The sequence below is a fragment of the Leuciscus leuciscus genome (genome assembly GCF_965113295.1).
Source record: "Leuciscus leuciscus genome assembly, chromosome: 16".
Classification (NCBI taxonomy): domain Eukaryota; kingdom Metazoa; phylum Chordata; class Actinopteri; order Cypriniformes; family Leuciscidae; genus Leuciscus; species Leuciscus leuciscus.
This window is the reverse complement of record NC_138740.1, coordinates 2,456,658-2,578,844: the sequence shown is the minus strand read 5'-3', so window position 1 is coordinate 2,578,844 and position 122,187 is coordinate 2,456,658. Positions and strand designations below refer to the sequence as shown.

Genomic DNA, 122,187 nt, shown 5'->3' with positions numbered 1-122,187 from the left:
CAAATTAAACAATTTCAATAAACACTTGGATTACAATGTTCATTAATAATAATAATATGTATATGGCATACAATATTCACATATGATACTCTGCCTAACAATTTAAATATATGTACCGTTTCCCATGTCTTCAACTCTCTTGAACTACTTAAAGGTGCCTTATGCAACTTGGAGCCACCTATAGGCAATTAGTTGAATTACACTGGTAACGGTTACTAACGGAGTTTGATTGACAGCTTTGCTTCCCAGTAGGGGGAGACACTTTTTGCTTGCAGGCTGCAGTCAGACAGACCATCAGAGTTACACAGCTGAGACGGTAGGGTAGAGACTGGTGTGCAACCTATGCGAGCAATATCAAATATGCATTCCCCAGAGGTAAACTTTCATACTAGAATCAAAAGTTGAATGCTACGGAAAACAGAATAAACATAAACAGCTCAACTAATCACGACGTCATCAGGACTATCCAGTACTGTACCAGGCATAGGGGATAAACAATATGCGTATTTTGACCAACTTGCACAAGGCAAAATATAGCTAAAAATTCCGTGCAATTTATTACGTTTGGTCGACCAACCTGAACCCACAAAGCATATTTTTTTACATTATCTTTTGCAGAGATCACAATGAATGTTTGCGAACATTAGGTTGTTAAAATATTTTCCAGCAGCACATGGAATAAAGGAACGTCTGCTTGGACGTAATTTAGCTAGCTAACGTTTGCATAACGTTAGTTCTCATGTTGACCAACTCGCAGAAATAAATCCTACTCCTAAATCAATGTTATTATTTTTATTTATTTAATAAAGTAGGATCATCTAACAAGAACAAATAATTTCAGATGTCAGTTCTGACTGTCACGGATCGCACAAGGAAGAGGGCAAAGCGGATCCAAAGTGCAGTGATGAGTTTATTATATAGGGCAATCCAAAATCATAGTCAAAACAGGCAGGGTTCAAAGTCCAGACAGGCAATACAAAACAATAAACAGGCTACAGGCAAGAAACACGGGAACACAAGCGAGGTGACATAAAACAACGATCCACACAGAACATGAGACAAACAGGGCATTAAATACAAGAACAACGAGGGAACAACGAGAGACAGCTGGGTGATTACAAATACCAACACCTGGGTGTAATCACGCAGACAGGGATAGTGGGACATGTAGTTCCTGTGAATGACACAGTGGGGAAAAGGAGGACATCTAGTGGATACCCGGGGAAACACAACCAGACACTGTGACATAACCCCCCTCCTACGGAGTGGCTCCCAGACACTACAAGACAAGACATGGAACAAAACAAGAGATCAGGAGGGAGGTGGCACGGTGGAGGATCAGGGGGAGGGATGGAGGGCCAGGTCCGTGAAGGGAAACAGACACAGGGGGTAGCAGATAACTACGGGACCAGGGCAATACAGACAGTACATCAGGGCAACAGGGTGAAACAAACAGTCCGTCCGGCGACCGGGGCAGAGCAAGCAGTTCATCGGGCGGCCGGGGCGAAGCAAACAGTCCATCCGGCGACCGGGGCGAAGCGAACAGTCCCTCGGGCGGCCGAGGCGAAGCGAACAGTCCATCGGGCGACCGGGGCGAATCAGACCGTCCATCGGGCGGCCAGGGTGGAGGCTCTGGAAACCTCTCTGACTCTGGATCAGCTGGGCAGCCTACTGGCTCCTGCTCAGGATCAGCGGGGCAGGTCACTTGCTCAGGATCAGCGGGGCAGGTCACCTGCTCCGGGTCCGCTGGGCAGGTCTCTGGCTCCGGGTCCGCTGGGCAGGTCTCTGGCTCCGGGTCCGCTGGGCAGGCGATCGGCTCCGGGTCCGCTGGGCAGGCGATCGGCTCCGGGTCCGCTGGGCAGGCGATCGGCTCCGGGTCCGCTGGGCAGGCGATCGGCTCCGGGTCCGCTGGGCAGGCGATCGGCTCCGGGTCCGCTGGGCAGGCGATCGGCTCCGGGTCCGCTGGGCAGGCGATCGGCTCCGTCTCCGGATCAGCTGGGCAGGCGATCGGCACTGGCTCAGTGCTGGGCTCTGATGCTTGATCGCTCTCTGGGCTGGGCAGCGGCGATGCGCTCTCTGGGCTGGGCAGCGGCGATGCGCTCTCTGGGCTGGTATGCTTCCTCCATGCGTGCACCACCTTTATTCCATAAAATAGAAAGACGGCCCTACTCACCATGACGGGAGTGATGACGAGCCGTTCCGGGATGCCTTTTGGGACAGCCGGCTGCACAGGCTTCGGGATAACAGCCGGCTGCACGTGCACGGGCTTTGGGATGACCGCCGGCTCAGGCACTGGAACTGGCACCACCGGCTCAGGCACTGGAACTGGCACCACCAGCTCAGGCACTGGAACTGGCACCACCGGCTCAGGCACTGGAACTGGCACCACCGGCTCAGGAACAGACACCACCGGCCCAGGAACAGACACCACCGGTCCAAGTGTGTGCGTAGCCCACACACACCACATGGCTGTGGTCATAATGGCCAGTGTCGCCGTCACTGAGGGCTCAGGAACAGACACTGGCTCCGGCTCAGGAACAGACACTGGCTCCGGCTCAGGAACAGACACTGGCTCCGGCTCAGGAACAGACACTGGCTCCGGCTCAGGAACAGACACTGGCTCCGGCTCAGGAACAGACACTGGCTCCGGCTCAGGAACAGACACTGGCTCCGGCTCAGGAACAGACACTGGCTCCGGCTCAGGAACAGACACTGGCTCCGGCTCAGGAACAGACACTGGCTCCGGCTCAGGAACAGACACTGGCTCCGGCTCAGGAACAGACACTGGCTCCGGCTCAGGAACAGACACTGGCTCCGGCTCAGGAACAGACACTGGCTCCGGACTGACAGCTGGCTGCACTTGCACGGGCTTCAGAATGACAGCTGGCTGCACGTGCTTCGGAATGATGACTGGCTGTACGGGCATGGGCCTCGGGATGACAGCTGGCTGTACAGGCACAGTCTCCGGGGTGACAGCAGGCTGTACGGGCACGGTCTTGGACCCGTGGTCGAGGCCGAGAGGTTTCCTCCTCCTCCGCCGTCTCTGATGGCGAGTGGACGGCTCTGGACTGGGTGGAGCCCACGGCGGAGGGACCTCTGGATCAACGGGCGGCCAGAACGGGTGATGGGACTGAACTTCCTCCCGACCCCCTCCGCCTCCTCTGCGACCTCCACGAGTCCCGTGGAATTTAGCCAGTTTGGTCCCCTCGAAGGACTTGTCATGGCGGGGGGCGTGGTCCGACCCGAAGCTTGCTGTGGACTGGGAATCAGGGGTTTCGATGAAAAATCTTTCGTCCGTCCTCCGAGCCCACAGCGCAAAGCAGTCAAAAATGTTCATTCTGGGTTCTGGCTTACTGTCTGATGGTGCTGGCCATCTCCTCTCCTCTCCTCTGGCAGCGGGGAAATTGCGGCGGCCACTCATCCTGCTTGGATCCTAGTGGTGGTGGATCGTTCTGTCACGGATCGCACAAGGAAGAGGGCAAAGCGGATCCAAAGTGCAGTGATGAGTTTATTATATAGGGCAATCCAAAATCATAGTCAAAACAGGCAGGGTTCAAAGTCCAGACAGGCAATACAAAACAATAAACAGGCTACAGGCAAGAAACACGGGAACACAAGCGAGGTGACATAAAACAACGATCCACACAGAACATGAGACAAACAGGGCATTAAATACAAGAACAACGAGGGAACAACGAGAGACAGCTGGGTGATTACAAATACCAACACCTGGGTGTAATCACGCAGACAGGGATAGTGGGACATGTAGTTCCTGTGAATGACACAGTGGGGAAAAGGAGGACATCTAGTGGATACCCGGGGAAACACAACCAGACACTGTGACACTGACACTCTGCCAGATACTATGTTTTAACGTTAGCTGATGACATATAAGGGTTATTATTGGATATTTTATTATGGAACAAGTTGCATAAGGCACCTTTAAACTAGCTCTGGAATTATAGCATGTGTCAGCAAAAATAATGATCTCTCTTTACACACCATTAGCATGAAAACCTTCATTACACTTATTCTTGAAACAACACATACTTTTTTTTTAACAGTCACCCGTAACTTCTGACTCTTAACTGTTATATAGTTATCAAAGCACAAATCATATGCAAATTCACTCCATTTTCACATTTCTGTAACCGCATGGTCTCTGCCACCAGTTGAACACGTGATACACACATGGTTAACTTGAACCGAACTTTTAGACATCTAAATATAATGAACTATTTATACACTTCAAAGAATGACATTTGTCATTTTTCACAGACTTGACTCATGCAAAATGTATTTCCATGACAATTTATTCATGTCTGGTAAGGGGAGATATTAAAGGACACAAGGCAAAAGTAATCAAACAATCGATCGTCCATAGGCAAGGAATATCAATCGCAATCAAACAAAATCATACAGTATGCATTCAATTTAATAAAAACTAATTTAGACACTAATAATTATTTTTCTTTTCTTTTCTTTTCTCTTTTTATATGTTTGTAACCACCACACAGCCAGTACTTCAGATGAGGCTCATGTTTATAACAGTAATATTGGGGTCTGTAAAAACAAATATTGCATCACAATAAGTGTAATTGTGATTGTCAAAACAGTTGGTAACTAAATCGAATTTTATGAAGTTTAGTGACAACATGTTACAATGTTTACATTGTACAATGACTGGTAGGATACAGTTTTTATTATTGCTTGACAAAAATGTCAAGATTTCAATTCCATTCTTGTGATTTGATTCCGATTTTGATTCAATATAATAAATATGTAATATAGTGCTCAGCAAAATCTCCTCTCTAGCTATTTTTTCTATTCAGTTAACATGCTATGGTCATTAAATGGCTTTCCTGAGGTAAATGTAACGTTATGTGACATAATTGTTCTCCTGCTATTATATATTGACCTCTTTCCGTGGTTGAAAAACACTAATTGGTCGATATTATGTATACTTTAGGCAAGTTGCACTGCATCTTTAAATAAAAAAGTAACAGATGATTGGTTCACGTGCACTTGAACTGAGGCGCTACAGCGATCTGTCACGTCACATTTACAAGCGCCAAACATATTTTTGTCTGAATTTCGTAATAAAATTGATGGAATCTAAGAGCTGATAATTAGTTTAATATTAAAAGTACCTCTTTGCTCCGGAATTTTTCTGTGCGTGAGAAAATGGATGTGTGGCGTGAGAGCGTGTGAAAAGTGTCAATTGCGTGAGTCTCATGCACGCTCAATGCCTGAGAGTTGGCAGCCCTGATTTATCTATCTTCTGTGATGTGAGAGCTAGCAGACGGTAGTGATGGCAATTTCAAAACACTGCTTCATGAAGCTTCGAAGCCTTTACGAATCTTCTGTTCCGAATCAGTGGTTCAGAGCGTGTATCAAACAGCCAGAGTCACATGATTTCATTAAACAAGGCTTCATTACGTCATAACTGTTTCGAAACACTTCGAAATTTCAATGTTTCACCGCTGGGGGCGATGATCTCGGTCAACCCATGAATCATGAGGAGTCACTGAGAACCAATGAACAAGTGTCTGTGGGTTTTACCTGATCTCTGATCAGTTTTAAAAACTTAAGCGCGTGATGGAAATGTCACGCCCCTTACCATATTTGGAACATCGGTTCCCAAAGCAATAATGACAGGTGATAATGGACGAGCCCAAATCTGATCTGGAAAATGCAGATGACCAAGCTGATCGATCAACTTTGCCAGCACGACTGGACCAGATCGTATCAGATTGGTAAGGTTGTATTTCATTGGGGACACTATGTAAACATAAAACCATGTCTGCATTTGTGATCGTAGAAACGACAAGCAAGCGCTACTCTATACTGCTCAAAACTCGCGTTTGAATTGTAAGAAATTCTTAAAATATTAAGACATACTTACAGGCTGTGTCTGTGAGTCAGAATAAGTGCCAGCATGTACTTGCAAAGATGGAATTGGCCCACTTTTCAGAATCAGCAGAGCCAGTCTTGTACTCTCTCAGGGTCTGGAAACTGTCCTCCGAAAAATGCACAGCACAGAGTTGAATATTTTGGTTGTACTGTTCTGGAACAGTGTTGTAAATAAAGCTTAAGCACTGTTTTCTAATTGCGACCTCTTTTGGAAGGCCAAACAAAGTAGTTTGGCTTTTGCGATGAAATACACAGTGTCTCCACGACATGGCGGCGCCGGCAGCAACAACAATACAGAGAGAATAGATGTCACGCCTTCTTTCTTTGTGTGTACATTTGGGCGGTGTTATGAAACTCCACATACTGACGTAGAGATGTGGGGGCATGTTTGAACGAAGCGTTTTGGGAAGGCGCATCATATGACCCCTTTAAATTTGCTTTGATATCCTGGTAAATTCATGACTATGGTGGCTGGTGTCTCTTTTTTCACGTGTAATAGAATCACCAATTACAAATTGGCTTTGCAGATTATTTGGACATCTTCCAAATTGTGGCTGTTGAGATTCAGATCAAAGAAATGCAATCCTTTACATTGAATGGGACATTAATAGAAAAGAAAGCAATCCCCTCTAAAGAGAATCAGAGTACATAGATATTACAGAAAAAGAGTAATATCTACTCTTAACAGAAATGAACAGAACAAAAGTAAAAGAAGTTTCTAGAGAAATTGACCTCAATCTCAAATTTGAATGAATAAGTATAAGATTGGCCGCTTGTGGACATGAGCAATGGAGAAGAGATATATAAATGTCAGATCTTATGTTATCTCATCACTCCGGCGAACAGGAAGGGGCAAATTACAATGTCTGACATCGTACGTGCGAATTCACACACCTCTTTAATTTTAAGTTAATTTTAGTGATCTCCGTCTGTCGAGGTCGAAGTGAATAATACTCTTTATGAGTATTTATGATTAGCATTAGCCAGCACTTTTAAATTTGCTTTGATGTCAGGCGCTCTGGCTCCCGGCAAACATGTGACTATGGTGGCTGGTGTCTCTATTTTCACGTTCCGTGTAATAAAATCGCCAATAACTAGGGCACAATCAACAGGATTCACAGTGGGTGTTTCACTGAGAGGGGAAAACCTGTTTGATGTTGTAATTGGGACGGAAGAGCGGTGTTTTGTCCCACTATCACATTTTGGGTTTTGTTTCTTTGTTTCTTGTCATTGTCATTGTCATGTTTCTGTATTCAATACAATTCAGTATTGATTGTTTCTTGTTCTTGTTCTTGTTCTGAGTTTCCAGTTTCATGCCTCGTCATGCCTTTGTTTTATGTTTGATACATTCTTTCTTTCGTTTCAATGTATTAACAACAATTACATGTTTAGCTTTACAGAACAACAAATACTTGCTTCTTTGTAAAACAACACATTCCATTAAAGACCATTACATTTCAATAAAGGGTTTTCAGAAGTAATTTTTTTGCCTGAAGTTCATTAGAATCAAATCACAATACATTGACCTGCTACAGTGTTTTCACATCATCATAAACATTAATTCCATTTTCACACTGCCACAGAAATGAATCTAGCATTTGGCTTCACACTAACCTCATGTTTTACATGTAAGTCTCCATTTTGGCTCTAGTGCATACATACACCGCCATTTTGGCTCGAGATAACTCCAGTAGCAAATGTACATTTAACTCGCTTAAAGGGGTGATATAATGCCCTTTTCACAAGATGTAAAATAAGTCTTTGATGTCCCCAGAGTGTGTGTGTGTGTGTGTGTGTGAAGTTTTAGCTCAAAATACCCAACAAATATTTTTATATAGCATGTTAAAATTGCCAATTTTTGTGGGTGAGCAAAAACGCACCGTTTTGTGTCTGTTCCTTTAAATGCAAATGAGCTGCTGTTCGAGGCACAGAGAGCGGAGCTACAACAGCTTGCACTCACACAGACATGCACAGAAAATTTCAAAAACTTTTAGCCTTTTATGTTCAAACCGGATTCAGACAATGATGGAGACGAGACTCAAGAAGTGACAACATGTAGAATGCAACAGGATGTTTTTTGAATGGTTAGTTGATGAATTTATGTAGCTTATGTGTAGTTACCTTCTTGTTATTGATTAGCATATTCTGTCTTAGCTTTATCGTGTGTCGTTTGTCGTGCAGTGTACAGGGGGAAACGAGAGGCGATTAACCTCTCCCGACAGGCAATCGGACGGTCGGATGGATTTCTGACATTTTTGGTTCCGAAATTTTGGTCGCCTCTCGTGTGGTTATCGCACTATTGAAGTAGAGCTATGAACCGATTGCCCTAAACTCAGTGTTTTTCCCTCACTGCGCCAGCGCGAAAACAGAAGTTTAACCATTTAATCTTTAAAGCAGCAAGAAATGCATGGCCTGCACAACAAACCACTGCAGAGTGATGTGCCGCGAAGGCAACATACACTTTCAAGGTGAAGGGGGACAGCCTCTGCTCCAGCCTTTCTTGCCGAAAGGAAAGCACAGAACTGACCGGGCATCTCCGGGGGGTCTTCCAGGCAACAACATGCCTGGACACTTGTTCTAAGGGGACTCCTGCCCAGAGAAAGGCACGGTCTGACCAAGAACTGAAAGTTTGAGGACCGATCGGTGTGATGGTCTTATATGCACCAATCCGAGCAGTGTTACCCTGGCTGCGGATGCTCTGTACCCCAGGAGCCTATGAATGTTTTTTAAAACATATGCACGTATTAAGGCAGTTCAGCACTGACTATGTGCGCTCGTTTGTGAGATGCACTGTCATATTGAATGAGTCTTAACTCCATACCAAGAAAGAGATGCTCTGCACAGGGGAGAGCTTGGTCTTCTTCCAGTTGACTCAAAACCCCAGATGGCTGAGGTGCCTGAGCACCAGGTCTCTGTGTCCGCACAACAGATCTCGAGAGTGAGATAGAATGAGACATTCGTCGAGATAGTTGAGAATACGAACGCCCACTTCCCTGAACGGGGCAAGGGCAGTCTCCGTGACTTTGGTAAATATGCAGGGAGGACCTTGTTTTTGTACGCAAACCAAAGAAACGGTCTGTTAAGCAGAACCGAGACGTGGTAGTACGTGTCCTTCAGGTTGATCGCTGCAAACCAATCTTGGTGGCGAACGAACGTGAGAATGCGTTTCTGCATTAACATCTTGAACAGGAGCTTGTGAAAGGCCTGATTCAAGACTTGCAGATCCAAGATCTGCCGGAACCCACCGCCTTTCTTGGGTACGATGAAGTAAGGGCTGTAAAACCACGACTTCATCTCGGCTGGAGGAACAGGTTCTATTGCCTCCTACCAAGAGGACTGCAATCTCCACTCGCAGAACAGGGGTGTCATTGTCTGCTATCGAGGTAAATAGGACATCGCTGAACCTGGGGAGAAACCCGGCGAACTGAAGTCTCGGCGTAACCGAGTCTGATTGTCGGAACGAGCCAGCGGCACTGGCTGGGAAGCGTTAGCCAGGCTCCCAAGCTCCACGCGAGCGGCACCAGATGGACAACCGACGTACCTCGTTTTAAACCGACGTACGACGTAGACTGTTTTAAATGGAGCAAAAGATTCTCTGCACGGCCCTTCTCTGGGCAAGAAGTGGTTCAATCACCTCCTCCTGGTTTAGAGCTGCTCGCTCCAACTCTGAGTCGCCTGTCTCAGGACCGCTTTGATGGACGTTTGGAGGGTATAGATTAGATTATAGATTTTTCCTTTATTTGTCCTCGAGAGGAAATTTGTTTCCACCATAGGTGCGTACATAATACCAATACAAACACACATAACATATGAACAGATAAACATATATGAAAGAAAAAAAGAAAAAAAAAGAGAGAGAGCATACCTGACGCATTAGTGGCCGATTTCCTATGTATTTAGAGCTCGTATAGATACAGGAACAAAACACTTACTAAACTTGGCCTTTCTACACATCGGTAACCTATACCTACGGCCAGAAGGCAGAAGGATAAAATATTTATAAAGTGGATGTTCTGAGTCATTTAAGAATTTTTTTGCCTTTCGCAATGTGAATGTCGAGACAATATCCGATAAACGGGGTAGGGATACCAATAATTTTACTTGCTAAATGGGTTACCTTTAAGAATTTGTTCTTGTTGGTAACTGTAAGCATATGGAAAAAACAAATGGCGCCATAAGTAAGAACTGGCTCAATAATACTGCGATACAGAAGCAGAAGAAGACGTGGCTGAACAGACAATGGACTCTGACAATCATTTGTGTAGAGAATAAAAAGGAATGGGCTAAGTACGCACCCCTGAGGGGCGCCGGTATGAAGGACAATGGTTGGTGATAATGCACTGCCCACTTTAACCACTTGGGGTCTATTAGAAAGAAAATTGTGGATCCAATATATTAGAGATGATGGGACTTGCATACTCTGTAGTTTCTTTATCATCTGATGACGCTGAATCGAGTTAAAAGCGGAACTAAAGTCAATAAAGAGAAGTCTGGCATAATTCCCAGAGATGTCCAGGTATTGAAGTAGACAATGTAAGAGACAGGCCACTGCATCATCAGTACCTCTCTTCTGCTTATATGCAAATTGTAGACAATCTAGAGATGGTATAACGTATGGAAGCATAATGTTTTTGACGATTTTCTCAAAGCATTTCATTATAATAGAGGTTAATGATACAGGCCTGTAGTGATTTAACTCGGATGGATGCGTTTTTTTTGGAACAGGAATAACAATCGATGATTTCCATTTGACAGGTATTGTTGAAGTACAGAGTGAGCGAAGGAAGAGAGAATGAAAAATAGGGGTTAGTTCCAGGGAACAGCTTTTCAAGACCCGGCCCGGAATACCATCTGGCCCAGGAGCTTTATTCGGTTTGCACTTAATGAGCTGGAAATAGACATCCTGCCTGGTTAGAAGGGACTCGTAGTTCAACTCTTGAAAAGGCAAAGAATCCAAAAGGCTGTCACACTCTGCTGAGAAGTCAGAGGTATCAAAACGGGCATAAAAATGATTAAGATTACTTGCAAAGGTGGTGGGATCTGAAACATAAGTAGTCTGTTTAAAGGCTTGTCCAGTAAGAGTCCTAACACGCTGGAATGCCTGTTTGGTGTTCATATTTGCAAAGTCCTGCTCCAGTTTGTTCTTATAATAATTTTTTGCTTTAAAGATTTCATTTTTGATTTCCTGGTTTATTTTTTTGAGACCAGCGGAGTCCTTTTGCCTGAAGGCAAGTTTCCTCTTCTGGAAGAGAGATTTTATCTGTGAATTGATCCATGGTTTTGAGTTGGAATATGCTCTGATAGACTTTACCGGTATCAAGAGATCCATACAGAATTTGATGTAATCTGTAATAATTGAAACCTGTTCATCCAGGTCTCCCTCAAAGACTTCCCAGTCTGTACATGCAAAACAGCCTTGAAGGCATGCAATAGCATCTTCTGACCATTGGGGGATGCTGCGTATTACCGGTTTGCGTTGTTTCAGCCGTTGTTTGTAAACAGGAATTAAATGGATAACATTATGATCCGCTAACCCTAGCGGTGGGAGAGCTCTAGCTTTAAAGGCTTCTGAAATATTACTGTAACACAAATCTATAGTTTTATTGAATCTCGTTGGTACATCCACATGTTGATTGAAGGCTGGCAATGAGTAGTCAAGCCGACAGCTGTTAAAATCACCAAGAAGTAGCACTGGAGCATCCGAATATTTGCTGAGAATAGCCTGTGTATTTTGCGCTATTTGCTCAGCCGCTGCTTTGACATTAGCGCTTGGTGGAACATATACACAGCTAAGCACAACAGTCGGGAATTCCCTCGGGAGATAGAAAGCACGAGCGGACAGGGTGAGCAGCTCCAGGTTTGGATTACAGATCTTCTCGTGTATTTTGATGTTAGTGCACCAGCGCGAGTTGATGTACATACACACCCCATCTCCACGCTCTTTCCCAGAGTTACTGGTTCTGTCTGCCCGAAAGATTTTAAAGCCATCCAGGCTAACCTCGGTGTCCGGGACAGACTCATCTAGCCAAGACTCAGTCAAAGAAAAAACACATGCCTCCCTGAACGATGCATCCGTGAGACATTTACTGTAGCATGCAACAAGTCCATTTTATTTCTCAATGAACGAACATTTGAGAGAATTATTGAAGGTAGCGGAGGTTTAAAAGGACGTCTTCTAAGTCTGCCTCGCACCCCTCCTCGCCTTCCTCTTTTCCTCTTTAATCTTGATGTTAAAATTAGCTCAGGGGGAATGATCATAGATGGAATGAGTTGGCAGTGAATAGAGTTGCGCAGAGATAGAAGTTCATCCCGGGAATAGGTGAGTCCATGCCCTGCTCCGGCATCATCTAATTGAATAGTCCATACCACGGAGTCAGTTACAATCCATGTAATTATAAGGATAGTCCAAAGCCAACTTGTCCAATTTCCCATGATGGTTTTGCCGTAGTACACTCTCAGAATTAGCAAAAAATAAACTCAAACAGAACACATACAGACAAACGCACCGACAGTGCCGTCGCAGCTAACGCATGCGCCAGACTTTGATGGACGTTTGGAGGGTATAGCAGTGGCCTGAGGGACGGGCTGCGTCGCCTTTTTGCCGGGGGCTCGATGTTGCGACGTGACCTCGATCCTTGGACCGTGAAATCGGTCGCCATGCGCAGTTCCTACATCGACCCCGGTTCAGAACTACCCTTGTGCAGTTCTTTGAGTGCTTTGGCCTGATGTACTTGCAGGATGGCCAGCGCGTGCAGGGCGGAGGCTGTCTGTCTAGCAGCACAGTAAGCCTTAGTAGCCAGGGCTGGCGTTGGACAGGAGCCTTGGATGGTTCCTACAGGTGGTGGCAATTTGCGGGCACAAGTGCACCGCAATAGCATGCTCCACCTGTGGAATCTCCATGCACCTCCTGACGGCCCCGCCATCGATGGAAGTGCGAGTGGAGGAGGCTGTGAAGCGGCTTCGGGCAGTTAAAGGTGCCTTCTACAACTTCTGGATCTCCTCATGCACCTCCGGGAAGGAAGGTTCTGGGTAAGGATGTGAAACACTCATACTAGCCTAATTTTATATCATGCTCTGTTTTATTAAAAACATAAAAACATCCTTGTGTTGTACATATATATAAATTTAGCATTGAAAGGTTGCCTACCAGTCTATAGTTCATATTTCAACATGTTTCTGTCTATTTCATACATTTTAGTCTGGCACCAGTTTAACTAGTAGCTACAATGTGAAGTTTATGCAACAATAACACGCTTACTATTATGAGTGTGAATTTCTTACCTTAAAAATCTTTCTTATCTTCAAACCGCATTCTTCTGAGGTAAATCCACGGTAAACAGCACAGCACAGCACAAACACAACGTGTCTTCCAAAATCAATGATAAGCAGAGGACTGATGAAGTCTGATTCTTTGTTTTGAGGTGATGAGGGCGTTTACAGCTTTGCGTTCCTTCACGTGAACGATTTGCATGTCAATTGCTTGTGCGTGCGTGGGTGTGGTCACATTAGCGATAATGAGGACGCGCTTGAGAAACTGTACCTCTCGTTGCATTCATACGGATTACTTAAACAGAGAATATTTGTTTTTGATATAATTTACCTCATTTTAAAATAGAGACTTCAAGCTTTGTAAAGACATATGTCTCATGTCTGTGAGTATGTCTCATGTCTGGCAAGTATTCACTGAGTTACAGTTCATTTTCTGTCGCGTTTCAGAATGAACTTCACATTGAGAGAGAAGGCAGATCGCGCATCATGTTTATTTTATGAAAAACACAACATTTAGTTTTTATTATGAGTGTACACAAATAAAAGAAGACATTTAATAGTTTTGAATGGTGTATAACACTTTCCTGTATCGACAGAGTTATTTGAGTCTCTTTTGCACTGATAAGAAAAAAAGGGAGGTGGAGGTTAAGTCAACTGATCACTTTTTACAGTCAGAGACCAGGAAACGACCATATCTAGAAACACACGGACAGAAAGGCTTCTTTAAAAATAGATGGTTAGCATGCAAATTCCACAGCATGCAAATTTCATTGGCCGTTTTTCTAAATCTCAGAGGTAATTGGGGCTCCCAAGTGAGACCCCATTTGTCAGTCGACATAACGTCGAACATGACTGACAGAAAGGGAATATTAATTACCCTTGCTACACTGACGATCTCCAACTTTATCTCCCAATTAAACCAGGAATTAATTTTTATTTGATCATCTCTTTAAACTACATTAGGAGCAGACTTAGCAGTGTGTTGGTAATTTTGCATTTCATAATCTCTTTTCATGAAGTCAACAAATAATGTCCTACAACTGAATGAAGATAAAACTCTGCTAGATAAAATTCTGCTAGGTCATGCCATTAATACCAACTCCATTTTAAGACAGTTAGTCTCCTTAAGTAACAACCCACACAATCATGCAAAAAATCTTCCCTCTTCTCTAATGTAATAAGCATGTAAATGCAGTCATAAAGAGTAGTTTTTTTTCCAACTTTGATCTGTAGCAAAAGCAAAACACTTTCTAAGTACTTTCTAGTAAGGACATTGAAATCATGTTTCATGCACTTATTTCTCACCGACTGGATTACTGTAACTCTTTGTGTGTTTGCCTACCTTGATCAACCCCGTCTCAGTTACAGATGCTTCAAAATGCAGCAGCCACACTGGACCCAAAGAAAAGGATTCACACATATTTCTCGTGTCCTTGCCTCATTGCACTGGCTCCCGATAAAATTTAGAGTTGACTTTAAGATTCTTCTTTTTGTGTACAAGGCACTGCACAAAATGACCCCAGACAATATCAGCCTCTGGGTCATTAAAGCTGCTGTCGGCAAGTCTGGCAGATTGGGTCGATTAGCCAAAATTTTGAATGTTTACAACTCTCATGCCCCTCCCCACTACCAGCGAGCACCCTCCCATCGAGGTCGTGCTCGTCAGTGCGTCACTGTGCGTGTGTACCTGATTTTCTGTGAACGCGTCCGTCTCTTCAGCATCTATCAACACCATGGACTCGGAGGTAGGCAGCCCTGGCTAATCTATCCATAGATAGCAATAACCGAGGAATTGGAAGCTTGTTAGTAGATTTTCTCTCCGCCATCACGCTTCATGCAATCTCCAGGCGAACTTCAGGCGTGGCGTGTGCATGTGATATTAACGTGCGCGAGTGAGGGGGATCTGTGGCGTGTGCACGACCTGTGATTGACAGTCAGATCTCACACCCCCCTGCGCTGATTGGACCTGATGAAGCGGGAGCGCTGGATTTTTGCAAAACAAATAACACGCTCCAGGTGGAGTTAGAAGCTCGGGTTTTTTTCTAAAACCACCTTATTTATGTTGTTCTGTCGGATTATAGTGTCGATTACACTGAATATGATCAAAAAAATGTTGCCGACGGCAGCTTTAAGATGTAATCAGTTTATTTGATCTGTCCCACCCTAACCCTAACCCTAACCCTAAACCCAAAAGTGATCACTTTATGCTTTTAAAGGCTTATTTTTTACTCCCCAGCGTTCGAGTGCTGCTGTGTATGCTTGAATAGTGTGTTTTCTATGTGTGTATGTATGTATACGTATATATATATATATATATATATATATATATCTTGATTTTTTTTTTCAATTGTGTTTTTTACTAATGCATTTTTTCTTTTAAATTCCTAATATTTCTCACTGTAAATAACTTTGGATCAACTATGGTTGTTAAATTGTGCTCTATAAATAAAGTTATTTATACTAGGGTGTTGTGGGTGGTTGCTAGGCAGTTGCTAAGTTGTTCTGGGTGGTTGCTATGGCGTTGCTAGGGTTTTCTGGGTGGTTGCTAGGGTGTTTTGGGTGGTTGCCAGGCAGTTGCTTAGGTGTTCTGGGTGGTTGCTAGGGTATTTTGGGTGGTTACTAGATTGTTTCTAGACGGTTGCTAGGGTGTTCAGGGCGGTTGCTAAGGTATTTTTGGTGGTTGCTATGGTGTTACTAGGTGGTTGGTAGTTGTCACAGATGATTACTATGGAGTTTTTATATAGTTCTTAAAATCTTTAGTAACGAGTGCCTTTAGTACAGCACTCAGCCTGGGCCTCGTGCCTATGGCCAGATCACAGCCATGCTGATATACAGCGATATCGCAAGGCTACGAGTGTGATATTGCTAATTTAAAATTAATTTATTTGGTTTAGGGTGGTTGCTAGGGAGCTCTTAGTGGTTACTAAGGTGTGGATATGAAGATTTTAGGCCATTACTTATTGGTTGCTTGATAAGTGATGCCTTGGCAAGCACCACTAATTATACCAAATAAGTAATCAGAGGTGGACAAAGTACACAACTTCCTTACTTGAGTGAAAGTGCAGATACTACTGGTCAAATATTACTCCGTTACAAGTAAAAGTTGTAAAGACCGATTTTTACTTAAGTAAAAGTACAGAAGTACTTGTTTTTAAAAGTACTTAAATATCAAAAGTAAATGTGTAAAAACTCGGACTTTGATTTCCAACCAAAATCTTCCCCTGACTGACGTTACTACTCTCTACCCAAGGACCTTGACAGAATTGTAGTGGAGTAAAAAGTACGATATTTGTCTTTCAAATGTAGTGAAGTTAAAGTAAAAAGTACAGATACTCAAAAAGTGTGCTTAAGTGCAGTCCTCAAGTAAATGTACTTTGTTTCTGTCCACCTCTGTAAGTAATGAATAGCAAACTGGCTGTCCGAGTGACGCTGGAGTCGGTGTGCTTTCAGCTGGTCCTAAACTTGATCATAGAATGTGAACTTGATGAATCATGATTTCTGAGTGAAAACATTTTGTACACAGATTTTTAGCAAATATGTGCATGTGTCCGACAGTCACTTGTCGCCACCGTCTGGTGAAATGATTTACCCTGAAGAAAGAGATGAGCTGACTGAAAGCTTGAGTTGTGCTGGTGTGTAGTTGTGTTTCGTGCGCACACACACACACACAGAGCAGAGACGTGTAGACAGAAAGCACAGCTTTATTGAGTGCACTGGTCGAGCACAGCCGAGCGCTGGCGATGATGGGACGGGGCTGTTATTAAGGCATCACACACAGCATGCACAGACAGTCACATGAACATTATATTGCTCTAAAGACTGCTTAACATGGAAAATGTACAAAACGGAAAAATAGGTTTTTGCACTGATGAAAAATACTTGTCTTTTTTTTCTCTCCTTCTATAAAGATTTCCAATACAAGAAAATAAATATAGCAAAAAACAAAAAACAAAAAAAAGTAAAATAATTTAAAATAGCTCTTTTTTTGTTGTTGTATATGTTCAATAGTTCTCTCTGCTATTAACAAATGGCACAACATTCTTTGAAACAAAGAACATAGAAGGATAAACTCCTGCAACATTCATTTCATCGTATCGTAACTGTGTCGAGCGATAGATGTACGGGACACAAGTGAACCTTAATAGACTAAAGCCTGCTAGTGCTTCACCTCTCCTGTGCTTTATTCATTTAAGATTTTTATTAGCAGTAAACAAGTCAGGAGAGAGAGAGTTCAGACTTTGATATGCCACAGCACAAGCTACTGTTGGACAAACCAGATCTTTCATAATGAAGGTCAGAGAGCATCAGTGAACCGGCCCTCACGGGTAAAACCACAACACTGATCTCTGGGTGCTTGAAAATGCCACAAAATGTAAATAATAAAAATGAAAAGAACTGTAATATTCCTAAAAAAAAATGGCTTCTTTTTTTTAATGCAAAATATAATTTATATCTGTGGATGAAATATGACTCTTCTTCAGTTTGCATTGAGGAATCCACCAGAGGAACGGATTATTACGAGGCCAGTTGTAGATTCCCTGTAACTTTACTCCATGGATGAGAGGAACCACTCATACCAAAAGAAAAGGGGTGTGCGATGATGTGCCGTCTACGATATTATAGGAATTGTTGTTTTTAACGTTGTGAGCTGACATTATTGAGTATGTCCACTCGCTTTGCACAAACCAAACACCTAACCTTACAACCTTTTTCATTTATGGAGTCAGATGAAATAACGAGTTAATACATATGAGAAAGGAAGTAGCTGCCGTTGACAGCCGGAAGCCCTGCCATATTAGGAGGGACCTGCCATTTCGTGGCAGCCAATCAGTATCGTCCAACGTAGTAGCAACCAATCACATGTAACTTATTTATACTAGGGTGTTGTGGTTGGTTGCTAGGCAGTTGCTAAGGTGTTCTGGGTGGTTGCTATGGCGTTGCTAGGGTTTTCTGGGTGGTTGCTAGGGTGTTGTGGGTGGTTGCTAGGCAGTTGCTAAGGTGTTCTGGTGGTTGCTATGGCGTTGCTAGGGTTTTCTGGCTGGTTGCTAGGGTGTTCTAAGTGGTTGCTAGGGTGTTGTGGGTGGTTGCTAGGGTATTTTGGGTGGTTCCTAGACCGTTTCTAGACGGTTGATAGGGTGTTCAGGGCGGTTGCTAAGGTATTTTTGGTGGTTGCTATGGCGTTACTAGGTGGTTGGTAGTTGTCACAGATGGTTACTATGGAGTTTTTATAGAGTAATTGCAGTGTAAATTAATTCACGCCACCTCTAAACGGCATTGAACAGTCGGTGTAAATACATCTAAATGCTAATAATACATTGTCAATGGTGCAAACTACCAGAATATGAAGAATATGAACGTTTGCGTGAGTCAGACAGGCCTAAACCATAAACTGTATAAAAATATGGACATATTCTGTGACGTCACTTTTTGTGCTTGATGTTTCTGAAGAGCATTTTTGAAGCCCAAAGTGGGCGGAGCCTGCCGTCGCCATCTTGGCCGTGCGTCACTCCCGTATTACCGAAAATGTGGAGCGAGGCGGATTAGCTGAGGTGACGTGACGCTAACAGACAGCAGACAAACGGCTAGTAGAGACATCAGCGGCAATCCACCTGTCACTCAAGTGGCCACGCCCTTAATTATGCAGAACTTTAAGGCTTAAACAGATGAGTTATAAAAATATTCACCCCCCCCCCTCACAGTCGTCATGAAGGGCAACATTAGCTTTATAGACCAACACCACTTTTTGCACCAGGTTGTAAACATGTTTTTTTTCTGTTGTAAAGTTGGGCTTTTTAACATGGGGGTTTATGGGATTGACTCTCTTTTGGAGCCGGTCTCTAGTGGCCAGTCGATGAACTGCAGATTAAGTCACTTCAGTGTTGGATTCAAGAGAGATAGGAAGGTTACCGCTTGGCCTAAACTAGCCATCATCTAATTATTGTTAGCAGGAATATCGCACACCCCTTGATGGTTATGATTACCAGCAGCCGCCAGTTATAAACGAACGCCAGCAATAGAGACAAAAAGAACAATAAGTGCAAAGGTGTCGAAGTGGATAGCTCAATAACAACATATCTGCCAACAAATACAAGATCTACTCTGTCATTCTCGCCCTGTTACGCTGTGGGAGGAAAATGATTTGCACAGAAGCTGAACATTTACAGAGATTACGTAGAGTATATGTTATAGTTTTGGTACAACGAAGCATGAAAAAGAAGCATGAACTCTTGCAGGCGGCTGAAAACTATTTCACTAAAGGCACAGTATTTCCATGACTGAACCAGAGAACGGCAATGACCAGCATCTATGATTAGTTCCTATTAAAGCAGCTGAGATACATGAGATCTGTACAGGTCGCTGTCTGTGGTCAGACAGCGTCACGAGTTAAAGGAGTGGCTCTCTTCAGAAGCAACATTTCCTGATCATTTACTCTCCTCCTCGTCATCCAAGATGTTCATGTCTTTCTGTCTTCAGTGGAAAAGAAATAAAGGTGTTTGAGGAAAACATTCCAGGATTGTTCTCCATATAGTGACTTCAATGGGGTCCAACGGGTCGAAGGTCCAAATGAGAGTTTCAGTGCAGCTTCAAAGTCTCGACCATAGACTGTAAAAAAATATGGACGACGCCCCTTCGCTCTCTTCCATTGGTGAGAAGTGAAGCCGCCAGTGTCCTGATATGTGCGCTGACATCTTGGGGCTTGAGTCTGCGCAGTAGCGATCTTGGGACCAGACCGGCGCAATCGTGAGCAGGAAGTAAAGCCGCGAAATCAAGGCCCCCCCCCCTCACTCTCGGTGTGAAATAATTAATTATCGAAATTTAGATTAAATTTAAAGCTCCGATTTCCTCAGTCCTCCGAAGATCCCGAAAAACCAAGTCTGTTGGTGCTTCAGTGACTACTTTGCTCAGAGAACCTGTCAATCACAGCTGTCAATCATGACGTCACACCACTGTTTTTATAGCATCAAATAACTAACTAACTAAAAACAAACTTATTTTAAAAACAAACACTTGAATTTACATCAGCGTGATCAAAACTACAGTAAATGACAGAAACCACCTTCAGAAATAATATATTTGAAGTGTAATTAAATTGTTTAGTTGGACTCAAGTCCCGTTGAATAACACGGGAGGCGGGGCTTATGACCTATACTAGGACCAGTCACCAGGGGGGCGATTGAGACGCTTTGGCGTCACTTTACAGGGCTTGTGCGGCACACTTGGTCTCGACACGATCCAGCCGAGGAATAATATAAGAATAATTCATTACATTTATATAGCGCTTTTTCTGAGACCTCAAAGCGCTTTACATAGAATGGGGGAATCTCCTCAACCACCACCAATGTGCAGCTCCACTTGGATGATGCGACGGCAGCCATATTGCGCCAGAACGCCCACCACACACCAGCTTACTGGTGGAGAGGAGAGAGTGATGAAGCCAATCAGTATATGAGGATGATTAGGAGGCCATGATCGACAGAGGCCAAGGGGCAAATTTGGCCAGGATGCCGGGGTTACACCCCTACTCTTTTTCGAAGGACATCCTGGGATTTTTTAATGACCACAGAGAGTCAGGACCTCGGTTTAACGTCTCATCCGAAGGATAAGACGTTATAAGAATAAGAGTCTTATCTAGACAAACCAGCGGACATTTTATAACAAAATAAACATTTATATACTTTTAAGCCACAAATGCTGGTCTGGCACTAGCTGTGATGCGCCACACATTACGTAATCAGGTTGAAAGGTCACGCGTGTTCCGGTTTATGAATGTAGAATAGGGCGGAAAAACTCCAAAATCGTCCGACATCGTTGTTTTACCTTTTAATTATTATAATAAATATTTTTTTCAGTCTTTGCACGTTCGCTTTGTAAACGTCTTGCGTGACCTATCACCGTGATTACGTAATGTGTGGCCGATCTAGTGAGATCTACAAGCATTTGTGGTTTAAAAGTATATAAATGTTTATTTTGTTATAAAATGTCGGCTGGTTTGTCTAGATAAGACTCTTATTCCTCGGCTGGATCGTGTCGAGACTTTGAAGCTGCACTGAAACTCACATCTGGACCTTCGACCCGTTGGACCCCATTGGAGTCACTATATGGAGGAACATCCTGGAGTGTTTTCCTCAAAAACCTTCATTTCTTTTCGACTGAAGAAAGAAAGACATGAACATCTTGGATGACGAGGAGGAGAGTAGATTATCAGGAAATGTTCATTCTGAAGTGAGCTACTCCTTTAAGCCAATGAGGAGTGAGAACGAGGAGTTCGTTCTTCTCACCGTGGAGCCGTTCCAAACCCATATGACTCTTCTGTGGTACACAAAATGACAACCACTTGATTGTTTATCAGAAGACTAGAACACAGCACACCTTTGGTAAAACCATGCGGTACGCAAAATGTCACAACGTTGGAGATCAATGGTGGAAGGGAAGGTTTTCAGTCAATAAAGACTCACGTTTTGACTGGAATGTAGCGCATGGACGACGACGACGACTACTTTTTTGGACCCATTTACTTCCTCTTGATACGGGTTTGGAACGACATGAGACTGAATACATGAGGACAGTAGTGTCCTAGTTGGGTGAATCCCTCAGGTGTGCAGAGAGAACACACACACTCTTGCTCACGTACGCCACATATCAGTTGGTTTTGTCTCGTAAAAACAAAACATTTCAGGACAGAGCATCACGTGTGTGCTCGATTGATGATGCGATCTAGGAGTGTACAGGTGGACATCAGTGCAGGTCGAGATCTTCAGAAGATCAGGACACAAGGTTTACATCCACTTCAGAGCATATGCTGACTTGCTTTTCTTTGGCATCATCATTACAATAATAATAATAATAAAATAAAATAAAAGCCAGAAAGAAAAGAAACTCAGTGTTTCGTCATCCCTCTCAGATCCGCTCAACACACTTGCCAAAGAAACACGGAGTTGTTGGTGAACGTACAGGTTTTAACTCTTCACATGATTGCGCGTCACTTCTTCTTCTCTTTAACCCTGAGATAAACACCATGAGTTGATTCATTAGACGTCACGAATGTCGTTAAACTGAAGAACTGACTGACGGATGTTGGTTTGGGAACAGCACTTTTGCTAATGCAGGATTTGATGATTGTTGGAAATGCTGTTTTCTAGGCACCAAGAACATCTACGGCCTCAACACTTTCATACGAGCCATTTATGATTGCCTTCATCGTGTTAAAATGGTTAGACGTGCGGATTGGGGGAGGGGGGGCTTACAGAAGGCACGCTTTAATGGAGAATGACTAGTTTTTTTCTGGACAAATGGACCAAAACAAGTTTGAATCTCACAAAAAAGTAAGAAAAAGGTATGACATATTTAGATTTAACAGGGTCACACCGTCACAAGTGGTCCAGTGGAGGTTGCCTGACCATTTTTAATGTGATTACCTCTATGTATTGGTATCGAAAAATTATCATTTGGCATTACAAATTTTCAGACGTTTATGGAAACCTCAGTATTGACTCGAGATGTTCCCTGAAACAAAAACAGATTTTTTAGAGTACATTACAAAATACACAAACATTATGTAAACATTGTATACAAAATGCAATGATCACGACCACTCAGGGTTCAACTTCACGATCAGTTTATAATCGGAAGGATTCGAGCATCAGCCGTAATGTTGTATTATGGGGTAGCTGTTGTAGATATGTAGACCATTTGGGTGTTTTGTTCTACCTGGTGGCAGAAAATAGTCTCGGCATAGTAAACATATAGTGTCGGGCCAGATCCGGCCCACATCTGGGCTGTGTGAAATCCATGTGTTCCAGATGTGGGCCGACACTATGTTGCTGTGCCGTATTACAAGAAATAATGGGTAGCAGTCGATGGAAGCCACAGAATAAACAATTAAAAGGTAATGCCGAGTTTATATTTCACAATTGACTTTTTTTCTTGCAATTACGTAGCCTGGGAAAACCCAGACAAACTTCCGGCAAATTTAGATCTGCTCTGCAAGTAGTCTGGCAAAGAGCTCATTCAAGCCGATTTCTAATCCGTCCAAATCGAGAAACGTTGAGGCGGGCTTTACACGATGACGATCGCTCTGATTGGTTTTAGGTCTATCCAATTGCACCCAGAGGCATTTGAGCGACGTCCGTTGGTGACGCCCCTTTGGAAATGAGTTATTAATGAAGCTTTGCCAGACCATAACTCAGTTACTACTGAGAATGGTCTGGTTTTAACCAGGCTAGCAATTACGAGTTTATAATACTCATTATTCTGACTTTTTCACCTCAGAACTGTGAGTTCATGTATTTTTTTTCCTCAGAATTGTGATATAAACTTCCAATTGCGAGAAAAAAAAAGTCTGAATTGTGAGATAAAAATGTTTAAGGTTTAAATGTAGGGCTAATATGTGAATATTATGTAAATCTATTGTTTACATCAGATTCATGCTTTAATAGTAGGGTAATCGTCACAGATGTTATCGGTCCAGTCTGTCCGTTTGTTGGCTTGCAACCATAAACATCTGCGTTTCACTTGAAAGCTGGTCTCCCAGATGGTTTATCGTGCACATGCAGAACGTCAATTTAAAGACTTCGCTTAAATATTCACAGATGCAACTCTATTGGCTGTAAAAATTAGTTTAAGATTTAGCTGGTAACAAAGCTACAGTTAATGGGAATCTGGGGGGAAATGAACATGGCCAGGCAACCAACTCTTTTGGACCACTTGAGATAGACTGACCCACAACTGTGCTCAGATCTGTCCACTGGCACACACACAAACACACACGTACACGCAAGGATTACGCTCAAGCGGGCCTTGCTCGTGATGCTGGTACGTCTAGACTCTGCCAAAGCGAATGGATATGACGTGTGCTACATTCCCCAATGGCTATTTGTGCTTATTTGTGTCATATTTTCTCTTGTAAATCATTTTAAAGTAGCCACATCCTCCTGAAGTCACACAACATACATGTGCATTCAAAACAAACACAACCTGAACAGACGTTATAATGCCCACGTCATTGTCCCAGTTCCAGGACAGATCCTATTGCTTCCCAAAAAAGGACACATCCAACAGTGTTCATTTCGACTTTTTCTTGTTCCTCGTTGTTTTGTCAAGCACAAATGGTTATGGTTGCATAAATGTAGGCGACTGGCTAATATACTCTGACAGATAAAACAGGGATAAGAACACGAGCCATTACAGCTGGAAATGTATGCATTGAGAAACCGAGCCTCGTTCGGATGACATGACAACACTAAAGCGACATCCAAGGAATAGCTTTAGGAGGCGAGCACGCTTCGCCGCACTACTTGCTCCTTCCCAGCATGCAGTTGGGGCAAGCGTAACTTTCGCCTGGACGAACGAAATTCAGTGTCACTCTGTTCTGCGTCGGAGAAATAACCATCCGTCTCAGTGTCCGGTGCAGATGTGCTGTTCAACAGCGAAGTTTCACTCTTAGACCGTGACTTGCCTTGTCTAGGTAGACGTAGACGTAAGGCCACCTGCGAATCCGTATCCCCAGTGCCATCCCAAGACCCGCGCTCCTCGGAAATGTGGCACGAGTCCATTTTGGAAATGGCTGGTTGAAGCGGGTCTGGCCTGGCTTCGCTACGGCTGTGCCGGTGGAACGATCTCTCTCCTCGTTTGGACCAAACCTTGCCTTTAACCGTGGAACCGGTCCGAGGAAGCGAGGCGGATTTTCTGCGGTTGCGTGGCACGCCTCTCGCTTTGCGTCCCAGCTGAGGAGTTTTCCAGGTGGACTTCATGGAGTGGTCCATCATCAGGCTGAGCAGGTTCTCCTCGCCCTGCAGGAGGCTGGCGGACGGGTCGTCGCTCTCTCCGGAGAGAGACCACTGGCTCAGCATGTTATCAGCAGTGATGTGAACCGACTGAGCCAGCCAGCTGTCAAACAGCGAACCGTCCAGCGGGAAGGATTTGGAGAAACCTGTGGAAAAGATGTGCATTAAACAATGAGTGGACCGATCGTTCGTTTGTCTGTCTCAATGCACAAAATTGTTTTTTTGGTGTGGTGTAGTAGTGCAACTGATCACTAAACTCACGGTTCAGATCATATTATGGTTTTTGAGTCACAGATCGGATCATTTTTTCAGACCGGGGGGGGGGGGGGGGGGGGGGGGGGGGACAAAAGGGGGGGGGGGTTAATGCAACTTTGCTTTTCATTTATTACTTAAATCCCACTTTAAGTACTTCGATACCACTGCAAAAGTCTAGCTTTTAATAATTACACTGAATAGTCAAAATACAAGAAAAAAATACACAAATTACAAGCATAAGTAAATACAATATAATAAAGGTCTAACAGTACTACTCAGGTACAGACATGTAATCATTAAATGTAAAATAACACTATAGTGTTCACTTTATAAATTAAATATAGTTTAATCTTTGTTAAAGATGTGTTTTGTTGTTTGATTAACATTATTGACACAGCAGGAATATTAGGCCGCTGACACTTTAAGGCCGAATGCACGGATCTAATATACTGATACACATCCCATTGCTTTCTCACCTCACTTAAGACATAACCAACTGCATTGACGAGAATATTTGTAGAGACGGTCATTTTAACATAATTTTTATGTGTGTGTGTCCAGTCTCTCTCTATGTGTGTGGCTGTACGCTCAGATAACGGGCGGTTCAGCCCTATGTTCCCACAGCCCTATGTTCCCACATTTCTAACAACTTTTTTTTTGACTGAAAATTTTGAAAATTAGGCCCTATGTTCCCACAGCCCTATGTTCCCACAGCCCTATGTTCCCACATTTCTAACAACTTTTTTTTTGACTGAAAATTTTGAAAATTAGGCCCTATGTTCCCACAGCCCTATGTTCCCACAACCATATGTTCTCTCATTTAACTATGTCTCCTATGAAGGGTAGGTTTTAGTGCTTGTGCTGGTACAGGGATAGCCCAATTACATCCCAGACAAGTCTCCCTCCTGTGAGGGGGTAGGTTTAGGTATGTTAACTAATGAAGCCCTAGTCCCCTATGAAGGGTAAGTTTTAGTGCTAGGGCTGTGGGAACATAGGGCTGTGGGAACATAGACATGCTCCCGATAACGGCGTTCTCTTTCGCTTCTTTGGCTTGAATGTTTTAAAATCGCTTGAATGTGTAAATTGTCAAGAAAAAACATGTGCAAATGATACATTTTCTCTCTCTATGATGGTTAAACTTAGCACTTAATCCACGAATCACAAGCGTGTCGAACCATGGGGCAGACGATCCGTACGGTTCGCGGATCAACTGCGATCCTAGAAGGGTGTTCAACCTGGCTCCTGGAGGACTACCATACCAGAGTCTGAACGATTTGGGGGGAAAAGATATTGAATTGCGAATTTTCTGCAAAAAATATGTTTGTTTGTAGGACTGCACAGTTTGACCAAAAGGTTGTGTTATATATCAATATTTCCGGGCTGGGCATTGACACAAATTTCACAATTTGATTTTTAACCAAAAGCCTGCTTTTTGATTCGAGTTCGATTCAATATCGATTAATTGGGGCCTATCAGGTTCAGTACATGGCAAATTTCCTCAAGGAAAAAAATCTCTCAAAAATACATCTCTTTTGTGAAAGATCCTGATGTGGCGGTATAGACTGAAAAACAAAAAAATGTTGAGAACATCTGCTGTATTTACTTTTGGCACAACAGCCAACACAAGTCTGAAGTAGTTTGTCTCGCCTAAGAAACATTAGAGGAAGAATTTTAAAGTCGGCCTGTGGTGAAAATCAAGTGTTTAATGTTGTTTATATGTCTATGTGGTGTTTTTAATATGCTTTTCGGCCCCGTTTACACGTACATGGTTATTTTGAAAAACGGAGAAAAAAAACAACTCTTTTTTTCTAAAAAAAACTCCGGCCAGAGTGGAGATTTTGGAAAACTCTGTTTGCACGTTTGCATGTAAACTGAGAAAAACTGAGTTTTAGGCAGCCGACGTCACAGTATGCGACAGAACTTGCACTGCGTCAAAGGTGCAACCTATATTTTCGGGATTCTGATTGGCTAACATGGGCTTGAGCTTCTCGTTACACTGCCACCTACAGGTTTGGCATGCTCTTGACGGCATATACACGGGTTTGTGTAAACGAACGCTTTTCTGAAAACGGAGAGGGTGAAATGTCCGTTTATGAAAATAACCAGCCACGTGTAAACGTAGCCTTCGACAAACCATGTGTACATTCATAAGTCGACACCATTGCCGAGTATTTTCTCCTTAAAACTGCAGTGAACCAAAAACACGGTGTGAAATCGCTGGTGTTTCTGACGTCACAAACTACCTTGTAACCAATCAGATCAACATGTGATCGTCAACCAGTGGATCTCTGAGCTGAGTGAGTGAGTGGAGGCGGGGCTCATTTGAATATTCATGGATTCGCGCATACTAAATGAGGCAAGGGTGTCGAGGTACGTTCGAGATCTTTTTTTTTTTTTTATATGTAATTTTGGTGATCAAAGATTAGTTTTAAGGGGTAAAATTATTGACTACAGGGGAACTTTAAGAACCATAAAATGCATTTTAAAAGCACAACTGAACTGTACTGCTGGTCAGTGGATTGAATCGAACGGATTCATTCTGATTTAAAACAAAAAATAAGTTTTTAAATCTAATTGAATTGGCCATTCACATCTCCAACATCTGCTCATCTCAGACGGCAGAAGGCTTTTCTGGCAGATCTGTACAGACGATGAAACTGGAGGGCTAAACACTCACCCAGCTGTGTGAACAGAGAGTTGTCGTCTGATTTCCATTTGTCCTTTTTTTCTGGACTGCTCTTCCTCCTTTCTTTCACTCGTTCCCTGACTCCATTGCGATGAATCTTCTCCCCTCTTAGATTTTCCTCTATGAAGTGCAGAAAACAGAGTATGCAATACACTTAAAACGAGCAATTAATCCTCCCCAGCAGAGCTGAGAAAGTAAATCTGAAGGGTGCGTCTCAATCAGCTCCCGAGCTCGTGAATCAGTGTATCGTGTTCATGAATTCGGGCATCGGTAAGGACAGTAGAGGACGCTGGCTCACGACACATTGGGACAACATCCTCATTGTACAACATCAACGCAGAGTTTATATCTTTCTAACATTACTTGTTACATATACAGTACAGGCCAAAAGTTTGGAAACATTACTATTTTTTATGTTTTTGAAAGAAGTTTCTTCTGCTCATCAAGCCTGCATTTATTTGATCAAAAATACAGATTTTTTTTTTAATATTGTGATATATTATTACAATTTAAAATAATTGGTTTTCAATTTATTATACTTTAAATTATCATTTATTTCTGTGATGCAAAACTGAATTTACAGGATCATTACTCCAGTCTATCACATGATCCTTTAGAAATCATTCTAATATTCTGATTTATTATGAGTGTTGGAAACAGTTCTGCTGCCTAATATATTTGATGAATAAAAGGTTAAAAGAAACTGCATTTATTCTAAATAAAAAACATATTTTCTAATAATATAAATCATCTTTACTATCACTTTTTATCAATTTAACACATCTTTGCTGAATAAAAGTATTGATTTATTTTGAAAAAACAGAAAAAAAATGACTGACCCCAAATGACTGACCAGTCGTGTATATTGCTGTTACAAAAGATTTCTATTTTTAAAACATTTGCTTCCTTTTTTTTTTTTTTTTACTTTTTATTCATCAAAATATCCTAAAAAAGTATCACAGGTTATGAAAAAATATTAAGCAGCAGAACTGTTTCCAACTTTGATAACGAATGATCATATTAGAATGATTTTTAAAGGATCATGTGATAGACTGGAGTAATGATCCTGAAAATTCAGCTTTGCATCACAGAAATAAATGATAATTTAAAGTATAATAAATTGAAAACCAATTTTTTAAATTGTAATATATCACAATATACATTTTTTTTCTATATTTTTGATCAAATAAATGCAGGCTTGATGAGCAGAAGAAACTTCTTTCAAAAACATTAAAAATAGTAATGTGTCCAAACTTTTGGCCTGTACTGTACATGCAACATTTCAGCCGTTAATAAATGATAAATGTTAGCTAGATTTAGGGTTGGGAATCAAATACTTGTTATAAAATATAAATTTCAAATCCTCTCATCGATTCCTTTGTGAGCATTTCAATGTGACTTTAAACCATTCAAGTGTGAGTGTTTTCTGTGCTGCACACACATCCAGAACGCGCTAACAGAAAAAGTAATTTTAATGTGATTTTAAACCATTCAAGAGCAAGACGTGCTGTTTTCAGTGATGCAGGCGTGTAACTATATAGTGCAGCTCTTGTGCAGCCTAATATTCCTGCTGCCGTCTCTATAATAGACTAGTTTCTCTAGAATATTTTTTAAACCACAGGCAAATGTTCCTTGTGTAAGTGTTCTTTAGCCTGTTGAGTTTTGTTCATGATATTCAGCTACAATTAAATGTTTTGCAATAAGACTAAATGTGAATGATATCCAAGTTTTTTTTTTTTTTTTTTTTTACCTTATTGGAATCGAAATTAGGAATCGATAAGAATTTTAATCTATAAGCAGAATCGAAATCGTTAAAATTCAACTAGCTAGCCTGTCTAGGCACGCATGTTTATGAAGAAATATAATTAAATAATGGTTTATATTTTTAAGAACATCTATCATCATCTATCACATGTGCAGTGAGTCGGCTCACGCGATTCAAGTTTCACACTTCAGAACTTCAATGCTCCCTGGTTTTCACAGTGCATTGTGGGACTTTTTAGGGAGTGAACGTTTCAGTGCACTGGAAGGATTCTGCGATTGAGACCCCCTGATCAGTGCCCTGACTAGTGAACTAGGGAGCTGATTGATACACACCCAAATTATACACCCAGTGCTTCTAAATCTCAAACATGTCACCACACACGGAGAGTGTTTCCCTAATCTAACACGCCTGATTTAGATCATCAGCTCATTAGTGGAGACTGTAAGACCCCGGGGCTGCTTGCATAAACATGGCTATTATGTTAAGACAGTGTCTAAAGTTCTAGTGTGACCCACTATCAGTTAGTCTGGGGCAGCCAGTCTTACTTTTCGGTATCAAATTAGGCTAATCTACGTTTTTAAGTAACCGACTTAAAAAAAGCTATGAACAGTCTTGAAGAAAAACATTTGATGTCTAACTCGTAAGACTAGTCTTAGCGGTTTATGCAACCGGCCCCTGAATTGAGGACAAAAGGAAGATATGCGATCAGTGTAGTCACACGCACATACGCCTTGTACTTACTTCTTCCCTAGGGCTGTTTGCGTATTACGATTTCTAAGAATTGTTATCGTTATACCAATTTTTCTTTTTTTATGAGGGGTTAAGGGAGTGCTTGGGTAATAGTAAACAACTTTTATGGTTAGGACTACATTCTGCAGTGTCTCCAGAACAGGTTTGAGAAGCACTGAGTTAGGATGAAAAGATCAGAGAACACCAGACTTTACATCAACGGTCCACAAGAGGGCGCAAGGCATAACTCAACAGCAAACAGCAACCTGTTTTATTGCTCATTGCAAAAGAACAAGCCTGGCTGTCACAAGTGCATTTCATTTTAAACTTCATTTAAATTTGGTCAGTGTTCATTCCATATTAGTCAATTTTTCTAAATAAAACTGCATCTAATATTAGTCTATAAACATTTTAGTTGACTACACAAAATTTTACACCAAATATTTCATAATTTCGTGTATTTAAACGCATATCAACATTTACAATAAAACATGTGAAAACTGTCCTGGCTGATCTCCTGGATTAATAATAATATAATGAGTACACTACTATGAAATACAATGTTTTATATTTCAGTTATTCAGTCCATGTTTTAGTCCATTGTAACTGAAAGAGCTCAATCACAACGTGATTTATACATTTTGCACAACACTGCGTTCATATCTGAGTACAACATGTGAAAAGTGCACATATTCATACTTGTAAAAGAGCAATTGTGTATCACGATTCCCTATGTCTCTGATTTCAAGGACTCTTATTTTGCCTGCGTTCAGTTCCTTGTTTTTAGTTTCAGTTTCCATTGTGAGCTTGTTAGTTGCCATAGTTACTCATTGTTGCATTGATTAGTGTCTCACCTGTTACTCATTATCTTATGTACTTAAATCCTCAGTTGTCTTATGTTAAAGTTTTGTGCTGGTGTTTCTTTGTGTCGTTCCTAATGTTTATTCAATTACTCTGCTTTAAGCCTTAGTTTGGTTTGGTCTAGCCAGTGTGTGACATTATAGAAATGCATAGTCAGAGATTATACTAAAGTATGTACTTAATGAATGAAACCTTTAACGTCCAAAGACTAATATGAAGGGCATGGAATTTTATTGTCATGAAATTATATATTGGTAAATTTTCTCATCAGTATATATCTTTGGGTATGATTTTCAGTTTGAACAGCCAAAATAATTCTAGTAACATGACAATGTAATGCCGATATTGTTGAGTATCTAACCTAAACCTGGGCTGCCAACTTTGGTTTACCAGCCATATTTCTTACCGGCTAATTCACTAAAAAATTACAATTATTTATTGAAAATATAGTATGATCAAGTTTGTTTGTCCACAGTTGTAAGGCAGAAAGACTTTAACACCTTAGGCTATGTTCACACTTAGCGTCTTTTTTCAAACTGCCAGCGTCTGTTCTACATTATAACCCTATGGAGTAAACCGTTTTTTCAAAAAAGTCCTGAGCGCTTTTTTAGACGCCACCGCCGGCGTCTTTTTCTGCAGCTCAGAGCGTCTTTTTAAGTTGAAAAAAGTTCAACTTTTCCGAAAAGAACGCCCTACGTCAAGCGCCTTTTTGACAGCTGACCAATGACAAGCGAGTAGCGAGTCCTGTCGTTTCCATAACAACAAGAACAACTGTCTGTCGTGCACCCACAAACGTCTTTGTGAACCGACATTCTCCTCCCCGGTAACTTCAAAAGCCAACGCAAGAGCCAACTTTCTCTTTCTCGACATTTTTTGCATCACACAGCACTAGGCTACTGTTGCAGCTCTTGTTATAGCAGCCCGGTCTCACCCCAAAACGTCATATACTTACGCGTCTTGACCATGCGTCAACATACGACGAAAAGGGTACCCCTTTAACGTCAATATGAGACGCAGACAGAAGCGCAACAGCAGCGCCTCCTAGCGGTACCCTAACGCATACCTAAACCTACCCATAACCCGAATCGTCACATATGGACGTTATGGGGGTACCCTTTTCGTCGTATGTTGACGCATGGTCAAGACGCGTCAGTATATGCGCCAGCCACAAAAGACGCGCTCGGCTGCTATTTGTAACCGAACGCTGCCAGCGTTTTTTTTTGCTAAAAAAACGCCGTTGTCAACTTTTTCTTGTCAAAAAAGACGCTAAGTGTGAACATAGCCTTACTGTCCTTTACTTTTCTTTTGCTGCACTCTCTCCTTCCAATAATTGCAAGAAACCTCAGTTACTCATTTATAAAAAATTACTCTTTTGAACCAGCACTGACGGCTTGGGCTGTTTCTAAGCAAGACACCAGGAATATCCAGGTATTCCTAGAACAATCCATCAGGAAAATAAACCCTGATTCATGGCACAATCATCCACGACTGTTCACTGCAGTAAATCTCTGCACCAGTTAATGATAGTTGCTCGGATGTGATGTTGTCAAGAGGCGTTTTCGGTTTACATGTGTGCCAATGATATGATTATTTGTAATAATTAGAGTGGGACTCAAACTGAAATAAGATGTTTACATCATAAGCAAACATCTTCACATCTATTTACATGCAGTTTTCCATGAATGCAATTATTATTAAGAAAAGCACTTTGATGCACAACATAAAAAGTTGATCTCAAATGCAATCTGTGTTGTACTTAAAGGATTAGTTCACCTCAAAATGAAAATTTCCTGATAATTTACTCATCCCAATGCCATCCAAGATGTTCATGTATTTCTTTCTTCAGTGGAAAAGAAATTGAGTTTTTTGAGTAAAACCTTTCAGGATTTTTCTCCACACAATGGAGTTAAATGGCAACCAGAATGTTGAAGTTCAAATCAATGCCATTTCAAAGGGCTCTGCCCGATCCCAGCTGAGGAGCGGGGTCTTATCTGGCGAAACGATCGGTCATTTTCTAAAACAAATATAAATGTATATACTTATTAACCACAATTGTTCGTCTTGTGCTGGTCTGCGACGAGCCACGCATTGCATCATCACGTTGGAAAGGTCACGAGTCACGTCATCTTTCTAAGTTATTTGTCTGTGTACTCCGGTTCAGAAAGGTAGGGAAGGGCGAAAAATTCCATCTCATTTTCTCCTCCAACTTCAAAATCGTCCGACATATTTGTTTTAATTTATTATTATTATTTTCTTCTTTTTTTCGTGACCTTTCCAACGTGATGACGTAATATGTGGCGCGTCGCAGACCAGCACAAGACGAACAATTGTCCAAATAGATGCTGCACATTGGTGGTGGTTGAGGAGATTCCCCCCCTTCTATGTAAAGCGCTTGAGTGCCGAGAAAAGCGCTATATAAATGTAATGAATTATTATTATTATTATTATTATTATTAATTGTGGTTGAAAAGTATATAAATTTGTATTTGTTTTAGAAAATGACCGATCGTTTCGCCAGATAAGACCCCGCTCCTCAGCTGGGATCGGGCAGAGCCCTTTGAAATGGCATTGATTTGAACTACAACATTCTGGTTGCCATTTAACTCCATTGTGTGGAGAAAAATCCTGAAAGGTTTTACTCAAAAAACTCAATTTCTTTTCCACTGAAGAAAGAAAGACATGAACATCTTGGATGGCATTGGGGTGAGTAAATTATCAGGAAATTTTCATTTTGAGGTGAACTAATCCTTTAAATTATGTTGTTTATCTTCTTCATATTACTTTATACATTCATATACAGTACCTGTTGTTTTTCATTTTTTATATTGCTTTATGTTTCTGTTTAATCTTGTTATATGCCGTGTTGTCTCCTAACAAGATAAGAGGCTATCTCCATCTCAAGGTTTTTAACATCACATGATGATGATGTAAAGCAGAAGTTTTCATATAATAAGACTTCAGACAAAGACAGATGTTTAACAGATTATTTAGGAAACTGTTTATTTTTAGCACTATTTTGTCTCCTGCTTTTACCTTTTGCTTATCTTTATGGTGTAGTTCCTAATATATGCCTACAATACCAATTGAAAAAAATAAAATAAAATAAAAGAGGCCACGGACAGCCAAGCAAATTTCAGCAGCTGATCACTTAAAGCAGCACTCAGTAGCTTCGGGACTTCTTCGCTGTATTCTCGCTTTTTTCTCGCAGGTTTCTCTCTAGAGCTCCCCCCACAGCTTCGGAATAGATATTTGACAACACTGTTGTAAAAACTCGTTGTTGATTCTCAGACACCAGAGGCTATAGATCAACGACATCAAAGCAGATGGGACATTCTTTAAAACGTCTTCTTCATTCGGGTTCGGACAGCGTGAGGGAGCGCAATAATGACAGCATTTTAGCAGATTTCTTTTGGCCGTAAAGCAATTGTTTACATCGCGAGACCTGATATCACGCGAGACTTCCTGACGCGGCGGCCGGCGGCCCGCCGGCTCAAAGTTGCAAGTGCGTATTTTCCGCTCACGGGCACCAGGGGGGTGCGAAACGACCACCACTCAACCCGAAATAAGTGATATAACCATTCCAATGACTCCGAAGCTGTTCAGTTAAGGTAAAAAAAGTTACTTAGTTCACCTTTAAACTGTGATTGTGTAATTTGGATGATATGTAGGGTGTCTTACATGAGGCTGTACATCAAATTTCGAGAGAATCGGCCACAGGGAGCCACTAAAGTAAGCTAATGGACATTTCTAATAAATACAGAAGAGTACAGGCAGAAATAAGCATGCCCTTTTGCTCTGAATCTTCCAGTGCCCCAAAACTAGACAGTCATAGGGATTAACATTTCTGCAAGACTCATCCTGGGCTGTTTGTCTAAACTTGTATGAAATTTGGTATGTATCATCCATAAATGCTCCTGAAATTTGGTATGTATCCTCTGACACCCCCAAGACCAGCCGAACGCCGTGAGTGTGTGTGAGAAATCAGGAATGGTAAGAGAACATTGAGCTTGGTACATTTTTCCTTCAAACTAAACTTGGATCTCCAGCCGATAGTTTAAATCCCGTCCGGCTAGAGCTCTTTCCATAATGTTTACTCATTAGGTCAGTAGATGGTCTTTTGTGGCTGTTTGAACACAAAACACGAACGTTTTGAGCTTGTCTACTTTCACCACTTCCAGAAAACGCATTCGACCGGATTGCTTTCGTAGTGTAAACGCTGAATGTGTTTTCAGTTACCTCTGGAAGTGATTGAAAGTGGACAAGCTCAAAACATGTTAGACCCCGTTTACACCTGTATTTTAGTGTCGTCCACTTGTGATCCGATCTACCAAAACACATCTTAGTACCAGCTGTAAACAGGGCCAAAAGGATGTGTTTGTAAAAACTGTTTAACTTTGGCAATTGATTCCTATTATAATAATCCTTGGACTCCAATAATCACCATTTGTGGCGGTTTTTATTTGATTTCCCCAATTTGATGTTTATTGCTATAAAGCAACAAAATCACATAGGTCTGGTAACAGGGTTGGAAAAATGGCAAACCTCATAGACAAAGTATAGAAAATAAAACTGATCAGATGTTTAGTTTGAGCTAGGGCTTGGCAATATATTATATTTTTCACAATTTTATTTTTCCATGTTGATCGATAGTAATATTTATCACGATGTATAATTGTATAATGCTGCCAGCTTGAAAAGTATCCTGACAATGACTGAAGCCTGGAGATACCTGAAGGTTCATTAATTACATTTTATACCATGGTCTGGGTGAATACTCGATTCTGATTGGCTGCAGGGTGTCCATTAAAAAGTGATAGAGGACACCTAGTAAAGGAGTTCTGGTGAAACTGACTGTTTACCGTTCGAAAATAATAAATAAATGCGCTGGCTACATCAGCTGTGAGTAACCATAGCAACAGGCAGTAAACTGAAGGGGTCTACGAGCTGAGCGGACTATAAATATCTCCGGTTGCTAAATAAACCATCAGGGGTAACCAGGGAAACCAAGTTATTGTTTGTAAAAACTTTAGATTTCCATTGTAAAACTGATTAAAATATAAACTAATGTTTTAAAAATGTGTTTGGCAAGTGACCATGGTATAAGCGGGTTAATGCCCTTCGAGGTTTCCATTGTCAGGTATTAATGGACTTCGGCGGAGGCAACCGTCCGACGCGCATCATGCCTCGCCATCGTCCATTAATACCTGACAATGGAAACCTCGAAGGGCATTAACCCTTACTTAGAATATAGTTTATTAACATAAATCGAACTTTTAACTGTGCAAACATGCTTTTCTGCCTTAAATCTGCAGTCCGTAAATTTTGGCGCTCTAGCGGTTAAAGGACAATTCCGGTATTTAACACTTTGAGTCTATTTTGTAGTTTATTTTGGATGAACAAGAGTGATGGACAAAGAAATTTTGACAATGGTTCCTGTCTCGACTTTTTGACTATTTTAGAATTGCCCATGACCGCTTTAGAATGGGAGACTATGGCCATGCACAAACATGCCCTTAAAACAACCCTTAATGTTCGTTTTCAAAACTGTGCAACTCACCGAGTGGTTAGTGGTGTTCGTTGATGATTAAAAACAAATATATCGCCGCAATGTATGATTTCAATCCGTTTATTTTTCTATAGTGGAACTATTTTTTCAGATACCTCACAACCGCGTATAAACTTCCGCTCTTCGGCAACTTCCGTTGCTCTGCTCACGCTAGCCTTCTGAGAGACAGAGAACCGAGCGAAAAGACCTAAAAGACTACAACCAAATGTAAACAGCCCCCTTTCCGTCTCCGGTAGCGCAGTAATATCAACGAGCAATGAGTCCTCCAACGGAAATCAATGGGATTTTACAAAATGGCAAATAAAACACGACAGAAACTGTATTTCGCTACGCTACTTGTTTTGGAACATCAACGAACACCACTAACCACTCGATGAGTTGCACAGTTTTGAAAACGAACATTAAGGGTTGTTTTAAGGGCATGTTTGTGCATGGCCATAGACTCCCATTCTAAAGCGGTCATGGGCAATTCTAAAATAGTCAAAAAGTCGAGACAGGAACCATTGTCAAAATTTCTTTGTCCACCACTCTTGTTCATCCAAAACAAACTACAAAATAGACTCAAAGTGTTAAATACCGGAATTGTCCTTTAATAAGCAGAATTGCATGCGTCTTGAGGAAGAACACTGTAGCCGGAGCTACTTCTGCGTGTTAATGTCTATGGCGAATCACACAGGTATATGTGTGGATACCTGTGGATTCATGATGCACTCGCTTATCATATAGATTTTAAAACACAAAAAAAGTTACGGACTGCAGCTTTAAAATAATTGAAGTTCGGTTGCCTTGTGACTTATTAAAATAGTGTCAGCAACAGTGACATCTGAAATATTTGCAGAAGTATAACCTATTAGATCTGCACGATTCTGGATAAATTGAGAATCACAATCTTTTTGTTTAAAATAGAGATCACGATTCTCCCACAATTCTGAAATGACAACTAAACAAAATAACACGTAATTTCCTGGAGGTTTGACAAAATGTTGCTGCAGTCTACTTAAAAAATATTTAAAAAAATGTTTTTTATACATTATACATTTTTTAATTAATGGTTCAATGACTCACTCATAAAGACGTTTAATTACTGGATGAAGCTGCATTTTTGAACAGATCTCTTGAATGAATGATTCAATGACAAATACATTTTTAACAGTCACCTGTCGCCACCTACTGGTGTAACGACACAATCTTTATTTGAAGCATCAAGTTGCTTTTAAAGGTGATTTACTCTATTTTGATCGCTACCCTAGACATCAGTGTGCATGTAAATCAGAACTAAAAACTTGTATTCCATCACTTACACACTAAATTACTTCCATACTAACTCTGGTTGTCAGTTCACCTTTTAGTCCTTAATCCTGTTCTGTACACACACAGTTCAGTAATTTAAAGAAGTGACCACCACATTCTACATCCGAATGAAAAATGCAGGTAGTCACAATCGCATTTACAAAAATCCTACGCAGTGTGTACAGAACCAAACTGATCAACTAGTTGTTAATGAGGTATTTCAACCTGCATCAGAGATGTTTCTATCTTCTGTATGTGCGGTGCAAGAATATCACAGGGAAGAGCTATGAGCCTTGACTTGTGTTGCCAGATCTTGCTAGAAAAAGCCAACAACAAGCCCATAAAAAAAACGAAATAAATCAAAATGCTTTGATGAAAATAAAACCAAAATATCATGACCCGCACCTCCTCATGAGCTTCATGAGCCAAGCTTAAACAAGCCCAAAAACGCTTATTATAAGTGGACATGACAACACTGATGTATGTATGTATGTATGTATGTAAAAGTTTGTAGTTTTGAGAAAACAATGTTCATGCGTGGTTCGTTAAAAACCAATTAAGTCACTGAAATAAGGCCATAAAACACATAAGCCCCTTTCACACGGAGATTCCGGAAAATACACGGATAATGTGTCCCGGGTTTCACACTGCCAGTGATTTTCCGGAATCTGCTAGTGCGTTCACACACATCCCGTAAAAATCCCGTAAAGACACGTGACGTCAGGAAGTCATCGCAATGGCACGTGCGTTAGGGCTGTCAAAATGGCTGAAAAGTTAAATTCAAATTTCTTTCTTAAATATTAGCAAAATTCTACGTACATTGAATTCTAAAGGCAATACTTAATGTTACAGGAAAAAAGTACTGTATTGTCTTCTACTCACTACCTTGATCTGCAGCGAGTGCTGAGCGCTTTCTGTTGACAATGTTTCCAGCTGATGAAAACACACGCTCAGCTCTGACTGGTGCCAGGTGTGGTCAAGTATGTCTTTGCCAGCTGCACAACATGCACAACTGCACCGCACCGTGTACTACTGTATAAGCTAACAGAAAACCCCCCAGTTACGTAATCATCATGTGTCGCGCACCTCGACACACCAAAAATTCGAATGCACGGCCTTTGCATTCGAATGTGTTTTATTTATTTATTACATTAATTGAAATTTGAATTATTTTTTTGACAGCCCTAACGTGCGTCATTACTGCGACACACCCCTTACGGCATTGGTCCTGGCTTTTGTTCACACAGGGTGCGTTCCGGGACTGATCCCGGCAATGTTACTATAGGTCCCCATCCCGGGATCAATCCCGGGACGTGTTTGCGTTCACACAGAAGACACTCCAACAATTTTACGGCAATTTCCCGGTATCAACGTGCCGTGTGAAAGGGGCTATACCGAACAAGACTTTTGAGAGCTGGATCTTGTAGCCTAGAGATTTAACAATATTTTTTAAGACAATTTTTGTGTTGCGAGGGAGTGTCGATGGCCATGAATCGATGTGATTCACAACTGGGAAGACAAAAACCCTCCCCTAATGGTCCAATCAAGGTAAATGTGACCGTGAGGAACCAAAGAAAGAAGGTGAGAAGATTAAAAGAATGGTTTTTTTTCCCCCTTGTTTGTAGTTTATTTCAACACAACATAATCAATACACAATGAAGGTCAAAGACACATTATTTAACACACTAATCTAAAACACAGACGTATGAACTGTCAAACACCTTTCCTGGAAACAGTTCCTGTTTGACTGAAGATACAAGTAAACCATACCTGGTATTTCCAACGTGTCTGCTGCTTCTTTCGCACGGAAGAAAAAAAACGGCCCCACCGTCAGTAGTCAGTGATTCACCATGTTCATGTAAAATACTAGTTCAATTTAGTTGAAAAACTTGCTGATGTTGGTACAGCGATGTCATAGAAAAACAATTGGAAGAGAGTCGTGTGAAAGTTTGAGTCCGCAGGACTCATCAGTAGTGTCTATCTGGTCCCTGTATTAAAAAAAAAAGAAAAAGAAAGAAAAGGCGTGTGAGGAGCATGCTGATATTAGGAGAAACTATATTATTGCATTAGTATCACTATTAATTTTACCCATTTATAACAAAAACATGATTTTTGTAGTCATAGAGGCACGCATGCTTTGTATTTATTATCATACATACAGTACAAGTCATTTTATATTTTAGAAATTAAATTATTATCATCATCAAGTTATAAACGTGATATTTGCAAACAGTATTTCACAGAAAACACTTTTCTTAGACTTTAACATTCATCATATTACAGTGTAAACAAATTAATTTTATATCGTATTATGTTTTTAATTATAGAGCAAAAAACCCCGCTTTATATGTCATTAGATGCAAATGAAAGGTTGCTTATATTTTTATATTTCAAAGTTTCACTCGATTTCACACTTTTCAATCTGGCGATATAATAAGAAGGAAAAGGGAAATACCCACATAATAAAATGTGTAAAAGTTTATGTAAAAATAACACGCTATAACTAATGTGAAAATGAATCACTTACTCGTCAGAAAAGATATCCTCCGCTGAATCAAGCCGCGCGTCGCATCGCACTCTTCTTCTTCTGTGGTAAATTCAAGGCTTATTCCTCACAGCGCGTCTTCTTCCAAACTCGGTGAAAAGCAGAGGAGATCTGATGAAGCTTGATGCTTTGTTTACTGAGGTGACGGGGCGTTTACAGGTGCGCCGTGGCTCACGTGGACGATTACCGCATGAATGAGTGGGTGTGGCCACATTAATAATAATGAGCAGAGACTTGAGAAACTGTATCTCTAGTTGGGTTCATACGGATTACATAAACTGATAATATTTGTCGTCGATTTGACTATGATATTTCAAGCATTTCTCGTGTCTGTATTCGCTGGGTTTCGGTTCATATTTGTGATGCATTTCAGAAAGAAGATCTATGCATAAAATCTATGCATAATTGTATGTAAAGTGACACGTCAAATGACTGAATGGCTGTCTGAAACATTTAAATAGTGTTCAGAAACAGAAAGTAGCGCAGCTGCGTTGTTCATGGGGTTACTGGGGTAAAGGCTGCACTTCTGCTGTTCCTTCAGCGCCATCTACTGTCAGAGACCGAATGTGCGTTTTCATTCACTCGTTCCACCATGTGCTTTTCATCAGTATTGGGTTGTTTACATCACAGAGCCTTTTTGACGTAGCACACACACCATGTTGCAAATATTAACCGGATGATGGAAAAGTAATCTAAAAATAAATAAAAAAGCACTGCTGTCATTAGTTGTTTCCAACCATCTCCGAAACTGGTCATCTTCAAGCGACTGAGAGTTAAATTTGCATTTTCCCACTTTGCTCGAATTTGCCCGCTCTCGTCTCCCAGGCGACTCATCTCTGGTGAGGTGCACACTGTGACATACTACATAATAAAAAGACATGTGTAACACAGTCAAGTTGCAAACTGGGTATTACCCAAGACTTGGTGCCACACAGCTTAGGGCCGCATTTTACACTGCAGTTCTTCATGCCCAATTCTGATTTTTTGACTATATCAGATTTTTCTTTGACGCCCCGCTTTTCTTTTAAAAGTGACCCATATCTGATATCTGCATTTACACTACACTTGGAGAAACTAACAAAACACAACATTATGATATCAAGAAATCAATTTCAATTTAATTCATTGACATGGAATTCATAGAAACATTTTTAATACAATGTTTTAATCTTTATATCAATATAGTACAAATTCTTCAAGACTTCTTCTATTTCCGCGTATAATTAAGGCCTGAAACCGATCAGAGAATATCGGAATCCATGTGCTTTTCCTGCTTACATGTTCGTGGGTCATATCTGATCTGTGTCACATGGGAGGAAAAAAAAAATATCCGGAATTGGGTCACTTGAGCCATGCAGTGTAAATGCGGCCTAAAAGCATATATTTAGGACTTTTTAATGGCGTCAAAATCATGGGATTCTAATTCGAGACTTTCAAGATTTTACATTTTTAATGCCCCATGGGAACCCTGGCAAAATGTAAACTTTGTAAACCAGTCACTATGCTACACATGTGACCGCATTCTCGTACTCTTGGTGCTGTCACTGAGATAGTACCTTTGTTTGTTGTGTTTCCCAACCGTCTGTCTGCATTTTGTTTGCAGACTGTCTGGGCCGGATCACACATAACGCGTTTTTGCATTCCTCTGCGCTATTTTTCCACTGGTTTTCTATGTAAACGTGCTATATGGATGTGTTTCGCGTCTTTCGCAGCGTCGCATGCATGACACGGCATTATAAAAACACGTTAAAAGAGCTTGAGAGCTTGTTCCAATGATCTTCATCTCATGTTTCCGCAAAATCACGTTGTGTAATGCATTCTTACCTTTTCTTTTTTCAACAATTTCCTCAGCTTTGGAGGGTAACGCAAGTTTGTTTCCCTCGTCGGCTCTATGGAGACTGACTGGATGTTGTCACATTTATTTCTGATGTGTGATAGACTGGTAGGTTAATCCATTTAGAGTAAAAAAGCCCAGAAGCTTATCATCGTTATCAACATAAATCATCGCAATCTCGATATCGTTATATATCTTTATCGCCCAGCCGTAGTTTCAGCACCTTCTTTCACTGACCATTTGTATAAAAAGGAAAAATAATACATTTTTGAAGGGTCACTTTGAACCCTACTTTAGCCGTAAATGAACTTGACCCCCAAACACCGCTTAAAGCTCTCACAATCTTCTCGTTTCCAGCTTAGATATTGTGCTATCAATTAAAACCGATAGATCAAAATATTAAAAGAAAAACATAAGAGATTGTTGTGAAGAGTTTCCATACCTCCAACCAGGTCCTTCTCTAAGAGCTGAATCTGCAAGGAAAAGATCTTCTCCTGCAGGTTGCATAAAGAGTGTTTGATCCTCTCTCTGCGTGTGACCATGTAGCACAAGTTTCTGACCTGAAAGAAAATACACCAGTCAGTCACTGAAATAGCTATGGTTAGGAGTTAGCATGTTTCTGTAAAACCTTCATTTTTCATAGTATAGGTGGGAAAGTCCTCTGAGGAAGTAAGTGTTGCCACCACGGTTCTGCCAACGACTCATTAACCTAATCAGTGACTAACCTTCATAATCAATAATATGTTCATTTGCTGAGCACCTTTACTGGTGAAAAGGGTTGGGCAACTTTGGTACTGGAGGGCCACTGTTTAGCTCAGCCATAATCAAACACACCTGAACAAGCTAATCAAGGTCTTCAGGATTACTAGAAAGTTTTTATCAGGGTTAAAGCTGAACAGTCTTGTTAAACATTGACCCAGACAAAGAGGTTTTCATGATGACGATACAGTATGAATAAGCTAGTGAATATTCCTGCAAACACAGTAGCGTCATTCCATGTCAAATCAAACAAATTTCAGAAACATCCCTGGTTCAAATTCTTTAATATGTTAATATTCTTTCTGAAGAAAGGAATATCTCTCTGCTTAATGTAATCTGTATGAAATGTGCATCTATAGGCGCGTTCACTACTGCGAAGATGGCGAGTCAGCATCGTCAACTTCATCTTTGCAGCCGACACTGACACAGAAAACACTAGCTCATTAACCCTCTGAGGTCGAGAAACGCGCCCACGCGTTTTGCTGGATTTTTTTCACATAGCAGCAACATAAACTTAAAAAAATCCGTCATTTATGGTCATATAAATAAAATAAATACATGATTATAAACTATAGAGGGTCTTCTTTTTTTTGTGTACACTCACATTAACATCAAAACCTTGTTTTTATTTTTAAATAAATAAAATAAACAGGGTGCGCTTTCAGCTCACTCTGTCTCCGCAAAAATCTTTCTGAAACAAGTCTGGAAAACTCAGCGAATACTTATCACACAACCATGAAACATGCGTCTAAAGAAAGCTTTAAATTTCTACTTTAAAATAAAACAGTTCACATTCAAAACAAATATTCTCCTGCAATGTAATCTGTATGAAACTAAAGAGAAGTACAGTTTCTCCCGTCTCATCTAATTATCTGTAATTAGTTCACGCCCTCTCGCAGAGCGCGCTATTCATAAGATAATGTGCTGAGGTGATATGCAAAATAAGGTAAACGCCCCCTGAAATGAGTTCACACCCACTCGCAGAGCGCGCTATTCATAAGATAATGTGCTGAGGTGATCTATGCAAAATAAGGTAAAAAGCCCCCTGAAATGCTTTAAAACCAGCAAGTTTCATTCACTCACTTTCCTGCGCCGTTGGAAGATGACACACAGCCCTTCAGCTCGTCCTGGATAGCGATCAAGAGTTCACTTTTTCCTCAGAAGAAGAACAGGACTCTGACAACGAACGTTTGTATTTTTGAAGAGCGACTTGATCCAGCCGTGGATATTTCGGATGAGTAAGTCTTTTTAAATTTACTTGCATTAGTTGACAAGCTATTTTGTATAAACGTAGGCTACATATTTTACTGGTTGGACCATTTCCATACTTGTCATTCAGAGTAATTATATTTAAATGGTCTAGGCTATGCTTTATAAAGTAGGAGAGAGGCTTCATGCAGTCTGTTTTCTTTCGTTTTTAATAGTTTTGTTTAAAATAACACATTTCGAGCTTTCTATATATTTCTCTGGTATTTTAGGCAAAGCTTATGAGTTTGGGTTCATTTATGAGGCCTCCAGTTCCTGCTATTTTTAATTCTTATGTTTTAAATACAGGCATTTGGTTGATGAAACAACTATTAAAATTAAGATACAATTAATACAAAACGAAATTCACTTTAAAGAAAGGCTTTATACAAAAAATAAACTTAATGAAATGGTCAAAATCTTCTCTGCCCACTCCATTTGTTTCGCGATTGCGCATGATCTTACTCATGCTTTTCACTTTTCATATAATCAACATAAATGAAATAAAATAAAAATAATGATTTTATTTACACCTAAATATGAACTAAATTGTTTTATTTAATTTTAATGACTAGGCTACAACACGTAGGCCAATTAGCCTACAGTACAGAGAAATTAGTTGACAAGCTATTTTAAATAAATGTAGGCTACAGATTTTACTTGTTGGACCATTTCCATACTTTCCATCCAGAGTAATTTATATTTAAATGAAGAGTGCTTGCAAATATCTATTGCAAATGTGTGTATGTGCTGAAATGTGTAAATATGCCCAGCTGATGAATTGCAAATGTGTTAATGTTTGCGTTGTGCTATCTCCGTAATGGCCCATTGACACACATATGCCTACAGCACGTGTCTACAATTATTTGCATCAGTTATTCATATAGACTAATGGTAATATACTTTGAAATATTTATGTTATAATAGTTTTCAACTTTTTTTAAAACAGGAATGCTGCATCTCCTTCATCTGCAACTCGGAGGGCGCGCAGCAACACAGTTGAACGTCAGAAAGAGTAAGTACATATTTACCAATGTTTGTGCAATTTTGTTTATATACTTATTACAATATGAGCCTGTATGAGTTTATTTATTTTTGGAGGTTGGTTGATAATGTTACATATTTTTTCTTTGTGTTATCTTATCAGCATGCTAATGCCCATCAGTTGTGCATGTGCTGGAATAGTACTCTATATGATAATAATAGTTTTCAACTTTTTTTGAAAGGAATGATGTAGGTTGCTCACTCTCACCTCTCACTGCAACTCGCACTGGGAGGGCACGCGACAGGTGTCGTTCAGTTTTGAGAACAACTGAAAAGTAAGTACACTTATTCCCTTTCTTTCAGATATTAGTATAATTCTGTTTACATATTCTGGTTTTACATAGTCCATACAAACATTATGTGTCTGTATGGCTTTGCATCTGGCCAATGTTACTTATAATGATTGAAATGCAGTTGTTATATTTTGTGTAATAAACATGCTCACAGTTGTTTGTTTGTTTTACAGCTATAAAGGTGATGGTGATCATCAGACACCTGTTGCAAAGAGGACCAAGACAAACATTCAGACAAGCAACAAGCAGTCTACTCTGTCATGGAAAACAGAGACTGACATTGATATGGTTCCACAGACTCTGAGATTCCTGCCTGCACGGGAACCTGGACCACAGCTGAGTTTAAAACATTGCAAATTTAAAACATTTAGTTCCTCCTCATAGAGGAATTACAATAAAACAGTGAAAAACAAAACCTTTGAATCTCCTCTTTGTTCAGGCTGCCTCTCTTGATGGCCCATTAGTCATTGGGGGAGTGTCTATGTCACACCCCTGGTCTGAATCTCATTAATATTGATGAGCGATTACCCCTCCCACGCATAAACCTCTTCTGACAAAAAAAACTGTTTTACAATGTTTAAATCAATGTATTGTTTTAAGAGAACGATCAGGCAGGATGAATTTCACATCATTTTGAAGCCAGAACTAGAAACGACAACATATATTAGTCAAGAGTCTTGTGGGCACATATTTAGAATGTGTTTTGTGTTCTTAAAAAAAGAAAGTTGCTGAAATTTTTTTAAAATAACCATGCATAAACATTATTCTCTTAAAAATACAAAGATTTACAAGCATGTTGATCAGATATTATGCTAGCCCTGTTTGTGTTATATAGAGTGAATTTACACTTTTGCCATTAACATGTTTATAAATAACTGAAAAAAAAACAAATGTCAGAGCATGTCAGAACACCTCCAGGGCCCCAAAAACACCTTAGACCTCAGAGGGTTAAAGAGGTTATCGGATGCCCATTTTCCACAAGTTGGGATGATTCTTTAGGGTGTTCATGTAAAGTTTATAATATACTTTGGTTAAAATTCCCCAATGGTTGTGTAAAACAACACCCTTTTTACCTCCTAAAAAACAGCTCTGTTCACAGCGACCCGTTTCGGTGCATGTCTCTTTAAATGATAATGAGCAACTGCTACATGAACGCGCCACCAATGCATCAGCACCAAAAACATGGGGATTTTTTTTAGACAATAATCGCACAACCTATTTGATATTCTATCATTAAATCAATCAACTAATCGAATATTCGAAAATCGTGACTCATCCCTAAATAATGCCTGATGTTCAGGAAACCTGTTTGAAACGATCATTATAGATTACTGAGAGATGCTACACTCACCCTCTCCAGATCCTGACGCAAGTGAGTGAAGAGATTGAGTCGTCGATACAGAACGTCCTGCTCCTGCTGGGCCAGATTGTCCACCTCGTCCCTCTTGAGGACCACCAGCGGCTGGTTTAAGTTGGCCTTTCGTCGCAGTTTCCAGTACTGGAAGAGGAAGTCCACGTGAGCATCTGGCAGCGAAAGGCTTTCTGCAACATCCTTGGGATCCACTAATCTGTAGAACTCATCTTCAAGCTCTTGCAGCTTCTGCTTGCGATGGCTGGCTTTCTCCCGTTCGGCTTGTTCCTGCTTCAGACGGTCCGAAAGCATCCCGGGAAGATCCAAGCGCGGTTCTGCACTCGCGCCCATGTTTGAGTGTGAGCTGTGCTCCAGACAGAAAGATTTGAAGCGCACCTCGTCGTTCTCTGCCAGAGTGGTGCGCATCTCTAGTCCATTGTCAAACGCACAGGTCACATGGAAGGCCACGGCGCAGGATGGCATGGAGCACTGTGGAAACAGAACGGCATGTGTTTCACCTCAAAAACGCTTCACATTCTGTCATCATTTACTCACCCTCGTGTCCTTCCAAAACAGGAAGGCAAAAGGAAAGATTCAAGGACCAAACATCATTACAGTACAACTTGCTACACTGCGGTACTCCCTAATTCTTCTGAAGTTGAGTGACCAGATTTCAGCCATTATTCGTGAAAATGTTTTAAAAGTTTATGAATCAGACTGATCTGTTTCTGGGTTAAGAAATGGGACACCACTACTACACCATTACACGTCATCGCTAGCTCCTACGTCAAAGGAGATGTGCCGATGTTTATCACAAGAACATGACCGTAAATATGAACACAAGATTGAATGTCATAATTTCAAAAACACGGTTTGAAATTGCTGGTGTTTCTGACGTCACAAACTACCTTGTTACCAATCAGATCAACGTGTGATCGTCAACCAGTGGATCTCTGAGCTGAGTACGTGAGTGGAGGCGGGGCTCATTTGCATATTCATAGAACCACGCATACTAAATGAGGCAGGGGTGTCGCATTACATTCAAGCTATTTAAAAGCAAGAAGAAATTTAGAAAAAAGTTTAAATATGTCATTTTGTTGATCAAAGATGAGTTTTAAGGGATACAATTATTGACTACAGGGGGACTTTAAGATATTACAAACATTAACATGATTTTCTGTAAGGCTGCTTTGAAATAGCCTAATGTGTATTCTGAAAAGCGCTATAGAAATAAATTTGACTGGACTTGACTTGCCAATCCTCTTAGTTCTTTAAAAGCATTCAAGCAGGTGAAAGGTTCTTCTGCCTCGTCTCTCACCTGTATACATGTGCCTGTGTGTTCCTGGCACAGGCTACAGTACAAGGCCCATCGACTGGCTGGGATGTGTGATACTTTTGTAATGGGCTCCATCTTCTCAGGGCAGCCGATGCTCACCTGTGTGGACATGGAAACAAGTCAGAAAACAATACGTAATCATATTACGCATGTCATGCATCTGCATAAATGTCATGAATAACATGCACTCCGTATAACTCATTACTCCTGTTGTCTGCTCGTGAGCTCCCCCTGTTGCTCTGGCTGAATGGATAACAACATAGCGAGACAGGATCGATCACTCAAACATCTTTCGATCACATAATTTTATTGAAAATTAACAGAAATGCTCACTCTCTCTAAAGAAATGTGACATAAACATGATATTTTATCAATATTTTTTTTGAAATGTGTAAGCCTTTGGACTAAAAAGCCTCCATCTGTCTTCGGTTAGAAAATGTATATGAAATTTTAAATACAGTATATTAAATATTGAAAAACGCCTCGGTTACGACTGTAACCTCGGTTCCCTGAAGAGGGAACGAGCGTTGCGTCGAGAAAATGACGCTGTGGGAACGCTTTGCGTGATGACGTCTTGAAGCACATGTAAAATCAGTCCAATGGTGTGGCGGAACGTCAGAGGCGGGTGACGTCACGTACCAGGAAGCTATAAAAGCCGGCCCGAAACAGAAAACGAAAGCTTCGTAAAAGTCTGAAGTCGAGCTGACAGGCATGAAGGAGATATGGCAGGGCGACGCAACGCTCGTTCCCTCTTCAGGGAACCGAGGTTACAGTCGTAACCGAGGCGTTCCCTTTCAAGGGAACTCCCGTTGCGTCGAGAAAATGACGCTGTGGGAACGTCTATACCAACGCCTCCATAGCTACAAATGTCTGTCCTGTGTGAAATCCGTAGAGCAGCACTAGGAAGACAAAACATGAGACCCTGGAGCAGAGTCTAGATCCAGAGAGTAAAACCTGACGAAAGTGTGCGGTGAGGACCAGCCTGCCGCATCACAGACGTCCTGTAAAGAAACTCCTGAAATAAGGGCCTTAGAGGCCGCCATACTCCTCGTCGAGTGCGACCGGACAGCCAAAGGAGAAGGCTGCCCAGCCGCCTCATAAGCAAGTGAGATAGCCTCGACCACCCACTTGCTCATCCTTTGCTTAGACACCGGGCCCCCTTTGTTAGGGGACCCAAAGCACACAAATAATTGATCACTTTTACGCCACAGGGCAGCTCTGTGGACGTAAGCGTCTAACGCCCGCACAGGGCAAAGCAAATTATTAGCCTCCTGGTCAGCATTTTGAAAGGGAGGAGGACAGAAGGCCTGCAGAACAATAGGTCTAGCCACATTAGTGGGGACCTTGGGGATATAACCCGGTCTCGGATGAAGGAACGCTTTAACCATACCCGGAGCAAACTCTAAGCATGACGGAGCCACCGACAATGCTTGAAGATCCCCTATTCTCTTAAGAGAAGAAATAGCCAGAAGGAACAGAGCTTTCAGAGTAAGAAACTTCTCAGGAACCTCCTCAATAGGCTCAAAGGGGGCCTGGGATAAGCCTTGTAGCACAAAGGACAAATCCCAAGGTGGCACCCTAGAGCGAACTGCAGGCCTCAGCCTCCAAGTGCCACGAAGGAAACGAGATACCAGAGGGTCTTTCCCCACAGACATTCCACCCAAAGGAATGTGGTAAGCACCTATGGCCGCCACATAAACCTTTAAAGTGGACGGGGTCAGACCTGCAGTGAACCGGTCCTGCAGGAACTCCAGCACTGTACCAATTGGGCAGTGGACTGGGTCCAACCGACGGTCACTACACCAGGAAGTGAAAACTCTCCACTTCAGGGCATAAAGTTTCCTCGTGGAGGGAGCTCTGGACTGTAGAATGGTCTCAACAACCTCGGTTGAGAGACCTGACTCTATGAGCTGGGCCCCCTCAGAGGCCAAGCCCACAGGTTCCACAGTTCTGGCCGAGGGTGAAATATCGAGCCCTCTGCCTGGGACAGAAGGTCCCTCCTGACGGGTAACTCCAGAGGATGCCCGTCGAGGAGGGACACAAGATCGGGAAACCATACTCTGCCCGGCCAGCGCGGGGCTATAAGAAGTAGATGGACCCGGTCCCTGCGAACTCTTTCCAGAACTCCCGGGAGCAGAGCAACTGGGGGAAAGGCGTACAGACGTAGCCTCGGCCACGTCTGTACCATAGCATCCAGTCCCAGAGGAGCTGGATGCGTGAGGGAGAACCAAAGTGGACAGTGAGACGTCTCTCGAGACGCAAACAGATCCACTTGTGCTTGGCCAAACTCCCTCCATATCAGCTCCACCACCTCGGGGTGGAGCCTCCATTCCCCGGGCCTCGGCCCCTGCCTCGACAGAGTGTCTGCTCCTATATTCTGTACCCCGGGGATGTAAGCTGCCCTGAGTGACAGTAACTTCCCCTGGGACCACAAGAGGATATGGCGTGCCAAGTTGGATAACGGGCGCGAGCGCAAACCCCCTTGGTGGTTGATATAGGCGACTACCGATGTGTTGTCCGTATGTACTAGCACATGGTGCCCCCTGAGATCTGTGATAAAGCTCCTCAGAGCCCGGAAGACAGCTAACATCTCTAGGCGATTGATATGCCAGGAACGATGATGGTCTTCCCACAGACCTTGAGCCGAGCGACCCTCCAGGATCGCTCCCCAGCCCGTGAGGGAAGCATCCGTCGTTAGCAATTTGCGACGACAAGGAGCTCCCAACACTGGGCCCTGGGACAGGAACCAAGGCTTCTTCCACATAACCAAGGCACGTAGGCATCGCCGCGTGACCTTGATTGTGCGAAATGGGTTGCCCCTCGGGGAAAACCCCCTGGTCCTGAGCCACCACTGCAGGGGCCTCATGTGTAGCAGTCCAAAAGGTATCACGTTGGAAGCTGCTGCCATGAGACCCAACAGTCTCTGGAACTGTTTGACAGTGAGTAGCTGACCTAGCTTTACACTTTTCACAGCTGCAAGGATGGAATCTATCCGTGGCGGTGACAGGCGCGCCTGCATCGACACAGAATCCCAAACCACGCCTAGAAAAGTGGTCCTCTGTAGTGGAGAAAGCACACTCTTCTTGGCGTTCAGCCGTAACCCCAACTCTTTCATGTGGGCGAGAACAACATCTCGATGTTGAACCGCCATCTGATGCGAATGAGCTAAAATCAACCAATCGTCGATGTAGTTCATAATGCGAATACCCTGGAGGCGCAGTGGCGCCAGAGCTGCATCCATGCATTTGGTGAAAGTGCGGGGTGATAAAGCTAGGCCGAATGGAAGAACTCGATATTGGTATGCTTTGCCCCCGAAAGCAAACCTCAGGAACTTCCAATGACACGGACGGATGGATATATGGAAATATGCGTCCTTGAGGTCTATCGTGACAAACCAGTCCTCGGACCTGATCTGTGGCACGATCTGCCTCAATGTTAACATTTTGAACTTGAGCTGCATGACTGACTCGTTCAGAACTCGAAGATCTAAAATGGGACGCAATCCCCCGTCCTTTTTTGGAACTATGAAGTACCGGCTGTAAAACCCGGTTTCCCTGCTGGAGGGAGGTACATATTCTATGGCCCCTTTCTCTAACAGAGTGTTTACTTCCTGTTCCATAACCAGAACCTGCTCGGGGCCCACCACTGTGGGCAGGACCCCCATAAACCGAGGTGGACGTTTCTTGAATTGTATCTGATACCCTTTTTCCACGGTCTGCAGGACCCAACGAGAAACATTTGACAGTAGCTTCCACGCTGTCAAAGATTCTACTAGAGGTACCAGCCTCTCGAGACTGGTTTCTGGATTTTGTTGCTGTTGAGTAGCCTGTTCGACGCCCTGTAACGGCGAACCGGCAGGGAACGACCGAACAGACTGCTCTAGCACCCTCCTCAGAGGGGGCGGGCATCCCGAGGCCACTACGTTTCCGGGTGGACCTTGAGATATGTGCTCGCCGGAGACCGCTGCGCCCTGTAACACCAGAGGCGGCAGGGTTGGCAGAACGGTCCCCTGAGGGTACCGAAGAGAGACGGGCACCGTAAAAAGAGGTGTTAACCGCTCTGCTTCGGGGGGGACTACCCTCATTTGTCCTGGGTCCTCGGACGTCAGGACTTTTTCCCAGCAGCCTTCTTGGCGGTAAGAACGGTCCGCAGATCCGTTCTACCCCTCGAAGACTGCTGGGTTTGAGCGCGCCCTCCGTGTCCCCGAGGTTTTTGTGGGGGAGCACGGGAGGAAACGCTCTGTTTCTGAGTGGCACGGTGCTCAGCGCTCTTTTTAGAGGAGTGAGGCTGCTCCCGCTCAGCAGCCTCATAGAAAGAACGGCGGGGGAGAAGTCTTTGGAGAGCAGCTGCTTGTTTGGCAGCTTCCTGTGATTTTGCTACTGCACTATTAACTGCATCGCCAAATAGACCAACCGTGGAGACCGGAGCATCTAAGAGAACATTTTTTTCTTTATCTTTAATGTCGCTCAGATTGAGCCACAGATGCCTCTCAGTGGCCACCAGGGCTGCCATAGACCGCCCAATTGATCTGGCGGTCTCCTTGGTGGCCCTGAGAGACAAATCTGTGGCTCTGCGTAGTTCAGCCACAGTGTCGGGACCAATACCCCCGCCCTCCTCTAAATCACCCAGCAGTTCAGCCTGATAGGCTTGCATAATAGACATCGTATGCAGACACGCTGCTGCCTGACCAGCGGCTGCATACGATTTATGAACCAGGGAAGATGTTATTTTTACTGGCTTAGATGGAAGTGTAGGAGTCTTCAGGGAAGATGCCGTTGCTGGAGAGAGATAGCTCGCAAGCGTCTCTTCCACCTTCGGCATCTCCCCATAACCATGCTCTTTATATTTATAAATGGAAGAGTAGTGGGATGTGTGTGGTGAAAATACTCTGTACGACACTGGTTTTTCCCACGATCTCGACACCTCGGTGTGGAGATCGGGGAAAAACGGAAGACTCCTGCGCTGGGGCTGCGCACGAGATGGCAGGAAGCGTTCGTCAAGCTTGCTTTTTGAGCGAACGTCCTGCCTATCCTCTGGCCACTCAATGGAAAGTCTGTCAACTGCTCTAGTAATAACATCGAGCAGTTCCTCAAACGCGTGAGACTGAGGTGGCGAATCCTCAGACTCAGCTTCAACACTCACAACATCCAACTCCTCAGAGCTGGACAATTGCAGCATTGGTGCCTCTATCAGGGGGGAAGAAACCGCAGCGCGTGCTTCCGCACCCTGATGAGAGGCACTGGATCTGTCAGATTGATGCTGAGATAAGGCAGAGCCCGTCTCAACATCCACTGACAGATCCATTTGCGAACCCCAGGTCTGAGATCGCCGCCGAGCCTCAGCCGCGGCGGGACCCGAGCCCTGGGGAACGTGGTCGGGATTGAACCGAGCCAAACGGGATCGGAGCGTACGCAATGGAAGCGCACAGCAATGCTCACAGTCACCACCCTCGAGTGCTGACTGGGCATGCTCCTCTCCCAAACAAACAACACAAAGAGTGTGTGTGTCACCTCCCGTTAAATAACGCGGGCAGGGATGGACACACACTCGATACTGCTGCTTGCTCGCCATAACTGAATCAATATATATATATAGAGACAGACAACACCAAATAACAAGGACAGATTTCAACACAGAGCGCAACTGAAGACTCAGAAAGCTTTCGTTTTCTGTTTCGGGCCGGCTTTTATAGCTTCCTGGTACGTGACGTCACCCGCCTCTGACGTTCCGCCACACCATTGGACTGATTTTACATGTGCTTCAAGACGTCATCACGCAAAGCGTTCCCACAGCGTCATTTTCTCGACGCAACGGGAGTTCCCTTGAAAGGGAACTATCAGTGTTTTTTAAACTGTGGTACAGATACCACTGTTGGTGCTCTTTCTGATACTCACTAGTATATACTCACTTTCTAGTGATACTCAGTTAACTGCTATATTGAATATTATATTCTGCTATATTGCTATTGCTATACTCCATTTTGAATGAGTGACTCCGGGCGGGAGTTTATCGCGTCACTTCACCACGTGACAGCAAGCAGGCTCCTGATTGGTTAACGCGGCGTGAACAGACGCCAAAGTTCAGATTTTTCAACTCGGGCGTCAGACGCGAATTCGCGTCAAACGCGTGAATGCACAAAAAGCACCAAATAAAATAATTTGCGCGTAACGCGCCAGACGCTCAATTCGTGCGAACTGGACGCGCGAATGAGGCGACCTCCAGACGCGCGTAAACGCGTCTTTAATGACTTAACATTGAAATCACTTGCGCCAGACGCTCTATTCGCGTTTGGTGTGAACGCAGCCTAATATTCCTGCTGCCGTCTCTATAATAACACTAATCAAACAACAAAAGACAGAGAGAAAATTCACTCGTTCTTGATTGAGTAACTTTTGTAACTATAATGGTAATGTATTTTATTTATAAAGTGCAGTGTTATTTTACATTTGATTAGTTTCTGTACCTGAATACCTGAAAATTATAAAACACTGTTTATTTCAATCGTATCTTTGTTCAGTTGTTTCCATTTGTTGTGATTTTTTTAAAGTATTTACTTTAATAATGCTTGAAATCTATATTAGTTAGGCTAGTTATTTTTCTATGGTATTTTTAAACCACAGGCAAATGTTCAATGTGTAAGTGTTCTTTAGCCTGTTGATCTTAGTTAATGAAATTCAGCTACAATTAAATGTTTTGCAATAAGACTAAATGTGAATGATATCTAAGGTTTAACCTTACGTCTAACCTTATAGGAATCGAAAATAGGAATCGATACGCAGAATCGAAATCGGAATCGTTAAAATTCAAGCGATACCCGACACTACTATCAAGGAATTAAGCTTTGCATTGTAACACAACAGTATTTCCCCCAATCCTCTCAAACATGTTACAGATGAAATTAGCAGGAATGGGGAATATAATCAAATTCACTGCGTCTGGAAGACGTGGAAACTCGTGTTCATTCATCAGCCGCCGCACAGCAGTTTCAATGAGCCTTTTCACTCACTTTTGTGGCTTTCTACATCCTCATCATTCGGCTATTGTTACTCCCTCGCTCTTCAATTTCTGTACATTTTATTGGAACACCCATTTTGGCCAGGCTTTTCAAAAATCCCTCTTTGAGTCCTTATCTTCTTGTCAAACCTTCTTTTGTCCTCCTCTGGATATTCAGAAGCCTTTTGCATGTAAAATAAGAGCGCTAAATCTGTTACGCCTTTACAGAAACATCTTGCCCCCAAACCTGACCAAACAATTTCCAGCTCAAAAAGCTTTCCTTTCAATCACATGACAAGACAAAGAGGAAATATTTCAATTAGACTTCATCCATTATTGCGTGCTAATCACAATTCTCCTTTGTCGTCTTCCAGATGAATACGTGTGCACATGTTCTGTAGCACTTGACAAGAGTGAGCTGATTGTGAAAGGTGACATGTTTATGATTTCCTTTCTGCTTTTACTACTTCACTGCATCTTCTGTAGGACAATCATTTGTGAGGCAAAATTCAATCAAAAGTGAATTTCAACTCAACTAGGGCTACAACAAATCAATAAAGTACATAATCACCATTGAATTTGCTGACTTTACACATCAAACTTTAAAAAAAAGTGAGGCAAAAATTGGGGTTTCGGATGATACTCTCATCTAGGATTCAGTCGAAACTAGGGGTGTGGAAATGAATCGTTTCTATGATGCATCGCGATGCAGACAAGGACGATTCGGTATCGGTTCAGTAATAGACCATAACCGATTATAATGTACTGACGCTTTTCTGACGTCATTTGTCGCGTACGTGCTTTGTCGCAGTAGCATACAATGGCAGAGGGAGGTGAGACGCGAGTGCGAGTGATTAAAAATAATCCAACAACTTTAAAGCCTACATCTGGGCACATTTCGGCTTTGATGAACAACCTGGTAAGCACGACCTGCAGAAGACACACGCTGTGTGCGCTCATGTCACGCACAAATAGAATATGCAGGAGGTAATACCACTAACTTGATAAACCACGTTAGCCGTTTTCACCCCGAGCTGTTAACGCCTGCAGAGTCTGACTGCTTTAGAGATGCGCGGATGAGCTCCAGCGGATCATCCACCCGCCCCAATAACTTTCTCTGATTTAAGTATCCGCACCCGATGGTCAAATTACAATTATTCTGTGCTACGCGTGATTATAAATGGATGATAATCACCTTCAACAGCGGATTCGGCGACGGTTGATGCGCGCATCTTTAATGGTAACATAATACACTGATTAATTAGCGCTGCTTTTAAATGAACATTTCTTTAAAACAAAATTTATTTGACAGATTTTCCTTTTCTTAATGGCATAAACAAGCTTTACTCCCTTGAAACTTAAACTGGAATGTCACTGTTTCTGTCACTGCGACTTCCCGAACAGGCGAGCACACACACACACACACACACACATCGCTTTTGAAGTAAAATTTACTTGAGGATTCAGTGCATCGTGATATCGAATTGAACTGAATCGATGACATGATAATCGTAATCGAACCGAACCGTGAGACCAGTGTCGGTTCACACCCCTGGTCGAAACCATCCCTAAAATTAAACACCACTTACAACTAGGGGTGTAAATCAGACAGTTCATCACGATAAAATATGGTATCGATTCTCTCAGTCAGCGATACGATATTTGCCGGAAAAAATTCTTCGATACGATTCGATTCAGGGCTATATCGATATCTACTATTTAGATATTATGTGCCAAGTTTACACAACCAGTTACATTTTTATTAACTCACACATGCAACCAAATTATATAATATGAACGTTTAATTAAACTCTTTGAAAATTGCACACCCTCTCCCATTTAGGACATTTACAACAGAAGAGTTAATTTGCAAAAACAGATAACTGTCAATCAAACTGCAGATGGGCTGCTTTGATTAAGTAATAATAACTATTATAAAAATACAGGTTACGTACTAAATTAAAGTTCATTCAAAGACACACTGGCAGACACTATGGTGAGTAAACGAAAATGCATGCTTTGGCAGAAATGTGTAGACGGACGTAACGTAAGGATGAGGAGAGTGTCAAAATAAAGGTACCGCATATCAATATTTCACATGTGGCATCGATGCATCGTATCGTTAGACGTTTGACCGATGCATCGATCCATTGTTACACCCGTACTTATACCCACTATCCCCAGACTAGCTTAATTTGATACCTCAGGGATCCATAAGGCACAGCTGACGTGGACCCACTTAGTTCCACTGCGAGTGGGTTTGAGAGCTCCTCCTCTTCTGGGACAGAGCAAACATTTGGCCTGCACTCCCAGAGCACAGGTCCGGCACAGCCAGTTCCCCTGCGGCACCTTCAGGATCCCGTAACACGCCTGCAGGAGGAGAAAACAGTACTTCTCTCAACACAACCAATAATGTGCACAAATCAGGGGTGCATTTCCTGAAAGCAGCGTTAGCCAACTATGGTCACACGTTCAATCGTTATCATCATAGTTCAACGAGTCTGTGTTTCCCGAAACCATCATTCCAACGAACATTCGCAAACAGCATCGCAGAGTTGTGTGTGTGTGTGTGTGTGTAACGACAGATCTCGACCTGTGGTTAGAAGAAGAGTTTCTAGTGTTCATGACATGTGGACTCAATAAATCCTGATCTTGAGAAAAATAATCAAGCTGACATTCAGTGCAACCTGTGTCTTTAATTTAGAATATATGCAAATGTCATTTACGTCTTTTAGTTCGTCAAGAGATTTAAAGTGTAGTTGTTGAAGAGTGTGTGTGTGTGTGTGAACGAGCTCTAGTGTGTGAGAACGAGTCTATGAGTGAATCTGGAAATAAAGCAAAATAACTGAGAAAGATGAGCAATAGTCCTCAGATGCCAGTCCGTGATTTATAGCAAAACATCTCGCATTAATTCAATCTCAAACAGATTCATTAGACTCCACCACATGCGTGACATCATTAACCAACGTGGTTGAACGACCAATTTGCGACAGTACGGTTTCGGGAAACAGTCGAGACTAGCTAGTGGATTCTTCAACGATGTGTCGTACTGTGATAGTGAAGCAGCGAGTTACAGCGGTGTACGGGACACACACTCCTGAACGATCAATTTCTCCACTCGTGTTAATTATGTGAACGTGCTCCTCCCAAACTTTGTTATTAAAACATGTGTATGAACTAATAAGATCGCACAGATACGCTGGTGCAGTCCCATATAGTGCTTTAGATGTTAAAATTAATGAAAAGGTTTAAGTAAAAAAATAAATAAAATTTAAGTATATATTTATTGAGCATGGCAAGACATAAAATATCTACAAAATCAAGAGAACTTTATGCAGGTTTGGAACAACTTGAGGGTGAGTGAATGATGACAGAATTTACTAACCCTTTAAAAAAAAAAAAATTCTTAAGAAATGTTTTTGAGAATACAAAACATTCTTAACTTTACTCTTAAGTTAGAAAATAAGAAGAAAAAAAAGCAATGTTTCGTGAATCCGACTAGGGGTGTGACGATAAACACATTAATATTTGCTTATAATTTACTGTATTCTCCGAGTCCCATGTTCAAGTGCTTCTGGAGAAAAAAAAAAACACTTCCTGCGCAAGGGAGGGACAGTCCGTTAAACATATGGGGGATTAATTTTTTGTGTGTGTCTGATTATTATTAATTAACTGCTAGGTTTCAGTACTTGTGATGTTTACAGATAATGTTCAATTAAATACAAACAAACACAGGCATAAAAGACAAGCATAACGTAAACAGTTGGAGTTAGATTTTAATTGCAAGTAGCGATCTCTCTTATGTGGTATAGGCAATAACAGTTGACGGCGCTAGCCGAATGACATTATTAAAAAAATAGCCACAAATCTAGTTTCTCTGTGTCGCGTTTGAGGCAGGTGACAATTAAGGGGAAGCCGGTGAATTTGGACGAGGCAATATGCCGTATTTGTTGCACAAAAGTATCCGTCTCGCGAGGAAATACCACTAACTTAAGACCACATCTTAGAAAAATTAACCATCCTGTGGCGTTTGCTGGACTTAAGTGCAGCACACCTACCTTAGGTCGGCGACACACTGGCTGCGTGGCGTGTCCGTTTTTATTTCGGCTCCCATGTTAACAGGTTAGAGCTTGCACACTGCCTGCGTGAGACGCGCGTCTCAGTTGCGGCACGAGCCACGCGGAAAAAGCGTGCATGCTAGAAATAGAACCGACGCCTATTTTTCACGCGACACGCAAGCCTGTTGGAAGCGTTTCCTGGCAAAATAGAATAGGAAAAGATGTTTGTATGTCATTTTGACATGAATACATATTAATAAATTACATTTTGATGTTTGAAAGTTAAGGTTTTGACATAAATGCAGATATAAATGTAATTTAAAAAAATATTATCGATTTTCAAATATTGCACCTGTCAATACAGAACGAAATATTCTGTCGTCAATACTGCCGACGCTGTCTTTGCTGCTATATATTTATGTTTAACATTAAGTATAGGCCTTCCACAACACTCTCCCCCATATGTCGAATATATCACCAATGAGGCTTATATGTCACCTAGCAGCAGCAGCGCTGTTTCTGGTGTGCAAAGACATAGAAAAAGCCACGCAGCTGACACGCAACAGAAACGCCACACTCACACCACGCAGCCAGTGTGTCGCCGGCCTTAAGGCTACCTAATTAATAGTTAATTATTAATATTTAAAATTTAATATAAATGTTAATTTGTTTATTTGTTAATAAAGAATACTGCTTTATGATTATTCATTTCCATTGTCATTTACAAGCTACATGCGTTCTTGATCGCGTCTGCAGTGTGTGACGCGGCCGCGGTGATTTTAACGCCGGTTAACCGCCAAACCGCGAGATTTGTTGCTTCTTCACCGCGGTAAGAAAAAATCCCATACCGTCACAGCCCTAAATCCGACCCCTGGTGTCAAGTGGTGTTTCACTGCATGCATGCACACAATAGGGAGGTTAACACCAGAGTCCTCCACGGGTTCGGGTAACAATATCCAACTGTGTCGGATACGGGTGCGGGTCGGGTCGGACACGGGTCTAAACACGGGTTTAAAACAATCACGTGCAAACGTAAAAATATATACATATTTTTAGGAACACATCTACAAATATATGCCTGTATTTCAAGTTGATAAAATAATTTAAAATCCACATCAGTTTATTTGTGGCCACGCCCTCCCAGGAGTCTCTATACCTACTTTCACTTTAAACAATTCCTCATAACCGCGCGCGCGATCTGCTTGCAGTCGTCGAGATGGATGCTGAGGAGTTGAAGAAAAGAATAGCTAGTGGAGATGGTAAAGTTGTCGACAATACGTCATCAAAAATCAAGTCCAGTGTGTGGGAGAAATTTGGAGTTATCTGAAGAAAACAATATTGTGAAAGGCTTTGCTGCATGTTCGTGTTGGATAGCCGCACATGTGGGACTTCATCGCTGAGGAAGCACAGATAACTGTGGTAACAAAGCAGTTCTATCGAACAGTATCTTTCTAATTTAACACTGATAAGTACGTGTGGTGCAGTGGTGTAGTCTAGTTTTTTGTAGTGAGTATACTCTAATATAACACCCCCCCCCCCCGCCGCATACACTCACCCAGCCCAGAGCGTCACCCCATAAGCACCACCACACTCACTAATGCATACAGTATGCATCGACATGTAATTGAGAGCATTATGAAATACTAAGTGTTATCAACTTATTTATTTGTTATATGATTATATGGTCCCTGAAGCACAGGTTTTATCAGTTGACAATTATCAACAATAATAAAAAAAAAACATTATAGGCACAAATACAAATTTACTTTTAGAAATGGTGTTTTTGAAAAATTTTTTATTTTAAAATACATTTTACTGTGCAATTCCTTTCTAATTAATTTGAGTTAGACCGAACTTTTATTTTGGTGGGTTGTAGACATTTGAGTTTCTGTGTGTTTTAATAAACTATTATTATTATTATTAGGCCTGAAGTATACTCTGTGCAATAGTAATATATTTCTGTTATAATTTCTTCAAGTTATACAGAACTTTTATTTTGACAGGTTGTCGTAAAGACATAACAGTTTCTGTGTGTATATGAAACGAATGAATGACGATAGTTTTATCAAATGAAATGGTGAAATTCTCATCAAGTGACTCTCATAGCAGCTCTGCGATGAAGTGCACATGTGTAGCCTACATCATGTCTCAATACAGTGAAACGCTGAAAACACCACGAGCGTGAGTCACGCGTGCTTCTGTGTGTGTGTGTGTGTGTGTGTGTGTGTGTGTGTGTGTGTGTGTGTGTGTGTGTATGTGTAGTGGAGCAAACTGAGCGCTCATTCCCAGAGACGCGTAGAACAATTGCAGTCTCTTTTAGCTTTAATATTCATAGACACTAGTCCATATCGAGATTTGATTCATTGTACAGCAGCTACTTTTGATTTATTCATTCAAAAATAGCCTAATTCCGTGACGTTCTGCTTTATATAGCAAGTTCCATTTGTGACTGGATTCCGCGATTCGATCCGTCGCTTCGCAAACACAGACGGGGTGAATTTATGAATGAAAGTGAAAGTTCTGACACAAAACGAAGTTGATACGTATCCTCACGCTTTTTTTAAGTGGGTATACGCAAATCCTTGGCCTTTTCTAGTGGGTATACGGCGTATACCTGCGTATCACGTAGACTACACCACTGGTGTGGTGTGGTGTGTTTGAACCCAACATTGTCAGATGTAGGCTAGACGAAGTTGCGTGGCATATAGTGTTGTAGCCGCGACTCTGTTCGATTGGTAAAATGTTATACGGGTACTTAGTTTTGTGGTAACGTTAGCATGTTCTTCTGACAGCTTCGGCTGAAGTTGTCCTTGTGTTAATTGTCGTGTAATAACTTCTGTATTACCTGGCAATAAACATGTTTGTAAGTGTGTCTATAATGTGATAGTCTAAACTGATTTTATTTCGGGTGCGGGTCGGGTGTCGGTTCTATGTTAAGCGGGTCGGGTGCGGATTTTAATTAGTGCTGCTGTCGGAAAACGGGTCGGATGCGGCTTTAAGCACTGCGGGTACGGGTGGGTGCGGATTTACACAATCGGACCCGTGCAGGACTCTGGTTAACACTTTTGATTACATTTTTTTTCAAATAATAAAGATGTGCACGGATAAATCTTGTATGCTCAAAAAAACAAAATTAAATAAAACTTGTATGCTAAACACTGCAACATCCTGCAAAAAAAAAAGAAAAGAATTGTCGATCTTGATTTTATGGTGACTTTAATTCCAGCGCTCAAGCATTGGCAGTAGACTCAATAGAGACAGAGTCTACTATAGACGACACGCGTCATAAACAATGTCTAAAAGCGACTGTGTGACAAGGTGTAAACAAGCTAAAAAAAACAGAAATACATTTTTATAAGCTGTCGACCCCAAAAAATGAGCGTTTAAGAACACAAAAGTGGATTCAGGCTGGAATAAATGGGCAAATTGTGGGATCCTGACACTCAGTGTGCACTAAAAATACACTATGTGTGCAGTAAACATTTAGTCACTGGTAAGTCAAATATCCAAATGTCAAGTTTTATATATTATATTTCTGTAAGCTAAGCTATCCGGTCGCCTCCAGTGGGCGTAAGTTAGTTCTCAGAGTAATATGACACGCTGCGCTCTCTCTCAAGTGCCTGTATCCACTTTTGTGTCCTTAAACACTAGTTTTTTGAGGTCGACAACTTATAAAAACTTGTTTCTGGGTTGTTTAGCTTGTTTGCTGGACACAGCAGCTTCTCGCAATGCAAAGTCAATGGAGACGGTTGGATTGTCTCCCCCCCGGTGTGGGCGTGGCCTAAATGCGCTCTGTCTCTATGCAATGTGGGTAATTTGTTTGATGGAATACCTGGTGCACACAAACGTTGCACTTGTCACAGAAAACCATCTCGTTGCTGTCCTCCCCCTCGGGCGAGCGGCACACGTCACAGACCACGTCCTCGTCGTACTCGATGCCCAGGCCCTCCTCCGTCTCGATGGCCCGCTGCATGTTCTGCTGACACCGGCTCTCCAGCTCCAGCACAACCTGCTCCATGGTGAGCTCGTCCAGCTCCGGCAGCGCTGAGGACACACACACAGGTGAAGAAGAGGAGAGGTGAACACAGGACACACACACACATACAGGTGAAGAAGAGGAGAGGTGAACACAGGACACACACACACAGGTGAAGAAGAGGAGAGGTGAACACAGGACACACACACACACACACAGGTGAAGAAGAGGAGAGGAGAACACAGGACACACACACACACACAGGTGAAGAAGAGAAGAGGAGAGGTGAACACAGGACACACACACACACACACACACACACACACAGGTGAAGAAGAGGAGAGGTGAACACAGGACACACACACACAGGTGAAGAAGAGGAGAGGTGAACACAGGACACACACACACAGGTGAAGAAGAGGAGAGGTGAACACAGGACACACACACACACACACACACACAGGTGAAGAAGAGGAGAGGTGAACACAGGACACACACACACACACACACACACAGGTGAAGAAGAGGAGAGGTGAACACAGGACACACACACACAGGTGAAGAAGAGGAGAGGTGAACACAGGACACACACACACAGGTGAAGAAGAGGAGAGGTGAACACAGGACACACACACACACACACACACACACAGGTGAAGAAGAGGAGAGGTGAACACAGGACACACACACACAGGTGAAGAAGAGGAGAGGTGAACACAGGACACACACACACAGGTGAAGAAGAGGAGAGGTGAACACAGGACACACACACACACACACACACAGGTGAAGAAGAGGAGAGGAGAACACAGGACACACACACACACACAGGTGAAGAAGAGGAGAGGAGAGGTGAACACAGGACACACACACACACAGGTGAAGAAGAGGAGAGGAGAACACAGGACACACACACACACACAGGTGAAGAAGAGGAGAGGAGAGGTGAACACAGGACACACACACACACAGGTGAAGAAGAGGAGAGGAGAACACAGGACACACACACACACACAGGTGAAGAAGAGAAGAGGAGAGGTGAACACAGGACACACACACACACACACAGGTGAAGAAGAGGAGAGGAGAACACAGGACACACACACACACACACACACACACACACACACACAGGTGAAGAAGAGAAGAGGAGAACACAGGACACACACACACACACACACACACACAGGTGAAGAAGAGGAGATGTGAGGAGAACACAGGACACACACACACACACAGGTGAAGAAGAGAAGAGGAGAGGTGAACACAGGACACACACACACACACACACACACAGGTGAAGAAGAGGAGAGGAGAACACAGGACACACACACACACACACACACACACACACAGGTGAAGAAGAGAAGAGGAGAGGTGAACACAGGACACACACACACACACACACACACACACACACAGGTGAAGAAGAGGAGAGGAGAACACAGGACACACACACACACACACACAGGTGAAGAAGAGAAGAGGAGAGGTGAACACAGGACACACACACACACACACACACACAGGTGAAGAAGAGAAGAGAATCGGGACTCTAGTGCTGCAACGGATCACAAAACTCAGCACCATTGTATTACTAAGCATTGTATTATTCACATGACTCGTTTACCACAGTATATACACATAACAGAGACAGTAGTAGTTGTGCAACGGATCACAAAACTCACGGTTCGGATCATTTACGGTTTTTGAGCCATGGATTGTATGTGTGCACAGATAACGTGCGAGTCCTGATTTTCGCCTCTTCTTCCGCGTTTAAAATCATTTGAATGTGTAAATGTAAAAAAAATTATTGTTTCATTATAAACAAGCCTGAATACACCAGGACTCTTATTTTGAAATGTCTATGCTTTACTATTGCCAGCAGCTAAAATATGATCTCCTACAAACATCTACAACATATCACAGCACAAACACAATAGAGTAAAATATCTATTTTTGCAAATTCGGAAGGATTCAATTCAAGACAATGAGACTCAATGTGATTCGATCCTGCATTTTTAAGTGAATTCATAGGATTATTTAAATGTTTCTTATTTTTTAAATAAAAAAATGTAAAATTGGATTATTTAAATGTATTTTAGTCAGATTGTGAAATAGGGATGCACAATATATCGCTCACTATATCAGTATCGGCCGATATATGTTACTTTTTAAAGTTATCGTTATCGTAAATCCCTTTTGTTTGATCATGCTAGTTCTTAATAATGCTGCATTACTTTATTTGAATAGCCTATTAAAATTGTCATATGTATAAACTTGCATAAGCCAAGATTTAAAAAAGGCTTAAAAGTATTGTTAGTTGATGTTAACTGTTGCGTAGGATAGTGTTGAACCGTTAATGTAAAGGATAGTGTTGAACCGTTAATGTAAAGGCTAGTGTTGAACCGTTAATGTAAAGGATAGTGTTGAACCGTTAATGTAAAGGCTACAGTTATTCAGACACATTAAACATGGACAGACTAACCTAGAATATCATGCACCTTCTCAACTAATCCTAAACTAACCTTTCTTCGCTGAACAGTAAGACAAGCCCGGTTCATAACACTGCATTAAGTTACATTTCTTTACTCATTCAGCAGAACTGTCGAATACATTTCAGACACTTTATGACACATTATGTTTTAGCTCCTTTCTTTATCCATGCCATAAATGCGTGTCCTTGAATAAGCTGGGTTTTACTTCGACTGCTCAGGAGTTAACCATTTCAGAGCAAGTCTGAGCTGTAGAAATGTAGAAATTATACTTTCATACGCACATGTAATAATTGAATGCTTATATATTTTAAAGCATTGAATCGAATTGTGATTCATTTATCATTTTAAATCAATTATTGACCAGAACAAATGATTCACGATTCAAAAATGCATGTTTCAAGATTGTCAGGATTTGTAATCGATGCACTGATTAAACGAGGGAATCGTTTCACCCCTAATAGAAATACATGTGACTCGACTAATTCCACTAAGAATTCCAAGTCTTGTTTTAAAATAACAAACTTGCATCATTAAAGAAAAATGCTTTAGATGGTCAATAAATATTACCTAGCTCTCTGAATTCAGTATTAACCAGTTCAAGCCAGGCCACATCCAGATCATCCAGATCGTAGCGGCTCAGGGGCTCAGCGAGACCATTTGACTCTCCGAAGCCAAACTCTGACTGGCCCCGGGCTTGGATCGGTGAAAAGAATGGGATTCGACTGACCTCCGGAAGCTCCCTGGGGGGAAAACACACACTTCAATGCCCACACAACTCATCCTGCATGCATCAAGTCTTCAAAGTTTCAGGTTCAGGTTAAGCTCAGAGGACAGGGTTTACTGCACAACAGGAAATCATTGTGATATGTGCATCATACTCCGTTATTTTTCTTGAGTTGCTCACTTAAGGCGAGACACTACAGATGAATAGGGTAAAAATTTTAACTAGCAGATATCACCCTGAAACTTTCCCAGTTGATTACCTACATTAAGATGAGAAAAAAAATGCAAATTAGGCAATATCTAATTAAATATGCGCTAATTTGCATATATTTTAAAAAACGAAATCTGAGTATTGGATAAAGCCAGGTTAAAAATTATTTTTTCATTGTGTTCACAAATTAGATGGGGAAAAAAAATTACAGAGAGATTTATGGATATCTACTTTTGTTATCCTGTAAATCAGAATATACTGTCAATAGCCTTAAAAAAATTATTTTCGCCATGTTTTTTGGAATAAAATGTTATATAAATCAGGCTAGGAATAATATATCTACAAATCCCTCTGTAAATGTCTTCATAATATAACTAGGTACAGGACTGGAGAGTTTGGTGTATATCGGTGCGACTGAAGTGGAGATTTCGGACTTGGAGAATGAGAGAAAAGTCATTTCGAGAAAACAGGCTTTAAAGATTTATCATCAGCTAATGAGATTGCGCATTCAGCCCTTTTACTTTCACGATTGGTTGCTGATAAAAAGGAAATGACCATATTTGGATCCGACAGCATTGTACAGGAGAGAGAGAGCTTTCCAGCGGTGTGTGTGATGACAGGGAGCAGACAGAGATCGCGGAGCAGCGGGAGGATTAAGAACGACAACTTTTGTTGAATTTATGAGAAATCTACTACGCGAACAGACAAAGTGTAGTAAAATAAAGACCTAAATGTGTATTTCGGACTTTTTTTCACCACAAGTCTGAAAGAAGACATGTTATTGAAGACAAATATCCAAAAATCTCAAAATTGACCAGTAAAAAACCCCCGATGTTTTTGCCTGCCGTGTCTCGCCTTAACAGATCTCGTTAGGCAGAGACATTTATGATTTTGACGCACGAATAATTCGCGCGATGGTTTTATTTTTGATCAGCTGTGTGTGTAATGAGTGCTTCCACACCGAACGCGAATGTGCTGCGGCGGAAAAACAACTTTTATTTTTTTCGCTTCGATGTCGATTTTTTTTAAAACTTTTGCGGCGACAGAAAAGGCTTCAGCCAATCACAGACTACAAGGACAACGATTTGAAAGACAATGTAGCATTGCCAACCAACTCGGTTATCTCGACTGTGAGTGTGTTGTGTGATAGTTTTAGTCGTTGTATAGTCCTGTGCTATGTAGGCTAGCAGGCTAAACTACATTTGGGATAGAAAGCTAACACTATTATCGTCAAAGATAGAGACAGAGACCGTGTTTACTCTGAACATGTAACAAAAATGTAGTGAGACTATTTAGGGCTGCTTTTAGTATTACTATACATTCTTTGTGTGATATCTACAGTTTCTAGTCGAATGATTGTAACTTGTTACTAGTGTGTTACATGTAATGTGTATTGATGTTACAAAACGCACTGTGTTTAGTTGAAGACGCAAAAAAACTGTGGACAAACCTCAGGGACACCTATGTGGGAAAGAGGAGAGAGGAAAAGGAAACTAAAAGTGGACATTAGCATAATGCAGATTGGGTGCACCCAAAACCTTCTTTTCTGTCTTTTAAAGAAAATGAAAAGCTCGTCTTCACTGGATGATGATGATGATGATGATGATGATGAAGTGTCCGAAAGTTTTGGAATGTTGAAGGTCTGAACGTCACAGACGTCGCAAATTCGCGTGTGAATGGTTTTGACGCGAACTATTCGCTTTTTCGTTACGCGTCCGGTGTGAAAGGGCCTTAACGCGTGTGTTTCTGTTAGCTTATCCAGTACAGCGCGGTGCGGATCAGTTGGTAATTTGAAAAATGGGTTCCCTGGTGATGAAAACACTCTCAGTTAGTGGCAAAAGTCATGCAACGACACACTTGACCAAAGTGTGTGTGTGTGTGTGAGAGTGTGTGTTACATCAGCTGAAACACAGGCAACAGAAAGTGCTCAGCACTCGCTGCAGATAGAGATGAGCGTCTGGTGTTTTTGATGAACAATATGTAGATGTAGTGACTAGAAGTGGAGTGTTTCATGTCTCTTTTTTTTATATATATATCACCCAGCTCTCGTCAGAGTATATATGCATATTCAGGGTTTGAAATGAACACTCGCCAAATGCGTGTAAAATCAACTGTGGCGTGTAACGCTGTCAAATCATGAAAAAAATGTCATTGAAAAAATTACGATATTCGATATATATCTCGATATGTTTGCATTTACTTTTAAATAATAAAAAACATGATTTTCTTTTGCCCCCATTAAAAAACAACAAAAACTATTTAGATAGAACAGCTATTACAAAGTGTTACAAAGTAAATACAAAATGTTTAGTGCAAATTTAAGCATTTAAATTCAAAATCTAGACCATGTGATCACTTACTGCTTTTTATGTACACTATCAACACATGTAAATGTAACTGAAGTAGTGCAAAACAAGTACAGAAAGTGCATTCTTGTCAACTTTTTACATGCGTGCAATTCACATTTTACACTGTGCAACTGGGTAAAATAATTAAACTGGGATAAGTTTTTCGCAGGTTTGGCTCGTCCTTAGATCGGAAGTGGTTACGAAGTGCGTTATCTGAGAAAGCTTCTGTGACAGCTGTTTGCCAGCTTTAAAATGCGGTTTCGGGAGCGCATCCTGGGAAAAGTATTTACGGCAAGGCAAATTGTATGGAGGATCGATTGCCTTTAGCAGGTTTTCCACGGTACCGACAGGTATCATATCTTTGGCTATGTGAAACGTGATCGCTGATGTTTCTTCCCAATTTTTACTATTTCTGGCATATAGCACACTGCAAGAGAAGGCATTTGAAATATTCGATATTCACGATATTTTTTAATTTTATATCGTCGTCAAAATGATTGCGATATCATCGCTAATATTCGAAATATCGCCCACACTGCAAAAAATGCTTTGCTTACTTAGTATTTTTGTCGTTTCCAGTCCAAATATAAAAAAAATCTTAAATCAAGATGCATTTACTAAAGTAGTAAAAGGCCATAAGATATTATGTCTTGTTTTCTGGGGAAATAAATAAAAATTAAGTGAGTTGATGCGTAAAAAAAGCTAAATTATCTGCCAATGGGGTTAGAAAAATAATCTAGTTTCTGTTTGAATTATGATTATATTTCTGACCCCATTGGCAGTTAATTTAGCTTTTTTTAAGCATCAACTCACTTAAAGGGATCCTTCACCGATTAGCATTACGCTTTGTATCAGTAGAAACCCGGTAGTATTCTCGGATGACCGTCCTTCTCTCCCTCATGTCCCCCTGAGACCAGAGATTTCTGTATTGTGTGTCTGGAAAAAAACCTCAGATGACGCAAAAATCGTCATTTAGCTCATCAGAGGCTCTTGTGTCCTGAGGCGAGAGACTACAGCCAGTAGGAGGAGCTCGTTCCGCATGTCTTCAACCCGCCCATAGGGGGATCTCACCATAAAACACCGTCTTTTCAGTTTCGAGTCGACTAGTAGCCTAGTTGTATCATTTCTTCCGACACTGCCCTCTGTAACCGGTAGGCGTGGCTTGGGAGTGTCCTCGTTAGGGCAGCGAAGCAAGTGCATTCTGGGAGTTGTAGTCTTTCATCCACATGAGCCAAAAATACATTTTCAGGCTTTTCTCAGTCTAGAAGGCACCAACTTCTAAAATAATTTCACATTTCTACATAAATGACACAATTTAAATACACATTCATCTTTCCAGCGGTGAAATATCCCTTTAATTGTGATTTATTTCCCCAGAAAACAGGACATAATATCTTATGGTATTTTACTACTTTAGTAAATGCATCTTGATTTAAGAATTTTTTGATATTTGGACTGGAAACAAGACAAAAATACTAAGTAAGAAAAGCAGTATTTCTGGTCTGGCGGGACCTCACCTGACCACGGGCTGGGGAATGGCCTCTAGGCTGGCGGGCACCTGCACACCCTTCTCCCACTCCTGCCTCCAGGGGTCCGACAGGAAGCAGAACTCCTCCGGGCTCAGCTGGGCGGAATCAGGCAACTTCATGGCTGTGATGAAATCGGTCCGAAACACCTGAGAGAACACGACGACATTGGCAACATTCATCACGGATGTTTTCTTCTGACATTTGAAGCAAGAATTAAATACTTTGCCATTTTCTAAGCAATTACAAAAGCACTTAAAGATAAACTTCACTAACAATCTTCCAGGCCTTTCACAAACGAACACAACAGATCTGAAGAACTTGATGTTAGGACAGATGAATATTACACATGAATAAACAAGATGAATATTATTAACATTAAATCACACATTAAAAAAAACCTACAAATACATCAAATGTACAATACTCTCACATAAATCAAACAATATATACCATTAGGGTTGTCACTTTTAATTCGATATTCGAATATGCATTCAAACATGACGTGAAATATCCGAAATCGAACTATAAATAAACTATCCGGTTTTTAAAGTGCCATGTTTTGCGCATTTTTTACAGTCTATGATTAGACCGTTTGCTTTTTATTTTATTGTTTGCCATCTCATCCAGTAGCGGCCGCTCTAAACGTATTGTAGCGTAGGCCCATGACCAAATCAAGCGAATAATAATAGCCAATAGCCAGCTTGTTTTGAAAATGGAAGATAACGACAAGACAAGACGCTGTAATTCCTGCCTATTACACACACACACACGACCCACAGAAAAGACGCGTGTCAGTATCGAGTAGGGCTGAAGGATATTCTGTTTTAACATCGACATCGTGATGTGCGCATGAGCGATAGTCACATCGCCGGAACATGCGATGTGAAGGGTAGTAGCACCCATGGTGTATTAAGAGAATGATTTCGTACCAAAAAGAAAGTCAAAATCAGCTATTTGAGACTATTCCGGCTACAAAAAGGAGGATGTTGACCAAAAAGAGGTACTTTGCCTGGATTGTTAAAAAGTTGTGGATGTTTGTCTTTTTTAAAAAGTCTTTTGTCTTTTATTTTTCGTGTTCGCATTTATGAGGAAAAAACAATGTTACGTGACAGTTCTCCGTAACGGACGCGAACGCTCTGAAAGCGGCACTAAAAGACTGCTTTAAAACTTTCACAGAGACCTCAAACAGAAAGCACAAAGCCTTTCTTTAAAGGTGCATTAAGCAACTTTTCATGTTAAAAATACCCGTTTTCTAACCCATACATGCTTAAACAATTGCCTGATGGGCTGAATGAGCCCTTCTCTGATCACTGAGATTGTCTCTATAATCCTGTAAAGTAAAATAAATAAGAGGGATTCGGGCCGGAATTTTAGACTGGGCGTGACGTCATGCGCGTTCACGGCACGCTCACATAGCTATGTCTGGCAGGTTTGTGTATTCGCCGGCATTCTCCGTAGAAGATGGATTGTAAGAGACCTGCTTGTAGTTCATTTCAAACACCAACGCAAACTCCACGCAAGATAAAAAAAAAGAAAACTTGTCTCTAGTGCAACCAAAAGGGCAAAATTGGACTCAGACAGGCGTCGGAATAAGACGAGAGTAAACATAGGGAATGATTTGCTATTCGATTAAAACAGTTCAAATATCTTGAGTGTGATATAAAATGCTGATATATAAGTTAGATAATTAGACACAAATTTTGAGCAAATTACTGCTTAATTAGGATGTATTGCTATTGGAATATGCTACTTAGCAGATCAATAAAACAGGCTAAACCCCCGCAAATCTTCGGCGGATTAGCCTGTTTGGCTTTTATGGTAACGTCATAGTGCCATTTAATTGTTTATTACCTTGAGACAATTGAGTGTACTTTTTTGACCGACTGTGCTTTGAGCTTTTACAAAGTAACAACTTATATTGTTCATGAACGTGTTTCCATAATAATACAATCATAAGTGGATACAGTAAACACATAACACAGTTCAACATGGAGATAGATGGAAATAAAAAACGAAGTTTTCTACTACCCCCGTTTTTCCCTCACACATAAGTGTGTAATTTACTCAATTGCCTTTCCTTTCACATATTTAAAATGACTTGCAGATTTATAACTTTATTACCTCTGAAGACATTAAGATTGTAAACAAAAGATTTGCGGCTGATGCTCCTTTGGTTATGAACAGCTCGTGCTCGTGCAAGCGTGCGTGTGTGGTCCATGAGCGTGCACATCTCTGGCTGCAGTTTCACTTGCCGCCAGAGGTGGCATAGTTCTGCAAAAACTCAGAATCTTGCTTAATGCACCGTTAAAGCGAATTTCGTTTTGTATTAATTGTATCTTAATTTTAATCTGGGTTTCATTTCCTAGATTTAATAAATAAAAAGTAAATATAGCAGACAATAGATAATCACGACACGGAGGCGCCAGCGCCTGAACTGGAGCAAGCTATCATCCATGAACTGAAACACAGCGTATAAGGTAGCCTACTCGCCTCACACACCTAAAAAAAAATTAAATATAGCCTATCTATTATCTACAGAAATCTCTACTTTTAAACAGAACCATTCAAAACAAAATAAAACAATGTAATCCGTATCAAATGTGTATTTCTCTCCGGCGCGTTCACTAGGCCTACTGCGAAGATCGCGAGTCAACCTATCGTCAACTTCATCTTTGCAGCCGACACAGAAAACACTTGTTTATTAATAGACAATTAAAATGTCTCATTGCAATATTTTACATATTCATAATCATTACTTTTGCTGGTTCTTTGTGACAGCTTTTAGGTGCCGTTTACATGAATGCGTCACTGCATCAGCACCGAAAACATTGAGAGAGAGAGAGAGAGAGAGAGAGATTTTTTTTTTACTTATTTTGAGGAATTATAGCCTAATGAACAAACAAACATCTGTTAAGAGCGCCGCCACGTTGGATTGCAATAGAATTCTGACAGAAATATGTTCTAATTTTGGAATAAAATATTAAGTGACCTTTTTGTCACTTGTAATGAAGCTTGCTTATTAGTGAAATTATTAATATCATGGAATGGTAATTATTGACTTTAGCCTGGATTGATGGCTCGCAATATCGCAATATATATCGTTGGGAAAACAAATATCGCAATGTAATTTTTTTCCAATATCGTGCAGCCTAGTATCGAGTTCTCTTTCAGGCTTGAACAAACCATAACACACAAATTATGCCAAATGTCCGTTTTGTCGAGTGTCCTCATAAGAGCAGTCTTAAATTATTTAAATAAAGTCTTAAATGAACGTAGGGATTTGTGAGAAAATGGGACGCGTGTCAGATCGCGTCTCTGTCAGCAGCGGCTGGTCTTAAAGTGTCATTAATGTTCATCAAAGAAGTAAGAGAGTACATTACTCACTCAGACCCGGCGCCAGGAGGATTATTATACCGGTAGCCTAATCATGAATGCACTCCGCTATCTTTTAACACATCTCCAGCGAACGGCTTTTTTACGCAAAAGAAAAACTCTTCATGAAGCGCAGTGAAATTCAGCGACTATGTGGCGTTTCCTGATGTATCGAGGTTGTTCGTTAACTTAATTTAACATTTTACATTTACAATACATTGCTTGATATTTGATATCCGTTCGAATTTGATTTTTCTCAAAAGTGACAGCCCTATATACCATATAGCTTTTCTCAACTGCTTGATTGTTTAGCTCTAAACTACTGAAAGTGGACAACTAGGCATTAGGATATTACTAGGGTTGGGTATCGTTTGAATTTGAACGATTACGATTCCTTGTTTCGATTCCGTTTCCTAACGATTCTCGATTCCGATTCTTTTAAGAGGCAGGGTCAAAAAAGTTTAGATAAATTTTAATTTTATGAACTTTTTACTTTTTATGAACTTTACTATGAATTTCTCACAGAGCTGTTTTCAACTACAATATAAATATCAAATCTATTTTAAACAACATTTTTTAGGATATTTTAAATGAGCTAGCTAACCAACGGTCTTTCTGAAGGAAATAGTCTGACCTTCTCCATCAATTGCTATTTTCACAGCTAAAATGGGCTATCAGGTAAAATAGGCTAAATAAGGTTGTTTACACTCATGTGTAAATGTGTTTATAAATTTTTTTTTTTTTACGTTCGCCGGCATCGCGCGCAGTTTTAAAAAAGAAGAGCAGAGGACGAGAGAAAATGGTTGCAACTTGCAAGATACCGAAGAATAAGAAAACATCATATAAGTAAGTTTTTAAGGTTTAACGTCAGGGTTGTTTGCTCTGAATAAATTTTATGAGACGCTGTGTGAGTTAATAAGGCAACTCACACAGCGTCTCATAAAATGTATCGGTTCGCAGTTTAGCATAACAATCCATATACGCTTACACCTGTGCTAGTACACGCATTTACCATGCCGTGTGTACGTTACAGTTTACAAATGTTTAACTAATGTGGGGAAGTAGGCTACAGCTGTCAGTGTTCAGCGAGTTAACATTTGGCAGTTTGAAATCGATTAGGTAGTTACTTCAGTTCAGAATAGGGCTAGAAATGACTTAGACAGCGGTTTCTTCTTCCGGTCGGCGGACTGTGAATCGAAACTAGGAATCGAAATTTAAACTTTTGAACGATTCCGGGAAAATCGCAAAGCTAGTCCCGGATCCAATCGATACTCGATACCCAAGCCTAGATATTACCAACATTAACGTCACGAAGCTGTATGCATATACTCATTAGTCATTTTTAAATCGAGTCTTAAAACTTTTTATTTCAGGATTGCTTTTAATTGACTTATTTTGTTGTTTATTAATTCAGTGTTATATCTTTTTTTGCTCTCTACTTTGTGTTTTAAGTTATAGAGACAGAGCCCAACGCGTCATAATCTGAAGAGCACGCCCACCGGGGGGGAAAACAATCCAACCGTCTCCATTGACTTTGCATTGCGAGAGGCTGCCTCCTTGTCATTTATGACTTATAACAAAAGACAGAAAAATGCCTAAAAGCTGCTGTGTGACGAGGTGTACAGCAAACAAGCTAAATAACCCAGAAATACATTTTTATAAGCTTCCGAACCGTAAAAGCCAGCCTTTAAGGAGACAAAAGTGGATACAGGCAATAATACGTGAAGTATCAGCAGGAAGAATGGGTAAATTGTGGGATCCTGACACTCAGTATGTCTACGTGTGCATTAAACATTTTGTCACTGGTAAGTCAAATATCCAAATGTCAGTTTTATATATTATATTTATGTAAGCTAAGCTGTAGCATTTTGACAGTATGCACTGTCGCCGTTCCAGTGGGCGTAGTTCTCAGAGTAGTTCAAGAACTAGTTGCGCTCTGTCTCAATTGATCCACTTTTATGTCCTGAAACAACCATTTTTTGGGGTCGACAGCTTATGCATTTTTTATTTCTGGGTTATTTAGCTTGTTTGCTGTACACCTTGTCACACAGCAGCTTTTAGACATTGTTTTGTTTTGACAATGTTGTAAATGACGAGGAGGCAGCGTCTCGCAATGCAAAGTCAACGGAGACGGTTGGATTGTTTCCCCCCCCGGTGTGGGCGTGGCCTAAATACGCTCTGTCTCTATATTGTTGTGCTTGCTTGTGTTGTAAAGCGCTTTGAGAAATGAAATTTTAAAGGCGCTAAACAAAATAAATTGTAGTATTATTTATATGAAATGACTTTACTTCACTGAAAATCTTGCCGTCCACCCAGTAGATTAATCTGTTGATTGTTTTTTTAATATACAAATCTTTACATTTGGCTTAATTTGGATTAAAGTTGAAATGTAATAAAAATGGACAACTCCTGTTTGTTTGTTTTTTATAGAATATTGCAGTGTTTATTCTAAATGATTTATTATTGTGTTAATAATGTTGATTCAGAATAAGTTCCTCTTGCAGCATCTCTTCTCTTCTCTGATGACGAGGGCGGGGCTATAACCTGTCACTCACATGAGATCAGCCAATAGCAAACCACAACCATCCAATCAATTCCCCCACAGACACAATCAAGCTCCGCCCACATTAGTTCTTGTTCCAGAAGCGTTTCACCCGCACATACGACACAATAGGGAAGATAAGATGAACGCAACTTCACTTTCACGATGACTTTACACTTGCGTGAAACAGTGTTTCTCACCTCAGATGGTTTCTTCTGCTCATGGCGTACCCATGTGCTATTGGTCCCTGTGTTCTTCGAAGACCGTGACCAGGTGGTCACATGACCTGCAAGAGATTGAAGTGTCACACCTGAACGCACAGAGAATTCAACCATCATTTACTCGCCCTCATGTTGTTCCAAACCTGTATGACTTTCTTTTTGGCTTTGCAATGATATGAGGGTGAGCAAATGACAGAAATATGAGGTGAAAAATAAATTACAATAAACTTTTGGCATACTTGATAAACATCTGATGATAACATTTCCACTGAGGTCAAAGTAAAAAAAACAACAGATTTAATCGTTCCATTTAAAAAGAAAAAGTATCCAGTCCTCCAGTCCTTCTGTCTCTGACTGAGAGTTTAGACTCTTTTATCAAGTAAAAGTCTTTTAGTGTAATTGTACAATCGTCCTCCTTCAGCTCGTGTGTTTCTGCTGTCAAATCTGCTCTGATTTTATCAAGGAAACATAAGAATAACTTTCATATTGTTAGTAATATTTCAGACTGAAGCAGGTTTACTTGATTATCCAGACATTATTTTTTATCAAATATGATCATCATGCTTTTGAGGAAGGTTTATTTGTTCATCATCATTGTATTGCATTGCATTATGTTTTAAAACTACAGAGCTTTGATCATTAAACTATTCAAAAATCATCTTACTAAGACATTATTTGCAGATATTGATATTTATATGCATTTTCTGCCAGTATCTGCTACACTATTATAAAGATCTCATTGATTTACATCAATATAATATTTACATTCATATAAATATCAGCATCTGCACCATTCGAGTAACTATCAATTGTCAAGAATAAACATTATTTACAGCCCTAATTACTATTTTATAATATTCTAATCTTATAGTAATCATTATTATAACTACTGTAATATAATATTCAGGTTGGCTGGGTTTTTTAAAAACTATCAAAAGAACAAATATTATTACGCATATCATATTATTCCTGTGCAACATTTGCTTGCAAAGCCTTAAAGGCAGGGTAGGTAGGATTTTTCTAAAAAAAAAAACATTCCAAATTTGTTTAAACTGTCTTTATATACCAATACATAATTATGACCGCCGCTAGCGTAGTTAGCGAAAGCGGTCATATAGGGATTGTCAAAGGTTTTTTTTTTTTTTTTTTTTGTCATCTACTGAATTTTTCGTCAACGATACCAGGGACACCGAAACACCGGGGAACATGAAATTTGGTGGGCATGTAGCCCCACTAGACTTTTACGGAAAAATTTCGTTTGGTCCCCGGGGGCCACTCCCCCCCCGCGCTGGGCCCCCCCCAACCCAAAAAATGCAGTTTTTCCTAAATAACTACCTGAACCGTGGCACCGAGGATGAAGACATTTTTATGGTATGTTGGTCTTAAGGGCCCACATCAACCTAGCCCATAATCACTCATTTGTGATTTGCACCCCTCCCATAAAAAATGAAAATGCATTCCACTTTTTACTGGTAACATCAGACATTTGGCATTATCAGGACCCACTAATATTCCCACATTGCGTTATTATACATTATATTCAACATTATATATTAGGGCTGGGTATTCAATTAGATTTCGATTACGATTCAATTCAATTCAATATTGATTATTTTGGATATCAGGTGCAATACATGGCAAATTTTCTCAAGGAGAACAAATCTCTTCACTAATGCTGTAAACTATGGGAGTCAGTGGTAGCCTATAGGCTTCATTAGCGTACTATAATATTGAAGGTAAAAATGAACTGATTTGTATACAAACACTTAAATTACACTTATTTATTTTTATAATAATAAAGTTATATGAAATTATATAAAAATTTAAATGGTGGCTGTCATAAAAAACTTTCCAGATTTATTCAAACATGCATTAAATATTGAAGAACATTAAAAATTATAATGAATATGTAATATGGTGCATATATTTAGCAGAATGCTTCTCTCTAGAGTTGATTTTTCTAGCTGACAAACGAGTTTATGGTCACTGGATATGTTTTTTCTGAGTTAAGTGTGACGTTACATGACATTGTTTACTAACATCTTTCCACGGTTGAAACTGATTGGGCGATTCCATGTCACATGATACGGACTTCGATAAGTTGTACTCTACCTTTTAACACACTTTCAGATGCTCATTCATGTTTATTTCGCGCTGTAACTGGTGTTATTAAGGCGGAAGAGAAGATCATGTGCTTCTCTAGAGCTGAGCCAGAGCGATCTCACGCCACAGCGCCAAATGAAAACGGTTTTTATGTTTTTGAATTTCGTAAGAAAATGGACGTAATTTGAAATCTGAAACTTTGTTTCATATCAATAGTAACAAAGCACAAAGATTATTGAGATTTATTGGATGGGATGCGCTACAATGTTCCATTCATTCATCAACTGAAAACAGGATGACTAATCGATTCTTGGGATTTAAGAATCGATATCGTTTCGTAAAAATGAGAATCGATTAAAATCGAGAAGCCCTAATGGAGGTTTAATGTCTGACACTAAAACTCTTTCAGTACTTTTTTCCTCACACAGTAATTTTTATTTTGGGTGAACTATCAACGACACATATTGTTGCATTTTTGTATTGCGATATATTGTTACACCCCTAAAAACGACACACTCGAGTGCAGCCGAAGCCCAGTAAAACATTCACATGCTGAACAACTGATGAACAGACACAAACTTTCTCCACGCGTAAATAAAGCTCTGGCTGAGGAGAAGCCATGTGTTTTCCTCCATCTGTGTGTATCACTCACTGTCAGTGGTGTCCGAGTCGTTGCTGCTGGTGGAGTACTTTCTCCTCTTCATCTCACTCTCCATCTGTCAGGGAAGAAGAAGAGGAAGGGATGAACAATATCAGACCCTGTGAAGATGACAGAAACACATGCAGTGTTGTGTGTGTGTGTGTGTTTGTGTGTGTGTGTGTGTGTGTTTGTGTGTTTGTGTGTGTGTGTGTGTGTGTGTGTGTGTGTGTGTGTGTGTGTGTGTGTGTGTGTGTGTGTGTGTGTGTGTGTAGGCAGGAGAGGAAACACTTCACTGGCTGTTGGCAGATTAATGTGGCCATGAAACAGGGCTTTCCCTCTCAGTCGATCATCACTTTAGGAGAGGCTGAGAATCCCACTCGCTGGTCCAGATGCCTTCACCACATGATTTAGGGGAAAATCTAATTGCAATTTATTTACATTTTAAATAGAGATGCACCGATTGATCGGCTGGTGACCGGAATTGGCCGATTTTCACGTGATCGGCCGTGACCGGCGACCGGCCGGTCAGTCTGACAAATACCGATTTTATGCCGGTCAAATGCACTCGGGCGCCGCATGATTAACATCGCGCAACATCAGCATCACACGTGCACACGGAACACACATGTAGGAAACCTCGTGAATTACGTCCGTTCAGACCGCAAGCGCGTATTTTTTTTCGCCGTGCATGTTAATCAATGAGTGCATTCACAACGGGAGCAGGAGCAGCGCGTGAGCGTCAAGCAGGAGCGTCGCGAGCAGTGAAGCGTGTGTTTCGGTGCCGAGTCTATCTGCTGCACTGCTCACGCTCAATTAAAGGGAAAGCACACTTTTGATGGACAAAATAGCCTAAATAGGGTTTCACAAAAAAGTGCCCAAAATGCACAGAATTTGCGTGTTTTAACAAGAACTGGAGTAGGCTATGTCAGAAAAGAAAACGAAGACTAATATTTATAGAAAATGTACCCATTTAAACTTGTTTTATTATTCAGTTTGTACAAGTGATTGCAATAGGCCTGTGTGTGTGTGCTTTGAGAAATATCTTTATACTGCAAGGCTATATTTATAAAAAAAAATATTTATATATTATTTTATCGCCATTCCCTGTTTTCATACAGACGTTTAGTTTGCTAAATACATGTATAAAAAATGATTGGATATTGAATGTGAAAAGGAAATGGTTCTTCCATAACTCTGCACTTTAGATGTGTGTGAATTACCCACACCTGGAGTAATTTATATAGTTCTATTTTATAGCATTTATCTGTTCAAAAAAATACGGATTATTAGGAACACCTGTTCAATTTCTCATTAATGCAATTATCTAATCAACCAATCACATGGCAGTTGCTTCAATGTATTTAGGGGTGTGGTCCTGGTCAAGACAATCTCCTGAACTCCAAACTGAATGTCAGAATGGGAAAGAAAGGTGATTTAAGCAATTTTGAGCGTGGCATGGTTGTTGGTGCCAGACGGGCCGGTCTGAGTATTTCACAATCTGCTCAGTTACTGGGATTTTCACGCACAACCATTTCTAGGGTTTACAAAGAATGGTGTGAAAAGGGAAAAACATCCAGTGTGCGGCAGTCCTGTGGGCGAAAATGCCTTGTTGATGCTAGAGGTCAGAGGAGAATGGGCCGACCGATTCAAGCTGATAGAAGAGCAACTTTGACTGAAATAACCTCTCGTTACAACCGAGGTATGCAGCAAAGCATTTGTGAAGCCACAACACGCACAACCTTGAGGCGGATGGGCTACAACAGCAGAAGACCCCACCGGGTACCACTCATCTCCACTACAAATAGGAAAAAGAGGCTACAATTTGCACGAGCTCACCAAAATTGGACAGTTGAAGACTGGAAAAATGTTGCCTGCTCTGATGAGTCTCGATTTCTGTTGAGACATTCAGATGGTAGAGTCAGAATTTGGCGTAAACAGAATGAGAACATGGATCCATCATGCCTTGTTACCACTGTGCAGGCTGGTGGTGGTGGTGTAATGGTGTGGGGGATGTTTTCTTGGCACACTTTAGGCCCCTTAGTGCTAATTGGGCATCGTTTAAATGCCACGGCCTACCTGAGCATTGTTTCTGACCATGTCCATCCCTTTATGACCACCATGTACCCATCCTCTGATGGCTACTTCCAGCAGGATAATGCACCATGTCACAAAGCTCGAATCATTTCAAATTGGTTTCTTGAAAATGACAATGAGTTCACTGTACTAAAATGGCTCCCACAGTCACCAGATCTCAACCCAATAGAGCATCTTTGGGATGTGGTGGAACGGGAGCTTCGTGCCCTGGATGTGTATCCCACAAATCTCCATCAACTGCAAGATGCTATCCTATCAATATGGGCCAACATTTCTAAAGAATGCTTTCAGCACCTTGTTGAATCAATGCCACGTAGAATTAAGGCAGTTCTGAAGGCGAAAGGGGGTCAAACACAGTATTAGTATGGTGTTCCTAATAATCCTTTAGGTGAGTGTATGTACTATGCAAATTGTAAAATGTTCTATTACAGAAAAGATTTAAAATAAATATTTGTGTGTGCTGTAAAGTGGTTAGAAAAAATGAAATCGGAATCAGCTAAAATCGGTATCGGCAGGTCAAACTTAATGAAAAATCGGAAATCGGAATCGGCCCAGAAAATTGTAATCGGTGCATCTCTAATTTTAAATGAAAATATTAGGGATGTACGATATATCGGATACTATATGATCACTATGATATGTGACCCTGGACCACAAAACCAGTCACATGTCGCACGGGTATATTTGAGGCGATAGCCAACAATACATTGTATGGGCCAAAATTATCGATTTTTCTTTTATGCCAAAAATCATTAGGATATTTAGTAAAGATCATGTTCCATGAGGATATTTTGTAAATGTCCTACCGTAAATATATAAAACATTTATTTTTGTGAGTGAATGCTGCACAATCGTGAACATAAATGGTTGAGGAGAGATCCCCTGATATGATTGTAAAGCGCTTTGGGTGTACAGTAGTACATATGAAAGCGCTATATAAATGCCTCATTCAGTCATTCATTCATTCATAAATGAACAACTTTAAAGGAGATTTTCTCAATGTTTCGATTTTTTTGCACCCTCAGATTCCAGATTTACAAATAGTTGTATCTCAGCCAAATATTGTCCTAACAAACCATACATCAATGGAAAGCTTATAGCTTATTTTTTCAGCTTTCAGATGATGTATAAATCTCAATTTAAAAAAAAATACCCATGTGACATATATGATAATTTTTTATGTTATTGTCATCGGCCTGATAAATAAATAAATTCGGCCGATATATTAAAGCTGATAAATAATGTATTACTCCTTCAGCTGAGACACTTCAGATGCGCACTGTTCAACATGATGCTTTTGATTTGCTTGAAATATGATTGGAATCACTTCAAAAAAGGAAAATACAGTAAAGTGCAACATGTGCAGCGCAAGTCTGTCATATCGGCTACATAAAATTAAAATTCATACATAAACCTTATACTTGTGTGTTTGGGACATGGCTTTTAATAGTGAGACTTTTGTTTTTGTAACCAGGCTCTCAAAAATGATATAAATATTTGGATTTAGATTTATCGGCCAATATATATTGGTTATTGCCTTTTAAAATATAAAGAATTATCGGTATCGGCCAAGATTTTCATATCGGTGCATCCCTATAAAAATATAAAATGTATTTTAAATTGCAATTTAACATTTGGTTTAAACTAAATTCCAGGTTTGCTGTGCTTGATTGTAGGTCTGCACAATTCGGCTAAAATTTTGTGATTATGCATCAGTATAGCTTTTTTTTTTATAATTAAAAATATAAATAATAATAATAATAATAATTATGATTATTACTAAATAAAATAATCATGAAACTTATACAATTATTAAACTTATACAACATTTAAAAAAAACATTCTATGAATTTTTTTCCCCACAAATTCGGTGTTGTGTTTTTTCTGGTAATCAGATAAAGATATAAAACATTAATTTAATTTATTTTAATCATGAAATTGTTCTGCACAATTTACTTTACTGTTACTGCATTTTGTTTCTGCAAAAGATGACACCTAAGATAGCACATTGTTTTAGAATTTTACAGTCAAAAAAACAAAAGCTTCAATTTTAGCTTCAGGTTCTAAAGGGTTAACAAGACACAGGTGAAAACAATGAGGGACTAATAAAGGGGAACCAAAAGATCTACAAAACTAGACTCAGGAAACAGGAAACTAGAAATCCAAACAAACAGAGAACATGTGACAGAATGAAAGCATGCGGGGCGGGGCTGGGCTAGGATGGGATGGGTACAGCTCTGCGGCACGAGCTCAGAGTGTATGTGTGTGTGTGTGTGTGTGTGTATAGAGAGCTGGATGTGTCCAGAGAGAAAGTGAGCGTGAACAGGAGTATTCTGGGTGAGAGAGAATAGACTGCAGTCCCCCAGGGAGAGAGAGATATCTTCAGCTGTTCTCTCCTGCACAGCACAGCCAATGCTGCTATTTATAGGAATATAGAAAGAGACACTGTCAGACCAGAGTACACACACACACACACACACACACACACACCATCAGGCTAACAGAACCGTCTGTGTTACCATCAGACCACTGATGTTACCACGGCCCTGTTTACACCTGTAACTCTCGTGTTATAGACTGAGACCGATTGTGAGTGAGGCTCACCAACACAAAGAGAGAGTGTGAACAGTTTTGATTTATTATTTTACAAAAAGAATTCTGAAAAATGTTTTGAATAAAAAAAATAAAAAAAAATGGATGGATGATAAAAACAAATCTAAGTGTCTTGAATCAAAGTGATTAGGCCTATATAATAATTGTCCTACTGCTCTACTACACACTGAAGCATGCGTGACGTTCGTCTGCGTCTCGATATATGAGGACATGAACTGGAGCCCTATGAAATCTGTTGGATTTTTCCCCAAAATTGTTTTCATTTTTCTGGATTCCATTTTATTTGGAATTTTTAACTCCATTTTAATGGTTAAATAAAATTTTAGTAATCAAAAAAACATGTCTAATTAATTTAACAACAATTTATTAAAAGTTTAACAAAAAATTCATGTTTAGGGCCCCATGAAATACGTTTTATTCCATTTTAATGGTTTAATTAATGGTTTAATAATTAAATCATGTGTAATTAATGAAATAATAAAAACATTGATTTATTAATTCAAAAATAAAATTGTATTTCTTAGAAAAGTTTTTTTTTTCCAGAAATTCTGTTGTGTATTAAAACATTTCTGGCAATTAAATGAGGGCATAAAACATTAAATTATTTATCTTTTAATCATATGAAATTTAACAAACTTTTATTTAAAAAATATTATATTTAATAATAATTTATTATTATTATTAGTCTTAGTATTATTATTATACTGTACAAAAGTAATATATTTCTGTCACAAAATCTTTAAGTTAAACCAAACCTTTATTTTGAAGGGTTGCCGTGAAGACCTTTGAGTTTAGGCTACGTGTTTTATGATATGATGATAGTTTTCCTCAGATGAAACAGTAAAATGCTAATAAAGAGACTCTAGAGATGAAGTTCATGCGTTCATGTCCTCATATAGTGAGACGGCAGAGAAAACACTGCGAGCGTCACGCGTGTGCGTGTGTGTGTGTGTGTGGGAAATCAAACCATTCATTTACACAGAGACACTCAGAACATGCAGGATTAATATTTAAAGAGTCTCTTTGCGGTTTAATATTGTGTTTGAGCATGTTACGTTGTGAGAGGCAAATCACGACTACCAGTGACGTAAGTTTATGATGCTGATTGGTCCAACACACGCGAAACACCAGCACCTGCCATTTTTAAAAAGCTGTGTACTTTTTCCTCCATGAACATGTAAAACAGTGATAGATGAGCATCTCAACCTTTACGCTGAGGAGAATATCCAACACAACTTTGAGGGACCAAGCGAAACATGATTATGATGCTAGCAACACATCAACCACACGGCATACGCATATAGTTCCTATAACAGAGTTCCTAGAACTAACCGGTGCGAAAGCCCCTATTATTACACCAGGCTTTTCTTTTCTTTTTTTAAGGAAGAAACCAAACCAATGTATAGTTGACAAAGGTTTGAGGCTTAATGTTATAGAAAAGCAATAAAACTTTTTCAGGAAGAGTGTTTTCAGCTTTAGTCGCAATATTCATACGCAGAATAAAGGGGCGGGGCCTGGTTGAGTTAGTTAATAGTGTGTTGAAACTGGTGGTTATGGTAAGGGGCGGGACATTTCCCAAACACACTAGAAGCACTCGACCAATCACAACACACTGATCCAGCCGACCAATCAGAGCACAGTGTGCTTTTCAGAAGGAGGGGCTTCATAGAGACAGGAAGTAAACAAAGCATTACTGACAGACTGGGGAGAGAGGAGCCGCAACAATGGAGAATATGAGGAAAATAATCAACATTCAAGCAGGAAAACCTGTTCTAGTAGAGCCTGAAAACATCACCAAGAAGACTTTGTAAAAGGGCATAATAATAGGTCCACTTTAAAGATTTCCAAATTCAATTAATTAGATATGCTTTTTGATCATTAAAATTGTATAAAATTGGAATCCAGAAAAATAAAAACACAGAAAACATTGAATTTGGGGGGGAAAATACAACAGTTTTCATCTCAAATAAATCAAAAAGCATGGTAATGTCATCTCTCTGGGTGAAAACACTCTTCTGGAGACGTCATCCTAACATCAGGACCACATCCATCTCTCACAAACATCCGCCACACGAGCACACGCAGTCACACACTGCCCTTCTAATGGCACGCGTGACACAAATCCACGAAGAGGGGGAACATAAGAGGCAGAGCTTCATTCATCAATAACTCCCACACCCAATGAGAAACGCACACTGCTACCCATGTGACCGCCTCGCCTCCTTCTCCACCAATCACAAGACAGCTGCCAAACACACTGAACAGATATAGCTATTCTACAAGCAGTTGAAGATATTGTTAACTTGAGCAAATACAGTATCATGGCAAATAAACTGATGTAACTATTGTCAAACCCCTTACAACACAAATGCTAAAAAAAAGGCTGAGAATATTTGCTGCCCCCAGTGGCGCAAAAATAGGGTATGCAGTGCATAGGGGGCGCCATTGGCAAAATAATTCTTTGAAAATCTCCTTTAATAAAACTTTATAAATAATCAAAATTATTTGTTAAAAATTATGAAAGGAACTTTTGTTTAGCATTTTAACTGATTATTTAGGCCTATTTATTTATTATATCAATAACAACCGCTCACCCTTCGACTACTTTAAGGCCCAATCCCAATTCTATTTTATACCCCTTCGCCTACCCCTAACCCTTGCCCCTTGAAACAGAGTGTCAAGGCGTAGGGGTGAAAATATTCCCCTAAGAAATGGGACACCACTACTACACCGTTACATGTCATTATACATCGTCGCTAGCGCCTACGTCACAGGAGATGCGCCAATGTTTATTACAAACTTCCAAGATGCCGTCGTCAGCTGTAGTCTTGCGTGAGTTACAGCTATTTTTTGTATTTTTCTTCTGAAGTTTGCAGAAAATAACGAAGATGACGATATCTTCGACGCCTAAAAGCTGCGTTCACACCAAACGCGAATAGAGCGTCTGGCGCGAGTGATTTCAATGTTAAATTCGCCTCATTCGCGCGTCCACTTCGCTTCAAACTTTTGCTTTTTACACGCGTCATATTGTTAACGAACTTTAACGATTTTTTTGAAACTGTTTATTTGAAGAACATGACCGTAAATATGAACACAAGATTGAATGTGACAAAGAAAATGATTATTGGCAGTCATGTTGCCTCTGTAGCCGGTGTATGCAGGTACATTTCTCATACCCCCTTCGTTTGAAGTGTGGTCCCGAAAAATCTTCCTTTCAAGGGCTATCTGGCCCTTCCCCTTACCCCTACCCCTCCAACCAAAAGAGAATTGAGACAGCCCTACCCCTTCACGTGCACACGCAAAACAGAGGGGAAGGGGTAAGTGAAGGGGTAAGGGGTAGAATTGGGATTGGCCCTAAGTCTGTCCCATGACCAAAAATGGATAGATGTGGGAAGCGTTGTGGGAAACAGAGCAGAAAAGGGTAAAATGATAAGCTTAACCTATTATTATTATTATTTATTTATTTATTTTATCACTGTAAGTCTTTAAATTGATCAACATTTAACAACGGTTAACTTTGGTTCAACTTCGCATTTCAGGGCTCGACAATAACCCTTGTTTGCTGGACACGTGTTTATTTTTTTGAAGACCGGACAAGTAACTTAAAAATAATTAGGGAAGCATCAAAACTTTTATTAGCCACATTCAGTGTAAAGAGCGACTGATGAGCGCAACAGCACACAAGAATCTCACAGAACATATGATATAGTTATTAAACAAAACACGACCATGGGAGCTGTTTGCTACCCTGGTAAACCAGAGTTCTCGCGAGAGCACAAGTTGAATTTGCTCAGCGAGTTACTCTGGTGTCGATCAATGGAGCTCATTTAATATGCCCCTCGATCTGAGCTGCACCAATCACATCGGGTTATCTGATATAGGCGGGCCAGAGGCGAGCTAAACAGAAGACGACAGCGCTGTGACGTCGAAGTCATCAGTAAACATTGCAAGAAGCCTATGGATAAATAGCAGTGGTTTGAAACGGCTTTGGCCGCTACAATGAACGAGTTAGACTTGGCTTTTTCCCAAAAGAGGAACAGAAGACGGCGCTCGAATCGTTCCTTTGCAAGAAGGGTGTTTTGCTGTTTTGCCGACCGGAAGAGTCTAATCTACCAGTTAGCTCCGCTGGTAGCTAAGCGTATGGGGTTTATTGTTGTGATTGGTCGTAGTGTTATCCAATTGCGTGCTGTGAGATTTTCAAATGCATGCTTGGTGCCGCCCCTCGAGCTGGCCGATTTTCATTGATCGACACCAGACCATTAATCTTTCAGATTTAGGTCTGGATTTCCAGGCTAGCTGTTTGCTGAATATTATCACGAACAAGTAGCCTATTTAATTATCATAAATGTTTATTATCATAAACAAGTAGCCTATTTAATATTAAGTAACTTAAATTTTAGATGCATTATTGACTAAGGAAAACAACCATCAGCGCGGTGTTTCGTTACTGAATGATTAGGATTCGGCCGTTTGAACGAATTGTTTGAATGAATGACTCAATGATTCACTTATTAAGACCATGGCCGATATATCGGCCGATATTTGGAATTTTTTTAATATCGGCATCGGCCGATACGTTTTTCTGATTGGCCGATGTGTTGGAAGCGGGACTTTTATTTTGACGGTGTTCCAGACTTTTATTTTGACGGGGCGGTGCTGAGAACGGCAGCGCCTGATCACACAGCACTCACTCACATTCTCCGTCTTCATTAGCTTCCGATCTCTGTCAGTCATATCTAATACTTTGTTACACAGAACTGGTAAACAAAGAAAGTTTATGGTATGAACAGAAGATCAGCTTCAGGAGACGCGATCAAAAAACTTTAAATCCTTCATTTTAAAATATGCTGTGCTATATCCAGTTGCCCACTGTGTCATATTCATATCATTTTCACTGTGTGCTGTATGTAAAATTAGCGTTATGCAAAAATATGATTACAAGTGTCCACGAAATTACCAGATTACTGAGAGCAATATTACAGTGTTTACTTCATTTTTATTCACATTTTCATATATTTTTAAACAATTACTTTTTTTGTGAAAAATACTGTAATAGGATTGCAGATTCAAGAAGTTGCCATCTAAAGTATAAGCATGTTTATTTTAAAGATTTGTTTTCTAATTTATTAAATATTGATTAAAATAAATATAAATATATAAATATCGGCCACCCTGCTCTCTAAGATATCGGCATCGGCCATCAAAAAACCAATATCGGTCGACCACTAGTTAAGACGGTCACCCGCCGCCACCTACAGGCGGTTTAGTTTCATGTTTAGCATCATTGCATTTTTTCTTGTATATTCAAACATTTATTTAAAACATTAATCTCAAAACATTAGGCTATTTATTGCAGTTGTAGTTTTGCAGTGTAAATTATTTAATTTCATTGGTAAAAGCCCCGTTTTATTATTATAACTAAATTTATTGATCAAATGTAAGAATTTGACATGAAAGATTAATCTGTTTCATCTTTGTTCTATATTAAATTAGTTTTTGGCCATTGCTTGAAATTAAATGTATATGTTCTTATTTTATTACTGAGTGTTTGCTTTTCTTTAATAACATTTGGACTTTATAGTTGACTTTAATAAAGTCTTTGTACATAAATAATATTAAAAAAATAAATTTGGCCAAAAGTATCCAAAATTGACGGTTTCAGCCCAGAATTTTCATTTCTGTGCATCTCTAATTTGATGTTGTAGAATAAAACGTGAAAACATCTTGAGCTTATGTTCAATACAAACCTAATTTCAGACATTTAACCAAAACCCATTCAAAAAACCCATTGACTTCAGGACGATGGAACCGGAACTGTAATTATGCTAACTTGTTTCCAAGTATTAGGAGCAATTGAAAATTAGGCCTACCCCATAGCACCATCCACATACATGTAAAACAAATATATTGATGCACAGAAAAATAACTTATAATAAATGCCACAATATTCCATAAAAATATATTTTGATTTCATGGGGACTTTTTATTTTATTTTTAACTTTAACTGTAGACATTTGAAATGGAAAACTAGACTAGACTAGTAAAACAATATTGAGTACCGATATAATTAAGATAAAATAGTGAGGTATAAAATATGAAACGCGTTTTCCCGCTGCTCACACGCAGCCACGCCCCCTCCGCATACGTCACGAGCCGACTGGAGGGGGCGTGGCCGATGACCCGCAGGGCTTGTTAGTGAATCTCTCTTGCAGAAGCATCGCATGCTAGGCCATCCAGCGTTTATAACTTAACGATGCTAAAACAACCACTAATTTCATCTTAAACAAATATAGTGTTAGCGCACTGCACTTTCAAATAACTTTGGAATAATCAAGTTGTAGTCAGCTGAGTAAAAAGCTCTACCTCCCTATAAAAACTCAAGACTATTATTATTATTGCACGGAAGAGTTTATCAATAATGACAGACAGGTCGAAAACAGACACATTTGCGATCATTAATAACGCATATCGCTTCAGCTCGTGAGGATGCATGTCTGAGGCTGCAGAATTCGGGCAAACTTAAATCTCATGTAACACAAACGCACATCCTGAAACTGCGTGATACCAGAAAAGATGGCACATTCTTTCGCTTTACCTTATTTGCGGTTTGCACAAGAGGGCGTGATGTCCTCGATGCACAGAAATCAGCGGATCATGATCATCTGAGGCCAGGGCACATGTATGTCTCTCAGCATCCGTGTGACAGATGATTTCCCCTCCACAGCCCGAATAAAAGTTACAGTCGGCGGGTTTAATCCACATTAAATGGCGTCCTGCGCCGCGGTCCGTCGAGTTGCTAAAATCGCAGTTTCCACACTTATTATAGCAACGTTCATCTGGTCGTCAGCCGTAAAAATGTTTCTGAGGAAAGCATTTCCTCACATCCCTGCAAAGTGAAGCGCACTAACTGCTCCAGAGACGTGACAAGTCATCGAGTTTAACGTCTCGATAGCGTCTAAATCTCGTTTCCGTCCAATGAGGCGTTTACATTCTGTTTTTGTTTGTTTGTTTGTTTGTTTCCGCGTAAACAAGACCGACTGAGGTGCGGGATCGCAACATTAAGCTCACACTTATAACTCTTTTGGCGCCATATTAATGACGTACCAAAAATTTCCGTTACAAGCGCGCGGATAAAACCCCTGTTGTGGCTCGTGCGCGTGAAAGAAAACACCGCGAAAGCGCTTTGCGTTGTTTACCTGTCAAGTTTTATAATGTCCATCAAGAGCCAGCGAGCATGAAGAAGAAAGTCAGCGGCTTCTCTCTCCTCAAATGAGTGAAGAACGGGGCGGTTCGCTCAAATAACCGACCATTTTACACAGAGTCCGATGGGGGGAGCCATGAACAAACACGAAAGAGGAAATGCCGTTTGACACAACAAACATGACATCTTCAGTTTGTCTGGGAAGACCTTCTTCTTCTCCCTACAAGCGCACAACTTTGCTTGGGATTAGACATTGACGTAGTATTTGACATGAAGTCTTTTCCAACGAGGGAACATTGAAGTCACGAAATCATGTCATAAGGTTATAACACACAATATATAAATGAGCACTGAGCCACACACACACACATTAAATAAAACATTTAAAAAAAAAAATATGGTAAAGAAAAAAATTAAATAATAGATATAGATTTCACCATTCTTATCCAGATTATTGATTACATTTAGATTACATAATAAAAAAAATTGCATTACAAGTTTTCTGAAATGTTGTTCAAATATGCAAATGAAATGATGCATTATCTAATTAAATATGCACTAATTTGCATACATTTCTAGAATAAAAATCTGAACAGATAAAGCCAGGTTCAAAATTCCTGTTTTTTTTTTTTTTTTTTATATATATATATATATATATATATATATATATATATATATATATATATATATATTTGACATATATTTTTTACGGAGGGGATTTTGGATTTCTGTTTTTATCAATAAATAAATCGGAAAATAGGAAGTAGTATTTGACATTAAAGTCTCTTCTAATGAGGGAACATTAAAGTCACGTCATCATGTCATTCGGTTATCACAGTTTAGTCTACAAATGAGCAAGACTGAGCAACACACACACACACACACACACACACATGGAAAATAAAAGGAAAGAGAACCTTTCATTTATCACCCCTGGTGAAGAGGGTAAACATAACTAATAGATTTCACCATTCTTATCTTATTGATTACATTAAGATTACATAATAAAATAATTTGTATTACAAGTTTTCTGAAATGTTGTTTAAATATGCAAATGAGGCGTTATCTAATTAAATATGCACCAATTTGCATACATTTCTAGAACAAAAATCTGAACATTAGATAAAGCCAAGTTCAAAATGCCAGTTTAATGTTTTTTATTTATTGAATTTTTTTGACATGTTATACCCAAAGTTTTTTATGGAGGGGATTTTGGATTTCTTTGTATTTTTTTTATCAATAAATAAATCTGAAAATACTGTCACCAGCCAGAAAAAAAGTAGTATTTGACAAGAACTCTCTTCTAATGAGGGAACATTGAAGTCACGGCATCATGTCATAAGGTTATAACACAGAATATAGTCTATAAATGAGCACTGAGCTACACACACACACACATTAAAAAATAATAATAAAAAATAGGGTGAATAGGGTAAAAAGAAAATTAACTAATAGATATAGATTTCACCATTATTGTCCAGCTGATTGATTACATTAAGATTACATAATGAAGAAATTTGTATTACAAGTTTTCTGAAATGTTATGTTCAAATATGTAAATGAGGCATTATCTAATTAAATATGCACTAATTTGCATACATTTCTAGAATAAAAATCTGAACATTGGATAAAGCCAGGTTCAAAATTCCTGTTGTATTTATAATTTTTTTTGACATATTATACTTTTTACGGAGGAGATTTTGGATTTCTGTTTTTTATCAATAAATAAATCGGAAAATAGGAAGTAGTATTTGACATTAAATTATCTTCTAATGAGGGAACATTAAAGTCATTAAAGGCCACTTGAACTGTCAGGTCCACCCTGGCCCCTTGAACTATCGGATCCGCCCTGGCCCCTTGAACTATCGGGTTCGCCCTGGCCCCTTGAACTGTCGGATCCGCCCTGGCCCCTTGAACTATCGGGTCCGCCCTGGCCCCCTGAACTGTCGGGTTCCTCCCTGACCTGCTGAACTGTCGGGTCCGCCCTGGCCCCTTGAACTGTCAGGTCCGCCCTGGCTTTCTGAACTGTCAGGTTCGCCCTGGCCCCTTGAACTGTCGGGTCCGCCCTGGCCCCCTGAACTGTCGGGTCCGCCCTGACCTCCTGAACTGTCGGGTCCGCCCTGGCCCCTTGAACTGTCGGGTCCTCCCTGGCCCCCTGAACTGTCGGGTCCTCCCTGGCCCCCTGAACTGTCGGGTCCGCCCTGACCCCCTGAACTGTCGGGTCCGCCCTGACCCCCTGAACTGTCGGGTCCGCCCTGGCCCCTTGAACTGTCGGGTCCGCCCTGACCCCCTGAACTGTCAGATTCGCCCTGGCCCCCTGAACTGTCGGGTCCGCCCTGGCCCCCTGAACTGTCAGGTTCGCCCTGGCCCCCTGAACTGTCGGGTCCGCACTGACCCCCTGAACTGTCAGGTCCGCCCTGGCCCCTTGAACTGTCAGGTCTGCCCTGGCCCCCTGAACTGTCGGGTCCGCCCTGGCCCCTTGAACTGTCAGGTTCGCCCTGGCCCCCTGAACTGTCAGGTTCGCCCTGGCCCCCTGAACTGTCAGGTTCGCCCTGGCCCCCTGAACTGTCAGGTTCGCCCTGGCCCCCTGAACTGTCGGGTCCGCCCTGACCCCCTGGGTCCGCCCTGGCCCCTTGAACTGTCGGGTCCGCCCTGACCCCTTGAACTGTCGGGTCCGCCCTGACCCCCTGAACTGTCAGGTCCGCCCTGGCCCCTTGAACTGTCAGGTCTGCCCTGGCCCCCTGAACTGTCGGGTCCGCCCTGGCCCATTGAACTGTCGGGTCCGCCCTGGCCCTGTCGGGTCCGCCCTGGCCACCTGAACTGTCGGGTCCGCCCTGGCCCCCTGAACTGTCAGGTTCGCCCTGGCCCCCTGAACTGTCGGGTCCGCCCTGGCCTCCTGAACTGTCGGGTCCGCCCTGGCCCCTTGAACTGTCGGGTCCGCCCTGGCCCCTTGAACTGTCGGGTCCGCCCTGGCCCCCTGAACCGTCGGGTCCGCCTTGGCCTCCTGAACTGTCGGGTCCGCCCTAGCCCCTTGAACTGTCGGGTTCGCCCTGGCCCCCTGAACTGCCGGGTCCGCCCTGGCCCCGTGAACTGTCGGGTCCGCCCTGGCCCCTTGAACTGTCGGGTCCGCCCTGGCCCCCTGAACCGTCGGGTCCGCCTTGGCCTCCTGAACTGTCGGGTCCACCCTAGCCCCTTGAACTGTCGGGTTCGCCCTGGCCCCCTGAACTGTCGGGTCCGCCCTGGCCCCCTGAACTGTCGGGTCCGCCCTGGCCCCCTGAACTGTCGGGTCCGCCCTGGCCCCCTGAACTGTCGGGTCCGCCCTGGCTCCCTGAACTGTCGGGTCCGACCTGGCTCCTTGAACTGTCCGGTCCGCCCTGGCCCCCTGAACTACTGATGCCACCCTGGAGGCTTCATAGCCTGCCAGGTCTGCCCACGCCACGTTCTCTAATACTTGCCTTCAGTGGATCCTTACGTTACAGTGCGATATGACCCTATTCTTATTTCACGATTTGAGAAATTTGATTTCATGATAACGATATACGTATATCACCATATAGTTATTTTGTGTTATTTTATCTAATATCTGTTATTTAAAAATAAGAAAAAAGAAGCAAATTACAAACAGTAGGGAAAATACAACATAACAAAAAATATTAATTAAACAAATTAAGTTTTCAGGTACAATAGGTTCATTTAAAATGTGGTTAGAATTAGTACAGAAATTTAATAATCGCATATAAAAAATAAAATATTGTTCAGTACATATAGGTATGTATGTATATGTTCATTGATATTTAAGAATATTTTTATGGTCCCGAAAACCAGTAAGAATCTGGTGTGACCACCATTTGCCTCACGTAGTGCAACACATCTCATTCGCATAGAGTTGATCAGGTTGTTGATTGTGGCCTGTGGAATGTTGGTCCACTCCTCTTCAATGGCTGTGCGAAGTTGCTGGATATTGACAGGACTTGGAACACGCTGTCATATACGCCGATCAAGAGCATCCCAAACATGCTCAAGGAATTGTGTACAGATCCTTGCAACATGGGGCCGTGCATTATCATGCTGCAACATGAGGTGATGGTCGTGGATGAATGGCACAACAATGGGCCTCAGGATCTCGCCACGGTATCTCTGTGCATTCAAAATGCCATCAATAAAATGCACCTGTGTTCGTTGTCCATAACATACGCCTGCCCATACCATAACCCCACCGCCACCATGGGCCACTCGATCCACAATGTTGACATCAGCAAACCGCTCACCCACACGACGCCATACACGCTGTCTTCCATCTCCCCTGAACAGTGAAAACCGGGATTCATCCGTGAAGAGAACACCTCTCCAAAGAGCCAGACGCCATCGAATGTGAGCATTTGCCCACACAAGTCGGTTACGACGACGAACTGCAGTCAGGTCGAGACCCCGATGAGGACGACGAGCATGCAGATGAGCTTCCCTGAGACGGTTTCTAACAGTTTATGCAGAAATTCTTTGGTTATGTAAACCGATTGTTGCAGCAGCTGTCCGGGTGGCTGGTCTCAGACGATCTTGGAGGTTAAGATGCTGGATGTGGAGGTCCTGGGCTGGTGTGGTTACACGTGGTCTGCGGTTGTGAGGCCGGTTGGATGTACTGCCAAATTCTCTGAAACGCCTTTGGAGACGGCTTATGGTAGAGAAATGAACATTCAATTCACGGGCAACAGCTCTGGTGGACATTCCTGCAGTCAGCATGCCAATTGCACGCTCCCTAAAAACTTCCCCATCTGTGGCATCGTGCTGTGTGATAAAACTGCACATTTTAGAGTGGCCTTTTATTGTGGCTAGCCTAAGGCACACCTGTGCAATAATCATGCTGTCTAATCCGGATCTTGATATCATGATATGCCACACCTGTGAGGTGGATGGATTATCTCGGCAAAGGAGATGTGCTCACCAACACAGATTTAGACAGATTTGTGTACATTATTTGAGAGAAATAGGCCTTTTGTCTACATAGAAAAAGTCTTAGATCTTTGAGTTCAGCTCATGAAAAATGGGGGCAAAAACAAAAGTGTTGCGTTTATAATTTTGTTCAGTATAGTTCGAAGGCTCAATATGAGTCATGCTAGACTGTAATGCTTGTAAATAATCTTTCAGTTTTGCAACAGAAGCACATTTGTGCACCAAATTATAGCGTTTGCCTGACCGAGCTGACGACTCATCAGATTTACACATACAACGGCCCATTATTTTGCCATAGCAGTCTGTTTCAGTGTCTATCACACTGTAAGCTCGTGAGTTACAATAATGACCAGACATGCATATGAAGAAGAGCACAAATCCTGCTTATGGAAACAAAAGAATAAACCTGATTTTATGAATTATTAAACATTTTAGGGTAACACTTTACAATAAGGATAAACTAAGAATAAACAATACTTCTTCAGCATTTATTAAGCTTAGTTTTACTAGGCATTTACTGATACGTTATTGAAATCAAAGGTTGTATTTGTTAACGTTAGTTAATGCACTGTGGACTAACATGAACAAACAATGAACAGCTGTATTTTTATTAACTAACTTCAAAGATTAATAAATACTGTAACAAATGTATTGCTCATTGTTAGTTCATGTTAGTTAATACATTAACTAATGTTAACTAATGAACCTTATTGTAGTAATAATAATAATAAATAAAAATAAATATATATAATATCTGCCTACTATATACTGTATTGTTGTCTTTGCTTTTGGTTCAGATCACTGCACACAATGAATGAAGTTGCACTCGTCTTTTCTCCTCTATTGTGTCGTATATCCAAGTGAAACGCTTCTGGAACAAGAACTAATGTGGGTGGGGCTTGATTTAGTCCGTGGGGAATTGATTGGATGGTTGTGGTTTGCTATTGGCTGATCTCATTTGAGTGACAGGTTATAGCCCCGCCCTCGTCATCAGAGAAGAGAAGAGATGCTGCAAGAGGAACTTATTCTGATTCAACATTATTAACACAATAATGATGTGCACCGATAAATAATTTAGACTAAACACTGCAATAATAACCAGAATTGTCCATTTTGATTTCGTGGTGACTTTATTCACCCTTCATGAAATTCTTGAAAGAAACAGGCCTGATGGAGAAAGTATAGAAGGTCTTTGGTTTTTTTGGGGGGGGGGTTGTATGTTTTTTTCTTTTGCTGCCACTCTTCCGATCCACTCTCCAGTCCAGTAGGTGGCAGTAATTCACCCACACGCTGGTTTGCTAAACTTGGTAAAGGTTTTGGCACTTGCTGTGTGAACAAGAACAACAAAATCATGGACAATGATTCGAAAAGGTTAAAATCCCCTGTGGTGAAAATCCAGCTTTTAATGTAGTTGATGTGTCTATGTGGTGTTTTTAATATGCTTTAAAGGGTAACTAAACCCTAAACCAACTTTTTTTAGTTGATGATCTGTAAGAATGGGGCTTTATTAGTGCTGTTCATTGATTCAAGTAGTTTTTTTGACATTTGTGTTTAAAGTGTTTTAATTTTACAAAATATGGTGTAAAAACGTCTGAGTGCTGCCCTCTTCAGGTTGAACAGTGGCTACTGCAGTTGAATTTTCCTATTGGAAGTTGTGGTACCCTCTGACGCCCTTGCCTAAAGAGAGATACGTCACAGATGCACGCCCCCTCTCCACTGGGCTCTGCCTACTTTTCCAGCATTTTTCAAATATTGCCAGTGGGTGGAGTCAGGCTCTGACCAGGGGTTTAGTTACCCTTTAAGACAAAGCATGTGTAAGTTCATAAGTCGACAGCATTGCTGAGTATTTCCTCCTTAAAACTGCAGTGAACCAAAGACAGTCTCAAAAACACGCTTTGAAATCGCTGGTGTTTCTGACGTCACAAACTACCTTGTAACCAATCAGATCAACGTGTGATCGTCAACCAGTGGATCTCTGAGCTGAGTGAGTGAGTGGAGGCGGGGCTCATTTGCATATTCATAGAACTGCGAATACTAAATGAGGCAAGGGTGTTGAGTTACATTCAAGATATTTTAAAGCAAGGAAAAAACGTTTAAATATGTAATTTTGGTGATCAAAGATGAGTTTTAAGGGATAAAATTATTGACGGGAGACTTTAAAAGGTCCTGGAACAAACAGTCCCACTTATTTTATGTATTGTTCGCAGTCATTGGAAACTAATAGGAAACGAACTTCATCTAGTGGAAGCGTTCGGTACTGCGACCAAACTAAATCTGAAAGCTCATTTTTTGAGATATCAACCTCAAATTTGGAACAACTTGCTTAGATTTATGGCTTTAATTTTCTTGGAAATTAAATTTTCAGGTCCATGCTCAAAAAGTGAATAAATCTATTATAACTGCTTCATAAATATGATATAGTACCATAAAATCTCCTAATAATATTAAATATTAAATAAAAAACACAACTAAAATATAGGCTAGTACAATCATTTTATTTTAATAAATTTGACCAACACACGAACAGAAATTGGGACGATTATAAGTTTGTGTGGGACAAATGTGGGACATGTTACCAACACTAAAACATAACCTGAAACTGTTATATAATGTCTATCTAACTTAATAAAAAACATCTGTATTCTGCCTTTCAGCTGATAAAAATTCTTTGTTCTTTAGTCCCTTCCAGAAAACACCATCACATCACAGTGTAACATAACATGTCTTTATTTTACCCGGGTTAGTGACATCACAAACCCTAGAATTTACATAAACCCCGCCCCCGGGAACGTGATTTATAGATTATCATGACAGAATATGCTAATCACCGACTAAATTCACAGACTAACCATTCAGAAACATCCTGTTGCTTCTACATGTTGTCACTTCTTCTTGAGTCTCTCCATCATTGTTCGACTCCAGTTTGAACATAAAAGGCTAAACGTTTTTTACATTTTCAGTGCATGTGTGTGTGAGGGAAAAGGTCACGAGCTCTTGAAGCTCCACCCTCTGTGCCGGGAGCAGCAGCTCATTTGCATTTAAAGGGACACACACAAAAACTGACAATTTTAGCATACTATATAAAAATATCTGTGGGGTATTTTGAGCTAAAGGTTCACATACACACTCTGGGGACATCAGAGACTTATTTTATATCTTGTGAAAAGGGCATTATACCACCCCTTTAATTTCCCATCGATGCTATTACACTCCAGGTCAGTTGGTGGCGGTAGTGCTCCACAATCTGCCCTGCCAACCGCCTATAAAGGGAGGAGAAGAAGAACAGCGCGGCGAGTGACGTCATCTCTCCAACATGGCGGCCGCGGATGTAGAAGACTTCATCGGACAGAACCGGCTGTTGTCGGACTTCATCGAGACGTTTCGCGGCGTCTCCGAGAGCGACAAGCACTGGAAGTCCAGGAGGGAGTTTTTATTCAGAAACATCTCCAACTACGAGGAGAAGCCTCGCGTGGACCACCTGCTCGCGCTGTCCATGGTGTGGGCCAATCACGTGTTCCTGGGCTGCAGGTCAGGGGTCAGGCCGCGAGTCACGTGTTTCGCACGGGAATAATATTATTATTATGTGTTAGGTAATTGTGATAAAAAAAAAATGTATCTCACAATTCTCACGTGCATTTGCGACTTTATTCCTTTCCTCTCAGATTTATGAGGCATAAACTCGCAAATGCGAGAAAGAAAAGTCGGAATTGTGAGATAGAGGTCGCAGTTAACCTTTTGTTTTTAATTCCGTGGAGATAACAAGCTTCTATATTCTAAACCATTATGAAATGGCAAACAGTATTATATACTATATCACGGAAATGTGATATCAAACCATTGTTGGGACTAACGAAAATTGTAACTAAGTTGTTTACATTTATAATACATGCTAAATTTGTGACAACTTGCCATTATATAAAAACCCATTCAGTTTGGATTCATTTTTAGTACATTTAAATGATACATATTATTTGTATGTTAAGTAATTTAATTAAAAAATACAATAAATACTATTGCATCATTTTAGGTTTAAAATAATATTCATATAAACATATAAATGACATATAATTAATATAAAGCCCGACTGATTCTTGTGGTTTGTAGATCTCTCGCAAATACTGGTAAAAACTTAAACTGACCTCACCATTTAACTTGAGGTGTAATTCCTGAGTTTAACACTGCAAAACGCTTCACAGACTCGTGTGTGTGTGTGTGTGTGTGTGTGTGTGTGTGTGTGTGTGTGTGTGTGTGTTGATGTTCTCCTCTGTATATCTGCAGGTATAGCCCAGATCTGCTGGAGAAGGTGGGAGAGATGGCCGAGGGGATCGTAGTGGAGGACGCTCCTGTCTTCAAGACCAGAGATGAACTGATCAAACAACAACAGCAGAGGGTAAACACACACACACACACACACACACACACACACACACACACACACACACACACACAAGTCTCTGGGCTATACCTGCAGATATACAGAGGAGAACATCAACACACACGCACACACACACACACACACGAGATCTGTGCACGCTGAGGAGTATCGTGACAATGCAACACGTCTGATCATGTTTTACTTCAGAAGAGTTGCAGTTTAAAGGGATAGTTCATCCAAAAATGAAAATTAGCCCATGATTTACTCACCCTCAGGTCATCCTAGGTGTATATGACATTCTTCTTTTACTTTTATGATGGACAGATGCACTTTTATGATGGATAGATGCACTTTTATGATGGACAGATGCACTTTTATGATGGACAGATGCATGTTTATGATGGATAGATGCACTTTTATGATGGACAGATGCACTTTTATGATGGACAGATGCATGTTTATGATGGATAGATGCACTTTTATGATGGACAGATGCACTTTTATGATGAATAGATGCACTTTTATGATGGACAGATGCACATTTATGATGAATAGATGCACTTTTATGATGGATAGATGCACTTTTATGATGGATAGATGCACTTTTATGATGAATAGATGCACTTTTATGATGGATAGATAAACTCTGAAAGAAGAACATCATATACACCTAGGATGACTAGAGGGTGAGTAAATCATGGGATAATTTTAAATCTGTAATATTTTTTGAGTTACAGCCATGCAAACTTGGGGAAAGTAACAGTGCTTTTCTCCATTTTTGAACTGACACCGTTGGCATTTAATGAAACGAAGATTGATAAAGTCAACAGATTTCACTAATTTACATTTATTCATTTAGCTGACGCTTTTTATCCAAAGCGACTTACAATTGCTATATATGTCAGAGGTCGCACGCCTCTGGAGCAACTAGGGGTTAAGTGTCTTGCTCAGGGACACATTGGTGTCTCACAGTGGATTCGAACCCGGGTCTCTCACACCAAAGGCATGTGTCTTATCCATTGCGCCACCACCACCCCTAATAGACCAACCAATCTCTGTGTTAAAATATAATAATGATGCTTCCATCTTTCTAAAGTCATTTTTACACCGTGTTATTTCGCTCTAAATCTCAGGTGAAAATTGTAATTTTGACCCTCCTCTACAAAACTGTGGATTACTGAGTACATATACATTCATTACATTTAATATTTTGGCTTTCTTCTTCATTTATATATTTCTTTCACCAAAAAAACACACAATCTACATCACATTTTTAGCAGTGAAACACTGAGTCGAGACCGAATGACCCTTCAGTGTCTCCTGATGTGATGAAGATTAATGTGTGTGTGTGTGTGTGTGTGTGTGTGTGTGTGTGTGTGTGTGTGTGTGTGTGTGTGTGTGTGTGTGTGTTCCTCTTCTCTCCTGCAGCGGTGACTGAAGCACTCCTGAAACACACCGGCCTTCGTTGACCAGCCTTCACGTCGTTTATATTTTGTTTACAATATGTTTTTGTATTAGCAACAATAAAAATGAACTCATTCTCTTCACTCCAAGTCTGAATGTTTTTTTTATTTTTTTATACAGCATATTAGAAGTATAAATGTTCTCATGATAAATTCACAAAAGCTAACTCTCAAAACATCTGCATGTAGGACACGGCTCATACGCACATGCCCTCCGTTTACTCGGTCTGGGTTTTTTTATATATATTTGAAGCACAAACATGTGAGCATAAAGATGTTATCAAATACAGATACAAAAAGATGATTCCCATAGTCAATCTCCAGGTGCTTTTAAAGGCAGAACGGGCATGAGATTTACCCTCGGATATATTACTGATGTGTAACTCAGGGATTGCAACATTTGCCAATAATCTGCATTGCTTTAAATCATCAACCGCATCAATCCGACAACAGCACATCTCAAACTGTGTTAGCAATAACTTACCATGCAGTTAAAATAAATAAGCACACAAATATAGTTCCAGTGTGTGTGTGTGTGTGTGTGTCGAGCGTTACGAGTCGACCCAGCTCTGCTCCACGATGGCAGACACTCTCTTCTCGTATTCACGCTTGTTCTCCTGATAAAGCTGCGCCGCCTGACTGTTGGCCGGGCTGTTCGGGTTGGGCTCGTCCAATAGAGACTAAACACAATCACACAGGCATTATGGGAAGAGATCTGAATGAGCACAACACAACCAATTCAATGAAACGACTGATTACAGCAAAACTCTGTGGCGATTCATCATTGGTTTTTCTGTTGTCGTCGCACATTTTTATGTTTTTGTCACTTTTTTGTCATTCTCCACTCCTCCACCTGTCCAGTTCCTCAGAAGATGTAACATTTGGTTAATTAAAATGCCGATTGTCACTTTATTTAATTTTTTTAATGACCTGCAATCTTCACAAAATCAGTGTGGAGGGTTTTGTGCACATAAGTAATCGGATTACTTTTTTCTCAAGTAACTAGTGTGAACATGATGGTTATTGTATGACAAATGTGAGCATTTACTCGACTCACACATAAACATTCAGTATTCCTCAAAATGATTAAAGTCCCCCTGTAGTCAATCATGTTATCCCTTAAAACTCATCTTTGATCACCAAAATTACATATTACATTTTTTTTCACCTTAAAATTGCTTGAATGTAACCCGACACCCTTATTTAGCCTAATTTAGTATGCGTGGTTCTATGAATATGCAAATGAGCCCCGCCTCCACTCACTCAGCTCAGCTCAGAGATCCACTGGTTGACAATCACACGTTGATCTGATTGGTTACAAGGTAGTTTGTGATGTCAGAAACATTGTGATGTGTTTTTGAGACTGTCTTTGGTTCACTGCAGTTTTAAGGAGGAAATACTCAGCAATGCTGTCGACTTATGAACTTACACATGGTTTGTCTTAAAGCTTATTAAAAACACCACATACACATATAAACAACACTAAAAGCTAGATTTTCACCACAGGGGGACTTTAAAAACAGTCAAATTTCATTAATAAATATGTTAAATTACTATTTAATCTCACTTTATTAACCAATGTCTTTGCTGTTGACCTTTGATCCAATTAAACCATACTAAGCAAACAAGACTTTAGATTAATATCGCATTTGTTTAATTTTTGTTTGTTTTTATTGCTAAAATAAGAGTGTCGAACTTTCTTCTCCTGCGTCCTATTCTGTGATCCAGAGGATTATTAATTTCCCTTTTGGTGTGAAAGGGCCTTTACATCGGATTAAAGTAGAACTTTTGTTTATTTGTTATTAAAATCAAACAAGTAAGTCCAGCACAGGTGAGGAAACGTAATGCAGAATCTGTGTTTCTCCACCGCTTTTGTATTTATTACTGCATGACGTGTGAATTGATGGGCTAATAATGATCAGTTGCATTATTATAATTTTTTTTACATTATCAAAATAATAACTGAAGCTGATGCTCATTAATGCATTAACTAACGTTCACTAATGAGACCTTATTGTAAAGTGTTACCTATTCTTTATAATGCTGTGTATTATTTGTAGTGCTGGGCAACCATTAATCACATCCGAAATAAAAGTTTGTGTTTACATAATATATGTGTGTGTGTGTGTGTGTGTGTACTGTGCATAATTATTTTGAATATATAAATGTAATCATTTTTATTTATTTATATATAAAATATTTGGATATAAATTATGTATAAATATAGACAGTATATAAATGCAAATATTTCTTAAAGGCATGTGTGTGTATTTATATATACAAAATGATTACACACATATATTATGTAAACACAAACTTTTATTTTGGATGCGATTAATCGTTGCCCAGCACTAATCAATGTCTAGCACTTTTTATTATAAGAAAGAAAGTAATTAAGTTATTAAACCTGTTATAGTATGACAAAAACTAATTATTTTTTGTATTTTAATGTCCAGCTCTTTTTATTAAGTTATAATAAATAATAATAATATATTATTTAATAAATAAATAATAATAAAGTATGACAAAAAAATTTTTTTGCAACTTGTTTAAATATCATGCTAATACCGTATAAGAAGTGTATACCATAATTCAGCAATTATCGCAACATGAACGTCTGATACAGTCACATGTCTAGTTGTAAATAGAAACCTTTGAAGTTTACAGCGTTTATTGACCCGGTTACTGCAGAAACGTTTAAATTTAACTATCAACTTATTAACAGAGACAACATGCAACGTATATGTGCAAAATTGATGTCCCACAACAGGACTGTTTATAAACTGAAGTGTAGCAAACCCATCATGCACCTGGATGGATGTCAGAATGGAGGAAACGTCATACGTGGGACTCCAGCGGTTCTGGAGAATGTCTAAACATATACTGCCATCTGCATACACTAACACACACAACAGAACATCATCAGTCACAGACACTGCAAACATGGCTCATTACTTCATAACCACTCTCAGAAGCTCACCGTTCGGGTGAAACATTTTGGAGATGAAGCGAACCGTAGGAGGCTTGTTGGGATATTCTTCTGAAAATTCAATAACGAGTTTAAATGTTCCTGTAGAGAAAGAGAGAGAGAGATGATTCAGATGAACACGAATAACATCCGACACGACCTTCAGCCTTCCGACCTCCATGCCCTGACAGTACTCAAAGAGTTTCGGGGCGGCAGCACCACCTTGTGGTCAAAAGTTATAATGAAATTTCCAAAAATGCAAATAACTTTTGAATAAATTAGCCTATTATAATTAAACTGGTCTTAATAGATTTCTTGGGTCATGCCGAGAACTCCAGTTATGCCATAGTCAGCCAAACTCCCTGTCCACCATTTTGAGTGTCATCAAAAAAAAAAAAAAAAAAAGAACTTCTACACAGTTTGTCCGATTTTCACCAAAATCGAATCATATCATCTTCAGACTGTGCGGACAAAAAGTTATGGATTTCGTGTCGATAGACGAAACCGTTTTCGTATACCGTAGCAACAAATTAACATCACATCAAGCAACAACCTTTTGTGGTTTCATGTAAAAAAAAAAAAAAAAAAGACAAAGACTAGAGCTGCAACAACGAATCAATAATAATCAACAACGAATTTGATTAGCGATTAGTCGATAATTGTCTGAAACGCATCTGAAATGTAATCGAAGAGACAGACTGAGCTCAAGTTATCAAAAACACAGATTTCATATTAACTCTTTCCCGTCTTTCTGTGTTTTCACTGTTGTACGGTAGGGGGCGCTATTACTTATGAAGGAGGACTGAATCTCCTGATCAAAACAGGCCAAAAAGAAACAGAAACAGGCGATAGAAGCATTGCTTATGCACATTGTAGTTTCTGAAAAAAATAAGTGCTTTTCTCCGCTATATTTAGGGGCCAAGCACAGAAGGTGTGTAAGCACGTGTTGTATTCATTGGCGTTATTATTTTTCTGATTTTTCTTCTTCTTCCACTCTGGAAGTCTATGGCTGCCCATAGAACCGCTTGCGGGGAAGTTATGAAATTTGGCACACAGATAGAGGCCAGTCTGAACATTAACCTCAGCAATTTAGGAGTCTCTAACTCAATCCCTCTAGCACCACCAACTGTCCAAAGTTGCACTCATGTTTATGCTAATCTGAAGGTATCTGCCGTTTTGGCACAGCGCCACCTAGTGGTCAGGAAATATGAAAAATGGCTACTTTTGCTTATAACTTCTGAATGCTTTGCACAAATATCACAAAACTCTTTAGATTCAGTGCAGCACGCCGAGTCCAACAATACCCAGTTTTCCCAGATCAGCCATTTTAGGCGTCGGCCATCTTGTATATTTTCCGAACGCATAGGCATATCGTTACGTAACTTGGTATGTGCCATTGGCACAAATAAAACAAATAAAAAATAAAACTTCTCTGATTTTCACCAAAATCGAATCATATCATCTTCAGACTTTGCAGACGAAAAGTTATGGATTTCGTGTCGATAGACGAAACCGTTTTCGTAAACCGCTGCGACAAATTTGAGGCATGATGCCAAAACGACTCGGCTTTATCTCTACAATGCCTTGTCATATTGACACCAAACTTTGCATGTGTCATTGTCACCTCACTCTGACCACAGCACAGCAATTTTGGTCACAGCACCACCTATTGGTCGAAAGTGATAAACCAAATTACTAATGCTCGTACTTATGATTTTCCAGCCAATTTTCCTAAAATGATCTTAAAATGTCTTTGTTGCAGTTGGTCGGATGCTCCCAGCCATGTCTTGTGCTTGGCCCCGATAATTGCTGCTTGCAGCTATATTGGTTAAAAAAAATGTTTTTATGAAACTTGCCCACATTCAAGTGTTGATAAAAAAAGAATGCATGAAGCTAGAATAAAACATTTTTTGTTTGTTTATTTAAAAGCAGTGGGTCTTATTTCTTTTGATATATTGCATATTCAGATATTCATAGAAACCACAAAAATTTTGGGAATTATGCAAATGTGAAAAAGCGTTTGGCAGCACAAGCAGAGATGGAGTTCACTGTGTTCATTCACTGTTAACTGAGCCGTTCGAGACGTGGAAAACACGGGACCACGAGCTGAAACGCAGCTCAAACAGACTATATACTTATTTAATTAAAGCACAGTCTTTTGTGATTTGATAAGGGCACAAAGCCATATCACGCTTTAAATTTTAGTTCAATTGACAAACTTTGCCAAAGCAATAGTGCAAAATAACTTTAGAGACTTATGTTATTATTATGTTATTAACAAACGTTAACAGCAGACGAACTGACCGCAATATACTGACTTTTAAGGTAATCGGCTAACCTAGCTAGCTAGTTCTTTTTAGAGTAGCCGTTTGATAGTGAGAAAAAAAAACATTTAGATATCATTCTGCATATGCGATGGACATCGGTTATGATCAATATAATCGTTAGTTGCAGCCCTAAAATGGCACATTAGGAGTATTTATGACTGTGACGCTGCTTTGAAACAATCTGTATTGCAGAAATAAAGCTGACTTGACCAGGAAAGTTGGACCTAAGCCTCACATAGCTTATATAAGCCGCTCTGAGATGAATAATCAAAGCTGATTTGATGGTTATTAACTAGTGTTGTGTATTATGGAGGAATCAAGGACTGGCTCACCATCTTCAAAGGGCGTTCCTACAGGCCTGCAAGCAAACAGATATCATAAATAATAATAATAATAATAATAATAAACATCTACTGTAATGGTTGCCATGAGTCTCACTTCATCAAACTTACCCAAAAATCACAGCGTTCCACAGCATGATGTTGTTTTCTGAAGGAGCACCACTGACGCCAGTCGGAGGATCTTCCTGAAGTCTGTAAACCAATATGAGAAAGCTTTAGATCATCGTCCATCATTTAGGGCTTCAATTCATTCACAAAGAGACCAGAAAACAAACTGTAAAGCGGGACAATAGGCCTTTAGATAGACCCGTTACTGGTTTGTTATTGCTGACAGGCAGAATCATCTGGTGAATAATGAACATCTCGCATCAGAATCAACACATTCAGAGGGACTTCACTGGACTGACGCTGTTGTTCGGCTGATAACAGTAATGATGAATAGACACTAAGCTTGTGCTCATCAGGGCTCGACATTAACGCTTGTCTGGGACACAAGTGGATTTTTTGAAGAGGCGAGTGAAAGAGAATTGTATTTGCTCGACCGGACAAGCATCCTGATTTGAATACCATCATGATTGAACATGTGACACTGATTTCATACAACAGTTCAATAGTAGTTGTCACTTACATTTGAGACGCAATATTGACAGTTTTTGTGTTTCAGCAGTGAATAAAGTTCCAAACTAATAACACAGCAGAACCATAGCGCATCTCACACCAACACCTTATTGAAGGATTCAGCGTTTCGAAAGAATCGTTTGAGTCAAACATTCAATGACTCATTCATAAACTGCCGCCGCATTCTTGAACGAATCAGCCGTTTGAACGAATCGTTCAAGTCAAAGATTTAATGACTCATTCATAAACAACTGCCTCATTCCTGAACGAATCAGCCGTTTGAACGAATCGTTCGAGTCGAAAAAGATTCAATGACTCATTCGTAAACAACTGCCTCATTCCTGAATGAATCAGCCGTTTGAATGAATCGTTCGAGTCAAAGATTTAATGACTCATTCGTAAACAACTGCCTCATTCCTGAATGAATCAGCCGTTTGAATGAATCGTTCGAGTCAAAGATTCAATGACTCATTCATAAACAACTGCCTCATTCCTGAACAAATCAGCCGTTTGAATGAATCGTTCGAGTCAAAGATTCAATGACGCACTCATAAACAACTGCCTCATTCCTGAATGAATCAGCAGTTTGAACGAATCGTTTGAATGAATGACTCAATGACTCTCATTAAGACGGTCACCTGCCGCCACCTACTGGTGTTTGAGTTTCATGTTTAAAAGTATCATCCTTTCCAATATTTCTTATTCAAAAAATATTTAAAACAATCTCATAGCATTATTTAATGCAGTTGTAATTTTTCAGTGTAAATGATTTAGTTTGATTGGTAACAGCCCTGTAGTGTCTTATTATCCTAATTTAATTTATTGATAAAATTTAAGAATTTCAAATGAAAGATGAAGCATATATTTAATAAGATTAAGGGAAGGGGGAGTCCTTTATAAAAGGTTTTTTTTTTTTAAGCCCTCAGGGTAAATAGCATAAATATAAAGATTTAATAAGTCAAAGCTTATTGAACACTGTTGAGGATATTGCTACAGAATAAATTATATTTACAACGCAAAAATCCTATTTTTTACTACTATTTACTTGCACATGACAAGGCTTAATGTCGAGCCCTGACACACACACACACACACACACACACACACACACACACACACACACACACACACACACACACACACACACACACGGCTGACTCTGAGTTCTGCATTTATCAGCAGTCGAGTGTGTTTAATAAGGGCTGTCTCACAATTTAGTCAGCCTAAAAATACTGTACAGAATCATATTACAATAACGCTACTGGACCCAGTGTAATGAATGACAACATACCATTATTTGTTACTTTGGCATTTCTTCTTTTAAAGGGATAGTTCACCCAAAAATAAGAATTATCTCTGGATTTACTCACGCTCAAGCCGTCCTAGGTGTATATGAGTTTCTTCTTTCAGCCGAACACAATCAGAGTTACACTGGAAAATGTCCTGGCTCTTCCTAGCTTTATAATGGGAGTGAATGGGGGGTGAGATTGAGAAGCCCTATAAAGTGCATCCATCCATCATAACAGTAATCCATACGGTCCCAGGGCGTTAATAAAGACCTTCTGAAGCCAAGAAAAATATCCATATTTATAACTTTATAAACTAGAATCACTGACTTGGAAAAAGACACTCCAGGACATTTTCTAACATAACTCTTGATTGTGTTCGGCTGAAAGAAGGTAGTCACTAGGATGGCTTGAAGGGGAGTATTTTTGCACATAATATTACAATAATAATAAATGTAAACAAAACACAGAGCTCTTTTTTCGGTCCTGAGACTTCCACAGAAGATATAGGTTACAATATTTAGACCACTTCTATTGTTGATTGCTTCAAAGTGTTTATAAAACAAAATGCCTACCCCACATTTAAATATGAACTAACAACTTCTCAAGTATTTTTTTTAAATCTTAGTTAATATTAATACATTATTAAAATCAAAAGATGTATGTTAATATTATTGAATAGACCTGAGCTGACATGAACTAACAAAAAAAAACGTCTTTTTATTTATTAGCTAATGTTGGCAAAGATTAAAAAATACAGTAACATATGTATTTCTCATGGTTAGTTCATATTAACTAAAGGGAACTTACTGTAAAGTGTTGCCACTTTGTTTTATTAATATAAATGAGTCCAGAATGGCGATAAAACAGTATGTTTACTGTGAAGCTGTTTCACGTTATTGAGCAGCAATCCTGTTAGTAAGAGCTGGACCTCCAAACCTACACCAGGAGTGCTTTCCAAGCCTGCCTATGATGCCCACAGTTGCTGTCTACCCTAAGATAAAGTACTATGGTACTGTACTGTGGTACTGTGGAGGAAAACACCAGGGATGAACTCTGGCGCAGGCCTAGCTAACGCTGCTAAAGGCTAGTCGTGGGTATAAACAAAGCGCGCGTGAGGCGTCACATCAACACACAACACTCATGTGAAATCACAAACCTCTTAAAGTCTCTCATGAGCCTTCTTCTCGCAGGAGTAGACATGCTTTATTATCGCCGGATTATGTCATAAAACGAGCAGAACACCGTCAGATTCGGGAGGATCGGGGCGATGAGCCGGTGACGTCACGCGTGACGCCATAGACCTGCAGTGGCGCGCTCACCGCGAGCTCAGCTTTTACACTCAAATAACACACAACAACAACAACAACACAAAGGGCCATGAACCGAGTCAAGTTTATTATCTGCTTTATATGGAAATTCCTGCCACATAAAAAAAAAAGAAAGAAACATATGATAAAGTTGAAAGAATTACATATTATGTCATATTTGTGAGATGAAAAGTCGACAGTTATGTATGGAAGCTTGTTTCCGCCACAGAATAAAACATTTTAAAAGATAATTGCGACTTTTTATCTCACATTTGCGAGATATAGAGTCAGAATTGCGAGATTTAAAGTCAGAATTGCGAGATATAAAGTCAGAATTGCGTTATAAAGTCAGAATTGTGAGATATAAAGTCAGAATTGCGTTATAAAGTCAGAATTGCGAGATATAAAGTCAGAATTGCGTTATAAAGTCAGAATTGCGAGATATAAAGTCAGAATTGTGAGATATAAAGTCAGAATTGCGAGATATAAAGTCAGAATTGCGTGTTATAAAGTCAGAATTGTGAGATATAAAGTCAGAATTGCGAGATATAAAGTCAGAATTGTGAGATATAAAGTCAGAATTGCGTTATAAAGTCAGAATTCTGACTTTATAACACGCAATTGCGACTTTATATCATGCAATTCTGACTTTATATCTCGCAATCAGACTTTATATCTCTGACTTTATTTCTCAGAATTGTGAGATATAAAGTCGCAATTATCTTTTAAAATGTTTTATTCTGTGGCGGAAACAAGCTTCCATAATGAAGTGCCCTTTAAAATAATAAATCAATTTTACCCTGTTAAATATTTTATGATTAAATATAAAAGTAGCCTAATATTGACACAAGATGCTCATTTTGCCAAGTTCACACAGAAACTGTTTATCATTAATTTTGCACATGTTTCTATACTGAACAACTATGGAAAAATATTGAAATATTTATTAAAGATAATATACATGCAAGATATATCAGTAACCTTTAAAGACATTATTTTTGGATACTTTGATTCTGACTTTAATTTATTTTATTGGCAAATTTTATATCCATAAATGTAAATTCACCAATAACAACAATTTTTTAAAATAATTAAAAATGTACCTTAACACCATTTCATCCTCAGTAAATAATAAAGCAATTAAAACAATTTCAAATTGTAATGACTTTAATTTGTGTACACTAAATTATGTATAAAATGTCTTACCCTCATGATCTTTTTTTTTGTTTTTGCTAACACCTATTTCTCTATATTTTTATTTGTCTTAGTTATGCACTGCTATTTTGCATGTTCAGATGACATTGTACATATTGTTATATTTTGTATTGACATTTTAGTAATTCTGTTACAAAATTGTATACCATGTTCGTCATCTCTGTATTGTTTGCAAGCATAATAAAAAAAAGTTATGTCTTAAAAAGTCATAATTATGACAAATAGTTATAAGTAGCCTAAGACATAAAGAGCAGAAAATCATAATGATAATATGTAATAATTTCGACTTTTTATGTAATAATTTCGACTTTTACTCTGATCTGATTGGGTCTTTCCTGGGATTTGGTGCCTTTTGTGTCCCCAGTAAAGATCATGATCTCACTGCCTTAAAATGCTGAACAATATCCACTTTAAACCTGTCTTAGTCATAAATAACACCATTTTAACGCTAAGCATATTGAAGTTGATTAATAATAATAATAATTCGAAATATTTTACAGCATTTTGAACCACCACATATCACCGTTTTGTCAATTTGTGGTATTTTCATGAAAGATGAAACACGTGACTTGGCAGTTGACACATGTATTATTCTTGGGAAATTCTTTTTACACAAGAATACATTCCTGAAAACACTCCCAAACTTTTACGTGTTTCATAAAGAACTGTGTCATTAGGCTACTTCTCATCGCTAAAATTAATGAAGAAAAAGAATGCCTTAATCTTAATATCTACTTTGATAGAGGATGTGAAACTTTCTGAAAACCCCTAGTCTTTTATTTCTTTTATTTATTATTTATTTGAATCCTTTTTTTCTTTCTTTTTTTCTAACCTTATTTATTTGTATTTTCTATATCCTATGTTATGGTGCTTGTCTGTTGTCTGAGAAGACATGTCATATGTTGTACCAGGTCAATTATGGTTGTTAATATTGTTCAATAAAGTCATTAAAAAAAAAGCAAAAAACAAAAAACACCGTTTTGTCCTCAGGCCCGTGTAAACCCACATCATACAACCGTTTCTATACATGATTTTTTCCTTTTCTTTTACATTGTTGGGTATATCAGTAATAATTCTCTCTAATGTATATATTTTTTTATAATCGTTTATAAGAAACACGGCAACATTCAATAATACTTTTTTTTTTCATAGTCACTTTAAAACTTCTACAAAATAAAGTTTCCTCATTAAGAACTTATGAATGTAATATTTATCAACAATTCTAAATAAAATAAATTATTATATAAAAAATATACACAAAAAATAATGGAACCGTTGACGTGTTAATGAGATCCTATTGCAGTAAAGGAAAACGCCCAACGACGTATCCAGCGACCAATCAGAAAGGTAGAACGGCTGCGGGTGGCCAATCAGAGCGCAGTATTAAGAATGGGACAGCTGCGGTTGGCCAATCAGCGCCGCGCCGGTCGTCGGAGTCTGATGTGAAGGAAAGGCTGAAGTGAAAACAACCGTGGTCAGGGTGGGACTCTGAAGGCCGACGGCTTCTCGTTTCCTCACTGGATTCCCGTACCTAATTACTTCAAGATCCCTGGCCACATGTACGTGTTAAAGTAATCAATCGATTTCGGGTGGATATTCGTGGAAAGCTGGGAGAAGTTAGATCAGAAATCCGTGTGAAAATCGAGTTAAAGAAAAAGCAGACATGGATGAAAAGGCGTTCACGAAAGAGCTGGATCAATGGATCGAACAGCTCAACGAATGCAAACAGCTCTCCGAAAGCCAAGTCAAGAGCCTCTGTGAGAAGGTATGTATGAGTAATACACCACCAACATCGAGTTTCGGTGTTTATTTCATTTCCCCCGCTTTAGCCGCGTTAGCTGCTAAGATGCAAGATGGCGGATTTTTAAACCGCCGCAACACTCATAAGAAACTACGATTGTTTTTGATTTAGTAACACAAGGCGATGTCTTCCGTTAATCTTTAATGAAATCACGTGTGAATGTTGAATCGGTATGTGCCGTTAATTTATTTACGGTAGGCTGAAAGCTACAGTATGAATGAATCAATATGCTGTAAACCGTGACTAGTTAAATCAGAATAACTTCTGTTCGGATCAAAACAACGTGTTTAGAGAGAGTTTCTGAATATAAATGTTTTTTTGTTGAAAAAGCGAATCGTTTGAATGCAGCTTCTTCCTCATCCTCACTCACAGTGTCTCAAAATGGCGGCCGTGTGAGAGGCCATCATCTGATGACAGCAGAGCACACATGCTAATGCTAACCTGCTCTAGCTCAGCATTCTCTGATCGCGTCTCATGGTTGAATCACGAGTGTGGGACAGTTTTTATTGCACTCTATAAATGCTGGGTTGTTTCAATCCATGTTTGGGACATGGCGATATGGACAAACCCATACGTTGGGTTAAAAAATTTAACCCAGTCGTTGGGTTTGTCCATTTGCTACTCAAACATGTTGAAACATCCCAGGATGTTTTTGTTGCTGCAACAGATTTGTTGTGCTCAGTTTATGAACACTAGGAAATTAAACTTCGATGTACTTTTTGTTGGAGAAATGTTATAGCACTTAAATAATGTGTACATTTTAAAGGTGTGAAATCAGTGAATTGAGGAAATAAGAGTTAAAATGTAAATCTAAATGACTACAGTTGCTTGTACCATAGCAAATAAATTGAGTCGACCCAACGAGTTAAAAGTTATTGACATATTTGAGTTAGCCAATCTAATTGAATTTGAATCTACTAAAATAGCTGCTAATTATTAGCTTACAATAGGAACCTTTTCATAGTTCCTACAACTTCTGCTGGAATTACCCACTGTTTGGTGTGTTTGCACTGCAGGAACTGGGAATGGTTTTAGTTCTAGAAACGCATTTTGGGAAACTACATTAGGACCTACTTCAGAGTCGGGTTTAACCCAGCACAGTAGTGAGTCCACAGCAGGGCTCCAGACTAACTTTTTGCCTTGGTTGCACTGGTGCGCCTAACTTTTTTATTTAGGTGCACCAGCACAAAATTTGGGTGCACTGAAAATTTTTCTCGGCTCGCGTCACCTTTAACGCCACAATTTCAAGGTCACCTTTTTATCACGCTCTATATACATTCATATTATGTAAATGATTTTAAACAAGAATAAGGTGTAGGTAAATAAAAAAAAAATAAAAAAATTTTTTTTTAAAGTGCTTCACTGAGCTGCCAAACTAACTATTTGCTCAGGCGCGGTATAGGCTCTACCTCCGTCTCTGAGTCGGATGCCATCTCCGACGAAGGACCAGGGCTTGGCATCTTACCAGGGACTGGGGAGAATGGTGGCTGAAGTAGCTTCATGTCTGGGCTGTTGTCGGAGCATTGACCGGGGAGTAAAGGGTTTTAACGGTATTCCTACTCTTACCGATACTGCTTATCGATCCGGTACTTTAACTGTATTCTTATCGGTTCTTTTTGTTTTTATATATATATATATATATATATATATATATATATACACACATATATATATATATATATATATATATGAAGAGTTCAGATGCAAAAGCCTCTAAATGCCATCTGAAATTTTCTTATAGAATGATAATTTTTATCAAGCTTGTATATTTAAGTTAAGTAATTTCACTTAAATGACAATTAATAGGTAATCTTCATTGCCATTAGAGTGAAATTATTGAATTTAAATATACGAGCTTGATAAAAATGATCATTCTATAAGAAAATTTCAAATGGCATTTAGAGGCTTTTGCATCTGAACTCTTCATATATATATATATATATATATATACACATATATATTAGTCTAAAAAGAAATCTAATAAAGTAATCAAATGTAAAATAACACTGCATAATTTTTCATAAATAGATTAATGCTTAATAAAGCTGAAGTTATTCTTTCAAGAGCTTTGTAGTGATTTTTCTCTTGTTGTTTGATTCGCAGTAATGGCGCAATCGTCCGCATGTTTACTAGACTGCGGCCCCTTTAAGACCGAGTGCAGATCTGCTATTGATCTGATGCACCATATTCTCCCAACTATTTCCATAACTACGTCCATTTAAGACATAAACTGTTTTTAGTGAATCTCCAAGCCGGTCATTTTGACATACTTTTGTGTACATTTGATCGTTTAGACACGCACATTAAACCCAAAGTAGGCTATAATTTGCTTGTCTTGGTTTCGGTTTCGGAGCGCGTGCCGCCTTGCGAACAACATCTCTTGCGCAGATTTTGTGCTTTTAATAGCTCTTTTAATTATTTAACGCGTCTCGCAAGTTAGCAACAGTAGCTAGACTGCATTTTACAACAATCACCGATCGTGCTGATTCTGTCGTTAGGTTTGAGTTTTAGGGAGAAATGACAGTGTAATGCTGCGAAGAGAAGAAGTTGCACTAGATAGAATGCGGCTATAGTTTTTAATGGTTTTACCTCAATATATTATTTTTTATAATCTTTGGAAGCCGAAATCTAAAATAAAATCAGACTAATATCACAGACCTTAAGTGTAACCAGGCTACGTTTGAATGTTTAATTCTGTCCTCCGTCATCACTCATTAAGCGTGAGAGAAGAGTGTGAGTTCCGTCAAAGGAGAACAAACAAACAAACAAAGTTCGTGGAGAGGCAGCGGATGCGAGGACGTTAGGTGCACCGGTGCGACCTAGGAAAAATTTTTGTCGCACCCTTACAAAATTTGGTCGCATGTGCGACCAAATTGGTCGCACTCTAGAGCCCTGCACAGGACTTATCGTCATTGGCCAGAGGCTGAGTAACATGTAAAGAAATCAATCACAGTTTGTTTTGTTCCACGTCATTGTGAAAATGTATCATGGTTGTCCCTACAATAACAGACCAGTGTGTGAAACTCCTGGATGTATTTTAAAGAGTCTATAGGCATCTTTACACTGAAAAAGCACCACAGAAACCAAATCTGAAGCGGCATAAAATCACACAAATGAATTTCAAGTTTACACTGAATGTTTATTGCTTTTCTGAAGCGGCATAAATGCATTTACACAGGAATTAAAATCGCGGGACACAATGCTCTGAACATGACCTCCGTTTTAACAACGTGTTATAAAATTAATTGAAAAATAATGAAATAAACCTCAAAATAAAAATACGCAATTTTAAATTAATTTAGTTAATAGTTTTTTCTTCTATTTCTTAATAAAATAAAGGCACAAGAAAAGAGAATTTTTTAGCATTTCTGGCAGGACAGCAGATGTCACCAGACCGTCGGGAAATATCGTCCTCAAGGTAATGATTATGGAATATAATATAACAATGCGATCACAGTGACGCCGATTGGGTTAAGCATGTATCGTACCTGAGAGAAAGGAAGATTACAAACGGCGAGTCGGCGACTCTCTGCTGATATGTTTATGGTTTGCTTCACGATGTGAGTACAGGGCGGTTTTTACTTCACTGCTTTGCTGGTAGACATTTTTTTATTTTCCTAAAACAATAAGGAGCTAGGCCTATACGTTTTGTCTCCCGCTTCTTGATTGACAGGCGTGCTTTTGGTTGTCATAACAATGACATAGTTTAAGCCGGCACAAGTTCGTGTTCATTCACACTGAACCAAAACCGTATCAGAGTGGCGTTTGACACTAGGGGCTGAGGTGGGTCAGACCCGGCATCTTTTAAGTCTGCTTTTATTGCGTCTTTACACAGAATTCTGAGCCAGACACAGAGCCGCTTTAGAGCAGCCTTTACTCGGCTGTGTGAAGATGCCTTATGTTGCAAACTTTACATCCGTCACTTACTTTTGAAAATCCAGCGTTTAGTTGATCCTGTCACGGTTGTAAGTATTATGGCTTTCTTCTTCCATGAGGGGGTTTGGCATCACGGCATCTTTGTTTCCAGATGGACCCTAGAATTCAACCTATCAGATCTGAAGTGTTTCTAATTTTGTGTGCCGTGACGTCTGAGAGTTCATGCCATAGATGTGTATAGATGTAGATGCCAGTCGACTGCGTCCGCCATCTTGGAACAGTCAGATGCTGTCGTCACTCACAGTAAAAATCTATGAGGTTTCCAAGATGCCTCAACATGTTGCAGGCCTTCGTTTGTAAAAACTGCAGAGATTTAAATTCCCAAATAATGGATCACCTTTCACCAGTGAGAACGTGTTGGTTTGTTTTTATCGCTCGGTATTACAGGTTGTTAAACTATGGGAACCATATGCAGATTTATCTAACATTAATGATAAACTATATCCTGTGAAAACATATTGAAATATGCTCATATCTACGGTTGCAGACACACAGTTCACCTGCTCTCTTGTGTTCATGGACCGGCTGTGACTGTTCCAATATGGAGGACAGCTTGCGTATAGCGGCTCATAAAAATCGTTCATAGACCTCAAACATGCAGCCTTACGGTAACTTCTGTACATGACTGCTCGCTCTAACATTAGCCTAGATAAATGTGCCTATTATTAGGTGCATATCCAAGTGTAGGAGCTAAACTAGTACAGTGCATTTCTCCCTACAGTACAGAGATGACCGAAGCTTGATCTCTGCAGCCGACACTGACTCACAAACACTTGTTTATTAACAAATTATTAATGTTATTGTTAACACTTTATATAAACTGCACGCTATTAATCATTAGTTAAGCATTAGTAAACAGTTAATTCATCATTTATAAAGCATTAATAGACATTAATAAGCTGTTTATAAATACAGCTATAAATGCTTTATTCTTGATTTATAAGCATATCTATAATGTGTTTAATAATTGTATTTTCATACTTTATTAATGATCAATTTATCATGTCTAAATGAAGTATTGCATTATTTACAAACCAGTTGTTTAGGAGTTGTCACTGATTCATAAGATCACTTTGAAAGTGTGAGTAAATGATTATAAACTATTTATAATTAAATTAACATTTAAAAAACTGTGGCTCATAAACGCTTGTTTTCACGTTGGGTTTATTCAAGCATGTTGGAAGTGTAGCTTAGCCGGACTGCAAACTCGTTATGCTATATTATAACCAAATATTGAAATTAAAATGGTTTTCTTTCAATTAGGACAGGTTTTCTCCTTTATCTTTGAAATTGATTTATCGTAGCCTCATTAATCTGAGCTTATGTTGGTCAAAATAAACGTCCATTTTAAAATGAATGGGGGAGATTGAAAATAAGAGAAACATTTAGTGTTCAGGAGTGTTCATCATGTTCATGTGTGCTTGCAAACATACAGGCCTTGGACCTGTGCATGTGTGTGGACACACACACACACACACACTCTCTCTCACACACACACACACACACACACACACACACACACACACACACACACACACACACACACACACACACACACACACACACACACACACACACACACACACACTCTCTCTCACACTGCTGAGACTCGTTAGATCTAGTCTTCAGTGAAAGCAGTGCATTAATACAGAAGTGATTAAACTGACTGGAACTACCTGCGCATTGAACGGTTTTAAACACACTCCAGTATTCAGAGAGAACATGGTATATTTACATTTAAGACATTGGCAGGTCAGAAATCAGAATGACATTATTATTATTATTATTTTCTCCTCTGCAGGCTAAAGAAATCCTGACCAAGGAGTCTAACGTGCAGGAGGTGAGATGTCCCGTCACGGTGTGTGGAGACGTCCACGGCCAGTTTCATGACCTCATGGAGCTCTTCAGAATCGGAGGAAAGTCACCGGACACGAACTACCTGTTCATGGGAGATTATGTGGACCGAGGCTATTACTCTGTGGAAACAGTCACGCTGCTTGTCGCTCTCAAGGTAAGGGCTCGTTTTTGATGACGGTGTAGTGTCTTTTCTCTCTCAGTGTCTGAAACGGTTCATTCAAGGATTCGCGCGCTCTAAACCCCCAAACATAATGACTTAATACAAGTAGAATGCTCTTTTATAAAGTTACCTCACTTAAGGACTTGAGTAAGATAATGCCTGAAAAGGTTTTGTATTTTCTTTTTATCATATTAATTTAATAAATCTTGTAGAATATGACGTGCTGTTTTTGTTTGTTTGGTTGTTGTTGTATTTAGGCTATATGATATTTGTATTTTTGTAATACATTTTTTGCTATGGAAATAGCCTTGAATGCTGACATGGCACTAAATAAAACAATCTGAATCTCTAAACCCCGCCTTTCCTTGAGCCTGCTCTGCTCTGATTGGTCAGGTGGCCCAGTTTGTTGTGATTGGTCGACCGCTTGCAGATTTGTGTGTAAAGACTTTTTAAAAAAATCAAGTTATCAACATCTTATGTTGCTTTGAGGAATTTGTTTCAACATCTTTGATTTACGTTTTAATAAAAAAATGGTACAGAGACAGTCATTTATTAAGTTATATAATTATTTTTAGGGTTGGGTATCGTTTAAATTTTAACGATTCCGATTCTGTTTATCGATTCAGAATCTTATAGATTTCTAATTTCGATTCCAATGAGGTAAAAACAAAAAGTGGAGGATATCATTCACATTTAGTCTTATTGCAAAACATTTAATTGTATCTGAATATCATGAGCAAAATCAACGGGCTAAAGAACACTTACACAAGGAAAACAACTAGCCTAACTAATATACATTTCAAGCATTATTAATGACAAGTAAACACTCAGTTATTAAAGTAAAACAAATAAAGAAATAAGCAATCGCAACAAATAGACACAGCTGAACAAAGACACGATTGAAATGAAGTGTTTTAAGATTTTCAGGTTCAGAAACTAAAAAGTCTTTAATCAAAGTTATCAACCTCTTATGTTGCTCTGAGGATCATTACATCTTTGCATCACGTTTTAATAAATGTTGCAGTGACAGTAATTTATTTAATTATATTATAATAATGTTGATCAATATTTCGTATAAAAACTAGGGAAAAAACAGTTATGTTGTCACTATTGACAGATGCCGTGATAAATATGGAAATGAGTAAGTCTGTCATCAACAGGCACTGGGAAGAGCCAGATTTGTTGATGATGGAGTTAGGGAAAGCACACTGTTGATCTATGAGCACATTACCACTCGGGTCGAGCACAGAGCTTTGTTCACAGAAGGAATAATAGGTTAACGATTAAATGTTACATCACAACCATGGAAACATTTGTGTTGGTGCCGGATGAGGGGGTATATTGACCCTCAGCTCCATATAATGCCTGTTTAAGCACCACACACTGGATTAGCTTTTCATCCAGTTCTGTTTTAGTTCTTTATTGTAGCATAATTCAAGTCTGTTTTTAACTATACCATCTTATTTAATGTAAAACAACTGCTCATGTTACATGTGTGCAGCATCTTTGTTTGGATCGTCATTAAAATGCCTCTAATTTCAAAAGACTACAGATATTTTTTTGTTTAAGGCCAGTTTGACTGATTAGGCAAATATATTTGTTTATTTGCTCTATAACAAAGAAGAAATCATCACTCTGTGTCTGAATCGGCCATGAACACCGTGCATTTACTCATTTCTATACTGTGCATGAGAAGAGTGGTGTTAGAAGATGATAGTTGTGAAGTAGTAGTCTGTGGACGCCACTGAATAAAGGAATACAAATATTGAAAAAGTTTCCATCTCAGAATTCTGAATTGCGAGATATAAACCCGTTATTAGGGCTGTGCGATCCGGGGGAAACATGAAAAATGAAGCGCTCACAGATTGGGTGTGGCCTTTGACATTAAGATAACATTTTCAATAAATTGTAAATAATCTTTTTCTGGGTGTTGTGCC

The 122,187-nt window shown here is 40.2% G+C and overlaps 4 protein-coding genes and 2 long non-coding RNA genes across 9 annotated transcripts in view; 4 read left to right on the top strand and 2 right to left on the bottom strand.

Annotated features, from left to right (window-relative positions):
* Positions 1-16,867: 16,867 nt before the first annotated feature.
* Positions 16,868-91,794, bottom strand: jade2 (jade family PHD finger 2). 3 transcript variants are annotated; one of them, XM_082141266.1, is made up of 12 exons: positions 91,642-91,794; positions 79,751-79,814; positions 76,975-77,060; positions 70,849-71,006; positions 66,617-66,789; positions 63,408-63,619; positions 57,720-57,887; positions 48,507-48,623; positions 47,189-47,677; positions 42,939-43,056; positions 27,898-28,026; positions 16,868-25,111 (listed from the first exon to the last, which is right to left on the bottom strand). In XM_082141266.1, the coding sequence occupies exons 2-12, from the start codon at positions 79,812-79,814 to the stop codon at positions 24,447-24,449; spliced, it is 2,379 nt and encodes a 792-aa protein (XP_081997392.1). In that variant the 5' UTR covers positions 91,642-91,794; the 3' UTR covers positions 16,868-24,446. The 3 variants fall into 3 exon arrangements, with proteins under 3 accessions (XP_081997392.1, XP_081997391.1, XP_081997393.1); XM_082141265.1 differs by having other exon boundaries at positions 91,041-91,787; XM_082141267.1 differs by having other exon boundaries at positions 24,891-25,068; positions 91,041-91,788.
* Positions 43,068-46,252, top strand: LOC309477990. Of its 2 annotated transcripts, XR_014198725.1 has the most exons (3): positions 43,068-45,515; positions 45,727-45,819; positions 46,011-46,252. It is a non-coding gene; the product is annotated as an uncharacterized lncRNA (long non-coding RNA). The 2 variants fall into 2 exon arrangements; XR_014198726.1 differs by having other exon boundaries at positions 45,727-46,252.
* On the top strand, positions 71,013-76,657 carry LOC309478020. Its single transcript, XR_014198758.1, has 2 exons — positions 71,013-72,073; positions 73,171-76,657. It is a non-coding gene; the product is annotated as an uncharacterized lncRNA (long non-coding RNA).
* An 8,082-nt stretch (positions 91,795-99,876) lies between the features above and the next one.
* Positions 99,877-102,515, top strand: cdkn2aipnl (CDKN2A interacting protein N-terminal like). Its single transcript, XM_082141501.1, has 3 exons — positions 99,877-100,121; positions 100,872-100,983; positions 102,397-102,515. The coding sequence occupies exons 1-3, from the start codon at positions 99,907-99,909 to the stop codon at positions 102,400-102,402; spliced, it is 333 nt and encodes a 110-aa protein (XP_081997627.1). The 5' UTR covers positions 99,877-99,906; the 3' UTR covers positions 102,403-102,515.
* Position 102,516: 1 nt separating this feature from the next.
* On the bottom strand, positions 102,517-111,289 carry ube2b (ubiquitin-conjugating enzyme E2B (RAD6 homolog)). The gene is made up of 6 exons (XM_082141491.1): positions 111,131-111,289; positions 108,179-108,259; positions 108,059-108,084; positions 105,412-105,501; positions 105,242-105,330; positions 102,517-103,111 (listed from the first exon to the last, which is right to left on the bottom strand). Exons 1-6 carry the CDS (start codon positions 111,172-111,174, stop codon positions 102,983-102,985), a joined length of 459 nt encoding a protein of 152 aa, XP_081997617.1. The 5' UTR covers positions 111,175-111,289; the 3' UTR covers positions 102,517-102,982.
* A 2,652-nt stretch (positions 111,290-113,941) lies between these two features.
* The window catches only part of ppp2cab (protein phosphatase 2 catalytic subunit alpha b), a 16,097-nt gene continuing 7,851 nt past the window's right edge, over positions 113,942-122,187 (top strand). Inside the window, exons 1-2 of the mRNA XM_082141182.1 lie at positions 113,942-114,261; positions 120,035-120,244. Of these exons, the coding sequence (XP_081997308.1) occupies positions 114,160-114,261; positions 120,035-120,244 (312 nt within the window). The 5' untranslated portion in view covers positions 113,942-114,159. The remainder of the gene's footprint in view (positions 114,262-120,034; positions 120,245-122,187) is intronic.

Bases quoted from the DNA above. Each gene is read 5' to 3' on its own strand.
- jade2 (XM_082141266.1), bottom strand. From the start codon at position 79,814: ATGGAGAGTGAGATGAAGAGGAGAAAGTACTCCACCAGCAGCAACGAC. The intron at 77,061-79,750 runs GTGAGTGATACA...AATCTCTTGCAG, and splicing joins CGACTCGGACACCACTGACA to GTCATGTGACCACCTGGTCA. The intron at 71,007-76,974 runs GTGAGAAACACT...GTGTTCTCTCAG, and splicing joins AGCAGAAGAAACCATCTGAG to GTGTTTCGGACCGATTTCAT.
- cdkn2aipnl (XM_082141501.1), top strand. From the start codon at position 99,907: ATGGCGGCCGCGGATGTAGAAGACTTCATCGGACAGAACCGGCTGTTG. The intron at 100,122-100,871 runs GTCAGGGGTCAG...GTATATCTGCAG, and splicing joins CACGTGTTCCTGGGCTGCAG to GTATAGCCCAGATCTGCTGG.
- ube2b (XM_082141491.1), bottom strand. From the start codon at position 111,174: ATGTCTACTCCTGCGAGAAGAAGGCTCATGAGAGACTTTAAGAG. The intron at 108,260-111,130 runs GTTTGTGATTTC...ATTGGTTTACAG, and splicing joins CTCATGAGAGACTTTAAGAG to ACTTCAGGAAGATCCTCCGA. The intron at 108,085-108,178 runs GTAAGTTTGATG...GTTTGCTTGCAG, and splicing joins TGGAACGCTGTGATTTTTGG to GCCTGTAGGAACGCCCTTTG.